A 144179-nucleotide genomic window follows, 5' to 3' on the forward strand; every position below is an offset into this window, starting at 1 on the left:
TTCACTGGAGGTAAAACAAATCAATGGTGGAAACTAACATTTGTTTTTTCAAGTACTGTTCAGGTTCAGCTTTAACCTGTATGACATGTCACAACCTGTATAACAAGTGAATCAAAGTTCACTTTGTTTCACCATCGGCCTCTCTTACACCTGCGGTAGCACAGATCTTTAAGAAAGCAGGCGCTTGGGTCAAAACAGTACCGCTTTTTTCCAAAGGTGGTGCTAGAATCAACACAAATGGAAAGTTCCTCGTAGCTATACTTTAAGCTGCGGTTAGTTAAAAATGTCTAAAAAAAAATTGCATTGCAGACCACCGATGTCCGCCATTGTTTCCATTTATATAATTGTAAAATACTGAGTAGGAATTTGAAAGCAACACTAAAGGATAATTTTGTCTTTCACAAAAAAAAAGAAAAAAAAAGTGATAGCAGCATGATAGCTAGCCTTCTATACCTACTCACCCATCTGGGGGGCTTGTTAGAATACATCATCTCTTATATCAATGCCCTATCATCTCTGCCGTATTAAAATGCTGTGCCTGTTCTCATCATCGTGATTACTCTGCTGTGGATAATATATGTGTCCTTTGCCCTTTTTACTTTAGAGGAAGACCATATCACTCTCGATGCCGTGACTTTATTGGATCATGAATTTCGGGCTCTAATTGTGCGTGCAGTTTTTTTTAATTAGCAAAGTTGTTATAGGAAGTGACATTGCAAATGTTGCACACGGCACTCCTCCTACCACCAGCCACTGAGTAAATGTGTTGAGCGCAGGGGGAATGACACTTCACACCTCCGAGCTAGAATACCAATTGTGGTGGGCACGCGCACACACAGGCACTTTTGGCAGGGCTGCTAATGTCGAGGATGTTAGAGATGGAGCTTTTGTTGAACTGAGAGGGGAGAGACCATTTGGAATTCTGTGGGTCACTAACCTTCTTATTCACGTTAACAAGTTAAAGGGATAAGGCAGTGAACTCTGCTATGATCTCTCCCCAGTAGGCTCTAAGTAACTTTTTTTACTGAAAAATTAAGCAAAGGCTCAGTCTCTTAAACAAAAACATTGATTAAAACCAGCCTGAACTCAGACAGAGCTGGTGTGTGTGTGTGTGTGTTCTTTTTATTAATAATAGCCACTCAATTATCACATTCTTCAGAGTTAGAAATGTCATCATATCACCCTCTCACACATAGATTCACACCATATGTGATGGGCATATGGGAAGACAGTGTTGATTATGTCAGAATTTCATTTTATGCAGACCTATATAGTTCTGATTTTCAATTTAAAAAAGTGTCAGTGTGTATGTCTGATTGTTGATTTATATTTTTTTTATGCGAATATCTGAGATTTTAACGTGGGAAGTCCATCAAAAAGGTTTGAACTAGAAGGCATCATCAAGTAGGCCTCATCTCATCCATCCCCAACAAATAATTATTTTAGTCCTGAACTATGGACCCTGTTTATATCAGCCAGGCGTTACCTTTTCGTTGCCCTTTGAGAACTGTCAAATGTTTCAGCGGGTAGACTGATCCCTCAGATAAATAGATGAATCCTGACATCTCCCGCATGAAAAATGTCTCAGATCTGGGCGGCTCTCGAATAGAGCGTACACGTGAAAAAGGCCTAGTGCTTGTGCTTAATTCCTGTAAGGAAAATCACCAAAGCTAAAGAAAACAGAGCCTATTAATTATTCAGACATTCCTAATTGGTTAATTATGACGGCAAATATCCGTTATCTCCCTAAAACAAAGACCTTTTTGATAATGCGCTCAAGTGTGTTCTAATGAAGGCATTTAGCAAACGGCTAATGGCTCCTTCTTGTAAATCAACATCAACACTTTTGGAAAATATTTCACAATCATCGGAGGGAAAAAAAACGGCAATCAACTTGACTTCCATGGTTTAAGTAGTTTGAATGGAACACCTGTTTCTCCTCCAATTAGCTTCCGTGCTTTCATCTGCCTGCTAGTTCAACATAGGCCCGCAGTCTCAACACTGATCAACAATTATATATTATATACTTCAGCCTTGGCTATTTAACCAGGCCTGCACTCAAAGCAATGAGGAAATGAACACGATTAACATCAGAGCATTTCTCTCATTTAGCCGTACAGTACCACATCCAATGCAGCGTTCCCATTTATTATTGAACTGGTTATGTGCCAGTACCGGGCAATTTTCCCAGCCATTAGTTGACATGATATGCAGCTGTGCAGTCAATATTAATGACAAAAGCCTTGTGCTTGTTAAGATCGTTCAGGCTTCGTTTTCAACTGAGTTATATTTGGTGCTAGGGTTGCAAAATTCCGGGAATTTTCAAAGTTGGAAACTTTCCAAGGGAATTAACGGGAATTAACGGGAATTTTGGGAATTAATGGGAATTAACGGGAATAAACCAAAAATTTAACAAATTTAAGGTTTGACCTTAACAGTGATTTTAAATATAGTCGGGGGAAATGTATATTTAGCATATTCTTGACTAAATAAACCAGCTTTCATGCTTTCACACTTGAGAATATGTGCTTTTCCTCAATCACATGCACACAGCACACTGCTTACTGCAGGGGTATTGAGGCCACGCCCCCTACATGCACTGTGCATTCCTCCATCACATGCACAGATGATTTCTAGAACCCTGGAGCATTGAGGCTACATTAAGCCCAGAGCACAAGACTTTTGAAGACACACATTTGAACATTTGAACTACATTTAAGTTTGAATATGATAGTCCATTAAATTTCCCCCAATTTCAAGTCAATTCCCAAAAATCGAATATTCCCAAAATTCCTGAGCGAAAGTTCCCATGGAAAGTTTCCAGAAAGTTTCCGGTAATTTACCGGAAACTTTCCACCCCTTTGCAACCCTATTTGGTGCACTCAATGTGGTTTTGTGTGAAGGCTGCAATTCACAACCAACGCTGGTCTGCTTATAATCAAACTCTGGCATTGAAGGTATGGTACAATAGTGTGATTTTAATACTCAAACTAATGTTAAGCTCCCTGTGCATTCATACATAGTGTGTTATATCCGTAAACCTTCACTTCAATGGGTAATTCCTCCGTTTCCAGAATGATTTGTGCAAAGTTTGACCCTTTTAAGATCATTTTCAAATTCATCTGCTGGACATTTGTCATTGCTAACCCCGAGTCTGAGCTGACGTGTACATTGAAACAAAAATGTGTCGCATCCTAAATAGTTCTGTCCAATGTGCTACTTACATATTCATGGTTTCTGTATATATATATATTTTTTTGTGTGGAAAAAGCATCTCTGACAATTATTATTGGGAGCAGAATGTATGGGTTCAGAGCAGGCTATTTTTATGGCTGAGAAAATGTCTGGAGGAGCACTTTGAATTTACAGTCGGCTAATCATGCAATCTGTTAAGGAAATACATCTTCTATATAATTCTGCAAAAAAGTTTTGGTAACCATGGTAACATAATATATTTGACCACATGTATTTCTGCTGTGTTGCAGTACAAGATGTCTCTAGTGAGAGTTTGTTATACGAGTTTTATGTCAGCTTTTTATCTAGAACAATATATTATACTATTTATTTTCGTAATATATAACATATCGTCAGCTCCAATAATTGATATTTAGAAAATCAAGTTTTGAACAGGTGCATTGTAATTCACATGTTGACTTTCACCTTTTGGACTTTTTGCTGAATTATCAATAGCCTACAATGTGATGTTATGCATACAGACTACCAATACTGTATGTATGTGGAATACCTCCATGTATCAGACTAAATCATATTGTGACGTCCTTGCCAATACCCAGCACCAACTTTAACCCCCCATATTAGAGGAAGGACAGAGTTCAATTGGCTGCTGATTTTCTGAAATCCAGGGACTTCCAGTTAGCCCTCTGTGCCTCTCGACTCGATCACTGTCACAGCTTCATTACCCAGCAACTACAAAGGATTTCTTTCCTCTGGTGACTCATAGTACGATCAGTACTAGCCCCTGGTTGTCAATGCTTGTTTGTTTGTGTGTGCGTGCGTGTATGTATGTGTGTGTGTGTGTGTGTGTGTGTCATGGCTTTATTGTCCTCATAGCTCATTAAAGCACTCCTCTGAGGGATGGCAAAAGGCAATAAACACAACAGCATCAGCGGTAGCATCAGGCCATAAGTCGCATTCTTTCCCCCCCCTAGCCGACCACCGCTACGTCGGGATCGATTGTGTCGTTGGCCGGGGTGACGACCAAAGGGTCACTCATCACAACAGGCAGCTTGATAGCATTGGAGGATGCAATTGTAGCCCCCCGGATTGGTTTTTAATTCAAGCTTTTTATTGGAAAAGAGCACTGCAACGGAATTGCCCTCCAGAAAAGTATAGCGCTCTCTCTCTCTCTCTCTCTCTCTGCCTGTCTTTTTAGATTGACCTTGGCACACAGGGGTTGCAGCTTTTCTTTTAGTGAAATCTTTTTTTTTTTCATAGTTCCTACGGAGACGCTCAGGATGTTCAGTAATTGTTTGCCTCAGGTGCTATGAGTCACACTCAACGGAATTTGAATTTTTTAAGTTGCCAGATCCGCAGGGGACAGTGTGAGAGTGAGTGAACTCATAAACACATGCACAAAAACAATATTGAAAGCGCTATTCAAAATTATGAGCAAACATAAATAAGAGCACAGGGCTATACTCGATGGCTTTGCACTAATTAACTAGGAATGTCATGGCTTTAGAAGTTGTTTTTGGTCAGGTACTGGGTATATTACTATTTGGTTATGATGACTAGCACAGGATGAGGATTTAAGGGATTACCAAAGATCAAATATGCATGGAAACCACTTAAAACCCTCAATAGCACAAATGTCAACCAATGGAGGCTCAAGAGGAAAAGTCATTCATATTCATTCTCTTGTGACCATTAACATCTGTGCCAAAATGAATGTCAATCCATCCAATAGTTATAGACAACTACAGCTAGAGATATTTTAGTCTGGACCAAAGTGAATGGACTGGCAAACCAACAAGAAAATTCATCAGTGTTTTAAAAAAAAAACATCTTAAGGCAATGATGATCTAGTTCTGAAGGTTTTAATTATTACAGTAAAAGGCTTTCAGGGAAACGGGGCCAAGATCTGTTTTCAATACATTTTTTAACTCAGTAACATGTTGATTCCACCAGTGAGAACAAAATGGAATGGCAAGTTGTAGCAATTACATCATAATGTGAACACGTTGATTATGCATTTTCAAAAACAGCAGACATAAAAAAAAAGGAAAAGGTGTTCAGAATTTGCGACCTGTAATTTTAAAAAAAAGTACTGCAACAAAGCACATTGTCATTATGCGATGTGGTTTGTTTTTATATGCACAATTAAACAGAACCCAGGACACCATAGTACCACTCAAACCTAAAACATTCTTCAGTTACCAGAATTGTTTTAGTTTTTATTGTTGAGATAGGGACGTTTAGGTTCACTGTCACTACTGCCCAAGAGCTGAGGACGTCCTGTGGTTAGCCAGGACATTTTGAACACGAAAGGACATATGTGTTCTTTCACCTGGAAGCTCATTACAAAAGTTATTATGCATAGAAATGGCGTCTAACTAACCGTTGATATAGACAGATATGCATGTTTTTTTTTCTCAAGGCAGACTGGCTCTCAAATGGACTGAACCAGTTACTAATGAATAAGTGGTTCACTTTTTTTCAGCCACCAGCAAGGAAAAGGGTAACAGAAATATAATGAAAGCACTTCTCCAGTATTTAGACTGTTATTCGTAGGAATCTTGCAAGGTGAAATTGCTGTTGACAGTGTGTGATAGTTGTGCACAAGTTAAGATGCATGTGCTCTACATGAGCTGTATTGGAAAACGGAAATTGTTATTATTCAATCAACATAGGCAAAACATGGCTGCAGTAAATAGGGTTAATACTCCGCCCCTGATTTACAGCTCAAACTATTTTTTTCCGAAAACCATTCTTACGTCCCAATTCTCGTACGGTTACCAGTGAAAATGTCTTTCTGTACATTAAAAACCACTGTAGTCTTAATTATCCTAGGTGATTAAGCGCTGTGAAAGGCTTTCCAGACGCACTCATTATGGCACATTCAAATTCAATCAACCAGCAGACGAAAGGCTATTACAGCCAGCATGGATTTTGACGACTGATTATATGCTTTGATGGCTTCCAATCTCTCCGACCTCTCCCCCGTCGCCTTGCACAATACGTCACACAACTGGAAGGAAAGAAGAAAAAAAAATCCACCTTTTTTTCATAGCCACGGATTGATTGACACTGCTCCCATGTTACCTGCCTGCTGTCTGCCTCCAACTGGGTGATAATGAAAATGCACAGGTGAAGTTTTCTTTTTTTTAATTTTCTTCACAGGTTTAAGTCGAAGTTACTTTATCTGTAGGTACATTTGTTTTGCAGTTTTAAAAGTACAGTGCTTCCAATACACAGTTTCAGACACCACATATGCAACACAAATGGGACAATTTAACATAAATACAATTGGTAAAATGCTCCAGTGCTGATCAAGATGCTAAAAATAATGGTAATACATACTTAGACACTTAAATCCGACCAGCATAGATTACATAGACGAGTAAAAACTAAATAAAATGATCTAAAAAAATCAGTAAAAGGTCACATAAATGTAACAGGTTGTGTGAGATGGGCATATGATAGATGCGCATGCCCCTGAATCAAAGTCATACTTTGTGATATCCACACATATCGTGTCCGACGAATCATTCTAATATATCATGATAAAAACCAGGGATTCACACTTCTTTTTTATGGCAGACAAGTCAGGAAGGACCATTGCTATTCACAGATAGATGACTACTGACCTTGTTACTTACGATGTTAATGTGAAACGAACACTGGGCACAGAGAGTCATGGTCAGCCACATTCAGAGCACGCACGGTTCTAATCATAGGATAAGTGGTTGCCATGGTCCAGCTGTGTGAGATTTAGATACAGAAGTAATTTGATCAAAATGCCTCATCTAAGGCAAGGCTTATTTCCGTTGTTAATTTGTGTGTGTGTGTGTGTGTGTGTGTGTGTGTGTGTGTGTGTGTGTGTGTGTGTGTGTGTGTGTGTGTGTGTGTGTGTGTGTGTGTGTGTGTGTGTGTGTGTGTGTGTGTGTGTGTGTGTGTGTGATAAATCCAGCATGAAGCAAATTATCCAAACATTAAAAGAGATCAGACTTTTTTACAATCTGAAACTGTCTCAATTACATTGTGATCTAATCAAGAAAGGCTGCCCAGGATACATTTCATTTGCCTTGATAACCTTCTTGGAAGGATATACTCAAACACACAGAGCCCCTATCAGTCTCATCTGCCGCTGCACGCTTTCTCTCTTTAACTCAAACCCCCCATTCCCCCCCCCCCCCACCCCCCTTTGATGTGCTGCCGCGAAATAGGTTAGCAATAAAGGAATTTCATGCTAATTTAAAATGACTCTTGTCCTTATCTGCAGTATGAAGGTTATTTAGGGCTCAATGTGATATAATAAAAAAAAAGAAAGGACAATGTCAGTGTACCGTGCTTCCTCTGTAGATCTAGGTTAGAGAGCCGCAGCTACGCTATCCAGCTGTGATATAGTGCAAGCCTAAGCATAAAAGTGTCCTCCCATTATTGCCATTCAAATATTTCCTTTTTTGGACACATAGTAGTAGTAGTTGAACACAGTCAAGTGCAGTCACAAATGGCTTGAGCAATTCATCGAAAGCTATAGCGGGGGCGGTAATTATTTGCAAATATGTGTTTCCTAATTTTATGTAATCTACACTGCAGTGCTACTCAGCAGTTCTCTTTGGAGGGGGGCCCACATTAGAATCACATAGAAACAGTAAAGGGAGTCCACTGTGCTAATCCCACATATTGTATTTAAATCCCCACTACTTCAGAATGCTCAGTGCAACCTGGCTGCAAAAACTGCTGGCATACAAACAACAAGTAGTAAGCCGCATACCACTCTGCAACACAGTCTACCCCAAGGGACAGGGGCTTGGCCGAGCAATTGTTCACTCTCCTCACATACATGTCTCATTAGCATATCTGGCTGCTGCCTGCACACGGACATTAATTGCAGGTGAAAGCACAACCAGGGTATTATCACTCGGTTTAGAACACAAAAGGCACAGTGTGTGTGTACATGCCCTTCCACTCTCTCGGTTTCCCCATAGACAGACAACATCACGAAGCATGTCTTGCATCGCACACTTGTTTATTTTTTTTTAAATTGCCATGCTTGGATTCTGACCCACACTCTCTATTCTCAGATGAGTGCAAGCTGTTTTTTTTCCACCCCATGTGTTGTTTTGATCCCGCTCATAACATTGTTTTGCAGAGAACAACAAACACAGATGTTGATATGTCAGAGTGTCATGTGTGTGTCTGTGCTGAGTCATTAGAACTGGATGAGTGAGAAATATTTTCTTTTTCTTTTTTTCTTAATAGTCTTATTTATGCTATGTGATCATTCTGTATACTGTATCTATCTAACAGTCTCTTATGAGCACAAAAACCACCAATAAGGATGAACATTTGCCCATTACTGCATTTGTATCCAAGGAAAATAATTACCCCCCCATCTTTGTGGAAATTCATTTTTAGTTTGTTTCTTTCATAGTAAAAAAATAGCCTTACAAATGTGCAAAACGTTACAAAAATGACTACCTGAAAAGAAGTGGGAACTTACAAAATGTCTTCATTTATATTGACTAAAAAAAAAGGTAAATGGCTAAATTGACGTTGGGAAAATGACCTCCACGCACAACAAAGAGGAACCGGGAAAGGACTGGGGACTGAATAACACATCAAAAAAGTGTGAAGAAAATGATAAGGCGCGTGATATGGTTAACATTTCATATCACACGACAATCCAATTACATTGCCCAAAAAAAAGTCAAAAAGGAATAGCAGCACACAACCTGAGGCAATTATTATTTTTGGACATTTGAGGTGGGGGGTGGGGGGGAGCTCCTTTTCCTCACCAAAGTCTAAAAGCCAAATAAACAAATATACTCCTTCTACCTCCTTTTAAAAACTAACTGACATGGACAATATTAGCAATATGACTTTCTATGACTAGGCTACTTACAATTCACAGCAGTGGCAGTCAAACAAAGACCCACAACAATTGAAGAGCCTGGAACATCCAATTAGCGGTGACACCTCCAAACACGCGGGGCTGTGTGATAGCATGCTGATTAGCGCACCGTCAACATAGACGGCAGTCAGGCTTTATCTCCAGACGCCATGTCGACTCCCTCTGACACACACACACCTGATAGATGTGATCTGTCATTCATTCCAAGATGGAGCCCGCTAACACCTGTAAACACCCAAGCATTGCTGCTCGCTACTTCCTACTGACTTAACAAGGTTTCATTCAAGTTAATCCACCATTTTTTTTTCATTGTACACACACACACACACACACACACACACACACACACACACACACACACACACACACACACACACACACACACACACACACACACACACACACACACACACACACACACACACCTTGAAGTGGGAAGGCTACGGGCTCGTAATAGGATCTGTGAGAGCATCACAATGTGCACTGTGACATTGTGAGCCGTTAACTTGCGTGAAACAGAAGCCATACCTCAGCAAAATCGCCTTAATGGATAATGCCGGCTAAAGAAAGGGATAACATTTTTTCTTGTGACGCATTTACTGGCAGAAGAATTAAATTGGACGAAAGAAATCCCACCCTTGGATTTTCTAGAACAGGTCAACATCCATCTGTGTGGTTACATGAAATCCAGGGTTTACTGTGTTATATGATACGTATTACCTCAACATATGGTAGACATCTTGTTCTCAGGGACTTGTTGTATCTTTGTTCCTGGCGAGATACAAAAAAAATATGATGTGCCACTCTGTTGACATTTTAAACATCTAAGCGGATATTGCATTTCATACAATACTAATAAAGATATGCAAGCAGTGGTTGCATTGCCTTCTATTATTTTAAATGAGAACAACAATACTGACTATAAATTCTGTGCACATATCCAAGTGAGTAATTTGTGTTAAACTAGTCGTTGAATATGCGAAATGTCTTAGTTCCAAAGTCAGTAGAAAGGGGAAATGTACTGAGAATGTTGAGTCCCCAGTCTGCAGAGCTGCTTCTTCTCTTTGCCAGATTAAACTAATAAATACAAGCTGTTGTTCCAGGGAGAGGCATCATACACCTACAGTTTTCACTTTGAATACAAACACATGCAGAGACAGCTGTGTTGCTTTGTCTCTTTAACTGCAATATGTCAAGACCTGCTTGAACTATAGTGATCTCTTATTTTTCGAGAGAGAGAGAGAGAGAGAGAGAGAGAGAGAGAGAGAGAGAGAGAGAGAGAGAGAGAGAGAGAGAGAGAGAGAGAGAGAGAGAGAGAGAGAGAGAGAGAGAGAGAGAGACTTAACCCATCATGTATTTTACATGATGAGACAAAACAAGTCATAATGAGGTCCATAATAACACTGTTGTTTTGTCCAAAATTAATTCCACATTTCAAACCAAGATAACAACATATCTTTTGCCAGCTTTGATATTAGAAGTGCTGGGAAATATATCCACACGCACTAGTATTACCTTGGCATCAGCCTTGCACTCTTGAGCCACACACATGTCTATGCCTTCTCCAAATTTAATTGAAAGACCTCATTGATCACTGGCACCTGTCCTTAAGAAATCCATGCTCACCTAACTTTCAGCACCGCAAACCTATCCATCCAGTCAGCCAGCCGTGTGTGTGTGTGTACATTTTAAAAGTTATGCTAAATTTATCAATTAGGGCCCAGGTAAATGTCTAGACGGGGTCAGTAAGGCGTTCCGACATACTGACATTAACGATGTAATTATACCTCGGATGGATAATGGCTTATTTACAAAACCTAGGGGTCACGTCCATTTTCCGATAAAGCAATTTGCTTTGATAGACCCCTCACAAGCTTTTGCTTGCGCATGCAAATAGCAGCAGTCATTAATACGTGACTGCTCTCTCTCTCTCTCTCTCCCTGTGGCAGAGAAGGGGAGGCTATTACCACCAGCTACCAGAGTATCATTAACAGACAGGAGAAAGTGAGATAGATAGACCCCTTTTTTCTCACACACACACACACACACACACACACACACAGTACCAGTGGTTGATTTTATTAATTTGGGCTCGAGTGGGAGTGGTGTGTCTTTTTTCTAACAACCCTCCTTCCAAGTTTTCGTAATTGGCCAGGACATCCGGCAAAGACAAGTTGTTCCTCTTTTGGCTGTGATGTTTGGACTGCAGCGGCCAGCAGTGTAGATGGGGTAATGCTGAGCCGTGCACACACAGAGTCAGAGTGGTTGACATGAGCTACACACACACACACACACAGACACCCCCCCACCCCCCACCCCGCCAGACTCAATGACTCATTAATCATGGAGTGTGCTGAAAGAGGGATGACAGGCAGCCAAGAGTGTGCGCATGCAGAATCAACAGCATAAGGACGTGTGTTCCACAGGAAAGCCTTGTGTCGCCCCTACAGAATGTGTTCTGGTTGAAAATTGAGCAGTTGAAGTGCAAACAAGCTTGCATTTTCTTCATAACATTTGTGTCAGTCTGGGGTATGACGTCTGTAGGAATAATATACATACAAATATGCAATGCAGCGATATATATTACATTTTAGTGGAGACTTTCCTAAAAAATATTTTTTAGTGATCACAATCAGTTACACAATTGTCTATCTAGTGGCATCAGGACCAAGTAATCAGGAGATATATCATTTAAAAATCAGTGAAATAGTCAAAAGAGTCATTTTTGCTTGTACAAGACATGGTAGCATAAACAGCCGTGTGGCCACTGACAGTACTGCATGTTTCAGGACCTTGGACAGCGCCACATTGTTTGATCCTGAAAGATGAATGCTCTTATAAGGCGAAAATATGTCCTTCTTTTTCGAAAAAAAAAAAAAAAAATTTCCCCTGGGACTGTTTATGTCTCTTCATATTAAATTTGAACGATAGCAAATATGTAGCCCATTAAATAAGTGTCAGAATGTATTCTATTTGTTTCACTACTTAAAGCCATGTTCAGGCTTAAGCACAGTTGAAGTCAACACTGAAATATTCAGATATTGAGTTATTTATGCTTGACCAGGCAGTATATTTAATATTTAACGTAAATCTGTTTTCCTATCAAATACATTCTATTCCATTTTCAAGGTGGATTACTTTGTAAAGAAAAAAACTAATTGTTTTTAATTTTTTTTTGTTGGCCTCAAAGTCAACAAGACAAAAGGTGCATGTCACAACACACCCACGGCTTTGAAAGAACATAATGTTTTATTGGCTTTGACATTGTTTTCATCAACATACCTGCTTATTCTGTTGTTTCAATATTTAATTAACTTATGAATGTTCTTACTAACGTAACTTTTTTTTGCCTTTTTGTATTAGGCTTTTCATCCTTCACTCTAACTACTAATAAATAAAAAAAGATGTTGGCAAACATAGCAGGCAAACAAGATTCACAAATTATTTGTTGTGTGCTGCTCTGAGTCTTTTTAAATTCCGGCAGAGTGGTGTCACAACAAATCAACTTGCAGCCTCTGTAACATTGGCTTAATGTGATGGATTTTTTTTTATTTCTTAGCTCTCTCCATGTTCATACCAGTTAAGAACACATTAATCCTTGGTTGATTTTGTTATGTTGCCTTCCCCTGTCATTAGCAGATGTTCAGTGTTGAACGTTAACATATATATTTTATGCCATACAATCCTTGATAACATTTGGAATAGGACTGGAACTCCTTTGTGTAACTATTGGGTTTTCCCCTCCACCCTCGCTCTATGATAAAATATTTGCAACAATAAATAAATAGTCGAGCGTGAAGACTTTGCTAAAATGTGGGATTAGTTGACTCATCATATGCAACTCAATATTATACCATATAACACCATGTCTGCCCTTCCCCTGCTCTTGTATAACTGCAACTCCACATGCCCCACTCCACAGCTGAATATACTGTAGTGTAAGTCAGCATTCGCCCAGGACTGTGCAGGTGGGGAGCCAGACAACTTTAGCTCCGCAGGCAGGGTGATGGAGGAGATTGAGGAGGTGTGTGTGTGTGTGTGTGTGTGTGTGTGTGTGTGTGTGTGTGTGTGTGTGTGTGTGTGTGTGTGTGTGTGTGTGTGTGTGTGTGTGTGTGTGTGTGTGTGTGTGTGTGTGTGTGTGTGTGTGTGTGTGTGTGTGTGTGTGTGTGTGTGTGTGTGTGTGTGTGTGTGTGTGTGTGTGTGTGTGTGTGTGTGTGTGCGTGCGTGCGCATGTATCTTTGTGAGGACAAATGTATGTTTCTAACGATCAAAGTAAGGACTTTTTTGGGAAGTGAGGACATTTTGGATGGCCTTCACTTCTTCAAAGGGCTGTTTGAAGGTTTGGACTAGGTTTCAAGGTTCAGGTTAGAATTAGGTTTAGGTAAGGGGTCGTGTGAAGGTTGGGGCTAGGCATTTAGTCGTCATCGTTAGGGTTAGGCTAAGGGGCTAAGGAGTCCATTATGTCAAAGATGTCCTCACGAAGATAGAAGTACAAGTGTGTGTGTGTGAGAGGGAGAGAGAGTACTTAAGGGGAGATGCGCTCGCATGGGAGGGGGTAGAAGTTATGGGTACATCCAGACAGCAAGACCAAGAATGGAGTGTGGTAGAAAAACAAATAAATTAGAGGCTGCAACTCCAGAGGGAATAACCCTAAAAGGTGGTCAGGGGGACAGAAATAATGGGGAGAATGTTTCAATGTAATGTAGTGTAATGTAATTTCAAGTGAGGTTGGTATATATATATATAGATCCAGGGGGAAGCAGGTGAAACAGATAATTAAAAAAATATATACCTGTTTTGGGAGAGATCAGAGTGCCAGACCTTGTCACAGGCAGCCAAATGTGCAGATGTTACATTGTACAAAAGGTCCCGGTAAGCCCATGATCTCTAACAGCTTGACTATGGCTGCCGGAGCCTCTCTACGGAGCGGTCAGGTGGGTGAGAGAGTAGATAGATATAATAAGATGGGCTATTGTGTTTGGATGGGGGCGCTGCAGCCAGCCAGGGCACTAGAGGTCTAATGAGGCATCGTGTGTTTTCTACAATCACATAAAATACAATGAAATGTGTGGCCGGCCACCTGATCGCAGCAGTCGCACGTCCCACGCTGGAAATTGAACAAGCCGGTTGGAAAATAATGGAGTGTGAAAACCTCTGCCCCCTCGGATATAAAGAACCGAAGTGTATAAATGATCTCAATATGCCGACAGATGTAAATACTCTGACTTTGTATGTGTGTGTTTTTATACGTGTGCATATGTGTGTTATGAGCAGTAGCAGAATGGATTCACATCAAACAGAATTGTAGTGTTGGCAAACCAAACTGTTAATAGAGAATTAAGGGCATTTTGGATTCATACAACTCAACCTGTCTGTATTGTTCCGTTTCATATGGCATAGTGTGTTGTTGGTTATTGTTTTACAATTACAAAGCTATTGCTCTGTAATAATTCTATAGGGCAACAATTGGATTCTGAATTTGAATACATTTAGTGTTGTCTGTTCCCATATAGCTTTCATTTAGTAGGTCGGTCAATTGTACACTCTGCTCTCTCTCTATTAAGTAATTCTCAGATCAAATGACATGCAGTCATCTACAGTAGGTTACCTTTGTTTCAAAGGCAAAGGTAAAAAAGAAAAATGACAGCTAATAAGAAAAACAATGCCTTTGAAATGGATAAAAATACCCTGTTGGATTTTCACCACTCACATTTTAACCAACAAATGATTGGATGCACGGGTCCATATATATATTTTTTTTCCCTGCTCTGCTAGAACCTTCACGCTTGTATGAACATGCCCAGGTGATGTGATCCTTCCTAACAACTACAATGAGCAGTGATACATATTTGTGACCCGCCCTGAGGTGCTACTGTCATATACTGTAGTTTACACATGTGGTGGTAACATGCCAAGAAATGTAGCAATGAACAAGCAACATTGGGGGTTAAAAAGGAAACTGCTACAAAAATCTAGTTTCAAAATATTCCCACAACAGATTTGCTTTTACCGACCGAGTGTGTAGTATGGGTGCCATTTTTAACTGAACAGTGCAATCTCTAGTTTTTACAGGAAACTCTTTTAACAGCGTACTACACTGTACAGCTCTTGGCTGGTAGGTATTATGTCATAGGATGATGAGTCTGGCAAAAAAAAATGGACCTCAAATGATATATTCTCCACCCATACTGCTCATCGTAACAGCAACCATTACGATGCTACATGTCACAAAGTGTGACCATAGGCCCTTTTCTCCCTGTTTAAGTACCTGGCTGAGAGCAACTGCTGGTATTTTCAATCTTCCTGCAATGAGGGGCCCACGGGTATTTGAACACATTAGTGCTTTAAAGGGGGTGGCTGCAAGCTGTTACCATGCCACTGCGTTTGAACCCCAACAGAACTAAGGCATTTTCTTTCTGCAGTCATTATCGGATCCATTTCCTTTAAAGATACGGTAATATATTTGAAACGCGCCGAGCTATGATGACTTCAAAAGATATACGGTAGAATGTAAGGGTCAGATATAATACACTCCCAGGTAAAGGGGTTGAGGATATAAAGCACTATTATGCATTGATGGTTTTCAAAGTGCCGTATTTAAGTATCGCATGCTCTGTCATTCACACGAATAACCGTTAACGTTAAAGCCATAGATTTCATATCAAGAGTCACTTACATTCAGTGCCTATAGTAAGATTGGTGTGCTTTCCCAAAATGTACTGTAAGCACTGTAGACATTGTATTTGTCATGTGCACCGAAATGTGACTATACTTTGATCGGCTCCAAAAACAGAAGAAAAAAAAACAAGGCTAGACAGACAATACAAGGAATGGACTAGTCGTGAATGAGGCACAGCTGCTTTGTTGGGAGCCCTACATTCTCCTCCAGACTTGAATAACGTCACATGTAAACCAAACATGCTATTCCTGTCTGTTGTACCCTCTTTCCCCTGTGGTGCCACTACACAAGCAATATACTATTGGCAATGGAGGCTGAGGAAAACAAGGCTTCTTTGATAATACAGTATATATTGTTTTGCTGTCTGACCTTCCTATTGAGTTAAACCCTATAGCTTCAATTACATTTTGCAGCTCAAATCTGCTTTTGAGTTCCACCTTCCAGAGCCAATATTTAGAATTGCCACAACGTTTCATCAAACCCGATGTGGTTTCCACGGGTTATTTTCATTTTAATCCAGAGCAATTTACAGTATCCCAATATACTTCAATGAAAAAAAACAAAAAAAAACACCATGCTTTTTGAGCCATTTGTTCGAAATATGAATATGAGAGGATACACTGTGGTATAGCAGCTGGGTGCACTGGTATAAATCCAGCTTTACAGCCGTATATGAGCTCCTCTGGAATGTTTCCACTCTATTGGTGGATGAAATACAGTTTTTTTGTGTGTTTTATTGTTTTGTTTGCTTCATCCGATTGCATTGGCCCAACCATATGTACGATATGGCTGTCACCACTAAACAGCAGCTGTGTGATGTGGATGTTGTTCATACAGACCCAGATGGCGAGGCATACATCACTACAGGTCTGACTAAATGAATGTTGGCAGTAATAAATGAGCCACTTTTTCATAATTTTTTAGCCGAGTGGAAGTCTGTCAATATTCCATAGAAACTGGCTTTGGATGAGATTCAAGATGGGATAAATAGAAATGTTCTTTTATAATAGTGCATCTCAATCATCTCAATACTGTCATATAATGAAAATAAACACAACGTACTTGAGTTGGGAATCATTTCATAGCAAGAAACCACCAGAGGTGGGTCGTAACGCGCTACATTTACTCCGTTACAAATACTTGAGTAACTTTTTGAATAAATTGTAATTTTAGGAGTAGTTTTATTGCAACATACTTTTACTTTTACTTGAGTAAATATTTGAAGAAAGAACGGTACTTTTACGCCGTTCCATTTGGCTACGTGACGGTTGTTACCTTATTTTTTTATATATTTTATTTATTACATGCGAGAGCTATTTCTCTCATGATTTCTCTCCCCGGGACGTCTTCAGCCAACATCTCTATCACGTGACTATTTCAACCAATAAAAACCACATTACAAAAGCTTGCCAATCAAATGCAGCCACTTCAGTCACATGACAAGTGTTGTCATGTTGTCATAGGGCTCAACCATGGGCTCAACAATGTCCGCGGACTTTTTTAAAGGCTGCGGTTCCGCACCGATGTTGTGTCCGTGGCCGTGCCATGTAGGTTAAACGCATATTTTACCGACTATTTGGGTGAGTCGAGAAAATGGAAGAAACCGCTGATTCCGAGGAGCAATAGCCACACCCCTGGCCTCAAATACAAACTCACACACTCGCAAGCTCTCAATCACACTAACTCACAAAATAACAATCACACACTCACAATCACAGTGACGCAGACTCCCACACACTCGCAATTACAGAGAAACTGTTCTTCTTTGACACATGTCCTGTTCTCCCTGTAGCCTACTCACTTCGCATGCCCCAGTCTGGCTGTGTGAGAGTCTGAGAGTGGTCTCTTTTGCCTCGTTTCCACCGAGTAGAGCGGGTCGGATCGGAGCGGCTCAGAGCGGGACAGCTCACTTTTAAGAATCTCGGTGTTGTTTCCACCGCCGACCCTACCCTTACTGGTGGGGCGGGGTTTAGGCTGGACTGCGATAGCCGACGCCAGAATGTGGGTCAAACTATCGGGCTGTGGGAACAACTGTGGTCAAGCCAGCGGTCTCTTGTTTTTGCTTGGTCAAACCAGCCGCTTCTTTATTTATTCCCCCCGTGTTGTTGTGAGCACAGAGACGGCTCGGTGCAACTGATAGAGACAGTGAGCGAACAGCGCTGGCTGCGGCAGCTACGTGACATCGTAGCAGTGGGACACAGTGTAGCCAACTGATTCATTTAATGACGAGGAAAAACACCACACAATAAACAGTGCCGCGCTCACATTTTCGCCAAAACTCTCTTCACTCTAGCCGAGGTGACTACAAACGGCAGAGATGATTCAAACCAGCCGCTTCTTTATGTATTCCCCCCGTGTTGTTGTGAGCGTGTATTGTACTACTATCTACGGCGTAAACACACAGAGACCGCTCGGCGCAACTCATAGAGACAGTGAGCGAACAGTGCTGGCTGCAGCAGCTACGTGACTATGGGACACAGTGTAACCAACTGATTAATTTATTGACGAGGAAAAACACCACACAATAAACAGAGCTGTGCTCACATTTTCGCCAAAACACAAGACTCTCTTCACTCTTGCCGAGATCTACACATGGCGGAAATGATTCTTTCGACCAATCAAATGACGGCAGTGTGTAGCTCCGCCTTCTCATGCATTTTCGGCCCGCTTTCAGGCCGCTAGTACCCCTACGGAGGAGTACTGAGATCGGGAGCGGCTCAGAGCGGTTAGGTGCGCTTAAACCGTACCCTACCCAACTTTTGGCAAATGAAAAGCCAAACTACCCGGACCGAACCGCTCCGACCCGACCCGCTCTACTCGGTGGAAACGAGGCATTTGTTCAGTCACTCTGTAGTTTCATACGTTAAGTGAGTGTGCCAGCAGGTGTTGATGTGTAACGAAGTTTAATTTTGTGTTTTATATTTTTGGGGCTAAACACAACCTAGATAATTTTCTCAGGGCCAGTGACATATTGTAGGAATTTGTTTTAAAATGTGTGTGTGCAAAACAATTGCAACAGTGTTATAAGTGTATTGGTTTTAATTGATATAATTTTGGACAAGCCTAATTTATTATAATTTTATTTGAAGGGTGATGTATTTAATTTGGCAGATAATTAATTTATTATTGTTTGAGTTCAAGGGTTATTCATTTGATTTTTAAATACCTTATGTATTGCTTTATTTAAAATTATTTTATTTAACATATCTTTATTTGAACATTGCTGTTTTATATTATGTTCGTGTCTATTCTGTACCGTTAGTGTTGCTCTGTATATTTCAAAAATAAATCCGGAGTAATTCAGTAGGCCTACTTGTACTCTTGAGTACTTGAGTAGTCTTTTCACTGCATACTTTTTTACTCTTACTCGAGTAATAATTTTTATGAGTACTTTTACTTCTACTTGAGTAATTATAATCTTAAAGTAACTTACTTTTACTTGAGTACATTTTTTGGCTACTCTGCCCACCTCTGGAAACCACTAGTATGGATTCAGTGAACTGTGTGCAATGACAACACTATGGCTTGTTATATTATTTGGTTAGACATATAATGGGTTTTTTATTGACCTTTTGTCAGGTTTGCTGTCAGTGTGGTTACACAGTGTGGTTGTAAAAGCTTAATTACAATTATTTTAATGCATTTTAAGGGGTTTTAAACACCCCAAGGTATTTTACCACCAGTTCATTCCAAACCCATGGGTATTATTAACCTGCTTGCCATAACAGCCTCCATTCTTTTAGGAAGGCTTTCCGCATGATTGGAACCTGACCGCAGGGGGCCTGCTCCCGTTCATCCACAAGGGCATTACTCAAGTCAGGCACTGATATTGGTTGATAAGGCCTGGCACACAGGCTGTTAGCTGATCCCAAAGGTGTTGGATGGGGTTGAGGTAAGGGCTTTTTGCAGGTCAGGCAAGCGCTTCCTGGGTAAGCTTTGTGTACACAAAATGATCTTTGCTATCATAGTTTATGTAGACAGGGTGGCCAAACACTATTGGCCATTCAAAGAGAATGGATGGATGGATAGATAGATAGATAGATTACGTTAGTTAAAAACGTCTCATGCACAAATATTTTAGTTGTTGAAGGTGAAGTAAGCGGTTTATTTATGTTAATATAAGTGTTAAATCGCTCTTTATTCATACAGTGATCGCTTACATAATGTGCGCGTTTCATAAAGCCGATCCCTCAGTCAGCTGCTCTGCATGTTATCGGCAAATAAACTTATTGGAGGAACCCAACATTTTATCCAATCACAAGAGAGAACGCTACAAACAGACACTCGTCTCACTGCCGGTGCACGCCAGGTGAATGTTTATGCGCCTACAATGGCGGAGCAGGTACAAATCCTTCCCAATGTCTGTTTTGATGCTTTTTATCATGTTTTATCACACTTATGGATCTGAGATGATGGTAGATAACTCGCTGCTTGAAGTGCATTAATGTGGTGATGTAGGGACGAGCGAGGGGACTGCTAACTGCAGTAACTGACAGGTTAGCTAAAATAACCATTCTGCTTACAGCACTTTTAACAGCATGTTTTTTTTCATCTTCATGTAGCTCACCTGGGCTATATTCTGTGATGAATACAACAAATTGCTCTTCAACAGATTTATTTCAGCCTTAAAACGTTGATACATTCTTCCACAAACTAGGATTTGGTGGTGCTACAGTATATCCTTTTCTTTCTCCAATGAATGATACTAATGAAAGCTGCCCTAGCCAAAACTGGTACATTCTAAGTGCCACAAAGATGTAGCCTGATCGAAATAAGACTTTGAGCTGGCATTCCAGTTTTTTTGTTAGTATTCAAAACCAATTCAGTTTGCTCTTTCTTTGGTCTGTGAATGGAGCTGAATGCGCTGCCTCTGCTCGTGTTTTTTGATATGGCCCTCGATGAGAGATTAAATTCTCAGACATTGAACTTGTCTGAGAATTTGAGTAGAATTGTGAAGGATTCCGGAGTGGGAGAGCGCCATTCTACAGCAGAGGATATGGCTTAGCTTTCCTAATGAAGTAATCAGATCAGGGGAGATGTTTATCATCGAAAGCAATCGCACAGAAAAAAAATCCTCTGAAAGGCAGCCAGATGTATCACATGAAACAGCCAAAGCACATCAACAGCGTTTGGATTAACCTTCTCTGGCGGCTTTTTCTTTTTATCAGTTCAGGATCTCACAGTGCCTGCCTATTTTCATTTCATAATATGCTAGCTTTAAATGAAAATAAATAAATTATACATTATAATTTATTCTACATATTGATATCAATTCAGTCCTTTAGGGCCAATTTGACGTACTGTTATTTTTCTGTTCATGCTGTGTAATTCACTCCAATGGTTTCATTCGTAAAAATAACACGGCGTGAATGCTAAATAACAATATACTGCTGAAATCTACCAAATCAATAATTATTTTAGTATAGATTAGTATCAAAACATACATGGCACATCCTTTTCCTTTGGATCAAAGTGTTTCCCATCAAATTCTCAACATGTTCATGTGTTTCTCTTCCTGCCACATTCATAAGGAGTGTCTGCACTATTTGTCATGGAACACAATCTTAGCACACAAAGGTCCACCTAAAAGCATTTGTAGTTTTCTACTCCATTCTTTTAGTGAATGAAACTGTCTCTTCCCTTCAATTGGGACTACAGTCATGTATAGTAAGAGGTATAGTCGTAACTGGGGGTAAGACTTTAACCCATGTCTCTGTTTAAAAATGATCTCTTTTTGTATGTGGAAGGCCTCCTTGATCTTCTCCATTACCAGCTAATGTCTTTGAACTCTTCCCAGTCAATGCTGTATCTGGTTTGACTTGAGTACAGGGACGGCTAACGCGTTTTGGTTTCCAAAGTTAATTTAGTCACTGTACATTGGTCCTTGGCATTTCACCAATGTTGTGTTTCCCCACATGCGATTTAAAACACTCCTTTGCTGGGGCTTCTTGTCCTAATGTTGTTAGTGGTGACTTGACGACTCTACTGTAGCTGTAGGTTTTTTTCCCGACAGCCCAGCCACTTAAGGGAGACCCACTGAGATATTCTTAGTGGTTTCCATTCTGTTCTCCTGGGTATACTGTGACTTGCTAGACTTTTTCATCTCTATCCTCAGCCCCTACTCATTGGCTTGGATGCCTTAAGTTGTGGCTAACAGTTAAAATGGCGATATAGAATTGCGTGAGTGTATTCCCTGTACACCCTCGCATGAATGCAGGTCAATGAACAGAATATTGACATTGTTAAAGGTGTCGCTGTTGCCTGAACATGTCATGCACATATTAGTTGGCATGAGATTTTGAAGGGGTTGAAATGGAATTTTGTCGATCACTTAAAGGTGTTCCGAGGAACATTCAGTTTCTGTTCATTCTTGCAACACCTTTGGACAAAAGTGATAGTGTTTTTACTACACCAGCTGTTGTTCCTTGGTGAGCATACCCATGACAAAGGCATTTAGAAAAACTATATAAAATATCCTTCTTTGCTGTTACATGTAATTTCTGATCATCAGAGGACAAATTAGACTGTTTCAGAAATATTTAAAAGTACCTCGTAGCACCTTTAATTGCAAATGTCTCTGTTTATACTGTATGTACCACTGATTAACCCAAAAGACAATGACCTTAAGGTATCTCCTGCATTTGTACCTTATCTTATCTTTTTTTTTATTTCAATATGTTTTAAATACATTTCTATTTATGTAAATAAAGGAAGTAGGGTTGGTGTGGGGGACCTCATATAATCCTGCCCTGGTTACGGCTCAAATTTTAAAGGTCTCCTATTATACACTTTTCTGTCAATATTATATGGTCTTAGACCAGATATGGTCTCGTAAATATACAATCTATAAGCTCCCCCCGCCCCTGTCTGGAAGCGAAGCCATTGGTATCTGCCCATAGGTCCATAGCTTGCCGTGCTGTTACCACGGTTAGGTTTACCCTGCGAAGAACCATGTCTAGTGCTAGTAACGCAGGAGCTCACCCGCACTTTGAACAGTTTGACATGACCGATCCTTGTCTACATGAAAGACTATGTTCATACAGATGCACTGACAGCCACAAGCTAATGGAAACGGCATGTTCACAATAAAAATGCAGCAAAAGATGGAGGCTACTGCGAAGCTATCTCGGAAGCTAACGGCTAAAAATATCACTAAAATCAGTGAAAAAAGTAGCTTCAAAGTTAGACTTCGACTCTATTACCTGCATATGCTTTGTCTTGCTAAAAACGAGGCATTTTCAGACTGCTGTGGGGAATATAAACAGCGTGTTATGAGCAAAAGCTGGTTGCTTGTCCCAAAGCTAATAGCTATACACCAGGCAGGCAAAAATACCAATAAAAACAATTATTTTAGTTTCACCGATTTAAAAAAAAAAAGCACAAGTAGCTTCCTATACGTTGTGTTATTAAAAACGAGGCATTAATAGACTGCTGTGGTTAAGATAAATTAGTGGAGTATGAGCAAAAGCATTCTGTGTTGGTGTATGTAACATTCAGCATGCTTTGCTGTACTACGGGCATCTTGTCGCTTAGCGGGGAAAACAACATGGCTGTCGCTAGGAAAGTTTTCCATCAGATCTCGGGGCCGTGGACCAATAAGAAATGGGGGGGTGGGGTTATCATAGACTACTGCACGGTGGAAGTTTCTGGTTACTAATGTGGGGGGAAAGCATGGACATATAAAGAAAATATGGGGAAGTGGCTGTGACGTTATAGTTGGCGAGAATTCTGACTGGAGTATATTGGAGAGGTTTTCAGAAAGGGGGAGGGTGAGGAAAGGAGATATTTTTTATTTGTTTTTAACTTTGGCAGTCCCTAGGCACACGTGGACCCATAGTTATGTTCCAACACATTTAAAAAGTGTGTTTTGCATAATATGTGACCTTTAAGATAATTGTGTTCTACATATTTTCCCCCCAAAGGTTAGGAATGAAATTTAGGCCCTTATATTTTCATGTTGCTGCCAAGTTAACTGTGTATAATGAAAGTAGATCCAAACATCCAAACTGTCAGCGTTTGCATGAGCACACATTGTCACATCGAAGCAATTCTACTGTTGTGAAATGCGTGTTCGTTTTTGCAGAGAAAGTCAAAAACAATCTGGATTCACTCATCTTCAATTGGCGTCATGTTTTTCTTGCGTCCCTTTTTTATGCCGTTCCTGTTTTGATTGCAAACATTTTCATCACATGGGGAATATGTAGCACAGTGGGAATTAAAGTAAAGTGTAGTGTGTAGCAAGGGTTTCATTTATTTGTTTATTCCTTCACATACATATTAAATAAACTTCCCGTGGAGATTTGCTTTGTCAGTTGGGACATGCTTGCGCTTGGAGGCAGCTTTCGGTGCCGGCTCAACATATTAACTTTTGAGTAACTGGGACAAGACGCAACACGCCTGCCATATGATTTCAATATGTCCTCCGAAAACATGTGGCTTGCAAACAGTGCCCCAGAGTAATTGAAATGGGACTGTGCAAACCAATTGTGTTCCTCTCACACAACACACACACACACATGATGATGAAAATGATCTTGCTCCGTTTCCCACAAGGGAAATTTCCCCATCACGAGAACAGTAGTATTTATTTTGTCCATATGTGGGTGTATTTTTTTCCTTTTTATAGTGAATTTTTCCACACAAAAAAAATAAGAAATGAACATCTGAAGTTGTTGTGAAGAGCGCTGTTGGTTTGATGTTCCCATGACAGATGCCTTAGGCAAAAAGAAAAAAAACCTTTTGGAAAAAAAAATCTAAAATAAATTTGTAAAGAATTTTCTCAAAGCTCCACCACTATCACCATCCCTGCCATTTTGTTTTCCTTACCCGTTTGATGTTCCTTCTTAATCTCTGTTTATTCTAATGCTTTTCATCTTGTGAGGTTCTTGCTCATCCACTTAGCTGTTCAGCTCAAAGACAGTCGATCTGAGTTTTGTCGGTATAGCAACACACACACACACGCCACAGGAAACACAGACATCTACGTCAAAAGCACTTCCCTCGAGGGCCTTTCTTTTTATCTCCAGATCAAGACTAATGCGTGATGCCCCCCCACATGATTATACATAACCATGAGATGGCAAACAGTGATGAACACGGACCCTTTGCATCACCTGTGGCGAGTTGTTGAGTCTCTCACCAGGGTTCACACGTCACTCTGCTACACTTCTCAGCTCAACAAATAACGCAACGTGATGCTAACATTGCTTAAGGGGATCTGTCACCCATAGGAAATCTTCCTTGGTTTTTTTTCATTTTAAAAGCTGCTATCAATGTTGTCCTGCTTTTATTAAATACGGTGTTTTTTTGGCAGCCAGTGTTGTTGCACTGAGGTTCCAACCTAGAAAAAATAAGTCAGCTGTGCTTCCATACTACACATTTGAAGTAGGTAGTATACACATAATCAGTGTAGTTTTATGATTTTGTAATGAGGAAATTACATGATGTGTCCTTATTTAGGAAAATAGCTCATTAAAACAAAATCCTTACTGGGACAATTAAAAAGGAGTGGATCAACTATTTATTTGATCAGTTCTATTGATGAAATAGCAATCAATATAGTCCGTATTGTGCATCAAAATTCGATTTAAATCAAATCCCTCCGTGTGTATTTTCCTTGACTCCTAATTTGAATTTTAATTATCTCATGACTACTCAATATGTATTCATAATATAGAAATCACAAGGAGCAAATCTTGTTTAATCTATGTTCTTTAACTCTTTAATTAAAGCATATTGCTATATTTTTCTAAATTTTTACATTATCTCAATAACCACTTTTCCCACCTCCTATAGCACACATGTCCGTCACTCATTTATTTGTGATGTGATAATCTGGCCTTCTCCTAGACACATATCATAGGAACGCGTGAGCGATTTAGCGCTCCTCAGAGAGAATGGATGAGAGCATGGTGGCGCCAACTAAGCTCAAGGCATTAGCTGCATTTCCAGCCTTAATGACAGCCTGCAGAGCTCAGGGGCCCGCTGGTTTACATTGGATCCATCTCATCAGTGAGTGATTGGCACCATGTAAAGGCAATTAACTGTTAACGGGCTGCAGGACAGAGAGGCAGCACAGAGGAGCACGGCTGAAAACCACTTATCGGGAATGCATGTTTGTCAAGCTTTTTACACCTTCCTGCACAGTCTTGCTGTCAGTAAGCTAATTCTTGTGTTTCATAAAAAAGTCAGCAATATAAGTATACCTATTGCTGAATTTTGGTATAAGGAATTATTGTAATCGAGTGCATTATTTTACCAATCCATACTGTTTTAGCCAATGACACTTAAAGGTGGAGTCGGCGATTCTGGAGAGTGCTTGTTATCAGAACCACTTTGTCAAAATCAGTGATTATGTCCTCATGATCCGCTACCTGTCCTTACTGTGATTTCACCATAACACAATCACAGTATAATACACAGCTTAGTCTCTGTACAAGTGCATGTTGCTAGCTATGGAGGCCCACTTTATTTACCCGTTTACAGAGCCTACGTTGTGACACAAGATTGTTCTCATCTTAAAATGCTGCTCAATATGGTCGGTCACATACATAACAGTTCATGTTATCACTTCACTGTTAGTCTATGTTACAGTACCTGACTTGTTATCACAAGTGAAACACTGCAGTGTTCTTTGTTCTCAAGTGTCAGTTTGAGAAAAAAACTCCCCCGTTTTCTTCTTTGATGACCGCCAATCAAAGTGGTTTACATTCTCCGTCCCTCATTCAGCCGACTGTCAGAAAACACTCAGGCGTGTCTCCCCCTGGACCTCATTATCCTCTTAATTTCCAATTATTTCAAAGACAGATGAGTACACCTGGCACACAAGCAAACCTGTCAATGATGAACACAGGAGACCGTGCCATCCTCACCGGAGATTAATGGGCTGACGATCAAACCCATCTTATTTATTTATATATTTATTTTTCAACATAACTCCAACTGAGATTCAATTCAAGAAATAATTCCCTTTTCATGCCAATTCACAAATAGGACTTCCATGCTATCCACCATGTCCAGCTCATTTGTGGTTGACTTTGAAAGAGGATTCCCCCCCCCCCTCGTTGTTCCCTGACATGACTAAATACGTCCTTGTAGCTCAGCTGTTAGGGGATCTAACACTGTGTTCAGCTTTGACCTGGGACCACATCCACATCCATTGGTCAACACCTTCTAATCATACAGTTAACACTTATCTGGCCATTGATAAGAGGAGAAGCACTTCTTTTGAAAATAAGGCTAGCATATGAACAAAAATAGTGAGAAAAACGTGATTGATTCTGATGTCTGAAGATAATTCCTTTCATACTGCTTTTGTTCTGCATCAAAGAGCATCATTAGTGTCAAATGAGTTAGCAGGTCAACATAACAGTTTAAATATGTTCAGTACATAACAGTTTTACCCAACATTACTATAGAATTGTAAGTATTCTATATTTTATAGAGGAAGCACTAAGCATGATTGTTATTGTGTGATCTGTTGTGGTCAACTCTCAGCAGTGCAAGTCATTTTGAATATTTTCAGATGATCCTAAATGTAAGGCAATACCTTGATTTATATAGTGAAGTAAAATGGATATGTTTAGGATCTAGCAAATATCGTGTTTGTGGGCATTGCTATTGAGGAACACAAGCTCAGATGATTGATGGCACTGGCAAGGGTCCTTCCAGTTCAAACACACAACTTTGAAAAAAACTGCACAGTTTTGTTCTAAAAAGAAATATTGATGTGATTTTGAAGTGTTTTAATTTTTAAATAGTTCCTGGAGAGACTTACCTAAACCCCTTACATCTCATGGCATGTCTTTAGTATCCTTTGCTCCGACGGGACACTATCCATTTTTAATTACGTTTTTTAATGTTACTGCCTGTGGGGCAAAGCAATACGCCTGCCAGGAGCCCACCAGGTAATGAGGGTAAAAAAAGTTTTGATCTTGCCTCTGCACAAATTAGTCATTCATTCCTCCTCAAATTAAGAATCCCTGGCTGAACCACAGGCTTCAAAAACGTCTTTGAGAAAACCTTTGAATTATGTCACAGGTTACCTACCGCTTGAATTAGTTTTTGCATAATTAACTGTGCATTATTATTTATTCAGAATGTCACATTAAAGTTTTACCTGGTGTGACTTTTTAAAGAATTTCAAGAAGAAGACTGTGTGTACCTATGGGTATCAAGTGGTAATCCTACCTTTTTTTTGACTGTTATTTTTGAGGATTTTTATGCTTTATTAGACAGCATTGGAGAGATGGAACGGAGCATAGAGGGGAATGACATGCAGAGAACAACCACAAGCTGGATTCGAAACCTGTGGTCTTCTGCTTCTGAGGACTGAGCCTCAAGGGTAACCACTACAGCACGAGCGCCCATTCACACATGTTTAATTGAGTTAAGTTAAGTTAATGAACATTGATCAAATCTTGCCACAGATTCATACTATGCTGACTGTGCGCCGACTGACTTTAAGCCCCACAAAAGCCCAAATTACCAAGTGAAAAAAAAAACACCTCATTGAAAGTCAGTGTGGCAAAGCCTACCGAGCAACCGGGGGATAATGTTTTCGATCCATCAGAGGTCCCATGTGTGAAGTACATGTGGCTTACTTTCACACCTCAAACTGCTGTGACTTCCAACTGTCAGTACAGTGGGGAGCACCGCAGCGCCGAGATGAATTGTTAATGTCGGTAAATGCATCTGCGCGGTAATCACTTGTTTTGTGCATCACACACACTCGTATAAGTAGTGAAGAGCTGCGAACATTGCTTGCAGCTGCTATCACTCCGTTTACACCAAGATACTTTACTTAAAAAATAAATAAAAAAAAAGATAAACCTGAGCAAATTTTAACGCCAGGTTCCAAGTTTAAAGCAGGTGATTAGATCTTTGAGCAACGTGATGCCCTGTTCATGATTGAAAGCTTCTGGGAAACTTGGTCAAAAATGGTTAAAGGTCACATATTATGCTAAATGCACTTTTTAAATGTGTTCTAACATATCCATGGGTCCACGGTGTGCCTAGAGACTGCCAAAATATTTAAAAAAATAACAATCTCTCCTTTTCTCACTCTCCCCCTTTCTGAAACCCCCACCCCTCCCCTCCCCTCCCCCCCAATATACTCCAGTCAGAATTCTCCTCGTTTCTGACCTCAACAACTGGAAAGCCAGAAGCTTCCACTGTGCAGCCCACACCCCTATTTCTTATTGGTCCACGGCCCTGACAGACAGAGGGCGAGGCGTATCTGGCTTCGCTTCCGGACAGGGGGCGGGGGGAGCTCAAAGATTGTATATTTACGAGGGGAGCTGCAGCTCTTTTTAAAAAATAGGCCATTGTGATATTAGCTGAACATCAGCATAGTACAATAAATTATCTGAAAGTTTTTTTCAGCAAACAATTAAAGAAAAACGTATTAGGGACCACTAAGACCATATAATATGGTGTATAATAGAACCAAAAAGTGTATAATATGGGAGCTTTAAAATCGGTAAATGACATTGAAGTTGGGTGTGTCAGAACTCTGATAGAAAAACAAATGTTGCTAAATATTATAAAACTTAGTTACATGAACATGAGCAGACTTGTACCCACGGTTCCAACTATACTACAATAAAGAAAGTGATAATATCTTGGAGCATCTTGATGCCGAATCCATGACTTAATGGGGAGTAATGTGGTCATTAGTAGATGAAGCCTTTAATACCTCAATATATGGGCTATGAAATTATACTGCCCACGTAATTTGGGAAGACAAACACAGTGGGGACATTGGCAAAGGAGCACATCATACTCTAGGTAGTAAAATTGGCTTTGAGGTTAGTTTGTGTTCAGCCTGAATATACATCACTGTCGTAGTATATTGCTAGCATAACTTGAATGAATCTATTGGTGATTATGGTTTGACATTAGCCAGGCCAAATGCCAGTAAATACAAAATTGGAGAGAAAGGATTTCCATTTTATTTTAATCTATAATGCGTAACTTCTGTCGCCCCCATGAGGAATTCTGAGAGAGTACAACAACACTGTCGGCACGCCCTTTCATGAGGTAAGCCTGGATATGTGGTCATTAGACTTACCCTTAAATACCTCAATATATGCTCTGTAAAATGATACTGCATGTATTTTGGGAATAAACAATGCATTAACGTCATAGTATATTGCTGGCATGATTTATAGGTTATCCTTAAAGACCTACTTCACCTGTGGGAATATGAAGGTGTATTGAACTCTGAGATCCTATGTAGTATAAATGTGCAAACATTTTTGAAATCGGTTCATCCTAGCCTGAGAAAAGGCAGAAAGAGTGTTTTATGGTCTCACTGTCTTACCCTACATTTTACTAGTGTGACATCACACGAGTAAAAATGTAGGGTTAGGATTAACTGGACAGCTGGGCCAAGGGAAGACTGAGGGAAGAAAAACCTAATTCATTATATTATAATTGCAATTATATAATGATAGAACACCGGTTCCGTATGGGTGAAGTATTCCTTTAATGCAACTATTGGTGATTATGGTTGGAAGGCCTAATTCCATTGAATGCAAAAATTGGAGGAGGATAATTTCCATTTATTTCACTTCTAGATTTTTTCTTCTAAAATGAATCAGCGCTCTACAATTCTGGGAGCAAAAGCAATTAGCTAGGTCTTGCTAACACGCTCACTGAATTGCGTGGCGGAGACAGAGGAGTCCATTGCGTGTGCATTAAAGCAGCGAGCGGATCCCTCTCTCGTGCTCATGAAAAAGAGGTTTCAATTTCACCATGTTCCTTTTTATTAGTCACACGCGGGTGAAGACAGTCTGCAGATCTCCCCTTCCTCCTCCTCCCGCTGCAAAAACTTTCCATGGCTATGTAGGTCGGCTGTCTCACTGACGGTGCCGTTTTGAATCATGATTTCCTAAAAATATTCATTGTTTATTCTCTCTTGTCACTGGAAATTATGGATCACCAAAGGAGATGTTATGTCGGGGAGACAACGAATCAACAAACGTACGGCCTCATATCCTCTGTTCTCTGAATAGCACTTAAGGGATGTGAAAGCTCCGGCAATCAGAATGACGGTATATAATTGTACTTTTCAAAATAAGACACATTTTTCAAAGGGGTGAATTTGCAGGCGTATACAGTTTACCCATTGCGGCCTCTCAATAAACATCAGTGGACGTCATTTTGCATCTTTGAGTTGAAATTTCCGACTTTTACAAAGCACTTCTTAACAGCACAAACAAACTTTTAGCCTGCTTGCCAAACTATGGGTGGTAAAACAATTGTAATGATGGCAAAGCATGAATTTTGAAAATATGTGTTTAGGCTGTCTTTGATCTTTTATTTTCAATTCACCTTTTCGCATACTCCAGAGTCATGAACATGTATAATATGCAATGCCCTCCACCACTAAAACATACTCTGTCTACAGTATGTGAAAGTGTTAAACCTTCTTAGAAGCCTCTGACCTCAAGTGCTATGAAATGTAGCCCCGGCTATGATATCAATACATTTATTTGTTTTACCATATTCACCTACAATGTCTAGCCTTAAGGGAAATTATCACCCCCCCCCCCCCCCCCCCCCCCCCCCCCCCCATCTCACACACACACACACACACACACACACACACCTGGCCTCTGATACGTAAACATAAATGCACATCCATCCTTGGCCTGATATGCCAATATATTATACTATATTTCTGATACATTGAAATTAAAGCTGTTTAGGTATGCACACACATGCTCTGTAAACAAAGTCTAGCATGTGATGCATGGCTGCTCTCAAGACATATGAGGGTGTTATATGGGGTGAAGGAGGCTGTAAAATAATCAGGAAAATCATCACCTCTTGCAATGGAAATAGGCATTTTTTTTCTAGCATAATCCATTCTGCTGCTTTTGACAAAAGATAAAAACCTCGGGAGCAATTTCGCCAAAACATATCCTCCTTCGGCTTGTGAGATATGTCCTCCTTGCCTTATCTGGCAAACATATGGGCCCCGCTTTGATAGATTGCAGCTCTATAAGGAAGAAATCTTTATTCAGGGAGTGATGGTTTAATCCATGTAAACCTCGCTCGCTCTCTCTCTCACACACACACTTATCTCACCGTTCATTTTCTTCCTCACAAAAGGCGCAATTTGCCATTCCTCTGGAAAACTTTACACCACTTTTAAATTAATTTACATTCGAGTGCATTTCCCCCAAAAAACGTGTTATGTAAGTGTCATGTACGCTTAATTACCTAACAAGTAACTAATTGCTTGGGAGATTAGTTTTTCCAGTCATGGATGAAAAAAATCCCAACCCTCTTAAAAATTCTCCATTCTCCACAAGATTTATCACCGCACAAATTCCATGCCTGTTGATGTGATAAGGACGCACTGTGTACAATGGAGCGACGCTGAATTAGCTGAGGAAATTACTTTGCATTTCATGTCTTCAGTCTGGCTCTGAGATACAACAGTGTAGTGTTGCAGACTATACGGTGTCCATGAGGGCTCAAATTCAGTGCCTTGAAATCTAATACCGTCCTTAATTAACAAGAGGTACAATGGCTAATCGTGCACCTAAATAATTCAAAAATGTGGCCAAATGATTTCCTTGCTCCGGTACTTCTTTATTTACTTGGACATCATCAACTGTATATAAAGCAGTTTGTGTCTGGGCTTTAATGCTGTTAGCAATGGATACTTGTGAATAGTCCAAATAAACGGTACAAACCTATCCCTCTTTTTAACTATCTCACCCTCAAATTTAAATGGTGTAATTTAAAAAACTAAAAAAAAAAATGTAACACTAGTTTGTCATTGAGAAAATCATATGAATAGCGTACTTCAACCCCCTGAAAGCCTCCCTCAGGCATCATTTGAAAAATCCTTGACAGAGCATCCATTCGGGTATTCGGGATTTGATTGTAGGACTGTATTGTCTACCTTATGGGCAATTTGTCCACTTTGGAGCACTCTCCTGCACCTCCAAGAATAAAAGGCTCCCTCTTTTTCCAAAAAGCTACCTTTGAAACATTCCCCTTTTAACTTGTTTACCACCACAACCCTCCAGACAGGTAAGACTATAGGATATTTGAAGGAAAGACACTTAAGGAGCCTGGAAGTCATCAGTCATTTGCTGCTTTTTTTTAACCACAATCATTTTGACAATAACAATAATTTCATGATGGAAGTGGGAGAAACTGCTTCAGAGAGTTTGACTGACTGGCTGCGGCCATCTATAATCAAACACATTTCATGCATTTGAAAACATTTTTCTCAACTACTGTATAAACAGTCAAATACATACGCACTGAAGGTGGGGTTTTGATGAAACTCTATGATTGCCTTTGGCCATGTTATATGACATTTTGCCATGGGGCCAGACCAGGGGATAGTCAAACATGTTGGGTAAAAAATAAATATACTGTTTAATTCTTGCTGAAAAAAATGAAGAAAAAATTGTGAAAGCAGAGGGAAATAACTGATGAGCAAAACAAAGATGGAGAAATAGACTAGAGTGTTGTTATACGGGGACAGTAAAGCTGTTATGTCAGGAGGTAGGAGTGGTGAATCTAAAATATTCATTATCCTCCCTTTGTCTCTCTTCAGACCGTTGTCAGCGTTTTCTGAAGCAACACTAAACACGCAGCTATAGAGCATGACAGGACACAACAGTCAGTAGGACTAATTTGAACACAAATAAACCGTCATGTACGAGAGAAAACAACAAAGTTAGTGCCAATGTTTGTGCCCCGAAGTACTCTTTGTTTCCTGTCATTACACAAAACTGGAGAGTTGTGTGGCACAAAGCAGACATCCACCATTCAAGGCTGCTTTTGAACATTCCAAACATAACACTGTTTGAAAAAAAAATGCTTGATAGTACTACCGTAGATGGGTGCAAACAGTTACCTTTTTCAAGGTAAGCTGTAGTTGCTTATTTGCCAAAGACACCAAAAGAAACCATTTTTAAGTTGTCATATTACATAATAACTGTTAGGAATGTTTGTTCCCTTGTGTATGTGAGGAGCTTGCTATAATGTCAAACTATCTGTATAGTGCTTTGACTAGGAAATCTCGCACAAGATTTTGTTATATTGAAGGCGAGACGGCAAAATGAAAATGTAACGATTAATGTTCTTTCTCATTTTTCTACTTTGAAAAGGTATGGAGCAATTAAGCCTCTTCTGAAACAGTCCACTCGGCACATTTCAAACGGCTGTGATTTATATATTTTTTTTAAGAATGGCTGACATGCTAACCCGTTTGTGAAACTGGTTTGCCTCTCGTAATGAAATCCCCCAGAACATCTACTGACTCAGCAGTTTCCGCCCTTCAGCATAGTGGTATCATTTAGCAGCTAAAAAGACAGATATTTCCCTTAGGAGTATATAGGTGGAGACTGACCAGAACTAAAAAGGAGTGCGAGTATTGATCTTACACATGCCAAGTGGCCAGATAAACTACCCCACCCTTAATGATAATGTTGCTCTGCATCTACTGGTTGTGTCAACTGTTTGTAATATAACTTCTTTTTTTTAAGTCAGTGTTGTGCAGCCTCTTTCAGCTGGCTCAGAGTGTCCAACAGATAAATGAATGCAGTTTTAAGATCAGTGACAAACACTATTTACCAGGTGTTGACGCAGTTAACTAGGATGGGACTTCTGATTGGGTAATGAGCACACTCCTTTTCCCTTGAGCAGGACCCACATTAACACAATATACTTATCTTGTGAAATATGCATGATATACTATTTTTTAAAGTTCTGTTTTGGCAGTTTCCAGGCAAGTGCATTGAATGTCATTTAAAATCATCAGGTAATTCAAAAAACGAAATTTAGAATCTGTACTGAGTATACTGTCTTGTATGTATACTTGTCACCGCTGCAGTATCCTACTACTAGTAGTACACCTACTATTCAAAGCCTGTTCAAATTGGTATTCAGTTTTAAACTAGGGACACGGCATCAACGTTCTGCTGCACCATCCAAAACCTGCACGAACACGAACAAATCAATGCACCTGTGAAGAGAGATGAGCTGCTAGTAGCTCACAAACACGTTATACAGTTGAAAGTTGACCATGAGCAAGTCCTTAAGAAACTTCAAGATACCAAGTTTGCTTTTTTTTTGGTTCTGTGGCTGAGGTATATGCGTCGCTAAACTATTTTGGCTTTTGTGAGGAATGTGGGGGTTTGGGACGCAGGTGCGGACCTAAGGGTGTCTGAAAGTTATCTGGGGTCTCAGGGCATACAGTATATACACTTCCCACACCTGGGCTCAATCAGCCAATCAGTGCCACACACACACCTGATTGCAGTGAGTGAATCAGTAACCATTTTCACGGAGCCGGAAGATTCCGTGTACTCACAGGGCCCAAAGACTCTGTGTCCTTACAGCAATAGGGAAAAGGCAATCATATTTGTACACTAAGGATGAAAAGAAAATCCATTTGGACTTTGGGAACAACGCTGTGGTATTATGAGAACGTTCCACAGCCTGTCGTGAGCTATTGCTTAAGTATAACAAATATATCTAGTACATATCTAGTTGTGATAGTGTAAACCACTTGAAGTTATATTTTATTGAGGTCATTCTGGGTGACCGTGTCTTTTTCTAAGATGATATCAAAGAAAACATTTACATGTATTCCCATACATGGCTGATTGTATTGTTTCAAAGATTATGGCATTATGGAGCAACATAAACCAAAAATATTGTGAGCTCAGCATCATCCTCTGCGTGGTGAATCACAAACACCTTTGTTGATGCCTCCCACCATGATAATCTTAACTGCATACTGCACCATAGAGCCATCTTTGGAGAAAGAAGACACACATACACTTTTCTCACATATCCACTCATATGGATTTCAGGACTTTATTGAGCAATAAAAAATATACACTGAGGAAAATGCCATTTTCCTTATCCCCATATTGTTGTTCTTTCATCTCAAAATCCGATTCAATACTTCCAGACGAACGACCCATGGTCCGAAGCGACAAAAAACAAAACAATGAAAAAAAAAAAAAAAAAAAGAGCAGTCCTTTTTAGCTCAACAGGAGAAGTCCCCAAAAATACCACCGGAACAATTCAAAATCATCTCTGTTCTGTTTTTATATTGTTCTCATTGAAATTTTTGAAAACACTGTTTTTTTTCCAAACAGATTTGGTTAGAAGTTTGAACAAGGGGGGGTTGGTGGAGGTGGCGGTGTGGCGACAGAAGACTAGGTCGTCACATCTGAGTCCGACTCTGCGAAGTAGAGTCCGGCCAGTTTCTGGAACTCTGGCCCCCAGTCATCCAGGTAGGTGTAATCCTGCTCCGACGATTGCGTGCCCGTGCCCAGGGAGTCCAACGGGCTTACGGTCCCTGTAGGCGAGCCCTGGCCCTCGTAGGCGTAGGTTTGGAGGGAGTCGTAAGGCGGGCCGGTGTTGTCCATATCTGCCTCCACCAGTCTTTGCCTGATGAACTCGTGCACATCCGTCTGGTCTAGTTCCATTTCAGACGGGCTGCGGCTGCGTTGGCGATGGTTGTTAGGCGGCAGGATGCAGTGCTGTTGCCTAGAGTCGGGGCGAACGTCCCGCCTGAACTTGAGCTCCTCGGCGGCGGCCGGGTTTCGCAGCGCGATGATGTCGAAGGCCTCGGTGTCCTCCTCGCCGCCGCCCTCATCGTCATAGGTGACCACGTTCTCCCGGATGTCCTCCTCAGAGATGATCAGAGGCTCCTTCTTGCTCCGCCGCAGTGTGACGAAGACAACCACGATGGCTGCAAGACAGAAAAATACATTATGGATGAATAATTAATAAAAAAATTCAAATTTATTTATATATTTTTTTTTTGGGGGTGATGAATTTTTTTTAGAACACAAACAGACAACTGAAAAAGTGAACAAGTTTATTTCTGGAAAAATACACACCAATTTGATATGTTATAGTCGTACAAAGACAACAGACAAATTGTTTGATTGTAATTTAATTGACAAACTGTTAAGCAGACCAGTGTCACGTTAGCGGAACATCTGCATGTGGTTACGATCCTCAGTCATGTTTTTATGTTAATGCCAATCACTGGGTTGTTTGTGAATTCATAGCTCATGACAGACAAAACATGTTGTGGTTCGTAAACAGCCCAACCAACTGAACACAAGATGATTTTTATATGCACATTTATACAATTTCCCATCAGGACACTGAAACCGGCCAAGCGTTGAAGAGTCGTAAATCAATAACGCAACAATATCAACGTTGTTTGTAACGACACACTGACTGTAAACTGTTGAGATGACAATGTACACATTATTATAATATTTAGTGCCCAACCCTGCATTCAGCCAAAATTCAAAACACAATATGAAAAGAAAGTGAATGTTTCGGTATATGGAGTCTTGTGTGATCATCATATAGCTGTATGTGAGGCCAATGATATAATGAAGAGCCAGTTGCACCACATTGAAGAAAAATATAGCTAAATATCTTTGCAGATAAGTAGCTTTTCCAACCTAATGAAGTCATGAGGCCAAGTGGCATTTGATACCATGCTACGGCTTATACAACTAATGAGAGCTATACTTCATTGGGTTAATGATGACCTGTTATAATATGTTAACACTAACATTTATTTAATAGAATTGCCACAGCGAGGGAAGTACATTTTCAGAGCAGCGATTCAAGAAGTTCATTATGCTACATTAGCGGAGATGAGCGAGCTCCATCAGTGCTACACACAAATTGCAATGACTGTTGGCATGAAGAAAAAAGAGGAAAATTGGCAATCTACACCAAATTGGTATATGCTATATATCTAAACAGCAACACAACATATAAACAGAGAGCTCAACCGAGATACAGCTATATGGGGCCATGGTGGTGGTGGTGGATTAAGAGGAGTTAGTGGGTTCAGCTGTCATAACACTGTGGATGCAATGATGCGTTTCACTAATCTACTTTATTTACACATTTTTATTGTATACTATATACTATAACGCCATTTCAAAGAGAGGACCTAAGCCTCGGAGTAGATTTAAGCTCGAGTCGTTGAGCCATAGCCCCACATTTAGTTCACCGGGGCATCTGAGAATAATCCCATTCAGACTGCCGTAGTGTGGAATTAGTGGAGCAGAGCAGGCTGAGAAATGCCAGACCTCTCCCTGGTTGTGTCACAATGAACAACCTGGACCAACTATTTAACATTGAATACCCCACTTTAATGGGAAATCATGGATTAACTAACTCGTAAGTGATATAGCTTCATTATAAGCAAACATGTTTCACAAATTTTGCGACACATACTACAGCCTCTTAATCGTTGCATTGGTCGTCGGGGAGTGACACTCTTTAAACTAGCCTTACAAAATAATATTTTATTATAGTATAAGTACTATAAGGCACAGACTTTTTTTTATTGTCATGTAATTGAAACATTTTGATCTACAAACAAGGAAAGGCAAGGTCTAATGTAGTTTTGTAATGATATTCTGTAATGCTTGTTATTCCTTATGAATATGTGCATTGATTATGATTTAGTGATTGGAAGCTTATCTGTGCCCCCTCCCCACTACAATTCCAATTAATCAAGTTACCTTGCAGCTTTGTTTGGATAGTACAATGAATCAACATTAAGTCTGAATCCAAACTCCTACTCTTATTTCTTTGTCTCTTTATATTTTAACTGCAGGGCCTGAAAATCAAACTTCTGAGCCTGGCAGGATAATGGACCATAGAGCTCAGTCAAGTGAACTGAACTATTTGTGAGGCATTTTTAACAAGTCGTGATTGAGTTGCAGTTAGGCAATTTAAAACTATATATAGAATATAGGATGCAAACAAGTAAACGTCTCCATTATTGACTATTAACTTGGGACTGTACCCTAAGACGCCCTTTGACTGAATAAATGATGCACAGATTCTAGCTACATATATTTCATTGTTCAGTGCAGATCCATACTTGTGTTTTAATGGAAAGTCTCCCAACCTGCATGTGATTAATCTATGCACAAAAACAAACCCTAAAAACAAATTGACTTTATTCCCATTGGTCCCCAAGTAGGGGTTACAGAGGGTGAAAAAAACAATTTCGGTTGGCTAGTGTTTATCGTTCCAACTTGTTTAAAGCAACCAATTACACAGTATAAGAATTCCAGAGCGGTTGAGGTGAGCTGGGTCAAACCCCCGGTTAGCAGAAGAAGTAAATAAAGAATTTGTTTTGTTTTTCATTTACTTCCCTTATGAATATTTTTTGAGTTTAAACATTGCTGGTTCGCCTCCTGTTTCCCCCGCTATCTGCACTTTAATAACTCTCTGTGGTTGAGAAGTTAACAACCAACAATATAAAACAGAATAAAAGTGTTACACACACATACTGAGTTATTGCACCTTCATGATTTACCCAGCATTCCATCCACCAGACTACACTTCGCAAAAGTTCATGACCTAATTGTGTTTATGGAATATTCCTATCCCATGTACACACCATAATACAATACACTTTCCACATTAACGCCCCCTCAATGGTCCATTCATTTCATTTCATATGCCTAGCCCAGACAAGTTGAGCATCTTACTGTTGCTCAGAGTAACACTCATGGCACCGGAGAGCATTACTTCCAGTCTGCAGATAACTATTTGCTGCAGTAGAAAGCCATTGCAAAAGTCTCATTCACGCTGCATTTACCCTGGTTATGGAAGATTACGTTGAAATACTATAGGGGACTGTATTATATTGAAAAAATAATGTGTTTAATTTAAGTAAGGCACAGGCATCAAATACAGCATAACGTATGCACACAAGCAATACTTTGAGGCAACTTTATTGTATTGTTGTCTCATGTTTTTAAAATATAAGTATAGTGCGGCACTTCTTCAACATGATCAATACTACAATCATAATTTGTAATAATTTACAATCAGTTTTAAGACAGTTTTCTAAAAGCGGTTTTATATTTACATGTAATCTTGACCCAATTGTACTATAAATGACAGTTTGATTGATACTAGTCCTTTCATGTTTTTGCTGTGGCAATGGATAATATCTTCAAATTCACAGAAATGTTGTATTCTATTTTCCTATATATACAATGTAAGCCACTTGGGTTTACTCTACAAACACGTAGGTTAGTTATGGTTGTATTTGTAATCCGATTCCTCTTATTATCCAGATAGCACTGCAATGCCTTAACATTTAATTTGACACTAAATAATTACAATCCAAACAATGTTATACTTATGAATAGTTGATGTTATTTAAGAAATGTGTCAAGGCCTTTATCAACTGAGTCAACTAAGACATACTTTGTTATCTATATTTAGTTTACTGCAGGCTTAGTGAGGAAGGCTTATTAGAGGGCACAGAGATAAAACATGGACGGACGCAACATCATCAAAATAATCAGACACAAACAAATCAGCACCGATGAGCGAGTATTAAAAGTGTTAGCAAAGCCTATGTAAGTAATACAGTAGACAGTGGTACGCTGGCTAAACTTTTGTCTGTGTTTAATGAGTCAAAGTATAGTAGCATTGTAGCAATAGCTAGCAAATATTTTTTTTTCCTCATGGAGGTCACATGTTAATACCAGCTGTAAAGGGGCCACAAACTAATGTGGTTCTATACTAAGCCTAACAGTAGGGAGAGACAAATAGCATAGGGAGAGTCAAATGTGAAACATGCCACACACGTTCCGAGAGGGATTTTTAATAGGGAAATTACAGTTACATAGTATGTGTCGATAGACCACGATTCCACCAGAAAGAGCAAGGTTTTTCTTCAAATCGCACCTGGTATACACCAGAGATGCTCAATTATGGAACATGCTGCAGTGCTGTTAAATGGAGTGTGGAATCTGGTCTATTTTTAATGTGACCAGCTGACAAAATGACAACTCTCTTGGGGGGGGTTGGTGGTGTTACCATACCTATGTCAAGTACCTGAGCTATGTGTGAGACACTTGACTTGTAAATGGAAAGTGTGAACCCAATTGCTACAACGGTCTGAAGAAATAAAAAAATAAACAAAATGTCTGCTTGTTTCTCTCTCTCTCTCTCTCTACTAACAAGTATCTGCCTTGTACTAATGATTAGGCATTCAGCGTGTGTCTCTCACTCATGCGTCTGCCCCGAACAGTGGTGATGGCCTTTTGTTCGCCTCAGCTTGAGGGTTTGGCGTAGAGGAGGGGAAGACAGCCCGTATGAATATGCATAACCTTCACGCACTAATGTCCACAGACAATCACTGAAGAGAGGCAGGGAGTGCAGCAAGGGTGAAGACGTGTTACTAGACAGTTTCGCCTTGTTATGTCCTACTGCAGATTGCAGAGGACAAAAAAGGGTCCGCCATATATCTCGCACACTAAATTTAGCCGACAGGGTTTTTTTTTTTTGGACCTTGGTAAATGTTACCACTTTAACAGCCCAATGGACTGACATTCATTTTACTCCTAACCCGGTATACAACTGTAGTGTTTAAGTGGGTAAATCTGATCGGATATATAAGAGTCTTCCCATTCGATTGATGCAAACCATTTCAAGATATGATCACGACAATCGGCGGCTATTTCTAACCCTAACCCTGACTCTAAGTAAAGTTTACAAGAACAATTTGACTACAATGAGTCCAATTTGATCTGATTTAGGCTTTTTTTGAGTCTTTTTCCAGAGATTACCCGCCTCTAACATTATATTCCCATTGTATCAATACCGACCCGTGAAGCAGATTCAAAGTGACAAGAATCATATTTACCAGTTTATAAAGAATCATTTGCTGTCACTGTAAAATACTGGTTGCTCTAGTTTACACGGCACGCTCACTCACCAACTGAGCGGAATGTATTCTGGATACTGCAATGAGCTGGTAACACTGATGTAGTCCTGTTTATTTTCAGTGTTTTTTTTCTTTCCGGTGGAGTTTTGTATTCATGGCGCAGAAACACATCCGTCACACACACCAAAAACAACAACAGCGGTATCTCCGACGGCTGTCACCACATTTCCTCCGTGCCTGTCCTCCGCTCTCCCAGTCATACCACGCGGCGTCAAACATGTGCCGGGCAGGGAGGCGAGGTGTGGGAGAAGATTCAATTGCATACCAAATCAACGGATCTGAATTGACTTTCAAATTAATCGACAACATGTGATTTTAGGTGGGATCTGATTTTCTGATGCAAGCTGCCTGTGTCTGAACATGAGTCGTCACTGTCCAACAGCCATAGGATTTATTTTAATTTATTTTCTCAGTTGTATACACCTCAGTTGTTTCTCCACGCAAAATGACCATGCATCCTTCATTGGGTTGGGTTCAGGGTCTTCCTTTTTCCTTATTTTCCTAACACTAATATATTAGGAGGGAATATTAGTCTATATTTTAATTATTGGACCTCGATATATATATGTTCTTATTTACCAAAGAGGCACATGCCGTATATGTTTCCAAAGCAGAAATATACACGTACTGTAAGAAGTATTTCTTCTAAAAATCGTTTATTTGAAGGCTTAACTGTTTTGTCCATATAGAAGGTACATTTGAATCGGTAAGCTGTCGTTAAGGATTTTGTAATTGTGACTACGAAAGCCAAAGTTACGAAAAAAGACCCCCCATGTCAAGGGTACTGCCCAAGTGTCAACCCGCTGTACCCCTAGGGTACAATAATGTGCTTACTTTGCTGAGAGTGTACCTCTGCACTCTCTAACTCTTCCTCCCCCTAATTTTAAATTATACCCATGTCCTCACACGTCTATTCATCCTTCTCCCCGCCTCTGCCCTTGTCAAACCCTGTTCCAAAAACCCTTCCACCCTCTCCGTGCTCTCTCCTCTCTGGTTCACTTCCTCCACCATCCCCTGCATGCCCTGAGGATATTTGCCCCCAGGCCGCTACACCCCCTGCTGCCTTTCCCACCAACGCCCCCACCGTCCCAACTCACTCAGCAGGATGACGATGCACAGCAGGATGGCGATGAGAGCCCCCGTGCTGAGGCCGGCTGAGGACAGGAATGCCTCCCCCTGGCACATGCGGATCTTGCCGTGGCGCTGGCAGGGGCACACCCGCAGCGTCAAGGTGCTGGTGCCACTCAGCGAAGGCTCCCCGCCGTCCCACACCACGATGGGCAGCTCGTACAGCTCCTGGGTCAGGTGGTTGAAGCGCCGCCGCCGGGCTATGATGCTGGCCGTGCTGTCTGTAATGAAAGAAAGAAGAAAGAAAAAAAAAAAGGTTGTTAAGGAAAATTAGACCCCAAAGGCTGAAAGGGACTTAATTGACAGTTTCAATGTTTGTCTCAATTGCGTCCCCCTCTTTAAGCCAAGCCTGCAATTACTTAGTTATGATATGAAGACAGCCATTTAGATTAAGGGTAAGAGAATATTTAGCTGAACAGTAAAAAAAAATAAAAATCCAATCCGCAACATTGCACAGCATTGTGAATTGGTATCTCAAACTGCTAAATTTCATACTGTGTCTTACCGTCCCTTTACCCGGTGTGCCAAGTCTAATTAAATTTAAAAGGCGTTTGTTTACTGTTTTAATGTGCTGCAAAAGAGCACTTCAACCTTGGCCTCAGCAGAAACACTTAATGGATTGTGTAACGTGCATAGACAGCAATACAAGGGACTGGATTTGTAGAGAGGAAAAAAAGCAAATAAGAGGGAAGCATTCAGCAAAGGTGATGCAGATACTAAATGTAGATGAAATACATTAAAAGGAGCGTATTGTGTTACTTGTGGCACCAGTACTCTCTCCCAGTTGGACTAGCCTGAATGCATGATGTTAAATATAACCACAACCTTAACATGTCTAGCTAACTTGATCTCATACAGTATATTATATCCAGGGCATCTGTGGACTCTAAATGTATATGCTGAGCTAAAGACGTGCTGATTTTTACAAAATGGTTGCATACCAACCACCGCGGGCATCCTTACTTCAAAGTGTTTCCACAAAAAGAAGAGACGTATACAGTATATCCGGCACAGCAGGCTACTTTCCAATGTCTTCTATACTGCTGTAGCCAAGTCAAGCAGACTTGTTAACTTCAGCCAAGTGTATTTATTGACTTCAGAGGGCTGTGGAACAATAGGGAGATTATGTAAATGTGGAGCTAGGCCTATATATACCATTATATGTAAGTGTGTGTGTGTGTGTGCGTGTGAATCCCTACATTCAAGTGAAGCAACAACGCCAGATGTTAGACAGAAACGGAGATCTTGCAGACAACATCAGGGGAAACATTGTAGCCGTAGCTGCCATTAGCCATCTGGTGGCATTCATGGTCCAGTCCCAATTCCAACCACCACTGAGTCACTAAGCTACATTGACTTTGACCAGAAACTGTTATATTGTACACTTTCAATTCATTCACTTCACTGCATATTGCACACATTGAAAATAGTTTTCGTAATATTGCACTTTTCAATGTATTCACTTGTTTATACCATTTTGGTTTTGCCACTATTGACAATCTATTAATTGTATATATTACTTATCTCATATTCTCTTATTTGATCCTTTCATACTTATTGCACCGTAGGTTGGAGATGAACGTCATTTCAATCACTGTATGTCTGGCACATAATGCAGACATTGACAATGCAGTTGACTGTCTGTACTGCTTAGAGCACAAAATGAATGCCATAAGAGTGCTGGAAACTTTCTTCAAGGATAAACTAACCATTGCCAACAGAAACCGCTGACTACTGATTCAGTGCGTCTGCAACCTTCAACTATATCTATACACAAAGAGCTACATAACATAGTATACAATACATTTGTCAGAGCTTGATACTGAGGCATTTGAAATGAAAAAGGTAAATAATCAACTACATTAAGTAAGTAACCCCTAGACCTTACTGAGTAAAAGCTTTTCTGACTAATTCTTGCCAGGGTAAGACAGCTATTATAAAGTTGCCAAGGCCAACACTTTAACAAGCTTGTTCATACTTTCACCCACACTGTCTGTCTGCACTGGAAATAGCACAGTTCATGCTGTTTCCTTTTGAAACAGTCAAAAAGAAAACGCTGATTTGACACGTGCTGGAGATGGTTGGATAACATTGCCTTTCAACAGTCGTGCCCGCTAAGAAGCTTACAGTCACACATAGGCCATCACACGATCATGCTGGGCTGAAGGATTTTTTACCATCAAACATGCAATGCTTACTGGTACATGCAGGGCCGTGTGACGGGGGTTATCTCAGCAGGAGGTCACCACTTTATCTGTAATATGTAGGGCTTTAAATAGCTATAGGCTTACGGATTGCAAAGAGTACTCACACATCATGGATTAAACATCTGCTAAATCTAAAGCCTTCGAAAATCCATTTAAATAGTTTCATTATTAAGGTAACATATCTCAAATATTGTTTGTTCCTGTTTATGACACACACAGTCCCTGGCACCTACATGTAATGGCCGGTAGTGGCAAAGTGGTTAAGGAGGTCGCCTCTGGAGTGCAGGGTTGGAGGTTCGATCCCCCGCCTACCTGCTACATGTCGAAGTGTCCCTGGGCAAGACATTGAACCCCAAACTGCTCCTGATAGTTAGCTTGCACCCTGCGTGGGAGCTGCTGCTATCGGTGTATCAATATGTGTGTGATTGGGTGAATGTGTGTACGAAGAGTCCATTTACCATGTACTAACCAGTGCCTCACATGAGGGAGATAAACTACAGACTACAGAGAAACTTGCACATTGCCTGCTGATGTGTATATAACCACGAAACTTGACATTCAATTTTGAAAGAAAATGCTGAATCGCGCACAGTGGCAAACAGGCTTTTTTCTTTTTCCGCCCAACAAAATACTAAAACACCTCCGGCTTGCTGTACTAGCGCGCTGCCGCTCTGAGACCTCGCCTCCCACTCCAATCTCCGCTCCATCTATGAATAATTAGAATGATCGACAGTTGGAATGACAACACGTACTTCAAGCTTTATTAAGTCGGACTGGCAGTATCACCGTATCAGCAAGCAGATGGGATGGGGGGGTTTGAGAGAGAGAGAGAGAGAGAGAGAGAGAGAGAGAGAGAGAGAGAGAGAGAGAGAGAGAGAGATGCAAATAATAGGGAGTTGGAAGATGAGAGCGGAATAGGGAAGAGGGGGTTTGTATGTGTGTACTTGTAGATATTTGCAAGGACCGATTTAAGCATTTTAATCATCTGAGTGAGGACATTTTTTGGAAAGTAGGGACCTTTTGCCTGGTGCTATCTTCTTCAAAGGCCTGTTTGAGGGTTAATACTTTGTTTTAAGGTTAACATAAGCTCTACTGTATGTTTGAGTCGGTGTAAGGGTTGGGGTTAGGCATTTAGTTGTGATGGTTAATGTTAGGGTAAGGGGCTAGGGAATACATTATGTCAGTGAGTGTCCTCACAGCGATAGAAGTACAAGGGGGTGTCTGTGTGTGTGTGTGTGTGTTTGTGTTTGTGCCAAAGAGAGAGCAGGGAGGACGAGAAGGCGGATGCTGAGGCAGACCGAGACAAACAACTTGTGTGTACGTGGTGTTCGCCTTCGCAGCCTTAACAATTTGAAGCACGGAAGCGCGGCAGCCCGGGTCCTTGTACAGACCACATGCACATCAATTATGTCATGCTAATTCCACATTAAAGCGCCTCCAGTCGCAGGTGTGTGGAGGAGAGCTGAGCGCTTGTTGATTAATGCCGCAGCGAGATTGGCCATCTGCGCACACACACACACACACAGACACACAGCATCCACATAAGATGAGATGCAGCACAATGGTTAGCTAGCACAGTCACACAGTTTAAACCGTGTTGTGACAGCTCTTTGCTATGTGACGTTACCTGTGGTGGTGCAAGGCGGGTGACCACACAGATAACGAACAGGAATGTGCTTTTCACTGTGTGGATTTCACACTTCACACTCCTTCAAAAAGGAGTCTGGACATTTTGATCTGTGGTATTTTTGAAAGGCGCTAGTAATATTTTTTTAATAATAATCTTTTTCTGGTTTATAGGTTTTCCATTACATCTAAAAATAAATGAACACTGACATTACTATGTATGTGTGTGAGCGTCTTCACAATCCTGTGGGATTCCCCCTTGCACTGGGTTCGTTAAGCAAAGAGAGCGAGCCACTGACTGGCAAATGGTCTCATTTATTTTTTCCCACTTTTCCAAAAGCATTAGCAGATAAGGTGTAGTGTCACTTACTCAACCTTATGGATTCCTGTCTCTACATCTTAAGATATGAAAATATTTCACAGCAACAGATAATAAAAAAGAACACAAAAAAAGGGACTGGAAAAAAGACATTGAAAAAAGTTCATGATTTGAAGTGTACCATTGTATGCACAATGCACTCTAGGAAGTCCATGGATACCATCACATCTGTGCAGTATTAATTGATAAAATAGATGTTCAATCACGCTCCAATGTAAGATATTTATCAAATGGAATTATCTTTGTCATTCTGGCCATCTATAAAACGTATGGCGTGTGATAATAAAAAGAAGCAAACCAAAAATATACTATCACACGTCAAAGCACATCTCCACAGACATCACACTTTTGCCTACAGAGTGCACTTAGCTGGATTCTTTGTGAACTCTAGTGAGTGGGTGTGTAGGTGCCTCTGCTCAGTTCCAGCACCAACCTTCTCTCCAGTTGCCACTTTGAATACAATATACATTGTGGTGGCACTTTGTTTGAGCTGAATATGCATGAGGTCACATTCTAAAGGTTGGTACTTATGGGGATGGCTCAAGTTGCAAATGTCAAGAACGTGTATACATTGTGTATAGGTGCAGAAGATATTTTAGATCCATACCATTGTTCTCATATGCTACAGTTCATTAAGTCATACATTATGATGACTGAATGGGTTGTATCATAAAATCCACCATCATCAGCAATTACATACTGTATGGTCTTAAGATCAGGGTTTATGGAATGCCAACAATGTTTTAAGAATTGTTTTATTAAGGAATGTCAATTATTTCAAACACATACAGTAAGGCTACTCTTGGAATCAAACCTGAATCTTGGCAGTCAAAGAGACAACTTCCTAGCAACTATGTTACTTATGACTGCAATAACGGTTCACTCAATACTTAATCACTTCAGACAACTAGACTGCTTTGGAGAAGGTCATATCAGAGGTCAAGGATATCGGATTTGGTCAGTAAAAAAATAAATAACACAATATCTGCACATGTGATATGGGACTCTGTTCAGCTAGCATTTCAAAAACTTCATCATGTAAACATGAAATAAAAAAAAACATAGTATAGTGATTTTGTTGTACGTGACTTTTGTTTGCTATTTTCAAGGACATACATTCACGTAATCTCGACACACAGTTTCCCTCCAATACAGTCCATTTTAAAAATAACTGGGGGAAACCATAACGCTTCAGATGTCTGGTGACAATGAGATAATTTACAAGCTCCGGCCTATCAATTAATCTTACTGTAATGCTGTTGACGACCAACATACCATTCTGTGTGGACATTACTGTTTTCAAATGACCATATGTTCCACACATGTCACGATGTAAACTGTAATCAGTGTGTATAAGACTAATCAGTGTGATCAATTGTTTAAAAGGGGTTTGCCCAACCAAAACATAGTCACATACCAAAAACCTTCTGTGCCAAATAGAGCAGCGCAAATCCATAAATAACAATACACGTCCAGGTATTATCGCAGGGCAGCTCTGAATATTGATTCATGTCTCAGCGTTGTTCAAACACTAATTTGACTTTTGTGTTGAAAATAATGGGCCATTTATGCACATCAGGAGAATACAATCTCCGTTAAAGGAACCCTCTGCATTCAATAAGGATTAGTCTGACTCACCAAGGCTTAACAACACAGGCCTGCCAGTGACAACAGATTGCAGTCAGTGATCAGGTTGATTGCAACATAACCAATGCACTGGTGCCAGTGCACTGTCACAGCAGTGTTATACAACCGCTCCATAAGGTTGTGTTTTGTATATTAGATTTAATGGTGGTTTGCTACTACAGGTATATTTAAAAGGGGGCTACAGTGTGCTATTACGTTTCTCTGTAACACAGGAAAATTGGTTCAAACCTCATGTTCAGTGGCTGCTAAAGCCTTGAATACAGAAAGGCATATGCATAACAATGTTGGTTTATTTAATTAAAAAGATCCTATATCATGTTCATTTTCAGGTTCAAAATTGTAAATTGGGTTTCTACTTGAAACTGTTTTCAAGTTGTCGTTTCCACACAGCCTTTTATATTTCTCACAGTGCCATTGATGAATCTCCTATTTTCCATCTCCGTCTGAAATGCTGTCTCTTTAAGCCCCGCCTTCCAAAAAGCCCAGTCTGCTCTGATTGGCCCTGCATCTAACTGCCAGTTTGATTTTGCACAATAGGTGATCTTTAAAATAGCAATGCTATTTTTTCTAAAATAATACACATCCAGTTATTAGTGGAATTAGCTTGAACAAGAGACAAGCTAATCATATGCTTCCATTGTAACAATATCCGGATGTTAAGCAACTTTTAGCAAAAAAAAAACAGCACAAGCAAGACTTCTCTGCCCTCTTTGCACGAACCATGCTGTCTCAGCAGATAATGTGTGTTTGGGACCGCAGAAGTACAACGTCCCATTGCAAGCGAAGTGTGAATGACACAAAATCTAATTAAACGTCCCACATATCAATGGCTTGACAAGGCCTCTTTTCAACACAGCTGATTAACTGTAATATAATAAGGTCTGCTGTATGCGCGCTGGAAGAAGATGCCTTCAAAAAAAAATCAATTGATCTATTTGAGTATGTGGGTTATTTAGAGATCACAGCCCCCGGTTAATTGCCTTTTTAGAAGCAAATGTCATCACAATGTGACAGATAAGGAGATCAAAGAGGCATTCAATTTCCAGTCATTGTAAAGTAGGCATAGTCAAGTTGAATGCATTTAAAGGGGGCTTTTAACTGAACAGGTTTATCACGGAGTGCTTTTCCTAGATCAGCTGAGTAGGAGCATCCGCCTTGTTTTTTTCAGCTTTAATGGTGCCACACATGCTGTGAAAGTTTGACCTGCATTTATCACAGCACATCTAGCACTTCAACTACATCCACACATCTGCATGACAACGCTGTGTTCAAGGGGCCATGCATTCATATCCAATGATAAGCAAGCAAATAAAATGAGGCAAATAAGGGAATATAGCAGTAATATTAAGACCATGGAAAGGTGATGAGGTATAGTCCAAAGGCTGTGGTGAATTGATGAGTTTTCAGGGTTGTCTTGAAGATGTTCAGAGAGGCTGCTTTGCAAATGTCGGCAGATCAATAATTCCACGTCAATAAATAAAAAGGCCTTGATCTGTATCTTAAAGTTAATCTGCATTGGTTGGGCGGTATCCAATGTTTGATCCCTTTAAACCTTCCCCCAAACTTTTACCTGGTATACGGTATAACTCTCTGGAAATACCTTTCTACTTCAACTGTAGCCTATCTGTTTTAGTTTCGGGCCTAACACTACTGTACATTTTACAAGAATACCATTAAACTAATCCCAATTACGGTGCCTTCGCCTGATACTTATTTTTTAAATTCACAGTCCTTGAACGCATCACAATGTAACTCAATACAACTAACACTTCAAACAAAAGAAACTGACACAATCCCTGCATTTCATTTACTTATAACTTATTATAAGCCAAAAAAAAATTAAATAAGAAGCCATACACAATAAAGCAGCAGTTTTGGGGGGAGACCAACTTGTTTGCGCTTGCCAACATGCGAACATGAGCACGTCCAAAATAGCATTGTCCCTTTTTTGACAGGTTCTTTACTTGACAAATTAGCCCTACATCATTTACAGGAGTTCTGTCATGACTTTTAATGGCATCTTCAAAACACAGGCATTATACGGGATAGCATATTGCCGCCCAACCCTACTGTGTTTACTTCTCCAGCTAAACATCGACAGTATGCCGGAGCTGTAATAGGTCCCTGTACAAAAAAAGCACCAATTGTAACAAGATTATAGCTTTTAACTAATCCGATAGGGTTGCAAGTTTACTGGAAAAGCCATACTGTGGAGTTAATGGTTTCTTTTGAGAAAGTCCTGATTGTTCAATTACCCTGAAATGAGTGAGAGGCGGGGGGGGAATCAATTGCAGGCAGGTATCATTAGCTGTTTAAATACAGTCAGCGTATCAGAGACAAACTAAATCCTATTTTTTTTGTTGTTGCAAGAACTGTGAACAGAAGCCACAGAAATACAAGTTTGTGTGGATCCATTGTGTGTCAACCGTAACTGAAGAGGAAAAGAGGTCATGGGAGAGTTAGTCCAGAGAGTGACTGGAGAAGGATTTTTCATCAGTTGCTGGAACAACAGAGTGAGGTATTAGGTATTAAGGCCCTGGCACCGGGCGGCTACCGACAGTTGGTACTGCCACCACAGCAATGGGAGAAGTTACTCCGAGTGTGAAGAGCAGAGCCGGCCCAAGCCTTCAGGGGGCCCTAAGCGAAATATGATTAGGGGGCCCCTCTCCAATGTTAGCGCTGCTGAAACTATAGATCTTTGTTAAATATCATTCACACACCCAGTGTTTTCCGCTAGTGCGTCCACTGTGCGGCTGTGTGAAGATATTAGACAGCCGAGATTCAGACCCTACTAGGGGGGTCCGGGGGTATGCCCCCCCGGGAGATTTTTTTAACCTTTTTAAAGTGAAATGCATGAATCTGGTGCACTTTGAGAGGAAAATTAAGAGGCTAAATCTGAGAAATTTTGTGTGGACAAATAATTTGGAGACACTGGGTCAGATGAATTAGAAGCTATTGAAGAAGGACACATGGATTTTCCATAAAAATATTAAAGGGTAACTGCACCCCCTGTTTGAGCTACTGCACAATTTTGAAAAATGCTTTCAGACCATGGATTCTGAATTCCGTTTGAGAACCATTGTTTTTAAACATTCCGACATCAGCCGGCCGACTTTCGGGAGGGAGGGGGGCGCGCGGTGTCAGTGAAGGAGGGGGCTAGCTGCTAGTATCTTCCTGAGCTGTCACTCAGGAAGATCTGAATGACATGACTTCATTGAAATATCGAGTGACACAAAGTCTAACGGCACTATCGCTACACAGTGAGCTCATATGCCACACAGATGGGTCGTCTGAGGTGGAGGACTTGATGACGTACATTAAGTCAACATGTACGTCATTTTTCGAACCCAAAAGAAAAAGTTTTTTTCAAATCTTAGTAAAGTTCTAAAATGATTTACAATACAAAACATTTCTTAAATTGCCGATATTTAACATATTGCAATTTTTTTCAATATCAACACCAGCATATAAGTGTTCCTTAACAACATAGTGATTTAATTCAGCTTCTATCTCAAAAAACAAGTAAAAGGGTGCAGTTACACTTTAATATAAAATAAAATATTATGGGTTGGGCTTGGAGCTCTTTTTCTTTTACGGGACATATTTCTCTGTAATATAGTGAATGCATTTAAATGCAGAGAGGAACGAAGCAGAAGAACTCTGTTGTCCAGCTACTGTATCTTTTTTTCCACAGACAAGGCTGACATAGGCTATAGACTATACACAGTACATGGGCAACTGAGGGCAGCCCCATTTCCAATTGTTTTTAAATAAACTCAATACACACTGTGCATGGATGTGAACGTGACATGATCAGATAATTTTGGATTTCCTCCCAGATGAACTGATTACATTTTTAGGCTATTAATTATCTAGACCAAAACATGTTATTCCTTTTTTTGTATGATAACTCACATTTGCATAGTATTATGTTAATACCAAACACACAAACTAAAAAAAAAAAAATTTTTTTTTTTTTTTTTTTAGGGGGCCCCCCAGGCAGTCGGGGGCCCTAAGCGGCCGCTTAGTTCGCTTATGCCTCGGGCCGGCTCTGGTGAAGAGCTTACTTTAATTATCACACACAGGAGTCAACAGTATGGCCTGGTGCATGGTGCCTCTCTCTCTCTCTCTCTCTCTCTCTCTCTCTCTCTCTCTCTCTCTCTCTCTCTCTCTCTCTCTCTCTCTCTCTCTCTCTCTCTCTCTCTCTCTCTCTCTCTCTCTCTCTCTCTCTCTCTCTCTCTCTCTCGCTGCCTCCCTCTCTCTCTCTCTCGCCCAGATATTGTGAACACAGCAAATAACTTCTAATAACAAAGAGTGGCAGTAAAAAAAAAACGCTATATGACTGTCATGGTATTTTTTGAGTGCAAATGAAAATGCAGGCGGGCTGCGGGTGACTTCAGTGACTGAAGCAGCCCGGGCTTAACGTTAAGAGGGAGTTTTTTGAATTTTGCAAACTGCAGATGAGCTGGGAAGTGTCGAGAGAAAGAAGCAAAAATGACATGAATCATTCTAGGGCGGACAAGGAATTATAATATAAATGAGTAAGCAAGGAAATTGCACAGCGGATAAATATCGGATAGAGGTGTTGAAAAAGAAACGTAACACTCTAAATATGTGAGTAAGCAACACTGTAATATGTTAATGGTTGTCATTTGAGATATTTGGGCATAATGACAGCACTTTGCTTCATTGGCAAGCTGCTATCTCTAAGCATGTGTCTGATGTTGTGCAGCTTTACAAGTAGTTTCCTAAAACTAAAAATCACTTTCCTTGCCAAAAAGTGACCGCAAAGTGTTGGGCTTGATCAAGTAATGTAACTGCTCTGCTGGAGCTACTTTGTGGCCAAACTAACAAGATGAAAGCTTTGCTGGGCGGCTGCCTCCATTTTGCTCTGGTCAACTAACCATTCAGTTTGTTGTTGCCAAAAATCAACACATCTTCATCAGCTTAAAGAAAAGGAAGCAGTGTAGGGAAATACAAGGCTCAACAAACTTCTGCCTTTTTTAAACTGTCTTGCTAACTTTTTTCTCACAGACAAATGATTTAAACATTTAAGATTTGTTTATTTATTTCTGTTGCCATGACTCATAACCTGTCCGTCCCACACGGGATTACATCACAAGATCCTGTGGGATGGTATGCGGCAGGAGCTAACACTAAAATTAAAAGGCAGCATTTTTCAAACGGCATGAACCAGAGAAAGAAATACATGCTATCAAGTCTTTCAAGAAAGAAGAGTTTCCTTTCTGAATGGGTTGGGAATATTTTGCTGGAAAATAGCTCTTTAATAATAATTCTAAAATAACGTTGTGTTTGTCTTGTGTTGCTCCTGTATGTCTAAAGTTAAATTCCTCAAATGTGTATTAAAGAGTACTCAGACTGTACATCCCCAACCCCCCCCCCCCCCCTCCTCCCTTGGATACCCCCCCTGCAACAGTAAACAGTCTGTCACTGAGCCCTCCCCCACCCCCTCCCCCTCACCTGACTGCCAATTGAAACACACAACACTATTGTGGATGCTGATCTGACTTGTATTTAAGATGTGACTTGCCATCTGATCGGGGCCATTCTTCTCAGAAAGTCATCGCGGGGCTTCCTGGGTCGGATGGACCTCCATGTTCTTACTGGATAGAACATGAAGCCTCTGTTGTTTGATTGAATACTCTTTTGCTTGATTATTAAACACTCTCTGCTTGATTATTACAGCCTTATGATCTCACTTTCTCACCACAATCCCATTGCAACAGTGTCAAATGGATTAGAAAGCTAGTCTAGGACAGAGTTTGCACTATGCATTTAGGGCCTGTTGTAGTAAAATATGAAATACACAGTCCTAGAATGGTTTGCGGGTGATACATTAAGAGTCAATGCAAAACATGAAAACCGGTACCAACATGGGGGAGTCAATAGCTCACCCGAAATCTCCAAAATGGCCTTGGTTGACTGGAGATATGTCTGGATTTTTTATTTTGCTTATGTCATTCGAAAGTGTTAAAAGGTATCGGAAATTGGATACTGCCCAACCCTAGTATTCACTTAGACTTGTTGGCCATGTAAATAATATAACATCATTTGCATTTTATTGTACCAACAATATGATTTCCCCGCCATCATTATCTGGCAGACATCATGCTTCACAGAGAGCAAAACAACGAGCAACTGCAGCGAATAATGACTGTATTAGTGTGGCCAGCTTGTCGTCCCTTAACAAGTGATATTTCAGTATTAGCTTTCCTTCAATTCCACACTGCGATTCCCTAACACAGCATATGGCAAATCAGCGAGATATCTTTTTTTTTTTTTTGCAGGGAATAGTCGAAGAACTGTACAGTACTTCCACGCATTATTTAAAAATACCCCAGAGTTACAAAGTGACACCGATAAAATATGCATTTAACCATATTTAACAAGTGTTTTTCGCAACAAATACAACACTGTAGTCACAGGCGTTAAACGACACCCCAAAATAACAGTTCACTTCAATAGCTGCTATAAAAACGGTACCAAGACATTTTGAATGTGGTATCAACACTCTTTTTTAATTTGTCTTACAAAAACGTTTTTGTTTTAAATGTCTGGACCCCGAGGGCAATAATTCCTTCTGCAGTAGACAGTAATACATATATTACAGAATAATAACTAATGATCAAGCATGGCAGCCTGAAGTAAATAGCCAACATATACCAGCACACTTCTATCATAACGTCTCTACCGGTAATACAGGTCAAACTAAAGCCCACTATTGCTGCATAAAACCAGTTATATACCATGTGTGCACTTTCAAGAACAATCCCAATGTATTGTCCTCCAGGGGTTCTGTGTGTTTGCGGTCGATCTTTTGCTTTGTTTGATTAATCTGGCCCTTGAGGAGTGGAGGTGGGCAGGAGGTGAGTCAGGTCTCCATAGAGATGAATGCAGCAAAACTGGCCTCTGCATCTCAATACAGTTTGGTGAAGCAAAAGGGAATGCTTGCAGTTGGACCATGGGCTAAACAGACTTATCTCCCGTTATCTCATCGATTTTATTTTATTTATTTATTTTTCTGTGGCGCTCCCTAACTCAGTTTTTTTTGTGGAGTGCTGTGAACTGTGAGATCTTCTAGCTGAGAGCTTTTGAAAGCCCCATGGTTGCAGCCCAAACAAGGGCTTGAGGAATTCTTCCAATGGTGTAGTGGTATACCTATTCTTTTTTCTTATCAGTGTTACATATATCCACTTTATTACTACCCCCAATGTGTATCATTTAGTGGCCCAGTGTGACGCAATACTTTTTATTTTTTAAAGTAGTGAAGGGATATACTCTGGTATGGATATATAAGTCTATGGGCGTTGCTCTCCCAACTCAACCTCTGATTGGATAGTTCTCATTAAGGGCAGAAGATTGCTGATTGGTTAGTGTCTGGGTAATAATTTCAGGACAAGCTAATTAGAGGCAGAAAAACTGGGTTGGGTAAATGGATTAAGGAAGAGTTCTCTCAAAATGCATAATTATGCATTTGTCTCACTATATGTGTTGATTGCTATACATTGTATGTGTCTTATTATAATTTCATAAGGATAGTTACTCCATGAAGTTAAACAACACAAGTTAAGTGCAAATGTATAGTCTACTAGTGGCCAATTTAATTTGCATGTAGTCCCTGTTTATAGAACAGCATTGTCCTATACTGGGCTATGTACAGCACTTTTAGCAGAGGGCATACATTGAGACTATACCCATTTCCCCATACATCACAACACCAGTGTATTCACCTGAGATTTAGAGTTGCCTGGTAACACCTACAGTTAACCCCTTGCACTGACACAAAGCACACAGTAGGAGGAAAACATAGATTGTTCAAAAGCTGGTAATCCAACTGACAACACAATGCGCAAAAATTACCAAACCACCTATGAGCGATCGTCCACAGTACCCAGTGATGCATCACATATTTCTATCGCACCTCCAAGGTACGAGGGGGTCCAAATCAGTCTGGCTTATTGGTATCGGAGGTTGTGAGCAATGATGCCTCGGAGGCATGAGTGCAAACAAATAAAATAAAAAAATCTCATAAGAAATGCAAACAAACATATCGACCGGCCTCTTAATTACCTTCGTTGTCTTTCAGGGTGAAGTTGGGATTGAGCGGGAGCTGGCTCTGCAAAGCAAAGGAGAAGCGCTGTCCGTTGGCAAAGTCGTCCTTATCCACCGCAGTGACGGTCTGGATCACCTGTTGTAGTTTAAAGAAAATTACATGAGGTAAATCACTCTCCATAGGACCAACATCTGCAATGTGTTTTTTTTCTTCTTTTTTGGCATATTCAAGCTTTATTTGATAGTGCAAAGTTGAAATGGGGAGACAGAGAGAGAGAGAGAGAGGGGGGGGGGGGATGACCTGCAGTAAAGGTCCACGGGTTGGACTTGAACCCGCAACCACTGCAACGAAGGCCGGGGCCAATATGGTACGTGCTCTATCCTCTACACCACATGAGCGCCCCAACATCTGTAATGTTTTAACACTGTTTAACGAGCCGCCGTGCCGTTTAGAATCAATTTCACTCTTTATTGTATGCGGAGGCGAGCAGTTGTTTTTAGTTGCCAGTTTGATGATTGTGTTGTGATCATAATTGGTGGGGCTCAGTTGTCCCCTCTGATCTAACCAGCCAACTGGCCTTGTTACATTTTTAGCCTCTGTGGATGTATGCCGACTGAAAGAGCGTGGCTGTGTGGTTGTTAGGATGTCAAAACATTTAGCGTTTGCCAGGAGGGACTGTTGTCTGACGATGACAGTGTATAGCTCAGAGGGGTAACCTCACTGTGCCACTTTGTCATTGTGTTACACTAAAGGCGAGACACTGTTGTGGCAGGTGTTTTTAATTTAAAAAATCAAAAAAAATACTATATATGTTTTAAAAATTAATACTAGTATGAAAAAAAGACATGTTATGGGAGCAAAACAGACAACAATCTCAAAATTGACCAATGCTTGGAAAAACAACGTTTTGCCTGCAGTGCCTCGCCTTAATACAGTAGATACAAAGACACAGAGGGAATTGGATTTGAGAGGAAAACGACCTGATAGCCCATTGTCCACAAGAACAGTTCTTATCCCCAATACTAGATGAGGGTGTTAATGTGGTCTTGGTGCACTCTCGCCGGCCCCCTGTATTTATCTATGCCATATTCAAATGTACTTTGTGTGTGCTTGTGTGGATGTCATGTTTGGACAGAGAGGAACTGGTGAGAGCTTTTTGGCTGACAGGAGGGTTCTCATTTCTCCTTCTCTTTAATGATTCCAAAGAGAAGTTGTGCAATGTGAAAAAAACCCAGCATAGTGCCACTTTATAACTCTTAAAAATCATAATAATTGGAGGTTTTGAAAGCCCGCATGGAGGACACATCGCCACTTGGTTGCTTTCTGAGTGGGGACAAAATTGTTCTCCTTAATGTCATTTTTGGTTTGAAGCATAATGACGGTCTGACGTGAGGACTTTGCTCTTTTTCAATGTAATTTTTCTGCTTGGATTTCTGCAAATGTCTTTGAGCTATATGGGCTACCAATGGTTTTAAAATACCAGATAGAAATATCTTTCAACACCAAGCCCTCAGAATAATACATGAAGAAAGCAATTGACGGTTTGAAATAAATCAAGCAAGTGTAAGGTTTGCGGTTAGCACATACTCTAGGTGTTTTTTTTGCAATACCAACCTCTTCATTAAAACATCACTTTTCAATTCCAGTTTTTTTACTGGTAGACATATTTCATCACCCACTCCTGAACTTTGATTTCTGGCATTGAGAATGAAGTCAACATGTTTGAACTTTGTGAATCATTTCACATTGCCCTGCTAGAATTACAATTTTGCCAACACTACATATACGCTCTGTATGTGAACACCCCAGGCCAGTCAGCAAAAGAAAAATAAGCTGTGTTACAATTGTCATTCATCTTTTTAATACATTTTTGTGATAATTGTACATATTGGATTGGTCCATTTTACTATTACCATGTTTACCCTTAGTACACCTGGAGCTCTGATTTAGTAAATACATTCAATCTTGATTGGAATTGGAAATTGGACAACTGCCTACCGATCAGAAAAAAAGTTTCCATGCTGGAAAAATTAATATGCCAACAGATTGCGAATCATTAAGGAACCGCTCCAATCTTTCACATGTGTTTTCATTGGAATGGTGCTGTGCAGTTCTTCCAAAACGAATCCCCTGGGCCGAGAACCTCCAGGCTATCAAGCATCCTAATTCAAATGTATTGCAAACTTTAATTCAAACTTTCTTTTCCACTTGATTGAAAAACTAATAAAAAATGTATTTAGTTGTGTGTGTTCCAACTCTCTACCCCAATCATCTTTTGCTGAACCGCCCTTTCAGCCATTTCCATGCGGCTGATTGCTCTGTATCTCCAAAACCTTCTTAATTCAAATGAATCAAAGGCTACTGAGAGTAAATTGGAATGGGCTTCGATTTAGAGCAGTCATGCTTTGCTGCGGAGATATTCATTTGGAATATAAGGATGATTAAGCAGGCCCTCACCGAATGCCTTTAGGGTTTCCTATAGGCTCTCGGTAAGCAACCCAAAAACTGCTGACAAAAAAAAAATGGTTCAGTGCAGAATGTATGGAGTGAGGGAGACGGCCGGGGGTAAATGCACAGCTATCAATTCTTTCTTTCTTTAGCTGTGTCGTTAACAAAAAAGTAGTATATTTTTTTATATGGAATGTAATGTGATAACAATCCGTCATGGCAGTTCAAAAGAAAATAGAAAAATACATGTGAAATGAGGTAGTGAAAGACAAAAACAACACATTATACAGAATAAAACAATAACTAAATAAATATAAGGGTGACAGACTGCTTCCAACCGTGGCAATTGATGACAGCTCTCAAATAAATAATTTTGAATAAATATTAGTTGACAAAATGCTGTTATTATTGTAACACGTTTAAAAGACCCTGAGGCATGTCTGTGGTGAGGAAATATTTGAATGTTTGTGGAGAGAGAGAGAGAGACAGACAGACAGACATACAATCAGAGAGAGAGAGAGAGAGAGAGAGAGAGAGAGAGACAGACAGGGAGACAGGGAAGAGCATATGAAGATACGGGCCTGGATTTTTCTAGGTGAAATGAATGGTAGACGCTCTCACCTGTCCCGGCCTTGAGCTCTCACACACAATGACTTCCTCATCCGTAGCTATTTCTGGAGGATTGTCGTTCACATCCAACACCTGGACGGTAACTGGAACGTGACTCAGAAGGCTGGGGTTGTCTGGGGCAGGGAGAGAGAGATAGAGAGAGGGAGAGAGAGACAGAGAGAGGGAGGGGGGAGAGAGGGAGGGAAATATATAAAGAGAGAGAGGGAGAGGGAGGAGAGGGAGAGGGAGAGAGCGAGAGAGGGAGGGGGGAGAGAGGGAGGGGGAGAGAGAGGGAAATAGAGAGGGAGAGAGAGAGAGAGAGAGAGAGAGAGAGAGAAGGAGAGAGGAAGAGAGAGGGAGGGAGGGAGGGAGAGAGAGAAGATGAAAGTCAAATGTAAGGCTTAACAACAAAGTAGAGTGCCAACACTATAATTATGCCTTCATGCCGGCAAAAGGCCAGAGGCATCATGTTTTCGGGACTGTCCCCGCTAAAAAAACCTTATCTCATGAACGCTTAGAGGGATCTTCTTTAAACTTTGCACAAATGTCAACTCTACATCAGAGCTTGGACGGGTTTGATTTTGGAGGACAGTGGTCAAAGTTTAAGGTCACTGTAACCTAAACACTTTGAGGAATTGTTTTCATCAAAATTGAAACAAAGTCACACTTAGAGGTGAACTGTTACATTTTGGAGTGATTTAAAATCACTGGGGCCTTCACATTTTGTGAGCACCATTTTTTGAGAATGGATTGAGGGATTTTTTTGTCAAATTAAGCCCAACTACAACTTGAGCTGATTAGGAATTTGGAATGTAAAGGTCACTGCAACCTTAGCTAGGGTCACAGTGACCTTGTACTATATTGAAGCTTCATATGATGAGCTTGCCCATCTTTACAGCACTATCCACCACCACTGCACTCTCACCGTTTGACAATTGTATGCCTCACTTGGGCTTATTACAACCAGGCGATGGTTCTAGTTTTGAACTGTAAACACACTGTGCTCCTTAAGTTAGACTGTGTAAGGTGTCAAAGACTGTTCCACTATTAAAGCACGGCTGGACGCAATGTAACACAAGGCAATTTTGCATATATTAAAGCCCATCTGATGATCTTTGAACATACATTTTGTTGTCCCAGTTGGTGTGCTTGGTTATCATGCATTATTTGCCTTTTTTACTGCATTATCAACTCGTGAAGCATGTAAAGCATATGCCCAGGGCTGTACGCTTATGTTTTTAGGTGGTAGCACTGGTGCTAGCAAGCAAAAAAAATCAGTAGCACAAAAATAAATTCAGTAGCACACAAAGTATGATCGAAAACTTGCATAACCTTAACCCATGCATTTCGCTCTAATTACCTTTTAGCCTGTCATATTGGTCTCATTTGAAATTCTCAATTAATATCATATCCTAGTGTGTGCAGTAATAATTGTAGAAAAATGAATAGGGGTGCACTGATTGCAATTTAGACAAAATAATCTAAACTGCCAATTGCAATTTTTTGCTGATTCAGAATTATTTCTCCTCATAAAATGTATATCTATATATTTTTTGTATATACATATAATTATTATATTCATAATAATACATTGTTTTGGTAAATGTCCTTCTATTAATTAAAACCAAACTTTAAAACATATAGCCTATTAAATAAATAAGTATACATATTGGTACAATTTAGGTTGTTGTGAATGTGTTGGGAGGTGTTCTTCAGTGGCTTATCAGTTATTTCAAACTTTGTTTAAATAGACTACTGGTGTTGACTGCTCTCTGCAGCTGAAGCAGTTGATTTCGCTAGCGCACTGCAGGGCTGTGAAGCGCACACTTCCTGTTCTTACAACTTCAAAATAAAAGTCAACTCACGTTTGGCTAGTAACAGGCTTTTAATGTGAAGGCGCACAGGAAATGTTCTGTTTACACACGCGCTAACTTAACTGCGTGCCGTCTCCTTCCGGTTATTACCGTGCGTTGGTGAAGTGTATTAGACGCTAGCACCAGTGCGAGCAGCATTGTATTCATCATCGCACGTGATCAATTTCAGTAGCAAATGCGATCAAAACTGTCGCACTGTACAGCCCTGCATATGCCATATCCGCTCTCATTGTAATATCAAGTAGCAGCCTTGACAAACAGCCACCTATGCCATTGAAATGCAAGAGAACACTGGGTAGCTGCCAGGTGTGTGGGTATATTTCACACTGTGAGTGTGTGTAGCAGGACAGTGCTGAAAAAAATAGCATACAAGCTCAGCAAAAATGGCCTTGTAAAGGAGAAAAGTAATGCAGTTGCGGCATTTATTTTTTTTAATATGTGAAGGTTTTTATTTACTTTATGTTGTGCATACAGCTTTCCATGCGTGGTGTTTTTCAGCAGACGGTCTTACATTGCACCTATACTATATTGCAATGCAGCTGTTGGTGCTTGAAGATGTTTCTATACCAAAGGTGATCTGGAAAATCAATGCTTAAACTAAAGAATACATTACATCTCTTATTCGCTATTCTCTTGTTTTCCTGGTGGCCATTGACGATCTCGTTGAGAGGTTTAAAACGCTTTGTATTTACAACACTGAGTGTCCTTGCTTTGAGTGCTAGGAAATGTATCATTGTGTCTTTTGACAGTGTCTTTGCGTCTCGCCCTAGCCTTGAATACTAAGAGGGAAGAGGCGGAGAGATAAAGAAACATTAGCATGCAGCACCTCCGTCGGTTGGCGAGAGATTTGCCTAATTGTGATTACAAATTACCAAAGTTACCTGATAGCAATTCTCCAAGTTAGCGGGGCCTCGATTGATTAAATTAATTTTCAATGTAGGAAAGGACATTACATCAAATGGGACTAATTTGATTGTGTAGTTAATTAAAAGTAAAAATATACACACGCTAACCTACCTGAATACCTTCTAATCAATATGCAAATGATCTCCCTCGTCCTTGTTTTTTCTACATATTTAAATGGTTGACTTTCACTGTTAACTTACTTTGTATTGGGACATGCACATACAGTTAATGGTTGTGTGTGTATTTACTATCAATACGCGATTAAAACATCTAGACAGCAGGTATAAGAAAGTCAACTGTGCAATGCATACTGCACCAACCTTGTAGCTAACTATTGACCAGGGATGGGAGTCTTAAAGCAATCTTCTTGGATCGACCGTGATTACAAGTAAGAACCAGAGTAGAACAATACAACACAAATAATTTATCCTGTTTAAATATTAAACTGAAAACTCAAAATTGAACAAAACAATGACTTTTTCTAGGCAAGAACATAGGCAGAATATAAGCATGTATGTGCAGTGGGTTCATTGTGACCGCTTACATCACACTTAGCATATATAAAGTAGTGACACTGAACTAGTCGGCTAAACAGATGCAAGCAACATACATGTGTTGCATATTTAAATAACCCATACAACCTTTCTTTTGGTTCATTCTTTTTCAAATATGCAAAATGCAAATAGTTAGGCTTACACTGATGGTTCAGAGCACTGTTGCACTGCATGTGTTCGCATTAAAATGTACAGTACGCTGTTGAAGTGACTTTGATCAATGCGTTTATGTGAATATCTGAATAAAATATACCTACAGTAGTGCCAAGATTTTTTCTGCTGATTTTATTCTGTGGGTAAAGGCAGAGTGTGCAGTTCAGATGCATAAAGTCATTTCTATTTTATGGAATCGTCCCTTTTGTTGTTATTGATATGGATTCCAATTTTACACGCTATGAATTTGAACCCGGAGCGCTCGCTGACTATATGATCCCCTCAGGGTGTCTTGTTATCTCAAAAAAAAACTCTACACTAAACAAAACTATTACACCTTCCTTTGCACTTTCATTTATTTTATTTGTACTCTTTAAATTATGCTGTGGAGGCAAATAACTAACCAATGACTCAAATTCAACCCTGATGACAACATATAATGTCTTCCATTGGCCTATGGGCTCAACTAGATGAGTGTGAAAAGAGAGAGCAATCTCTTTTTAAGTGGCTATATTCGGCAAACTTCACAACACTGTCCTGTGTTTATTACAGTCTTTGAAGGTGTCAGACTTGGGATAAAGATACCAATTTTATTTAAATATGTATAACTCAGAAGTTGAAGATAATGGTATTTAAAGTATGTATGTGTACCCCATAATCTGCACATATATCTACTGTATTAGTGACAATGAGAGAAAACTATGCATATCAAGATAAAACTGATGAAACTCTACAATCGCATTACATTAGCTCATTCATATAGCTTATCAGAAATTCTTCTTGCACAATAAAAGATTAAAATTAAGCATGAATTTGTTTGACTTATGATATCTATTGCAGCATGTCCGTCCTGGGAGAGGGATCCCTTACTCTGTCAACTCTCCCTGAGCGTTCTCAATTTTATTTTTATCCCGATACAGGGTTTTTACTGGGAGTGTTTTCTCAGCCGAGCTAAGGGTCTAAGGGCAGAGAGTGTCATACTGTATGGAACGTGAAGCCCACTGAGGCAAATTTCTAATTGTGATATTGGGCTAAAAAAATTAAAACTGATATGATTTGATTTGTTTCTTCAATAGGAAGTAGGACCCATGTGAATATGGAAAGACATTCGCAACTCAAAGACAAATCTGCACGCTCATGAAGTGCTCACGAGAGACACAAGATAACGCAGCGGGTGCATTGGATTTACTTGCCCACTTGTTAAAAAGAAATCAGGTTATGGAAATGAGGCTGGGTACCTACCAACCTCCGAGGCCATCACAGTGATGTTGTGCCAAGACATGTCCTCCCTGTCCAGATGCTTGGTCGTTCGGATAACTCCGCTGCTCTCGTCGATTCTGAAGTACCTCTCTCCCTCCTCTTTGCTGTCCAAGAAATACCTATTGGGGAAAAAGAAAAATGACCATCTTGTATACCCACTCAAGTTGATGATTATTTTGATGGAAATAATGAAATATGAGGTACAAAACGCCATCACAATGGCAGAGGATAATCAGTAGAACACAGATCAGATTGTGGTGCCCAGTATGCGTGTGTATTTTATTTGATTTACTGGTCAAAAGATGGAATGAATATGGTTTAAAAGTGACACTTAGGTAGTTTATACATTATCAATGTTTGCATTGAATCGATAACATTTTAATGTGGACCTTTTAACTGCTTATTAAGTAACTATATAACTGAATTTAGTCCAGTAACAGACGTAAAAAAATGAAAACTGTTCACATCACATTGGTGTCTCTCTTCTTGGCTATCTCACTAGAGACTTGCGATAACATCTCACTGAAAAATAATGTTATTTTTCTTTATACAGATTAAACGAAAAAATAAACATTCGTATCACCTCCGCTCAAAAGTTCTATTATGATCAACATGGGATATAATAAATCTGCAAAGTCATACATTTGTTTCCCACTATGGCCATTCTACAATGTATTCAGCCCTAAGTCTCTTCAAAGTGCCCTGCGACATCAATAATCTTGACTGTGTGTGGAAAAAACACCTAAAATGTAGAATGCGAAAGGGCGGAAAAACAAGGTATGTGTTGATGTAAGGCCCAACTTCCAGGGGCATTCCAGCAATATACTTTTACACTTTCATAACTCACAGGAGAGATATTAAACAAAACAAAACAACCATGCTCATAAAATACTGGCATCCTGAATTTCACATTATGGAACCAATAGCATTGCTTTGTTTTTACCATCTAGGCTTGGTAAACACCAATGTCTTTTGGGTGTAGTTTGTCGTTTTTAAGCACAGCCCTGGTTAGTTTTAGAGCAACATAATACATAATACAACACACATACTGAGTTATAACTGCGTATTAAAGCCAGATTGAGTGCCCTTTTAATTCAAATAGTGAAATGTCTTTTAACACTGTGTAGGCACTCAATGCCTTTTCAGCCATGGCCTTTTGTTCATCAATTCTATTCAATCTATAAATCAAATTAAATTGATGTATGCAGCACCTTTCAAACAAATCAGTTAGTTCAAAGTGCTTTATATTGATTGACACACAGAAAGGAAGAAAAAAATTGATGTGACGACCAACGTACGCTAAGAAATACAATAAGAAACAGTCAATACAATAACTATAACACTCATGCCAATAATAAAATACTAAAAATACAATTTGATGTGTGAACGCAGCTTTAGACAACACGTGTGTTTACTTTTGTTCATGTCGTATTTGGTAAGCAAATCTATCAAACCAGGAGAAAAAAACGTTCCATAAATGATAAGCGATTTAGTCAAGCAAAACCAAGAATGAAGTGAAAAAGTGACATAGGATGTTCTTATGCTTCTGTGATTTCCATGGTCCGATCCAACTTCTGAAGAACATAATATAGAATAATCCTCACTTGTTTTTTAATGGACTTTCGGACTTAAAAGAATGCTAAAAAAAAAAAAACGTATCTTAACTATTTAATAGTGTCAAAGGCAATGTTCTGCAGGTGGTGTTTACACTGTTGTAAATGGCTTTCGTAGCACGGTTGCTATCAAACTAGAAGCTAATCGGTCTGAGCAATACAAAGCAGAAGACAGCTAAGCCGCTCTTGTATCTAATGTCTCCCTTAATTACCTATTTACGCCTTTAATCCAGAATTCATTATTACGAGTAATATAGCTTGAGTCAATATATTTTCAACTGACATAAGAGATGAAAATAAAAATAAAATAGTAAAGGGATATTAATGTCAGGATTTCATATAGCCTATTTGAAATAATTACTTTTTTTTTGTAAAGCTTGGATTTGTTACAAGGGGTACCAGGCACGCTCATTAGAAACGTTGTCATGATCTATTAAAGGCTCAGGCTCATAGGAGCTTGAACGCCTTTCAGATGTTGAAGTAAAGAGTGGAGGTGCTAAGCATTTGTTTTTTTCTCGTGGAAATGAAATCCAATGAGAAACGCTTCAATAATGTTAATTAATACGACCGCTCGTAAATCTTGTGCATTTTTTTTTCCTGTTTGGCAGTTTATTATGTGTGTGGTGAAGCTCATTATACAACACAAAAACACAACTAGTATAGATGGATAAATAACTGAAAGGCAACTTTGCTTTTCTAAAAAAAACAGCAACATTTAAACGTTGGCTTGAAGGTGGTAACAGTAACATAGCATTTTCAGATTTGGCAGAGCAGTTCTCAAATAGTGGGAAAATAGTTCTGCAAATATACACATGAGTAACTTGCATAGGGTGATCTTAGACTTTTACAAATCTCAAAAACACATCACACAGCCTTGCGCATCAAACAAGCTGATTGGCTAACGTTCTGAATGGAAATATAACAAAAATACATTTCATTTTGTACATTTTGATTTGATTTGAATATTTTGTTATTGTGTCATGCATTAGCATGCCCAGCCCACAAGGGCTTACAAGACACCATTAAAAAACACAGACAGACCAAAAACCAAAAATAAAAAAATCACATACAGGAGCTTGTTTAAGGCTTAATCTGTACTATTTTGTCAGCCTCAGCAATACTTTAACTATAACTTTTTTTTGAGATGATTGCTATTATTTTGCACTATCCTTTGGAGACCATGAATATGTGTCTTTAAAGGTGAAATGCAGCTGTAAATAACCACTTGATGTAATAAGTAGAAACGTCTACAAAATTATTCTAATATGTTGAAACTCTTGCGTATTTCAAAGACTTCACTGGCATGTTAATCCAATTCAAGCTTCTTTAGTTTATTTGAACAAAAAATATATATATATATTACATCATTTACACTTCAGAGAAAAAAAACGATACGTGTTGAGAATGTGGCTTATTTGAATCCACGAGGAGTTCCATAGTAACCAGGTTCAAAAGGTGTATACAACTTTGATTGAGCATTATGACGATTATGGTAATATATAGGAGCAAAGAGAGGCAATGAACCATCAAGACTGTGTTTTTATGTGACCATTGGGGATGTGAATTTCACACCAACGTAAGTCACTTCAATAACATGTTTATTTCATCACACGCATGGGCAGACGTCTCATGATCAAAGCGCGCCCCTACACTGATCCCCGTTGCATTCTGACGCCAACACACACACGGTGATTGACATTATTTATTTATTTATTTATTTGTGTCTGGGTTCAAGTGGATGTCATTGAAAGGCTTCCCACTGCCTTTTCCCTTTATGTGGCAAAGGCTGGGGGCGGGAAACATAAGGGGAGGGAATGAATGGTCTAAGAAAGAGGTATCCCACAAGGACCAGGCTCTTTCATATGTAGATTGCCGCCTTATTTACAACAACTTCTTTCGCAAAGCATTAGGATTTTGACATGAATCACATAATCACTTTTACCCCCTGTGTCTACCTCCTATTTCAAACTGTAGATCATACATCAACAACCGAAACAGAGCTCGCCTTCCAAAAACATGTTATAGAAATAACTTTTAGTCAGAACCAGTGAAAATCTCCTCATGATCCGCTACCTATGTATGTATGTAAAGTTGGTGTTAATACATAACTTAGGCTCTGTAAACCGGTATGTAGACAAAGGGCATGTTAACAGAGGGGGGCCCACCGAAGCTAGCAACATGCCCATTTACAGAGCCAAGGCTGTGTATTAACATCCTCTTTTTTTTAGCGCACACACTGTACGGACAGGTAGCAGATCTTGAGGGTATATTCACTGATTTTGACTAAAAGTTATTTTGACATTAAGCATACTACAGTGTAGAGACATCACCTGGGCTCCGCAGCCTCAACTAAGTTATTGTACAATATAGCAGCAACAGAAGATTGCTTCTTATTGATATACTAGCAATAGTTCCTCTCACCAAGAGTGTCATGTTTCCAGCTACCTCCGTCTTTTACGTGTTGGCTATGAAGGGAATTCAAATGAAAACAAGCAGTGCAGAGTGGCTTGGGTGTAATGTCATGAAACGAGGCACCTGTGTAGAGCCGACACCCAGGATAAGTCTGCAGCCTGAGGGTAAAATCACCCTTTTTTTAACAGTGGACAAGCACCTGTTTTAAAACGCATACAAATGCACTATGTAGTTGTACTGCCTCGGGTTACTTTTAAAAGCTTGCAGAAAAAAAGGCATCTGCGTTATGAAGACAAAATAAGAGAAAGGTTCACTGTGGATATTGCTGACTTTAAAGGTGAAGTCAGCGATTCTGGGGAACGCTTGTTGGCAAAATCAATTGTTGGCTAAATCAGTGGATATCAAGTGTGTGTGCACTGGAAAAGAAAGCTGGTGTTAATACACAGCCTAGCCTATGTAAACAGAGGGGTCCCACCTTAGCTTGCAACATGCCCATTTACAGAGCCTAGGCTGTGTATTAACACCTCGAAGAAATGTGAAACAGCAAAAAGGTAAGTTTAATATCAGCATATTGCTGTACATCTATTTAACAGTATGCCCTCAAGTTCAGACTCAGAGCAACCTGAAAAACTATTGCATATTTAAAAAAAAAATGCTTCCTGCATAATTCATATACGCATGTTATCCGATATGTGTTCAACCAACCGCAGTGTTAAGTCATAGCTTCAAATATAAGAAAGGTACAGCTATATGGGGCAGATAAATAACATGCAAATTGGAGTTTTAGTTAGACAAACATCTCTCGGAGGCAGAAACTAATCATATTAGTTGATTTAAACCTCAATGGGCACAATCCAAAGCACCTCAGAGATATATCTCACTCGTAAAACTGAATGCCAAAAAGGAAGGCACTGATGAAAAGACGAATAAAAAACGTCAGGCAATCCCCGATAAGCTGTGACCTGTTTGGCTTTGCTCATTATCAATGATTCATGCACAGGAAAATAGTATGCTTTACCGGCTATGCTAATCCAACACACATTTTTAGAATTCCATCTGGCAAAAACTGTTATGGTTCTAAAAAAAAATGTAAATGTTTTTTTGGCAACTAATTAGTTGACAAAGCTCCAGACTGACATTGGCACACCTGAAAGAGCGCTGAGCCTCAAAATAACCCTCATATTATTAGCAAACACCTCTCTTAACCTTTGCTTTTGTAGTGGGCGTGTCGGTTCAGTTTAAACCAAGATGCACACATAATATGACAGAGATGCTCTACCACCTAGCATGTGTAATGAATTCTGCAGATTGTATTGTATATGTGAATATCGTCGATGTCTGGCGGAAAACTTGTATCTGTATTGTTTGACATTTTTCTTTCCTTATAACTCAGTGCTATTGGTCACACTTGACATCAGTGGGTGGGCTTTATAAAGTCTTAACCAATGAAAATTATTATATCAAGCTTGTGAATTGGCAACGGTTAAAGTTCATTAATTTTTTTCCTGAAAAATGATCATTTAGGACATGCAAGGTTTCCGCCCAACATAGACTTTTCATCAGTTCCAGCTTCTTACCTCACGGGACTGTTCCGACTGTCGGGATCTCGAGCGGTTACCGTGCCCACCTCGGTGCCTCCCGGTGCGTTCTCATACACGTCCATGATGTAGTGATCTATAGAGAAGACCGGGCCTTCGTCCACGTCCCCCACTGTGATTTTCAAGGTGGCCGTGTCTTTAAAAGAACCCAGGTAGGAGAACCGTGGATCCACGTGTGTGTTCACCCCCTCGATGTGCAGGGTGTAGGTCTTCTTTCTCTCGTAGTTCAGAGGCTGTCGGGGAGAAAGGCAGCACCGGAGGGAGATGTGATTAACACGCTCATAGCACACAGTAATTACACTTGGATGTATCAAGTGACAACGAGCTAAAGCTAACAGCTAAATATAGTGTCTGCTTCAAAGTCTACACCACGGCAAGGCCATTAACCTAATTGTTGTACTTTGCAGTAAGTGGAGTGTCAGTTAGACAAAGAGGAAGAGGCATAATTGTATGTTCATACAAATCAAGTTATGTTTTTTTTTTTGCTATTTTTATTCAGTAGGATGCTGTTGTTACACAAAATAGAAGATAATAACATAATATATCAAAGTGAAAAAGACAGTTCGGTGCAAGTGTGTTGACAAAATACATACATTTTCTGTGCATGATTTATTTAGCTGCGTGAAGACAGAATATTCATTGTAAACAGAATGATTTCATTTTAAATGCCAGACTACTAAAGATGACACTGTTTGATTCTAGACCAACAGTATATCTGCGTGCGTGAATGCATTTCATACCTCATAAACCCTAACAAAGCCTATTTGTTTTGAATTATTTCGAAAATGTGTGTACATCAGCTGGCATTACCCTCCTGTTCCACTTCTTCATTTATTGGAGCGTTGCTTCCCTTTTAAAAAAAGTGCATCACTCCCATTAACTGTTACCAGCCTCCGCAGATGGTAGAACGGTTTATGCATGAGTGCCATATAGTCAACAATGAGTGAACGTGGTTTTAACAGCACCACTTGCGGTCCAAAACCTCTCAAGTCTGTGGTCACTTGCTCATAAATACATTTACGATGAGTCTTTACAGGATCCCATTGCCTGCCCTTGTTAACCGCGAGTTCTTACCTTTTTGAGGCTGAGAATTCCCTCTCTGGTGTCGCGGTCTGTTGCTATGGAGAAGGTGTTGGCCCCCTCCGAGTTAATGATGCTGTACCTGATGTCTGCATTCACACCAAGGTCCTCGTCATTAGCTTTGATCTTCCCGACCGGTTTACCCACTTGAGCCGATTCGGGGACGTACAGCTGGTAATTTTCTGTATAAAAAAAACATTGATTTGGTCCCATTAAAAGGTGGACTATGTAACTTTGGGTTTGTCAGAGAAGTGAACATTTTCTTAGGTATATTCTCACAACTGAATAATCAAACTTTCCTCACAGAAAATTGGATCTCTGGAACACTATTTGAAGTTAGTAAGCTACCAGAAAAGTTACTGTCTCACTGTTGTTTACAGGTTGGTGCCAGGTTTCTCAAAATATATATTTTTTTATTAGATTTTTCAATTTATACTGAGAATTACATGTAGAGTAAAAATGTCTTGTAAACTAACTGCAAGCTGGGCAAATCCCCATCCCCAGAAACTGCACAGTGCACCTTTAGTAGGCGGGCATATTAAACAGAAACTGACCTGCCCTACATCATCGTCTGAATGTTTAAAAAAAAAAAAAAAGAAAAAGGGGCTAAGCTAAGCAATTTGACTCCGTCACCATTTGTTCCTGAGGGGAATGTCATTAAAAATACTCTGCAGTGATTCAGTTGACATTAAGCACTGAACCGTGGTTGATAGCACTGCAATGGAGCAGATCAAATTCCTGAGACAGGAGGATTATTCAGAAACATGTTGATGGCTTTTGAAATAGTTTTTTCTCAGTAGCACGGAATGAAAAACTTGCTGTGAGGGCTTGAGCTTGATGAGGCCCTTTGTCATTACCTAAATCTATCTTTAAAATGGAGAATAATAGGCCTATTCAGACTGCAAACAAAGGGTTATGATCAGTCCTAATTTAGCTTATTTAACCGTTATGTCTGTCACAGAAGAATAGAGTATGATGCATCATAGTGAGGCATGCCGAATAGGTCTGTAAGGGGAAACCTCAATAATTCTGGATTTGCTCTGTCTTTCTGAGAAGGCTAAATGCTTAATCAACACATGCATGAAAAATATCCTAATTAAAATAAGTATGTCTCTGCAAACAAATGATGATGTTACCTCTTTTCATTAGAGCTGCTAAAACGGAATACACCATAAAATATAATCTGTCTATGTTCTACAGGCAAACATATTAGGTTTTCTCTCCACTGTGAATAGTAAAAATTCAACTTCCACAAAGACAAAATACAGTACAGAACTCCTCATACATTTTCTTCCCGCTTTCCAGGTAATGTTAGTGCCCTCAGGCATTTGCAGTGGAGGTCTCCTGCTCAAGGCTGTAACTGCCGAATACATTCCAAGCTACAGTTTAGCCATTCAATGTAATAGAAGCTAATGTTCTCAGGTTGACATTAATAACACATTACCATTACCCTTGGTTATTTGGCTTAATTACCCTCCTGGCTATTTAACTAGTAAAGAAGCCAAAAGGCAATCGTTTTCTCAGGGTGAAGAGTTTTCGTATAACGACTATGTCCAAGGAGACTGTTAGTGTCTTCAAGCTAAATAAATGTAATGGCCTTTTTTCTAACACAAATGGGTGTCGTTATCGTTTATTCTATTTTATTTGTATACAGTTTATATGGCTATATATGCGACTACGAGGAACGTTCAGCTTGTGTTAATTCTAGCGGCCCCTCTGGACAAAAGCAGTAGTGTTTTTATGATGCAAGCTGTTGTTCCTGGGTTCACTAGACAAAGGCTATTTAAAGCTAGTTCTTTTCACTCATTGTCTCATTTGTGTGTTACATTTAATTCATAATCACAGACATTCAAAAGTTCCTCGTAGCTACTTAACCTACATACTGAACCACTGCTTTCTTGGCTACATTGTCATTGTGGGGCTTTGTTGTGAACATACTTTGGGGAAACTTGGGCGGGTTGTCGTTGATGTCTGACAGCGTGATGTTGATGGTGGTGGAGCCAGAGAGGCCTCCCACCTGGCCGGCCATGTCTTTGGCTTGAATCACCACGCTGTAGTGCTCCCTCGCTTCACGGTCCATGTTGGATAAGGCAGTCCGGATGATTCCTGCATGGGTAGAAAGACAAGGAAACGTTTGAGCAACAAAGAAACAAGGTGTCTCATGGCAGCGTATTTGTTTGTGTCTGTAGAACAAAACACTCTTTTCAGTTAACGTGACACACAGCAGGCAAACATTGTTATTTCAAGCACTGGTCAATTTTGAGATTTGGGGCTATTTTGCTTCCATTACATGTCTCCTTACATACTATAGAGTAGTGTCTGTTCCTGTCTGTATATTTTCCCCTACGCAACCGTCTGTAACAGACATCTTAACATTAATATTATTAATACAAAAATCTTCTACTAAAGCACCAACATCAACACAAGTTTCCATAATCATTCTCAAACGTTGCACACTTATATGTTGTAAAAATGAAATACGGATTTTAATTCTGTATCCAACATCTAGATTTTTTGAGATATGCAAATGTACTCATATTTAGTTACATATTGCCAGATTAATATTTATTCCACCATTTCAGATTGAATTGCTTTACCCTATTCATCTGCAGTGTCACGCCTTAACGGCAACTACTAGGGTAAAATACATAGCCCACCATAACACATACTGTCATTGTCCTTAAAATCCCCCCTACACACTTCTTTATGGACTAATCATAAAAGACTTGCACCATACAAACTGTGCTTCTCTCATCTTTGATTCTGCTGCTCCCTCTCTCTTTTCAAGGTTAAGCTTTCCTCCCTTTTTCATTATATTCAAAGTGACTATGCAACCTTGGAACGCAACTTTCTAAGGCGCCCACTCAATCACATTTATTATTGCTACGATAAAACAGCACACACACACAACCAAAGCTTGCTTGGTAATATATGAATGCACCACCGACCACTAAAGATAAAACTATACGCTGGTAAAATGCAACGCGGTAACAAACCAAGCAAAAACACATTAGGTATTATTATTTTTCTCCCTGTGTGCACTATAGTTGGTGATTTACAATGCAATAGCTGGATGTCTTGCACACATATTGCGGCGTGTGAAAAAGTCTTACCGTGTGTGTGTGTGTGTGTGTGTGTGTGTGTTTCCGTATGTGTGTGTGTGTGTGTGTGTGTGTGTCTGTCTGCATGCATGTGTGTGTGGCTGTGAGTGTGTGTCTGTCAAGGGGTTAATTCCCCATCTCAGCTCCTGAAACCAAATCACCACATGGTGCCTGATTTAATATGTTCTACCAGTTGCATCAGTGTTTGTTGTAAATCTTTAGCTTTTCCCCGGAGCCAAGACCCTCTGGCAAAAGCATTGAACTAACGTTCTGGTGAACTTGTGAACCCTCGTTTCTTCAATAATACACAGCGGTTGACCGGGATTGGATAGAGACCATGGGAGAGCTGACCATGGAGTTGAATGAAGGGAACTCCTGTTGTGAGTGAGAATCACAACAGGAGGCAACCTTTTGATACGATGGCTTTAGGGATTGAATCAAGCCGTCGCTGACATCCCACTGAAACCTGGTGAAAATAGCTTATTTCCTGAATGGGTTTTTAGTTGTACCAGTATAAGGTGAACTACTAGAGTTGCACACTACAAGGCAATGATTCAAAATCGCCAGTCTAAACATGAGCAGTTGATGTAGATGCTTCAAGTTGAGCCATTTCTTGATTTTTTTTTTTTTTACAATAGAACTGGATCTTCCTGAGCAAGTGGCAAAACGTAAATAAAAAACAGGAAATGGCAAAAGCAAAAACCAATGCAGATTCATGTACTTGTGTTCAATGTATTGATTGTCGTCAATCTATTGAGTAACTTCTGCAATTCTGTTGTAGTAAAGCAAGGTTGCCTTGGACACAATTAAGCCTAACTCCTTTGCCTTGACCTGACTGTTATCGTCTCAATATTTTGTTTAATTGAGAGTCTGACACAACAATCACCATTTTCAAACTACCTTTAAAAAATAAGTATTCTAGTATGCCACACACCATTATGCTGGGGTTGTCGCTGGTATATATTTCTGTTGTCAGAAGACTCAGAGAGGCAGCTGTTTTCAGCAAAAATAAATAAATATAGCTTTAAAGACTCACTGCACACCACCTGCCCCCTCACCATATGACAGACAGACATATTCTGTGAGTGACTGGTCAACATGGTGGAGCGTTTAGCAGATAAACAGATGGATATCTACTTCAGAAATAGCTTAAGACTAAAATCAGAACTAAACATATTAAGTTACTGTTGGACTTACATTAACCAGGTGGCTAGTAATATGCGTCCAAATGAATGACCATGTTGTGTTAATCTCAACACAACAAATCCATCCATTAGTAGGCAAATGGCTTAAGACATAAGCCGTTCACATTTGGGCACATTTGGTGTTATTGTCCGGATCATTCAAATTCCTTAAGTAGAGGGGAGAGGTTAAGTTGAGGTCATATGTTGCCACTGCATTTAAATCCCCCTTCATTGGTTCATTAGTTTGCTTAAAAACTGTAATGGGCAAAATCATCAAAATTGCATTTAGTATATCTACATTTCTTAAATGTACTTGGAAGTCTATTTTTATACAAAGCAATTATTATGTTAGTACTCAAGTGTAAGATTCAAAACCTTGGCAGCTTGCATATCACAGAAGTATATTTTTTGGAGTGAATTTATTCAGTTTTATGAATTCTGAAATTGTTACAAAAGAGACAGTGAATGGCTGTGTCACACAATAGGTCATATATCATCATACTCTCTTTCTTCCCTTTAACACTCTACAGACGGAAACTAATCCACTGATCCGCGGGCAGAATAATCATTAGAAGTGGGTCAAGGAGCAAGTCAGCCGACAGTATTAACATCCAGGGGATCTTAGGTTACACATCAGCTGTCACTCTCAGTTGGGACTGACATAGTGCCCGTGAACCTGGCTTCATCAGCAACCAATCAACACATCCGCAAGTTCTCTTATAAATAGCATGATAGACCAGGACAAAATGGCAGTATCCAACTATCGAAGGCAATAATAGGAATTTTGTATGAGCATGAGGAGTCAGGGTTATGTCATATGATGTTGGATTCTCTCTATAAACTTAAGGTGATGAAATTTTTATGAAAGGGCTGTGAACAGCGTTTCTGAATGCGAATACAATCTGACCTATTGATTTCACCCATTCATATTTCTCCATTGAGTGACGCTTCTAGTTTTCTAAAGATATTTTTTTTTTAATATATTTAAACAATACTCGAGACTGACCCTTATATAGCCTACATCTATGGATGGCCTGTTTATTTATATAATAGCCTGTTCACAGTTTATGTACTTATTTCCCGCTGTATTTATTGATTTATTCTAATTGAATTCAAAGTTGTTGTCTCTAGCTTGTCTGTTTATTTCAGCTCAGTTCCTGTTTTAGTATGAAAAAAAAGTGTGTGTGTGTGTGTGTGTGTGTGAGCAAGGGGGTGTATTGTATAAAGCACATTTTACTACATGTGCTCTATTGAAGAAAAAAAAAATCAGTTGACTGGTTGAAAACTATTTTTTCAATGCAACATTTCAAAGTACATGTGTGTCCTCCAATTATTTCCACAGGGCTGCACAGAAACCCTTCTCGTTGGATGTTGTGAGATGAAGAGAAACTCGATTTTAACCACTCTTAAAATGTACTGTTGCAGTGGTTAAATCTGTTTTATGTACATACTCTGATAGTGTCTAGCACTCATACGATGTCATGTTGTGCCTATCAGTTCTGCTTGCAAAAGGGACAACCGTTAAGTGGGGCAGCGAGCCAAACACTAATGTGTTACAGGGCTTGATTCCAAAGGGTATCTGAGCAAAATGACTTTAACTTTGACTGCCACGTTGATTCCTCTGTGCCACTCTCTGTAAAAAAAACATCTGCACTTTCATTCTGTTCCCAACACTCTATTAATTTAGTCATTTAATTGTTCAATATTATAATTAGTTCTTGATTCAAAAGTAATAACTAGCGGTTGTAAATTGTAACTTTATTTTCTAGTGGAACGATAAGGTTAATTAAATGGGAGTGAGTTGGGTGAATTATACGTCGGTGCGTTCTGCCTTTTTAAATGCTAAGCAGACAGTGACGGACTGTGTTCTGTGAGGTGACGGTAGAGATTAACATCAGAGCTGGCTGGCTGCCCTCCCATTTGGAAATGCCAAAGCTGCAAGTTAAATGCACATAAATAACACACACAGTGGTGTTTTATATTTAGTTATTACTCTGTGATCTCATAGACTCCCAGATGTCAATATGCAATCCAATGTTTGAATGAATATATGGGTATATCTGTATTCTTGGTGCGGGAAGATTCAACTAATTATTGATGATTGACCAAATACAAGATTGTGAATAGTGCACTTAAATGCAAACACAACTTTGATAAGTTGGCAACTCTTCTCATGCAGCTGACTGCTTTTTTTTTCAAATATATGCAACATTAAAAACAAACTATAACAGACTTATAACAGATAGACCTATAACTTTTTTTTCCACACTTCCCATGCGTTTGAACACATGTATCTGTACAATATGTTCTGCCTCTCAAGTTATGAAATATGTTATAATTAAACTATACATGTAACAAGACCTTTAGCTAAGAATCAGAACAAAAGCACACTTTTCTTTTTAAATGCCACATCTCAGCATGGCTCTGTAGATGTTTCCTATAAATCAAAGTGCTCACAGCCACTTTCCTGTAATGATGCAGCCGGGCTCCGCTAACTATTGTAAGACCTTCTGTCATTAACTGGAGTCTTAGCGTTACTTAACCTGGGGTTCTAAAGACGAACAGAGCTTGGCAAGTGGCCACACTTCCCATTAAAACAACACCAAGACGGACGGTCTGACCTTTCAAGTCTCTTATTACCCCCTTTTGCTCACCAAGGCGCATCGCTCCTGTGCAATATTTCACTGCAGTGGGCTTTAGTTTGAAATGAGAACACACAAAGTACGAGGGTATTGTTTTTTTAGGGCTTTGGGAATTATATGTTGTCCACAGCAACTATAGGGCAATCTGCTGTCAATCATTTTTCATCGAACACGCAGATGAGACGCCCCTAGCCATTCAGACAGGACACAGAATGAATCGAGGAATGTGTGGAAAAATTTTCGAAGATCATGCAATGCACGAAAAAGAGGTATGATCACTGAAGTGGATTCATTCTTAGAGCGAGACACTTCAGGTTAACAGGTTAATGTTTAGTAAAATATATCATCATGAAACTTTGCATGTTTACTTAATCATACGAAATGTATTTTTTTGAATGACATTTGTAGATGTCAGGGCTTTAGAAGTGGTGATTATTGGTTCAGAGTATAGAAAAAAAAACTCACCTTGAGATCAAGGCAGTTAAAGATGGTTATATGGGCTAAATATACAGATGCAGATAAACCAAGTTTTGTCAAATAAACACAAATGTACATGTTGGACTTTTTTTTATTTATACTCGTATCAAAGAATAAATGTTATGGAATCGAAATAAACCAAACATCTCAAAACTAACCAGTGCTTGAAAAAAAAAACAGATGATTTTGCTTTGTCTCGCCTTAAATGAAATTCCTTAACAACACAGAGAAGACCCCGAGGGTATTCTTTGCAAAGTCCAAGTTTACCCGAGTGTCAGCTACCTTGACATGTGGAATCACACCCCCTTGAACTCTCAATCCTGACCAACTCTGAGCCGCAATACCTCGGCTGATGGTCTCAGGCTAAATCTCCGCGGAGCTCGTCAGTTAATTTAGAAAAATAATTGAGAGAGAGCTGACTCCCCTGAACCCAGCACCCATCTGACACAGTGGAGGTGGTTAGCCTTTTCCTCAACCTCCCCAGTCTATTAAGAAGTTGATACCATCGCACTATCCACCTCTTTGTCTGGCTGGAGAACTTCTAAAGGAGGACAATCTCCTGGGTGAACAAAAAGGATTATAGGAGATTACTAAAGCCCTCTTCAATCTACAGCTTCAGGAATCTTGCCTTTTCTTTCTTTTAGGCCCCATCCAATACGATGTTTTCCCCGCGTGTCTGCACTCCTTACAGCATTTTCTGGAGGAAAAAAAAGGTCGATAACAGCCAAGAAAAGCTGCTTTCAAAATCATATAAATCATAAGAGTAGACATCTTCTTCTTGCTTCACTAAGATTAAGTATGTTCATACGTCAGTCAAATCCTAGATCTAATTGAGGATAAGTTATGGGACCGCTCAAGACTATTATTAACTGATTGACAATGTTACAGCTTTTTCCGTTATCTAAGCAGAGGTAAAATACGTAATCCACACAACCGCGAAAAACATCTCAAACTGTGTCAGCTCCTTCAATAAACTCCCAAATCCCAAATCAGCAGAGAAATTAGCCTATTTAGGATGCAAGAGGGACTTAGGGCTTCTGCAGTGTGGTGTGTCTTCGCCTGTGTCTTTGCTTGTGTGTGTGTGTGTGTGTGTGTGTGTGTGTGTGTGTGTGTGTGTGTGTGTGTGTGTGTGTGTGTGTGTGTGTGTGTGAGAGAGAGAGTGAGTACAAATGTGGGGAGGCATTCTACTATAAGTCTCAAGAGGAACAACCTTGATGTCTTTGCGGGTTAAGTGACAGATGCACGGTAGTGATGGCGAAGACAGTTACGACCCGACTATAAAAAGGATAAATGCAGCCACCGTCTAGGATGTACACTTGCCCGACGAAAGATATAGAAGGCTCCTTATTAAAACTGCTGGACTTAGCAGTTTTTTGAGATTTGCAAACCGTGTAATCGGCTGAAGCCCTTTTTGCAGTGGAAATTCTTAACGTGGTTATAGCATGTCACTTAACAAATATAACCTGTATGGTGATGTCGCAAGAAGGGATGTAAATCGCTGGTTTTGGTCACGATACAATATAAGATCGATTCATTGGACAATGATACCATCACAATACAACTTTGATTCAATTCAGGGGCCAATGTGAGTCGATATCATATGGTCATTTAACGTGACCTGTTACATTTATATAAAAAAAACAACTGAACTATGATTCAACCATTTTGTTTCTGAGTTCTTATATTTTAATGAAAAACAATCCATTATTTTAGTGGACATTTAGTGTCACATAAAGACGTAGCGAGAGAATGTTAAAATAAAAGTGTATATTCAAGACAAGATATTGATTGCTGTTTGGGTCTTGCACTGATACGTGTCGATGTTTTCTAAATAAATCGGTATATCGATCTGTCTCGACGTATCCTTACACCCCTAGTCGCAAGCCAATATTGCATGAGACAAAGTGTTGGAGCTTTCTTAGACTAGACCTGTCAACTGTACATCCAGGCACCATTTCTAACTTTTATCCTTCGAGATTTACAGGCATTGATCAGATAGCAGGTTCTAGTTTGTCCGTCTAATACTTGCTGTCCTTGTGTGTCTGCTCTTGTTATTGACCAAATATCCCCCAGACAAGTCACAGCATAAGAAGCAGGCAGGGAGCACTGGGTTTTTTTTCTTCTATAAAGGGACACCTTGGAAGGATCGAAAGCTGCTGTTGGAAAATCTATTTGACTGTGGCACACCTCTGTCACGTGCCGGCTTCATTGTAAAGTGTAACATATGTTTAAAAAAATCGAAAGGATGAATAGATTTGCATTTTGCGAAATACACAAAATACTCCCTTTTGTGCAAAGACAGCAAAGACCGTCGATACACTCTCATATCTAGCAGGGTAGATTTGCTTGGTATTATGGGTAAAAAAAAACGGCTACAGTAGATTTCTGAGGATCCGAGGAACTTAATATGCCTAGCAGCACCTCTGGAGTTTGGTAAAGTGTGTTAATTAACACATTTGATCTTGTTTGTTTAATAATTGCAAAAAATCGACTCCAGGAATTCCCCCGGCCACAAGATTCCAGCACATAATCCCCAACCACAAACTGTTGTCTTCACACTTTGGATGGATTAAGCAAACAAGATACAACGTGTTAGATAGTGAGCTTGTATAAGGGCTGATAGGAGATATTTTTGTCCTATGGATATAAGTCAAGTAAGCATTTTCCTGTCTTTATGGTAGCCTGAGCTTCACATGCAACCAAAAACAAGCATGTTCAAATTATTCTTAAAAGGTGCAGTGTTTAATATTTCAATATTATTAAGTGGCATCTAGTTGTGAGATTCCAGATTACACCCTTACTTGCTAACCCCTTCCGTTCAAATAATGACAGAAGCTACGGTGGCCTTCAAGGACAAGAAGCTAGTTACTGAAGATGGCAGCATCTACCACTGCCTCAAGTCTATCCACAATATAAAGTGATGAGGTGAAGATGTACCGAGGTATGTTTTTCTATGGTACTCATTATTCGTCTGCTGCAATAAAATTTGAAATTATTTTTATCGGTGATGAATATGAATGAATATGACTAGCTTTCTAAACTGCTGCCTACACATGCAGTAGCCCCCTGTTGCAAGATAAGTAACGATAAGATAGCGTTTATTAAACACCATTGGGAGTGCCAACTGAAGGTGCATTAGACATAAAAAACGAGCACAGCCACACCGCACCGAGTGATTTCCACTGATTAGTGCCTTCCACTCTTTTTGATTGTGTGATAATCATTGGCATTAGTAGCCGTGGTGTGCAATTGGTTGGCAATTCCTGCAGAGTCTCCGTGCTTTACCTAAACACACAATTGTTAATCTAGACTAGAAATACCTCTCAATTGCCTTTTCACTATGATTTAAATAATGCTGGGGCACCACATCATTTTGAATTTGCACAAATGCGCACACGATTCAAGATGCTTGAACAAAGAAAGCCAGAAATACCGTGTGACATTTGACTTATGTACGTACGTCTTTATTAAGTGGCACAATCAATTGTGACATTTCTAAGAAATTGACATTAACGATTCAAACAGTTTAACAATTACCTTGACATTTCTATTCCTAACATCGGTGAAAGCAGGCTGCTGTAAGGTTGGTCTTAAAGTAATGGCATAGCATTCTTATTATATTTAGATGTGGCCATTTTTTTACATAGCCATTTCCTTTACGTGGCCATTGTTTAATTGACTGACTTTTCTCCCAATGAATTACTTTTTTCATTTGATAAATCTACTTGATCAGCCAGGCTCCCCATTGGTGAACTGGAATGGTTTTGAATGAAATGTAATGCATAATCTCTACTGACAGAACGGGTTCATTACACCTCATATCGCTAGGATGAGCAACCATCGTATTAGCCAAATCAAATGTCAATCACACATGATGTGTACAGACAACTCACTCAGCGATTTCATGTACAACATTGGAGGCATCATTCATGGAGAAAAACAATTTAAGAACATACTAAATATATCTGTATGTCAAATATTTTAATGCGGTGTAAGGCTGGCACTTTTTTTAAGCTTCTTTCCACATTTCTTCCCCTCAGGCATTCCATCATTATCACTTGTATCAGTTATATTTTAGTCTTTACTTTAAGTCTGTGTCATGCTCATTTATTTCTCCAGCGAAGTAAATCTAATCCTGAATTCCAATCTTTCCCTGTTTTGGCCTATATGCTATATGACACCATCTCGTAGATGCATCAATTACAATGTAACATCCACGGTTGAATTTAGTTTCCAGTTGAGACTAGAAGCTTCCAAAAATGCTGCTCTCAGACTGAATTAAGAAGTGAGAACTCAATGTGGTATTGAGCTTGTTACATGTCTGTACTGGTTGATTTTTACATCCAAGAATACTCAAAAAATATATTGGTGGTTCAGTGTCTGGTGTAAAGCAACTTGTACTCTATATCTATATAGAGTTTTAATTCAGTCCCAACCTGAAAGGCATGTGCTTGTGTGTGTGTATCTTTAAGTTTAGGCATGGTAGACAGTCAATGTAAGTCGACTGGAAATAATATATAGTGATTATGTTTGAAGACAATGTACTTTGTCTGACAGGTGATAATGGCACAGGGTATTTCTATATATTGATTTGTCCTATACTTTAAAAAACTAGATAGAATCAGGTTAATTAAAAGATACCACAGAATAAAACCTAGCACCATCACATTTAGAAAAAAGTGTTCAATAGAAAAAAATGTCAGAGAGATGACCGATCTTGGAGAAGCTTGTTAAAAAAAATAATGGCTTCATTAAAGTAGTACCGCTAAGCTTATTCTCTACTGTATTTCATCCATATTCCTCCTAGAGGGTGGTCAGTGCAGAATAGTGGAAGTCAAAGGGAACTTTAGGGTTTTTAAGATAGTCAGATAGTGTCGAGAGGTAGAAAGAATAAATTCTCATTCCAAATTCAAAAGTGAGATTGTGTATAGAGGGAAATCACTTTTTTAAGAGTCACTTAACCTATTTTGCTGATAAATGTCAGTTCACTCGTCAAGATGAGCACCACTCAACCTGCGAGAATGGTTAAATAAGGATTTCTATGGCTCTGAATAAAGCTTTACAAAGCCTGACATCTCATTGGGGTTATTTTGGATCTCATATGTATTCAAAACTAAGCCTTCAATATTTATTTATTGTTTTATTTAACCTTTATTTGTCCTCGAGAGACCAATCGAGAGGGGACCCTCATTTGCAATGATGTCGAGTCAAACAAATGCAAAGCAAAAACAACAATACATACACAATATACAATCCAAATACATCAAATACATAATAATAATAATAATAATGGATTGGATTTATATAGCGCTTTATTTCTATGTGACTCAAAGCGCTTACAGGGTTCCAGGTTCCATTCATTCACACACAGTCATACCGGTAAATACACAACAACTGATGAAGAGAAAATAATCTATACATATGATATTACTTGTGGACTATGTACGCATATAGACACACTGGAGAGTTGGGAAACATAGGATCCACAGTTTTTGTAGCTCAATTATTTCTAGCCACTACAAGTACCACTTAAATTTTGCCTTTTAAGAGTAACTGCATTTTGGAAAATGATGTGACCAGTGAGGAACATTGTGATAATTACAACTTACAAAAAGCAACCCAGCCAAGGAAATGTTCAGACCAAAAATTCATTAAATGTCTTAACGACACACAACAGTGCTTTTTAAGTTACATAAGGGACATTGATGTAGACTGTTTTTTAACAGCTGCGAGGTATCAGACATACTTAGAGGGATTCTATTTGGGTGGAAAGCCTTCAGGAGAATGTCACACAAGTTTTATGTTTGCTTTACCAAGGCAGCCTGTTACATAAGCCCCTTTGTCCCATTGCTAAGCTTAAAAAGTGTTATATGCCGTGGTCGGAAAAAAAACAAAACACCTTACACAATCTCCAAACACTGTCGGACAGGCCTGTCATTTTGGGCGATGGGTGGGTTTTTTGAGATGTTTAAGCCACTGAACCATACGGGAGCACAAACACAGGTGGAACTGTTCCCTTTTGCTGCTGGCTGAGGATTTGGGTCAAGTCTGAGTCTCCTTTGGCACCATATGTGCAGACCAAATACGGTCATTACCCTCTGTCCGCAAATGGCCTTAACGTGTGCCTCCTGGGCCTTGCAAGAATATGCCACTGCTGTATCGGGCTGCCAGACCAAGGTCAAATGGGGAAAGGTGAATTTGTCCATATGTGTGTGTTCTCTTAAAGCTATAGTGCGTAACTTCTGCGAAATGTCGGAGTAATTACGACAACACTGTCGGAGCATCTACATGCGGTAAGCCTTCAGTGATCGCACATGGATTGCACACCTTCTGCTCCATGTCCACGTTTTTTACTTTGCAGTAGAATCAACAACTGAAACATTTTCTTGGGATTTTGCTGAGCTCCTAAGTGGGTGTCGGGGGGGCGGCACAATGCTGCAGCGCTGAGAAATACAGAGAGAGTTGTGTGGAGCTGATAGGCTTAATCAACTTTGTGTCAACTAGTTTGGTGAATGTAACCAACATTCATTTACATGAAAAAAAGATATGCACTGTAGCTTTAATCCTAGTGACACTATAATCATTTTGCATACTGGGACCCAGGTGCATGTAAGGAGGTGTAAGCAAGCTAATTCACTGTGAGACATATGCACTAGCGGCTTCAGCTCCCCAGTGTGTGGCTCGGATGGCAGCATGCCAACACAACTGCTTTAAAACCTGGGCACTGCATATTAAAGATCACATGCAAAGTACAACTCCCTCCATATGTGCATATTTTTCCACTGACCGCTGGAGTTCCTTGTGCTAATTTGAGGTAGGAGTGTATTTTGCCTGTGGCGAAAACAACACAGCAGACGTGAATAAATGTATATGTGTGGGTGGAATAGCGCTGTGCAGAGAGAGGGTGCAGCAGCTGGCTATAAGCCTTCGATCACGTCCCATAACTCCCTTGCACGCCCCACACTGAATTACAATGCAGACAACATGCCGAGTCAGCTCATGCAAAACAAGCCATGTGGATGTGTCCAGAAGCACACCCAGCATATGGGAAAAAGGAAAGATAATCCCCTACAGAATAATCATCTTTAAAGTCAAAATATGATCTGAAACACGGCTAGATTTCAACCACAATAATATATATATTTGAGATCAAAGTGTATGGGGTTCTATACCAGTTGTCGTTCAAATATTGGCATTGCATTCCGCCATCGGCACGTCGCTGTGAAATTGCTCCATCAACCCCAGCTGTCTTCTCCCCTTGAGGTATACAGTCAAAATATTCAGCAATGCTTTTGTGTTGCTCATTCGGCGAATAAAGCCGTGTTTTACATTGGCGATATAAGTCTCAAAGGGGGGGGGCTCTCTACGGTTGTTCCAGACGGCAATGAATCAATTCAAAACAAGTGGATTGCCGTTTCGTGTTAAACCGACAGTAGCGGAGGCAAGGAGGCTAAAAACGTCCGACACACACTTGCACGCACATGCTCTTTTTGTTAGACAAAAGCGAGAGGCAAAACACAGCAACAGCAACGGCATATTAAAGTTACATATCTTGCACTTTACAAGCTGTATTAACATTTAATAGATTTCTGCAGGACAGCCTCTCAGACAAAAGCACTGTCTGCTGAGGCTTTTTACCTTATGTTCCAAAGGTAGACAACAATGGCTCTCTAACGGGGCAAATGTCTCCTTTGACCCCTTGAGGAGTTAGTTATGGCCCACAAAGATTGGGTTGCGTGCTAGACAATATAGCAGTGGTATGAATAGTCCATAACTCTATGGCTCTGTGGCCCTTTTTTAAGCATTTTACGATGTTGGGACGAGCAACAATAACAGAACAGGATGTTCACTACTAGAACCATACGGTGCACAGATTTCACAGCCTGATACTCACTTTAGGAGATCAACAAAAGAGATTATAACAAAAATGATGACTCCCGTTTAATGTTATGGTCGCCATGCTCGAAAGAGCTTGGGCGCTTGTTTCAGTTTTTTTTTTAAGCATGCAGTCATACCGCACCTGTTTTGGGGTCGACGGAGAAATATGGCTGTCCTTGTAGAATACTGTAGACTATTCTGGCACTGTTTCCGTAGGTGGGGTCGTCAGCGTCACTCGCCGTGACTTGCAGCACAGACGTACCTAGAAATGAACACAGAAAAACAAAATGACTTCCCTATTATTATTGTCTCTTTAAATGGTTTCAAATTTAAATGCCAGTATGCAGCCTAGATGTGATTTAATAATATGTTGGCCATAAATCTCGCAGCAAGTTACCGGTGCCCTTCGATCCAAGGAGCATTACTGTGCACAAACATTTAACGACAGTTTATGATGGCAAGGTTAGCAGCGGGGACATAGCCTACTTAAGAGTCTGGACAAATCTTCCATAAGAAACGGAAATGTTGTAACTTTAAGCACAAATAAGAGGTAAGCTTACTCACACATGAACATGTTGATAAAGAGTCTTATAGCAAATGCAATGTTTCATAAGCCAAATGCAACCTAACACTTATTTTAGGAATAATGTAAAAATACATTGTATATGGGCAGTCCTATGGCTACCTTCCGTATAGCTAACAGGTTTATACGTACACAAAACAAGTCAGGAAAAATGATCGCCTACATGAATTAGCTGTCTCTATGATGTAATACAGGTTAAACATAGCAATACATTCACTTTTTCAAAGCCACTGTACAAAAGCTGACCTCCATGTGTGTGAGTCATACCACATGGAAGTTGCTTTCCCAGACATCTTTCAGCTGTAAACCTAATAGCCTATGTTACATATGAGTACAAGCACTGGTCCATAGTTTTCAAGCATTTTGAAATTGCATTCAATGCAAAAACATGACAAAAGCGAAGACAAATTATTTGAAAACAAGAGGGATGGCTCACAATTGACTATGTTATTTAAAAGTCCTGTGTAAAAGCCTTTGTGGTTTAATTTAACACTTGAAGAGTTGCTCACACAGCATTACAGGCTCCATTAACCCATTCTAATTGCACGATGAGTGCATGGTAATTGCATTACAGGCTTATAGAATGCGGTAGTTTGTGCGAATCATCAGTACGATTGTGTTAGGTGACATATGAGCTATATGTTACATCCCAGGGTCTGTACATCTTACAGACACTTGAGATGTATTCCTCCGGGAGGTTAACTAAATGAAACTAAGTGAGACTCACTCCTCTGTGTCACACCAGATATGACTTATTTATTTATATTTCCTTGGAAAGCAGAAGGATCATAGTAAAATGCCACCCCTGATAAACCATGTGCTCCACAGTATACGCGTATTTGGCCACTCTAAATCTAAGCCTATACCTTTGCAGATACAATTGCACAGGGAATTATTTGGATTTAATCAATTCTGGGATTGCTTTGGAAACCAAGCCAGCTCCAAATCATCTGTCTAGGAAAAAGTGATTAGTGAGCTCATAATCTCATTAATAAACCTTGGATTGTTCTATGTCAATGGCTGAAGTAAAGACAATTATCATTGGTGACCTTGGTGTGACGAATAGCTCAGTAAAGTGTGTCAATTAACTTGACAACACAATGCTATTTATTTCAAACTGTGGAACAAGATTCATAATATCACATATTATGGCTTACCATGCAGTCATTATGCTCTCCTAAACGACTGTACAACTCGCCCGCAATAGCTCACAATGCACTTCAACTCGAGGGTTTGAGTACTATACATTTGAAACCATTAGGCTGATGAGTGCATTAAAAGGTCTGATTCTACTCAATAGCAAGCGGAAACTCAAGAGTCAGTATGCACAGGTGTTAAGGCAGGTGGTACCCTTATAATGAAACACAATTACTATTTGTAACGGTTAAACCCCTTGAAATGAATTGAAAATCAAGTCATTAAGGCTATATTATACTGATTTGAAGGGAAGGAAGCACCCTATATAAGGAGTAAGGATAGTTGGATAAATAGTATATATACCACCTTGCATTTTGCCTGGTTATTTCAATGAGAGTATGTTCTTTGATAACCACTATCACAGAGCAGACATGAATATAATGATCGCATACATACATCCAGTGGCCCCTTCATCACAGCAGGTACATGCCTTTGTCAGGAAAAGTATAATTCAACAATACGTTTTTCACTGAGGTTTAGTTAAAAGTGGCGTTCTACTGGACTACATTATATTGAGAGGAGGTAATTGTCAGTCCTCGCCATTTACATATATACAACGTGGGGGTAGAGCCACTTTTCAAGAAATTGCAGACCAAAGTAACACCCCCTCCACTAACTACGCCTTCAACCTAACAAATGCAATTATAGGTTGCATACAAGTAATGCAGTCTAATGGAATTCCATACAACTGTTCTTCCATTAAATGGCTACTATGTTTGGGAAACTTTCTAGAGTACAGGCAGTCCATGAAAGCTCTTAATAATGCTATAACTCTGCAGCAGGAACAGCATGTAACCAAGTTAGAAAATGTCTATTGAATTATGTTGCAGAATAAACATTATGAAATCTGTACTTGGGTTCAACATGTACAGACCATCCTTTTTCATTATGACCTCAGTTATACAGCGCTGCATTTTTACGTTCCATTCCATCACAGCCTTTAGGTTTCTATTCATCTCTCTCCCTCTGCTGACCTCAATACTCCCACCACAAGACACGTTCCACTTGTTAAAGATCAAGAATGCACTCTGATACCGAAATTACAACCCCCATCAAAACGACCCATCATCAGTGTTCTGTATCGAAACAGCAATTATTTAGCAAGAAGTTGCTTGATACTTAATGGGGTTGAAATAAGATGTCATCTTAATGGGATACAAGTTGTCAAAACAGCGTCAAGTGTGGGGGTTTTCTTTCAGAGAGGTAATGCCATCAAATATAAAAAGTGATTAGAAGTTTGAAAGCAAAACAAAATGTGCAAGTTCCATTCGAAAAAACAAACAAACATGGGGTTGTATGGGAGAGTAACACCAAATTGATCTGTGCTCCGGTGATGGATAGCAGCATTCACTGGAAACATGGCAAAAAGCCATGGTGAAAATACATCAAAAGTATTGTGTTCAATTCTCTGTGTACAACTACCACATCTCTATTTCATTTTCTGTTTGTTTATAAAGGGTCGGACACTTACCCCTGTGTGCAATAATGCTCAATTTCCCGTCCATTTGGTCCAATAAAACCCATTTAATTATAACTATACATATAAACAAGCCACAACGCCTGCCTCTAGGTCCTGAAACGACTATCAAACAATGATTTTCCCAGAACTGCAAAGGTTTTGACAGGAAAAGCAGAGCTACTAAAACATCCAGAATGTCCATTTAGAGACATCTCAACTGGGACTTATACAATAATAGGAAATTGATACTCTCTTTCATTTAGCACTCTAAAAAAAAATACCATTGTGCCAATCGAATTGGGGAGGTATGAAAGGGTAGTGTTGGACTATACCTGGCACATGCCCAGCTACTCAATTTAGCCGGCGGTAAAAAAAAAAAGAAAGAAGCAACATCACAACCAATTAGCTGCCTCATTTTCCTGCACTTTGGGAGCGCCAGTATTGACGAATGCTGTGGGGATTAGTGATGTGAAGTGGGAGGACAGTTGATTGTTGCAGCCGATTTGACGCCCAAGCCAGAATGAGTGGAATTACTTGTAATGGACATCAGCAAAAGAATGGTGGGTGGGGGAAAAAAGGCTAATTATTTTCCCCTTCACGGTCCTTGATTTTCTCCCTCGGGTCTTCAATGGCAATTGATTATTTTTTTGTGCGAAGACGATGAAGCTTGCAGTGAACATTGACACTTTAAAGGAGGAGTCAGTGATTCTGGAGAATGGCTGTTGTCAAAATCACTTTTTCACCAAATCAGTGAATATCTCGTCACGAACCACTAAACATAATCTGGTTATACTGTTAGAAACAGCAGCCTCTGTGTATACAATTGCCATAGGCTGTGCATATTGTCTTTTACGGAACAGTTTGCTGATCATGAGGAGATATTCACTGATTTTTGACAAAAAAAGGAATCTTGACAACATGCATTCTCCAGAATCACTGACTCTACCTTCCAAGATGAGTAATCATAGTTACAACTTCAACAAAGGATGCCAATACACTAATTAATACGGAAAGAGTATTTTACCATATTATACAAATATTATGGGTCCATAGGATTTAATACGCCCATCTTTGTCAGCCAGTAGACACAGCAACTTTTACGTTTTCTAATTAAATTAAATTAAAAAATTACATATCCAGTACCTGCCAATGCATATGATTCCATAAAAAAGGCAGGGCAGCATGTTTAGAAGAGATTAAGACACACATACTTGACATCCAACTCAGAAACACATATACCAACTGGCAAAGTTGTTTGCATGTCACGCATGTCTGCTCATAAATATTCATGAATACATTCAGGGTAATATTGACTGTTTATCAAGAGGGTGCCTTCAGGTCTATTGGGGTTTGCATATTTAATTCGTTTTGCAAAATCTCCATCCATTTGCAGCAAAAAAAACTAATGAAGCTGTACTTTTTCCTATTCGGTAAATGTTCTAATATGTACTTCTACTTTTCCCCAGCAACCAAGAAGATTATTTTAGACAACCAGGGACAGACATACAGTAAATGTTACATTTTCGATAAACTGTCAGCTAACCCCGATTCACTGTCTTACAGAATATGTGAGGCAAAGTTGCTCTGACAGCAGCTTGGCCACCATTTAAACAACCTACATATGTTTTGAAGGAGCGCGTGTGAAGTATTGTGAGCAGCACCAACGCTCTTGAGCTATTGTTGTGCTATGAGGCAGAATCCGCCGGACTGAGAGAAAAGAAGTGAGGCTTTTGTTCAACCCGAGCTAAAAACAGAACGGTACAATAAAGAAATAAAAAATAGATGTTAGCACACGGAGAAGTAGCTGTCTCAGAGGAGGTGCATAGAGGCTTTTCTCTGCCTCTGTGATGTGGAGGACTGTGCAGTCTGGATGGCGGGCACTGCTGCTGCTGCCGAGGCATTATTGAGTGCTTTATAAAAACCTTCCCACCCGGGAAACCATCACAGCAAACAGAAGAAAAAAAAAACAAAGATGAAAAAGAAAAGGACTCGGCTGGCTTAGCGATGATCAAACATTGTAGAGCACATTATCCGCAAGAGGACAACCCAGAACGCTGCACTGGGTAATGACACGTTTGATCGCGGATCTTCATACTAATACCTACTTCTTCTTTTTTTAAAGCACTTCGGAGCAGTACTTGCTTGGTCATGAGCCTATTTGAAACATACAAAATATATGTAAAGTCAAGGGGTTTTAGCATAATACATTTGTTTCTGTTTACCATGGGGATAACAGGGATACAGATAAAGGTGGAGTCAGCAATTCTGGAAAGCGCCTATTGTCACAATCACTTTTTTCTTATATCAGTGAATACAGTATCTCCTCACAATGGGCGACATTGTGTGTGCTTAAAAAAAGAATCATACACGGCCTAGGCTTTGTAATCTGGTTTGTAAACGAAGAGAGCCCACCGTAGATAGCAACATGCCAGTTTACATATCATAGGCTGTGTATTAACAGCTTTTTTTTAGCACATGGACAGGTAGCGAAATGGGAGGATCACATATTTTGACAACATGCAATGTCGAGAAAGGCTGACTCCATCTCTAAAAAATTGCATGCAGAATATCAAAAAAAAAGTCAGAAAGAAAACCCTCACATTTAGATGTTCAGAACCAGGTTTGCTGCTTCTGACAGTAGAAAGGCGATCATTTGAAGGCCCATGTTGTTTTTTTTAGGCACAACTCAACTCACCCAGTTCAGACATCTCAGGCACCGTAGCTACAAAGGGCCCATCTGGGAATTTGGGCGCGTTGTCATTGATGTCCTGCACTTTGATGATGAATTCCGACTTTGGTTCCAGGGCGTCCTCGGAGTGGCGGTCCAAGGCTTGCGCGTGCAGCACATAATGCCCTTTCCTCTCCCGGTCCAGGCTTTTGGTGGCATGAATATCTCCCGTCACTTCGTCGATGATAAATATCGTCCCGGCTCCTTCCCCGCTCAGAATGTACCTGACGTTTCCATCACCTTTATCTGAGTTTGAGTGAAGCTGCAAAGGGGAAAAAAGCAGACAGATGGTGTGTCAATACAGAGGATACAATGGGGCCCAAAAAAACACTTCTCGGGATTGTTTTTTCATTCACCATTTCAATGATTCAGGGGGTGTCAAATGTGCTACGGTTTATCATTTTACATTGAATATCTTCTGGACTGACAAAAACATCAAGTTTGGGGATGTCAGCTTGCTATCTCGGAAATTGTGTTTCATTATTAATTCATATTTTGAAAACTGAGGATTACCAAGTGAGAAAATATACGATGGATTATTCAATTGTAATATTGATGAAAAGTCATAAATAATTGCAGCCCTAGTCCACTTGAAGGATTGGAACTGGCTTTAAAACAAATATAAATTCAGTCCTACACTGCATATTTCTACCAAGAACATTGCAAAAAAAAAACTAAACGCTTTACATAGCATATGTTGCATTACATTACTGCACGGCGGTACTCAGGCCATAATTGAGCGTCGGAAAAAAAAATCCCCAACATCTGACTCACAGAAGAACTCATTGCATTATTCAATATTTCTCTCTCGGGGTCGACTGTACACGTGCATCGCTGAGCTGGAATGCATCTTTAGAGATTAAAGTTTTGAGGGGGAAATCCTTACAAGACTTTTGAAGATGGAGAGACCGGGAGAGAGAGAGAGGAAGAAGAGAATAACGAGCCACTTGTTCAGTCATAATTGACACCGAGAGGATTAAGACTTTCATTTCAGTCGGGGTTGCAGTTCTGTACTTTATAAATACACTTTGCAATACCACGGAATTTTCCAAACCAGCGAGCCCACTGTAACATCATCATTTAAACACTTTCATTTTCATACATGAATAAAACATGTTAAGAAACATGGGTTTTTTTTTGTGTGCCTTTTTATCCCTTAGGGAAATGTCACAGCTCAACATAACAGAACAATCCATTTTCATTGTGCATCGACAACGCTTTACATACTGGAAAGTGCTGGTGGTGTTTTATGTATTGTAGATTCACATCAGTGAGCTGTGAACGCAACCCTTTGAATTCCAAAGCGAGACTCGGTTTCGTCTCAAACGAAAAATAAATGTATGCAAGTCTTAGGAGAACATAAGATTCACATACTTGTGCTAATACATAATTCATGCTGTGTTTCTTAGGAGATAATGTGTTACTCCTCCACACATTATAATATATACATAGTCTAGATAAGCATTGATATTATAGAAAACTGTGGGAAAAGGGTGATAAAACAATGTCAAAATGGCTTAAAAAGGGACTTCAATGTTGAGGTGATGCATCTCAATTACAACCATTGCAACAAGAAAGGGTCGTTTTTTTTCTCCTGTCGAATGCTAATTTGCAGTAGCCTGGTCTTACCAGACCATCGCACCTCATTTCATTTGTACAGAAGGTCTGGAATCGCTCAAACGACAAACTCACTTGAAGGCGGGTGTCTGTTGAAGTTTAAAACTATTGGATCTGCCCAGTGCCACTCTGAATCTGCCAACCAATCGCATAACGTTTGGTCTTGACGTATGTCATGCGCCGGCTTCTGACTACAAATGAAAACTGGTGCACGTCATTGTTTTTAGCCACTCCCTCTGTTCGTTGATTGGACAGGTAAAAATCTGCCGGAGAAAACCCGTGAATATACCCATACTGACTACTGAAGGGAAATGAAAATTGAGCGGAAGCAGGTAGGCGGGTTGGTGCCAGGCTAAATTAGCAGCATATATATCACCTAAATAAGAGGTCTGTCACTCAACATGCAGCTCTACAGAAGCCAAAATCATACATGCCTAAACCACACAAAATAATTATAGAATACAAATAATAGAATATTTGATATGATTGGATAAATCAATACCAACAGACTTTTGGCATTATCTTTGTTTGAGCATAACAATTGATTGGGATATCCTCAATAGGAAAACTAGATACTTTAATACATCATTGTATTGCTTGATGATCACATCATAATAACAATGTCATGTATGTAAAATCATACGACTTTTCAAAAAAGGCCCATCGTGGTTGGTTTAACTAACTAAATATCGTTTTGTAGCAAAAGTTTGAAAGTTATAGATGAGAGATGAACGTCCCCTTTGATGGTACTTTTTTCGTGTTGGCCCAGAAAACGACAGACACAACCCTAAAAGTGAGGAGCAGTATTAATAAAGAAGCAACAGCACACTCATGGTTGTTTGATTATACTTTGGCCAACTGGCAACTACTTTGGTATTTAAGTGGATGAAACACTCCCAAAGAGCCAAGGCTACTTAAAAGCAGACATGATGAAACAGATGAAAGGTATGTATGTACACTAATAAGTCCAAAGTGTGTGCCAACAAATAAGAGAAATACACCTTAAAAGTAAGTTAATCACCTGGAGCATCATCATCCAATAAAGGACATAACAGAGTGCAAGCACATACTTTCAAACACCGGCAATTAGACCAAGCCCCTGGAACGCTACATAACATGTGTATGTGGTTCACATGATGTTGCTTTTGAAATATTTGAAAAATTAAGAATTTAAACTCACAAACCTAACTGACCAATCAACGGCTGTGTGTTCATTTTGAACGCATTTGACTGGTGCAGTTCCTGAATTGGGACATATAGCAACAGTGTTGTGGATCACAGAATACAGCTGTAAAATAAGTTGGTCTACTCTCACAGTAACCCACATTTAGAAATGTAGAATACTGTATTGTACTGAGAGCATCAAACACTGCACCCATTATTGACCACACCACATGACACTCCTTTGCTTTTATGTCTTCTGATCCTCCACTAGACCTCTAGACAACTCAGCTGGGAGATAAGACATGTGTGGACAGCATGTATACTTGTAGAGTGCATCAGGATACATGTGCGGTGGGAAAAGGAGGGTACCTTACGGACCCTGAAGGACAGCTATAGCCTAACCAACCACTATTCCAATTTATATTAAAAAGCAAGATACTTTTTTTTGCTAATAAAAATGCACAACCACTCATAGAGCCAAGTAATTTAAAAACTCAAATGCTGGAGGTTTTTCGGGACACTTCTAATCAAAACTTGGGCTAGCAAACACATTTGCTAATTAAAAAGGCTGTTGCTGATTGCAGGCCAGCCTCTTAATGAGAGTGGACTGTTCCTTTCTGTAGCAACTACCCAGTCTGTAATTAGATGACGAGTCAGAGATCTTGTTGAATCAGTAGTTAATCAATTGCTAGATTGTTCTAAAATGAAACACAACCTTCAGAGCAACAATTCAGAGCATGCACATTACTGGCAGTGTGGATGGGACCGATCACTCTGCTATAACATGGTTGAGCCCATTTCTGGACACTTTAACATAGTGGAAGACCTTTAGAAATAGATGATAACCAATTCTTACACAATGCATTTTATCATAATAATACAGAGAAGTAGAGTTATCGCTTAAGGACAGACCACTTCCATTACTACTAAAGGATATATCCCCATTCGGTCCAGCAGCACTCTATATATCTAGCTCCTAAATGAAATTACGCCTCCAGTCAGTGTGTTAATTTGGCCATTGACTTCCTTTGCAGGGGCCAATAAATCATGCTCAGCAAACTGCAGACCAATGATGCATATGGCCACTACTGCCTTTCCCAAAATCTATGCGGTGATAAAAGTGTCAACAGGTTGTGGACCATTTAACAAATATCACTGGTTGAAAGTACGGCAGTCTCAGGCTAGAAGGAGGATACTCAACATTGAAATCACAAAAGAGTTTTTAAGTGTGGATCTATTTACGGAAATGAGGACTTTCTGGCATGTTAGGTGTGTCCTGATTGGTGTTTGAAATCTCCATAATCTTTCATAATAACACATCATCTTTCACTGTGTGTAAATGTTTTCCAAATACTATATGAAATAAACTTATTCTGACCCTTTTTATTAATCGGTTTCTTAATGTTCTCGAATCGAGAGAGATCGACGGCATTCTACTAAAAAAGCCATGATAAGCAAACACAATGTGTATATCTGAAAATCAAATTGGCAGAACATTTTAACTGAAGAGTTCAAAGTTAATCTCAGTACCCAATTTGTATGTTATATAATGCAAGTTACCTGGAACTTATCTCCAACTTCAGCTGAGCAACATTCTTGAAAATACAAGATCCTTTCCACAGAGGACTGGGGACGAATCAACCCACACACATTTACAGTTTAATTTTGATTTAATCACTAAATACTCTCAAAGGCGTCCTCTAACTGTCACAATTTCGGTGCATCAAGCTCGAGGTTCATAACAAAATTTGATATGCTCCTTTAGGTCTCCTTTGATTATTTCCATAGACTCACACAGTTTGTGAGCAGTGTCAGGTGGAATTTGCAGAATTTGTCTGACATACAGCCAGGCTTAACCATCTGAATGGTGGTGAGCTTGAGGAAAAGATCTGCAAACCAATGTGATATTCCTCGCATGTTTTTCTATCAAAGAAAAGAAGAAAAATCATATAATCCTTTCTTTTGATGTACATCTAAGTGCAGCAATTTGCATTTTGTTTCTCCATTTTTTTTTCAATGGCTTTGAATTGCCCATTGTTACAGAAAACATGAAGACCAATTGGAACTCTCTAGATTGAAGCTGAGATTGAGAACCTGACTGTATTATTACACTCTCCCTGCTGAAACAAAAAACACACAACCGTGTAAACGTTAAATGTATATTTTGGTTATTTTGGGTGGCTTTCAGACAAGAAGTGATCAGCATTGTGTCGAACAAAGGACAACCAATGACTTCAAAAAGCCTGCACTGTTTGTTTCAAATATCTATTAAAACCCTCAAGTAAATTCAAACCCTTCCAGATAAAAGTGTAAAGCCTTAGCCAGGAAAAAAAAGACAACAACAAATATTGATAGATCTTATACTGATATACCTCCTGGCTCATTGCAAACAGCCAACACAACTCTCTCATGTTTGCAAAACCATCTGTGACTGCTTAGATGATAACAAAGAGAGGAAAATAGGCCAAAAAACACACGCTGGAGTGGACAGAAATCTCCCTCCATGCTGTTTAGGGGACAGTTATTATTTAACATATTCCATTATTGGTCCAAGCTGATACTAAAATACTGGGGGCCTTGGGCAAATTTATGTCACACAAACTCAAATACGGGGGCTTCATCATTACTCTGCAGAAGGCTGCTGCTGCTTCAGGGTTGGGATATTTTATTTATACTCCATTCCTTTTGATCACACGGAAAATTTCATGACTGCTTCCCGTTAACGTAATTAGTGTCAATTTTGTTAAACCGCCGAGCAGGGCCTGATATGAGCTTATGGCATTACTCAGCACTGCATGTGGCAAGCTGTTAGGAACGAAACCAGCGCAAAAAAAATTGCAGAATATGTCTAGGTCTGGCAATAAATAACAAATGGAAATATTATGGAAATCACCCCTACACACAGCGATGCGGGGTGAAAATCCAGGAACACAGCAACATGAGAAAAGGTGAAATTATGACCTTGTTGTTTTGTCATCCTACGAGAATCCCTTTCACCCCCCCTATTGGGACTTCAAAACAAGGGATTGTGTTCTTCTGTCTGTCTCCACGGACGGCTTTATGAAATACTAGTGGAACAGTAGACTGGCATCTGGCTTAGTTGCTTCACGCTGGCAATGAATTTCTGAGGAGTTAAGAGGGATCACAGTTTGCTAGGGGTCTCTAAAAGCCAGGTGAAACAATCCAAGCTCAAGGAGAATCTCGCTTATGATTTCATCTGGTATACCCAGAGGAACAACCGGTGAGAGAGTGTATTTTCCCCACTTCCTATCGTCACCAAGAGACATTTCTACTGTTTGGGTGCTCAGTGTACTTGTGTATTGTCAGGAACAGTGTTTGTGTTCACAAGCTAATTGGTGCTCACAGCCTACCTTTGGCACCGTCGCACAACTCGTTCGGCTGTCTGAGGCAATTACGTGGAGAGGGTGGGGGGTGGGGTTTGAGGGAAGAAAGCTAAGTCCTCGTAACCTGACAGATAACTGCCGGTACACAATGATTTGTAACACATCAAATACTGTCTGCTTTCTACTCGTGTTGTCATGCTGGATAATGGAATGGAAGTCATTGGGTCACAAATGTAATCAAACCCCAGAGCTGTAATATATACGATTATTATAGTTATTGAATCACTAAGTCTGTTGTTGGAGTTGATGACAAATGAACAATTGTATAAGGATGAGTTAGTAGAAGCACAGACTGGAATATTTCGATGAAAATTACAAAGAGATTCAGAAACGAGACAATCAAAGGATTAACATTGGTCGCTGAAAGTTTGATAATCAAATAATCTGTTCTACCACATGAAAGATCAGATAAACTTAAAAGCTGCCTAGAAAGTGGGCATTATTATATGAACCAGCCATTTTCAAATCACTATATTACTCTTTCAGCTGATTTATAGTGGACACAAAGACTAGCACTGGATATAACTAAATGTAAATATATAACTGGAATTAATGAAACACATTTAAGTATGGCCTTTACATCTAATACTGAAATTACATAGAATTTTTTTTTTTTTAATGAAATATAGTAAGTTTTAATAGATCAATACATGACAGATGCATATAAATATTTAGATTAATTACAATATGACCAGTTAAAGATTCTGGACTTCTGTCTGACAAAATCATACCAAGATCTGATCAGATGACACTGGTTGTTAAAACGACTCCCAGTTTAATAATGCAGAACCAAGACGATTTATTCAATGAAGTGCAATTGGAATAAATGTTGTTTGTCATGAATGTTATAAACTGGTTTATTTTCTCAGTCTATTAGACACATTTTCACTCATATCTTTTTATTTTATGTGTAACAATTTTTCATCAAATTGTTTCATGATTATGATTTGGGCTACAACTACTGATTCGTTATAGATTCATCAGGTGATTATTTTCTTGATTTATTGTTAATTTTTTTGGCTGTACAATAATAATAAAAAAAAAAAAAAAACATTAGTTACCCAGAACCGAAGGTAGAGCCATCATGTATCTTGTTTTATCCAACAAACAGTCCAATAGGCAAATGTATTCAGTTCATTATGTATGGCAATGAAACGCCTCAAAACTTCCCATTTCAGAAGTTGGAACAAACATTAAATTCTGTTCCAGTTGAATAATCTGTTAATCATCTAATTGTTTTGGTTCAAACATTGACAATTCATTACATTTTCTAGCCAGCTTTCTACTCCACCAAAACAGATTATACTCGCACACCAACTACACACAACAACAAGTTCAAACGAATATCTAACCTCATTTATAGAAATGGTTTCGCACAAAACCTGCAGCTGCCAATGGAAGCTGCCAATGGAAAGGCAAAAAAATTCTGAAATTACACATAACCACCAATTAACCTGTTCACCCACGGCGGATGACGCATTTCAGCTCTATATTTATTGACTAATATAACAACATGGCCTACAGCATTCAGTCTGAGATTAGACACAGCCCAACATGCCAATTAATCTATTCATTCCAATGTATCTGCAGCACAAATATAGCTGACTGGGCCACACGGCTGCAATTCTAACAACAAATAACTCATATCCTGGTTCAGGTATACAGTCGAGAGAATGACTTAATCTCCCCGCGCTCGAAAACTCTAATATAACGTGGAAAAATATCTACTTTCTCAAAAAAGTACATGACAAGGAACACAATTATCACAATTTCATCACACTGGCAGGAGGCGGATACACACATCGAGTGCCATCCTGGTACATTATTAGCGGCTTGACCTTCATCTAGTATGTGGCCCCCTCTCTTTCTCATCTGCGCACGCTTTGCCCTTTTCATTGTACAGATCCTGATAATGTATGTGCCCGGTTGGATTGCATTATTGGCGAACGCCACTTACATGAAATAGCTCGGCCATATTAAATTTTTACAAATCCACGTAATGTATGTGCCTGGCTTGCCTGGTTTGCACAGGGCTCGTGTTGAAGGATTTCGCTTGTAATGCTGCTATGTTCACACATTATAAACAGAAAACAAAAAATGTGAACAAGTACGACATTAAAGTTAGCATTTGACAATTACACAATACCCAAAATCTTATTTTATGCAAGGCACAAATCATAACATAACTACAGTGGTTATGGTTAAGCAAACTGGGCCAATGCCAACAGCTCAACAGGCTACATTAGGGTTAACCATGTTTTCCATAGATGCACCAAGGCTACACATAGCTGTACATGTTTTATCACTAGCTCAAGCATTTTAGTTTATCTTTGTTTTGTTTGTTGGTATTTCACAACTCTCGTTATCAGCCCGGCGTTTGGACAAACAGCTGTGGCATTTACTTCACACTAGTAAGGGAAGATTCATTAAAATTGCTTTGACGCTTTGATGTTCAAAGCAAGGCCTAAGCTGATGTAGAAATTAAAGTTGAAGGTTGTTGAGTCAGTAGGTGTGTGTGTGTGTGTGTGTGCGTGTGTGTGTGTGTGTGTGTTTGCGTGTGTGTGGAGCCCTTATTCCATCAGCAATGTGCACGGTGGTGATGGGAGCAGAAATGAGCCATCTACGTGCCCTAGCTGATGATCAGTGCCGCGGCTTCATATTTGCAATTAGTGAAAGGGGGGGGGGGGGGGGGGGGGGGTGGGCCGGTGGGTGGGTGAGTTGGTTTTTGATTAAATCTCTGCGCTTTTTTACTTCACTCGAGAGGACTTAATCACTTTTTATGTGGGCGTGCTTGATTGTCTGATTATCACCACCATTTTGGCCACGCTCCCTCCCAATCAACTGCTCCTGAGCATCCCCCCCACACCACCTCCCCCCCCCTCTATTCTGTACTGGGATTGATTTGTAACAGTCACACAGGACAACGCTGATGATGGAGCGTCCCCCCTCCCCCCTCCCCCCCCCCACTAATGACCATCAATCAACAGACAGTGATGAGGGGCGGGCTGAAGACATCGCCGGTTGAGGCACATCACCAAGGAGAGTCCGCCCTAATAGCTGTCCTCTAATTTTGACATCTTGCAGGGGAGAATACAGAACACAGAATGAATCGTTGAATGGTTGACTTCTTGATGTACAGTAATGAGCTTATGAGAAGTCTTCGGAAGCAACTCGTTTTGACACTCATTTTTAATGGCCTTCCCTCTTTAACGGCCTGCTCTAAAAATGTGATGTTTGGAACGGGACTTGAAAATGAAAACCGTCAGCAGATAAGCTTTAGAAAACATGTTTGCTGCCTCTTGCTCTTGGCAGCGAGCGGAAAAGGGAAATGTTTTTTTTTAGTCTTGAGTGTCTAAATGGCGCTAATATGTTTGAACGTCAGAGGACAGGGGAATGCACTTTGGGCCATCATGCATGCCTTCACACACACACACACACACACACACACACACACACACACACACACACACACACACACACACACACATACACGGCAGACATACACTTCTTAAGTGTTATTTTCAGCAGTGGGTGAATCAATGGAGATTCAACTGTTCATTCATATGGCTACTAATACTATCCTTCTTTGTATTCAAGCATCTATTGTTTTGGTGAAGGTGAGACTTTTTGAAGGACACAGCACTGTAGATACATACAGTACATGTATATCCCTGACTAGATGAAGATGTGCCTCACTACCTTGACAAGAAAAAAACTGTTGATCCAAATTGCCTCAAACACAGGTGAGAAAAATTAATGTATATCTCTTTGTGCACACACATCACTGACCCTTATGTGCATGTCGGGGGTTAATATTGATTGCTCATTTCATTGATTTTTTAATGGATTGTTTTAAAAGTAGCACACCAACCAATCTGTTTGTTTTAACGATATGGACATTGTCACAAAAAAAGAAAATTATCAACCAACTCTGCGGTCCCATTTTCTACACTGTTTTCTTTCTAGTATGTCTGCTAGTATGTTCTGCTTCAATGTCTGTTTCAGTTTGGGTGCATCTTTCTTAAATCCAGATGCAGTGGGCAGCTGTTAGCAGCAACAACAACACAACTATCTCATGAAAACCCATTGCATGCTCCCTGTCCAGCACCAAACAGCAGACAGACAGTTCGTGGCAGGCTGGTGAACAGAGTTACATTGTACAGCTGAAGAGCCAGATGTCGCCCTCAGGAGTTGGTGTTGTAATGTGTAGGCTAAAGCAAATGTGGACTGGGTGTGTGTGTGTGTGTAATCTCCTCTGCAAGAGTTGAGAGAAAAAAATCGGCACACAGGTCTTTCTATACTGCGTGGCATTCATCCTCTCTATTGAATTCATTGGCGGGCCATTGCTACCAAAGCCAGTGCAATAGACTGTTTATAAGGGCTACCGTTGACTGGCATATACCCCACCTACAGTCAAGGCACTGTCGGCAGTGGAAGGGTTACTATTCTCTACCAAACCAAACCAAACCGTACCAAACCAGAACAGTACTGCACAGTGGAAACGAGGCATTAGACTTAATATTGGACCATTGCTCTACCGATACACTCCAAATAAATGCCAGCATTGTGTAAATAGCCAACGATTACAAGGAGCCAATACATTATCCATATCAACTTCACACAGTGAAAAATGTCCGTTTTATGTTTATTACTTGTTCAGGTTTCCCCAATTTGGCCGAAAGACATCAACGCATGCTGTCACCAACCTGACTTTAAATATGCTGTTTGACGCTTCTTAAAAGAGATAACTCACAGTTGTTCTCTCACAATACATTATGAATTGAAAATCCTTGGTTTAACAAATGATAGTCAGACACAAAAAAAAAGCAATCTGAAGAACACATTTTGAGTATACTGCATTACGAAAACAAATCACTAACTGTAGCCATACTACACATACAAACACAGGCACCCTTTTGCTCAATATGCATGCCTCAGTATCCGCATTTCCCAACATTTGTAAGTGGTTGCTAAGTGTTATTTTTGCCGTTTCTTTGCCAGGATGCAGTCATAAAGTGACAATGGCTGTTGGAACATTTCCTTGTTAATTCCTTTACACTCCACTGGTTTGACAGTAAAACACATCCCCCTTCTCCACGCACGTGTCTCCTCCATTGCATTGCAAGTGTTGGTGAAAAGCAATTTTATGTAGAAAAAAAAAACTTGTTTCACGTTTTTCTCTCTCTCTCTCTCTCTCTCTCTCTCTCTCTCTCTCTCTCTCTCTCTCTCTCTCTCTCTCTCTCTCTCTCTCTCTCTCTCTCTCTCTCTCTCTCTCTCTCTCTCTCTCTCTCTCTCTCCACTGGCAAGCCAATAGAGAACATAAGATAGGACAGCTGCCTTATTCTGTCACAGCACAATCCATTTTTAGATGTATGAATAAAACATCTAGACACCTATCTCAGAGGTTGCTACTTTGCTCTCCAAATGAACGTGGGATAAAACAAAGGGTGGGTAGCCCTCCTTGTCTGGGGGTTGATGCACCCATTCTGTCAAAATCTCAATTATTTACTGTATATATTTTAGCAGCGGCTAGACACCCAATAGTTATTCGATTCAAGGTTTTTCTGACCAAGGATATGTTTTCTTTTCATCCAACATGCAGCTGCAGCCACGTCTGCCCACTCACTATCAGTTACAGCAGACAGTTTTTCTTCGGTTCATACTTATTCGGGAGTTATGGGGGATTTGAATCGTGTTCTCAAAATTACCATCCAGTCTGCAACCTGTCTTGACTACATACTGCACTTCAAAGCACTCTGCCGGGGCCTGATTGACATGAAGACATTCACACCACCTCCCATTGGGAGAGTGAGTGGGGTTCGTCTACCGTCATAGTATCTGTACAGGCTCTGTACCCTAACCCAAGCATGTGTGTCTCACTCATGCACAAAGCTGTCATTTTTCCCCAAATGTACCACCAGCCGGTCCCCCACCCTCCTGTTAAGGTGTCACTAGCGGATTATTGGCATACCTCAGGGGGATTAAACATGTTCTTGTCAGGCTGGCCGTTTCACTACTTATTCCCAGAAGTCACCACTGTGCTGTTCTTTTTTGTGAGAGAGTATTGGTAAAACATGTCATAAAAATGTCCAACTGCCCAAGGCCAGGTCTTCTGTTGTGCTTTGCTTTAAAAAAAAATGTTTGACATTGGAGATATCTTAGCACACTTTTTTTTCTTTTCTGTGTTGATACTTTGGAATTTCCATTTGCTTTTGAACTCTTCGACCCATCTTATTTTTTTATTAAACACTGTCCTGTTTGAAAACTTGTCATACCTTGATGATTGCAATCATCGACAGAGAGAGAGTGTTGGCAATTCCCCCGTAGTGGAACTGCTCATTTGCTAAGCGCTAATGTCCAAAGTTTTTAATCAAGCGAAGGTTGGATGAAGAAAAAAAGGAAAGAAAAAGAAGGCAGTGCAGTATGTACCGAGTGCATTAATCCTCCTCCTCCTCTGCTGTCTTTGTCTAATTAAGGGTCATTCTGTCTCTTGGCCACATTAGGACACACTGCACGCGCACACACACACACACACACACACACACACACACACACCAGTCCCATCCCACATAATTAAATGCTTATTTTATGCTAACCATCTGGAGACCTCATCTCTTTAAACATGCATGTCAAATTGATTCCTTAATAATGTTTATGTTTCTTCTCAGCGCTTTATTATCATCCAGGATTAGCTGTTTGTGTTTGTTCTGCTTTCATCAGCGGCGGCCGCCACACACACACACACACACACACACACACACACACACACACACACACACACACACGCATGCATCAGACACACACACACACACACATACACACACACACACACACACACACACACAGACACAGATCAACAAGCAAAACCCTTGAGGTAGGACTATAACTCATCAGCCAGCAAACCAGACAATCCTGAACTTGAAAGCAGTGGACAAATTTAATGTTAAAGCTATTTTGTGCCTCGGCCAATCTGACACTTTGAGTATGCTTCAAAACATCAGTGGCATTGTCTCGGGACAACATGCCTCATGAAACGCTAAGGGATTATTTTTGTTTGGGCACTGTGGGATTTTATGGTTCATTCATGCATCAAATAATATTAGCAAGAACATGTTTCGCCAATAAATAACCTTTAATTTCCTGCTCTGTCAGCTTTAGCATTTGCGATTAAAAAAAACCCTTGGGATTATTCAATAAGGAAACATTTGAGCTGGAAAGTGATATGTTGTTTTTGTTGTCTCTCTCTCTCTCTCTCTCTCTCTCTCTCTCTCTCTCTCTCTCTCTCTCTCTCTCTCTCTCTCTCTCTCGCCATATTTTTTCCCAAGCATGTCATCCTGCTTTTCTTTCTGCCCTCCCCCTTTCAAATTGGGTCCGTAGTTGAAATATACTGACATATGTGCAGTCAGACGAGCTTTGTGCCTTTTTCTCATTTCTGGTTCTGTGGGAGTGCGGTTGAGGGGATTAGCCTGTGCCTGAGTGCCTAGAATAATGATCACTGCAGCGGAGGAAACACATTTCAAGAGATAAGGGGCCAGGCAATCTGCGAGCAAAAAGGACTTAACCAGCTCCCCATGGCTTATTGTGCAGCTAACGGAGAAGTCACCACCCAACCAACAAACCTGGCTATACACTGTACCCAATGCACAAGCAGGGAAAACATACACCATTGCAAGTCAGTCCATCAATCACTTTGAAATGACAATATAATGATGTGCTATTTTTTGAAACTCGCAGGCTCCTGGCTTACTGTGTCCCAATTGCACTACTCTTCAATTTGTGGTTCATTCCCCCCACCAAGAGATCAAATCTTGGTTAATTTCCCCACGCGGAGAGACCAAATCTAATATTCCAGCTTCAAAGATAACTTGATGGTAGGTGGGCTACTCTATTCCGACTCTCAAACCGAGTCCACTCCTAGCACAGCCGGCTTCCAAGAGTTGGCAGACTGTGCTGTGCTGTGAGGTGCTATTTAATTACAGGGAATAAAACATTCTTTGGACATTATCACAAGACTAATTCAGTCAGATATCGTAATGACGGCAAAAAGAAACACACACACACACACACACACACACACACACACACACACACACACACACACACACACACACACACACATGCAGCTTCACAAATGAGACCTGAATTTCCACATCAGAAGAAGAAAGTGTGCTAATAGTGCCGACGTGGCATTCTACTGTATACCTCAATAAGAACAGCTTGCTCCTGCTGCAACCCATTTCTCAATAAACAAGAGGAGGGAGAGGGAAATGCCAAGTAAGCTCTTCAAAGGCAAGTTCCCTGGGATCAAAAGATTTCTTTCTTTTTCTTTCACAGTTGCAGTTAGTTCAATAAGAAAAACCAAATCCCTTACCTTTCCCACATACTGTGCATCCGGTCCCATGTGCTCTTCTAAAACAAAGAACTGGTTCCAGATCCAACCACGCTTGGGCCTGTGGTGCACCTCCGTCTCCCCGTTGGCCAGCTTGGTTGAATTCCTGGAGGGCAACCTGGAGGGGACATGGTGGCCCGCCCCATAGCTCCTCTGTATGAAGCAGAGGCACACCAGAAAGGGACACAGACAGGAGCTGGCGGATATCCTCATGGTGCCACGCTTTTTTGTAAAGTTATCCCCAAGTTCCAAGGTGGCGAGGTCCGCCCTCCACCTCCGCAAACACACCCACTAGCCACCGCTGCAGGCCCCCGTGCAGTAGTCCCAGCAAAAATCACAGAAAAAAAACCTAAATCCGAATTAAGTCAATAGTAGTCCAAGTAGATCCTCTAAGGGTCATGGCCCAAAGCTGGAGGTTTGCCCCCTCCACCCCCCCAAAAAAAAAGAGAAAAAAAAGTGATATTCATTTACATATTGGAATATCCAAGCCTGGGAGATACCGTGCACAAATAGACTTGGATTTCTGGGTAGTTTCACCAAGGGCAGAGGTTAATCCCAAAAGCCATTCTGATGGATTTCCTGTGAGAGAGAAAGGTAGGGGGAAAGAGAAAGACAGAGAGTTAGAGATTAATTTGAAGGATTTTAGAAGCTAAATGTCCACTAATTCCCTCCAATTAAATTGCAACACGGACAATCCTCACAGATGAGGACACGCACTCCAAACTGGATGACTTTGATAGAGTGCACAGAGGCAACAAGAAAGTCTTGTTTTCAGCCCTCCAACCATTTTTGCCGTTTTTTTTTCACACTAAACTGTGTATTAGCACTGGACTTTGTTAGTCAATGCTCAGTTCAGAAAGGCAGCAAAAGCGATTTTGACAACAAGAAGTCCCAGGATCACTGACTACACCTTTAAATTGCAACTAACACCTCCTACTAGATGAGGACATGCACTTCAAACTTAGCCTGGTGCTACCAGACCATCATACTTCATTTCATTTGTACAGAAGGTCTGGAACTGCTCTATTTGGCAAACGTTCACTCACTTGAAGGCGGGTGTCTGTTGAAGTTTAAAACTATTGGATCTGCCCAGTGCCACTCTGGATCAGCCAATCAATCGCATAACGTTTGGTCGCAGCATTCAACTGAAACTGGAAAGCGACTTCGACGTCATCGTTCTCAGCCACTTGCTCTGTTCGCTGATTGGACGGCCGAAAATTTTCCTGAGCTCAAACACGTGAATTCACCGCAGCCCCAGACTGACTACTGAAGGGAAAATGAAATTTGGGCGGAAGTATGTAGGCGGGCGGAGCCAGGCTACTTCAAACTGGATGACTGTGATAAAGTGGACACAGAGGCTCCGACCATTTTTTTTTTGTTGCCATTTTTTGCACACGATACAAATACGTTTGGACTGGAGGAACTAAAGTGCTTTCGAAAGGTCGTCCATATCTGTAAGGTCAGAGCGCTGTGCTGTGACTGATACTGCCCCGCGAGGTCACACTCATGTATCAGAGCGGAGCAGCCGCGACCCTGTGACACAAAAGGGGACTCGGCTTTTATTGTCAAAAAAAAAAAAGACTGGAAAAATGGTTTGAATCGGATGTTGTGTCTAACACGGCTGGGGCATACTGCAGGGGCTTAGTGTGTGACTCATGCAGTGCACTGAATAAGTAGTGTTGAAAAAATATTTAAAAAAAGACATTTTACCAGGATAAGGACAGACATCAAGCCACTCTTACGACTTACGTAAGGCTGAGGGTGGATTATTAGAAGGCTGCAGTGGAATGTGAAAGACAGAAACAAACTGGTTTTCTCAATCAAAATTATTTGTTGAAGATGACATTGAAGTAGTGAATAATAACAGCAAGCGTTGGTAAATTCCTGTGTTATTAAGCGTTCAAAGTGATGTTCTGTTGAGAATGTGCATTCCAGTTGTATGTGCAACCTTGTGGGCTTTGAAGAAGAGGTATAGTGGATAATTGTGTAGTCATTGGGTGAATTGTACGGTTGTATATGTTATTTAAGAGATACAAAAGCATGGAAAATGTTGTCAGTGCTCACTATTTTCTTTATTTAATGAGACGACATATCATCAATTGACCTCGATGCCCCTCGGTGTGACGTCAAATCATTTCTGAAACTTGTTTAGGTTGCAATGCAGTGAGATGTGACGCCTTTTCTTTTAACAGACTCAGCTCTGAACAACTTGCAAAAACGGGACAAAGTAGTTTTTCGCTGACATTACCAGCCCTGCCATGCTCTGCTGATTACACTTAAAAACCACTGTACACCTGCTGTGTGACAACATAGGCTATAACTATTCTCAGCACTAAGGTTCGCTTAACTAGCTTTTCTTTTTAGTTTGAGCTTTCAAATGTGACTACGGTGTGGCCAATAGATGTATTATTATCCATATCAAATTAAACTAGAAGCTACGACAGGCAAAACCATCGAACATACAGAAAACCCGGTCAGTACTCAGGAAAGCCAATACAATCACACAGGACCCCACCCTCCCACTCCACCAATCCTTTGAGTCACTGCCATCAGGTCGACGCTACAGGGTCCCGTTGGCACAAAATAACATCTACAAAAAATATTTTATCCCCACTGTCACAAATAGGCAACATATCTCACTCCACTCAAGTCTTCCCTTTGCACTTCTTGCATTTTTTGGCATTCATTTGTTGTCATTGTTTGGGCTGTCTCTGTCTTGTTTGTATTTATTATATGTAAATTGAACCTGCCATGTCAAAGATACATTTCTGTCTTTGTGACAGACAATAACGTTTTTTTTTTTCTTATCTTAAAACACGAGACAGTCCTGGTTGTTTCCATTTTAGTTTGGTGGGTTATGTATGATGTTAGCTTATAACATGCTGTTACAGTAAAGGCTGATACGCAACTCTTTGACAATTGGACTGTTAAAACAACGTCACCAGTGTGATGCTTAGCCGTGCAGCAGTCACACATGTTGTCATAAACTTTTCCATTATCAATAGTGCTGTGTGTTCCACCATCTCGAAAAGCTGACTTAAAGCAGGAGAGTTGGTCCAACATCCAAAGTGATCCAGAGTAGAATAGCAGCTTTGTGGGGATTATGGCAAGGGACAAACACATGTATTTGATATTTAATAGGATCTAGGAGCTGACAGACTTCAAAGGGCTGCTTCCCTCTATCTCTCTCAACCCATGCAACAACACTAGAGAGAAACTCTGAAAAAGAGTCATTAATGCATCTTACCACTGTCACATACTTTGAAGGATAATCACAGAATTATTTTATTTTTTTCTTACAAATATAAATATTTTTCCACATACTGTATATATATATATATGGATTAAGATGTGCTTAGAAACGGCTGACTGATCCCCCATGTTTCAAGTATCTTTACATGGAAATTAGGCAGCTCAGCTATAGTAGCTGGTGATCTGAGCTGGTTGACTGAGTGTTGTACAGGGTAATACCGTACCTACTGCCATCCTAGGCAGTGAAAAGGGGAAGGTGGAGTCTGTTCCGCATCAATTTGGATTCAAGCAGAAACAGGGATAAATACTGAGAAACATAGCGAACATGTGTAATCTAATTATGATCTCATCTGCATAGAGTTAAAAGACATCTAAACACAACTTCAACTTCCTGCTCTCTTGAAAATGAGATCAAGCCCTTAGAAGAAACACAAATAGAGTTGTACTTTTGAAAAGCTATTACAGAGATTGTTTTTTCTTTTCTTTTTTTTCTTCTCGGTTCAGAATTACTTTTTCTAATTGATTCATATGATTCAACCACACTAAGCAAAATGTCTCTCTCCGACACACAGTCAAAACACCGTGGGCGATTGTGGGTACCTGAGTGAGTCAGACGGCTGTGTGTCAGAATGCGAATGTATTTTCCGGTAGGTTTCACTTTAACCTCCCAGGGCTCACTTCAATCAGTCTGTTAATTGTCTTATTATCATACTGATTCCAAGCAAAATACATCTCAGGGAGCCCAGGAAATCAAAAGCAGCTGGCAAATGGAAAATCATTTTCGCCCTTTTTCTATAATGATGATGATGATGATGTTGTTTTGAGCAGACCACTGCCCCACGGCATGGTTTGTATATATGTGCAGCGTTTAACAAGATGGCTTATGCAGAGTGGCAGCGACAACGTTTCTGCTTCAATAGTAGTGGCTGTGTTAACACGCATAATGCAACTATATATTTGGTTCTGTTGATGCTGTACCTTGATTTCAATATCCTCTGCTGCAAAAAAGTCCCCAGCAAAAGGCATTGTTTGCTGCCGTTTGAACTACATTTGCTAAAGGAAACATAACGTGCGAATGTTCAGGTTCAAAAGTTTGTTTTCTACTACAAATCAAATCAAATCAGTTGTATTTGTATAGCCCAAAATCACAAATACATGTGTCTCAGTGGGCTTTACATTTCATACAATATGATATATGATACAATATGACACCCTGCCCTTACACCCTTAGCTCGGCTGAGAAAAAACTCCCAGTAAAAACCCTTTACAAAATGTTTCCGTGGTGTAGTGTCCAATATACCTATTACATTTCTCACAGTGCCATTGCTGAATCAGCTATTCTCAGCCTCTGTCTGAAACGCTAATTTTCTCTTTTAGCCTCGCCTTCCAAAACCCCATCTCCTCTGATTGGCCGTGAATCTAACTGCTGGTTTGGATCTAACTGCCAGTTAGTAGTGGTATATGTGGGGTGTGGCTTATCACAGGTGGAAGTAGTGCTAAGTTAGGTTGGTAGTAGGAGTGCACGGCTTCACCCTTTATGACATCATAAGGCTTGGGACTTCAGCATTTTCTGCATTGCATATTACATGTAGGTTAATGCATGGTGTCATCATCACACATGTCCACACACATATGCATACATTTCCCTATAACCAGCCTTTGTGATTTTTCCCAGAGAATCCGTCCATCACATTCCATTACAATTCATTTTGCTGACGCTTTTATCCAAAGTGACTTCCAATTAGTGCATTCAGCCATGGAGGTGCAAATTCAGAACAGCAAGAATCATGATGGAACATTGGCTTCAAATAAACCAAACTACAAAGTGCCACATGTAAGTGCTATAGGTGAAACATGTCATTCTGTTTTCCAAGCATTCAATCATCAAACCCTTTCTTTCCTCTTTAAGTAATTGTCCTGTCACCCCCGGTAGTACATTGAACCTTTCCATACTTTATTTTTTATTGTATTTTTTTTTTCAGTGGCCCACTGTTGTGGCTATGACACCAACGGCAGACAGACATACTCTGCCTCCTGTTTTATTCATGGGAAAACAGGAATCAACAGGTCATGTAAACAAGTTCAATTGAATGAGGCCCCTTAGTGGGAGTGTGGGCCACCATGTGTTGCATGTAACCACAGCCGCTGATGACACTGCTGGAGGTGTAACACTAGATCAAATGCAGAAAAGATGAGAGTAAAATGAGAGACAGCGAGAGAGTGAGAGATGTGGAGAGAGCTACCAAGATGCTACCTGCATAGGCTTCCTGCTGCTAATAGATAATGTGTTGAGGCTCATGTTGAGCGCCTAGTCACTTCATTTTGATTTCTCAGCATCAGCTTTCTGCCTGTGTCTAGCAATCAGACAGCAGAAGACTGGGGCGGATCGAAACACACACACACACACACACACACACACACACACACATGCACTGATCTCATCTATCCTGAGAAAAAAAAAAAAAAAAGCCCTTTCGTCTGAGAGAGTCAACCACAACCAAACGATAACTCTTGATTTTCCACCTCACCCGAAAAGAACAAATACAAACATTCCCCGCTTGTGTTTGTTTGTATGTAGGGCATATTTGTTGCCTGTATAGTCCCGGGCGTTGTTTCGCTGAGCTGACTTCAATAAAGACGAGGGTTAAATTAGGTACAGTACAGAAATACACAAACAAACAGCGGAGGTTGTTTATGTGAAATCAGCCTGTAACACAGCTGTGCAGTGTTCCTTAAGGCCCGAGTTTATTTATTTCTCTGTTGTTTTTTTTTGCTGAATCAGAAGGAGTTATCTGGCAACATGATGTAGTGGATGGTTATATGGAAGGCAATCAAGAAAAAGGCAGCAGCATTCCTATAGTTTGCAACCGCGCTATTAAGAAAGGGGGTGGTAGTGCATTTGTCCACCATCAGAGTGTTGGCTGTTATTTCCATATATGTGGGTGTATTTTGTCATTGCGGGCAACGTTGCAAATCAATTACCAGGCTCGCTTTATGGAATAAATACATTTTAATATGATGTATGCGTCAGTGTGAAGTACCTTCAATTTTCTGAATCACATGAGAACCGCCATTGTTTTATGGTTATTTTCCTAAAAGCACATTCTAAATTGATTGTCAGTAAATATTAAAAAGGTATCACTATATTATATCGTATCCAAATTTTAAATTTGACATACAGTACCTAAAGAAGAGGATTTCATGCATATAATCCACTCCTACAAGGCATTACTTAAAGAGCTAAGCAGGATTTTCTCTGCTGTGTGTTTGTTCACTCGGAAACCTGAACATCTGTTAGAGCTGTGTTAGAGTCCCACGAGTTACATTATTAGTCCTAAAGGAGACACAGAGGCATCATAAGCACCACTTTGTGAAGGCATTGCAGCATTTTTTGCATTGAGCTAAACACTGACTTTGGGTTTTTGTTTTGATAGATTAACTTTTGGTCCCTCGCCAGTTCCTTTGTTCCTAAGCGACGTCCTATCCTCCAGAATCTATAGTGAGTGGGTTGATTCTTAAGTACCGTCAATCTCTACCAAAATGTTTTTCAGTACTTTTAACAAATCTATAATAACACTGCATTGCTACACAAATTTATATTATATGCAGTTTTTGAAAACTCTTCTTTTCTTTTCTATTCTTTGATTTTTAATTTCCTAAATTAACAACACAATGCCATGTTGCACCACCAGCATGTTTCTACAGTAGCCCAGCACGGACAAACTTAACAGCCTTATGGCGCTTTTCCACCGCAAATGTAGCTCGACTCGACTCAACTCGACTCGACTTAACTTGGTTTGGTAGCAGCACGGGTCGTTTTCCACCGCAAATAGTACCTGCTGAACGTGGGCGGGGTCGTCGTAAGGGGCTGAAAGCCTACTCCGGAGCAAAGTAGCAGAGCAGAAATTGCGAGCAGTTGTTGCACTATTAACTGAACCAACCACCAAAAACACGGATGAAAAATGTTTAAGAAATACCCCCCTTGTATCTGTTTGCTAAAAGAAGTAGAAGAATATTGCTACGGGCCATTAAAAGGGATGGTTGTTGTCCCGATGTGTGACTCTGCCACACAGTCAGCTGTAGGGATGCGTCACATACATCCCTATGCACGTAAACACGGGCATGATAAAGTTGACTGTTTAGTGCTTGTTTCAGGATACGTGTTTTCAAATGCAAGCCGTGTCTCAGCCATATTTTATTGAGGTAATCAGTTCAGTCCGAGGCTTGTAATGTAATCGCTCGCTATCATGTCTGTCCCAGCTGGCTACTATTAGCCTAGCTGCTAGCTGCCCTATGTCTCCTCTCGTATGATAAGTAACTTCCCCAACAACCAACACTGGGTGAGCTTAGCGAATATATGGAAAATAAATTCAGATCTGTGATGCAAATCAAATGAAAGAGAGCCAGAGAAGGCTGCACGCGGCGTAAATACACTCAAAAGTCCCGGAGAGTTGGGGAGAATAAACAACAGAATGAAGCCGGTAGTCTCTGGCCACTGATTGGCCAGACAATAGTCTCTGGCCAATCAGTGGCCGGCCGTCTGCCGACGTCACCTTTTAGCATCGGTTCAGCTCGCTTGGAACCTAGAGCGAGGCGATACCAAAAAAGCAGCCGCTACGTGGTACCAGGTACCATGAAATTGCGGTGGAAAAGCCAAAAATGCGAGTTGAGTCGAGTCGAGTCGAGCTGATACCATGCGGTGGAAAAGCGCCATTACACATGTTTATATATAGTGGGGTAACCGCTGGAAATGCACCTGATGGAAGACGAAGAATAAGTTATATTATGATAAATAACTAAATAAATGTTCACCTATAACTTGATATGGTGAAAAGACTTGAGGCAGTGATGGATGCTGCAATCTTAAATCACTAGCTTCTTGTCCTTGAAGGCCACCATTGCTTCTGTAAATTCTACTAACAGCTGCTAAATAGTCCTATTTCACACATGCACCACATTCAAACATTCCTTTCAAACACCTCAAGGGTTGGACTGTGAATAGAAACACTCAGATTGTATCTTACCCAGTCACAATAATGTACTTTTGAACTTAATGCTTCCTTAATACAATTATGCTCTGAGGGCGCGGATAAGTGATACTGTAGCATGGCACTTTTATCAACACTGCAGAAATGCATTTGATTGACCTGTATATCCGCTCTAAAAATACGCGTCTTTTGCCAGGAGTCTGGCGGGGTGATTTGACCCACAGCTCATTGTATGTGAAAGGAAGCAGATTAGTCTGATCAGCTTCCCGAGCTGGGGCAATCCTCTGACTGTTTCGGCACCACCCCTGGAGGCTTCCGCGAAATTGGAGGAGATAAATAGGTTGAAGAGAGGCGCCAGCCATTCAGGGGTTTAACCAAGCAGCGCAGTAGTATTTTCTACAATGCCATCTTATACTGGAAACTGCACAGGGAATCACGGATGAGCGAGTTGTTTTAGTGGGTTAGTTTCTCCACAAAATCGCCCTGAGCCTGTGAGCCCTGTTCCTACTCCGGTCGAACTTTGGGTATTTTGGGGTGGTAAAATAAAAAGTTTTCTATGTTTAATGAGCTGGGACAATGTACACTAGTACAATATTTAATAAAGATTTAAAGAAAATATGCCAGAATTAGCCAGCAGGTAATATGCTTAACCTAGACTGTTAGCAAGCGGTCACCCTTAAAAAACATAAAACGATTGAGCTATGTATAAAGCATACAGATTTGTCTCAATACAAGTACATTATACTAATGCCGATACACATGAAAAACAATAACAGTTTGTCAAGATCAACATAACCACACACACACACACACACACACACACACACAACACACACAACACACACACAACACACACACACACACACACACACACACACACACACACACACACACACACACACACACACACACACACACACACACACACACACACACACACACACACACACACACACACACACACACACACACACAGGTGCCGAACTGTCAGACCATATAACAAACAAATTTGGCATGATTTTCCATCACCCGCTCCTCCGATGTGACGAAGGTTCTGTCCGCGCAGTCACATAAACATGGTTCTAACTGATGCGAGCTGTCGTGGATAGTCACGGTTAGCCTGAGTGGAGCAGGTGTTAAATGCCTGGCTCACCTTGAGAGCAGGTGATGAGCCGGAAACATATCCTGTGATTCACATCAGCATTCCCACACCACGGCCACACGCTCGCCTCCCTAACCTTCAGGTTTCACAGGGCTCAAAAAATGACTCACACGCATCTTCATGAATCTTGCTTCCTACTTACAAATTCCCCTACACTTGCTTTTATCACATTCAAGATGCACAAACGTTTTACATCAATTTAAAAGGTGGAGTCTGTGATTCTGGAGAATGCTTGTTGTCAAAATCAGTGAGTATCTCATCGCGTTCTGGTGGCTGTGTGCGTTGAAAAAAATAATCCAGTGTTAATACACAGCCTAGGCTCTGTAAACGGACATTTTGCTAGCTATGGAGTGCCCACTTTGTTTACATACCAGTTTACAGTGCCTAGGATGTGTATTAACACCAGAGTTTGTTTAGTGCACACACACACAGTACATACAGGTAGTGAATCGTGAGGACATATTCAGATGTTGACAACAAGCGTTCTCAAGAACAACAACAAAGGCTATTCTCTTATTATGTAAATTACTTTGTGCTACCTTTCATTGTGTATGAAAAGTGCTATATAAATACATATTTGATTTTGATAGAGTGTTGAGATGTGAGGGTAATTAAGTTTTCAGTCTAGAGAGAGTATACAACTGTCGGAGTCACATCTGAAATGAAGGTGTAAGCTGTGAAAAACACAAAAGAAAACACTTGGCTTGTCAAACACTCTTGTGCTGCGGCGTACAATGACAGTTAAAGCCCTTTACATAAACAGTCCACGAAAAAGCAGCGCTACACTACAGCTAACAATTAGGCATCTGAAATTTGACATATTGTAATTTCATCTCTCCCGTTCACACAGACACACACACACACACACACACACACAAACACACACACACACCAAACAAATGCTCCAACCTTTCATTTTTTTTGTTTTTATCCCCCGACACTTGTGGGTAATTAAAAGCAGTGAGCAGCAGGTTTTTAAACACAGATTAGGCCTGAAGGTAATTAGCTATAGGCCCATTGCAGTAATGACTCCCCCACTGAGTCATGTGGGCAGGATTGTGTGTCAGTCACAACCTCCCACCTTGTCTAGCAAAGTCAACAGCAACTTGTCCCTTCTTCCAGTATACACTTCCCTTTTTTCCGAAACGCCATCTGTCCAAACTCTCAACTCTGATTACCCAGAAAACCCTGAATGCACTGCGGCCAAAAGGTTGGCTGGATTGAGATTGAGAACCTCTCACCATTTCAAAACAACCTCAATTATATCAGTGAAGTAGCCCGTCCTCCACGTCTTTTTTTTTTTTTTTTTCGTTTGGAAATCAGTCAAATGAGAAGAAGAAAAAAAAAAACATGGCCGCACTCCTCAGCCTCCACTACTGTATGTTGTTGTGGCTGTTTTTCGTGAGAGGCTGGGCTGGGTGTTAAGATGGAAAATATGGAAAATGTCCCATCTGTCGCGTGTTTAATGGCTGGATTCTTGAGCTCTAATCGTACAGAGGGAGGGAAGGAGTGCCAGTATGGAGCAGACAGCACCCATCTGCTGGCCACTGCAGAGCGGAGGGGAAGAAAAAAAAATAAAACACACATTTTTTTTCAACTTGCATCATCATCACCATCTCACTCCACCCTCTCTCTCTCTTTCTGCAGCCGCTCCCTCACACAACATCCAGACAATCAGCACTTTGCACAAAGGAGTCTGGCTAACACCTGGCTGTGGGGCTCCAACGCATGATTATCGATCGTTTGGATATGATTGATGAGGATTCATCTCTGTACATTCCACATTCATTAATCACAAGGCCAAAATATGTGTAACTAACAATGAGAACAATGTTGAACTAGTTTAAGACATAAGATTATCATCATATTATTAAGCTGCATTCCTTTTACCAGTAATTGAAACAAGAAAAGCTGATTATGGAAGCTTGAAAACATGTTCAAGCAAGTCATTTGCATATTGGCTTGATAACAAATGACCTTAATAGTGACTACAAGGAACTGTCAGTGTTTGTTGATCTAGTGCCTCCATTGGACGCAATTGGTAGTGTTCTTACAAAACAAGCACCTGTTTTACTAAAGATCTTTGCTAGCACGTGTGCGGGTGGCACATGCATTTGTTTAGGATGCGAGTGAAAGAGAGACAGCAGGATGCATGGCAATGAGGTTAATGCATGTATGTATATGTCAGAGTTATAATGATAATATATGGATGGTGAAGCAAAGTTTGATTGAGTACTGTTCGGGAAACAACATAAAGCAATTCATCTAAGTTTGTGGGGATTTGAGCAAAATACATTCATAATATTAGAATATCGGTATATTTTCATAACATCGCTGATGTCTTGTTTGCTGTTACTTGTCATCTATGATCATCAGAGTGAAAATTAGACTGTTTCATAAATGTTTAAAAGTTCCTCGTAGTCACTTTAATCAACTATAAAAACACTAGTTACACAGTCAGTCGACTTCTCCATCAATTGATTAATTATATCAGTCAGCACTGTCATTGAATGAGCTTGTAAAGGCTTCGGGGATTTCACTCAACCTGTGCCAAGTACAACAAGAGCTAAAAAAAAAAAGATAAACGATTCCGCATGGAGATATATTCATATCACCTGCAGCACTTGGTTGTCTTGATGTCTGAAAAAGTCTAAAATACTCAGGTTGAGGCTAACCGTAGTCTGGCAGGCTTTCGACGTTTTCACACACACACACTAAAACACACACACAGAGGCAGGTGGTTGTTTTTTTTTACAACCAGGCTCTGCTACCCACGGAGCGAGGGCTCGGGCTATTCACATTAGCATTTCATACACAGATAAGCTTTGCCTTTTCTTGCTGCCAGGTAGATTCCCTCATGAGCGGATGAAGTGCAAGAGATTTGGGTATTTTGAATTTTTTTTTCCCACCCGCAGATGCTTGCCACATTGCTTTTCAAGTGCCCACTGTAACTCCTGTGAGGGGGACAAGGGGGGGTGTTGGGAGCACCGGCAGACATATACACCAGCGTATCGTCCTCATAAAGAATAAAGCTGGCGATAGTAGACATTAGAGACAGAGGTTTTAGGGAGGAGCAGATGTATGGGGAGTGTGTGTGTGTGTTCTGTCGTGTGTGTGGGCTTCTGGGACAAGATTGTTTTCACGCTGTCATTTTATTTCTGTTTTCTTTCCCCCATCGAAGCAAATGCTGCTAAAAGCTAAAACTGCTGCAGAACCCATAGGGAACACACACACACAGAGCGATGAATAAATTAAAACGAGCACAATGTGAATCACACATTTCTCACTTGAATTAGAAGATTCTCTCACAGTTTATTTCTACTCTCTCTTAATCCCCGGCAGGGTTTTCGATAAAAAAAAAAGTTTTATTCTTGTTCAGTGTGTGAAAGCATGTCTTTTGTAAATCCATTGCAAGGCCTGCAAATATCAGCCTGGGTGATCTATACATTATTTTCTCGATGATTTGGATTCAGTGTTTCTAATCACCATTTTAAAAAATGCCCATAAAAATGTTGTAGGGCCCATAATCATGTCAAGAAATGAATTGACATTTGAGAAGCTGGAAACTATAGATACTTAGAATGATTGACTCCAGCAATGAATCATTTTTCTGTTCATCCAACAATCAAGGCTACGCTCCTAAACAACAAAAAAAAACTGAGGCATATGTGTTGTTGCATAGCAATCCAGACTCAACGGTCTAACTCAACAACATGTTTACTCCAATTTTGGCAGAGCATCTTTCAATGCATGCTGTGTATAAATAGAAATCTGCTTAGTTATGTGCAGATTGAGTGAGTTTGAGTCCTAATTGGAGAAGAGATCTTGACATGCATTTGTTTTTAATATATGTGAAGGAGCCGTCAGTGTTCAAGACACATCGGGGTCTGAGGTGGCTTTTTCATCACTTGAGTTTGATGCTAAATACATCTCTGCTGGTGCACCCACTTCAATATATCTGCCCTGCGAGAGTGAGATTGTGTAGACATATGAACGTTTTATGTTTTACAGTGATTGATTATGAAGCCATACTAGGACTAATATGAACTCAAATGAATATATAAGTTCTGGTATTAGCTGCATGTCAGGCTTGAAATGAGGCTCCTGGCACAGAGTGGTTGACTTGTATAGGCGCACTGAGATCCATTTCAATACATGGAGAGCTGTGTGACGTTTTGGCACACGCTGAGACAGTTTGGCAAACAGTGCGCTCGCTCACAAACACAAGCCTTCGGGCGAGGAAGCGGGGCGGGCAGACATTGGTACAAAGTGAATTGGTTCCGTCACAGTTCTGGAGTCAGTTTTGCTTGAACGCTATTCCAACGGAGCTGGAACATTAACAGCAAGTAGAGCCAGTGTTGACTGACAGTATGCATTGAGAGATATTTGATTATTTCAGAAAATACAGTGTAAGTGCAAGGAAACAGAAGTCAATAACTACAGCAAAGACAGACGTTCTGTTCTTAAAGCTGTAGTGCATAACTTTCATATACGTATCTATACTGTATATAAAACAAGTTACGCACTATAGATTTAAAGTAGAACACGGGGGAAAAGGCTAAGATAGGTGTAACGTCATTCCTTTCGTGTGCCTACTCTGACACACACACACACCATCCACATGCACTGTAAATACCCCATGTGGTGTTTTTTTATAATATAATGTAAACTTCAACAATATATATATATATATATATATATATATTTGCTTTCCTATTTTTGGAGGGGTTATTCAAGCGGCATTACAATTCCAGATGTCTTCTTAACACTAGTGGACAGCCCCCCCCCGCCCCCCCGGCTCGCCACTCATCCACTTCAGATCTGTGAATCAGTAGGGACACCCTGTCTGTCTCCCTCACTCTCTCCTTCTCACCTTCAACCTCCACCTCATGAGAGGGTTGTCTCTCTGCACGCTCCAATTAACATCTCCCTCACATTTTCCCGGGCTCTGCGGTGGCACGCGAGGGGTGGCCAGGGGTCTCACAAGGTGCACAGAACACTAATGTTTTATTGGCACCACACACCCGGCGCCAGGGGGGTTCCTCTTTGCACTTTGACTTCAACAACTTAAGTGACGTGACTCTGTTGGCAAACTGTAAGACTTTTGAGTTGAGACTGAGTTTGTATTGCACTGAACATACATTGGCAGGTAGTATATTTAATAATCTACATATACTGAATTTAATTGTTTAAGAAACCCATTCAATTGCCCATGCATTGTTAGATGACTTTTTCGTACAAATGGAAACATGGGTATCTCATGGAAATATCGTTTAAGACGACTGGTCTGTTCTTATACTCTACAGTTAAACATGTACCACACAGTAGGTCACGTTTAAAGCTGTTGTGTGTAAGTTGTGTTGCCTCCATGAGGAATGCTGAGTAACTACAACAACACACAGATTTGTGTGTAGCTGATTTGGCAATTTCTTGAAGGTCACCTACATTCATTTATATGACAACGTTACACACTATAGCTTTACATTTTTTGGGATTTATTTCTATATTTAGGAGTAACTGACATAAAGCCGCCTCATAAGCAGAGGTTTTCTATTAACATGAGTATATCCTTCTGAACTCTTGTTGCCAAATGTCTAATAGTTTATTTTGCATACATTGTTGAGTATAAACGTGTTCCTGAAAAATGCCTAGAGCTTGTAATTTGAATCTAGAGTGGGGATGAGTGTGATAAAAGATGTTCCAAGGTGAATAAAACACAGGCCTTCCCTTGAAGAATATCTTAAACCTCCCGTTGTGTGAACTAAAGGCAAAACTGAAGCTTTTTGAGCAAATAAACACAATCAAATACTGGGAGGCAGCCCCTCAGGATCCCAGACTAAAACGCGATGTGATTACATAACCACGGTTCATCCTTTAGAGCTAATATAAAAAGGGAAAAGTCTCTGAGCAAACACTCGCAAATGTGAGATGGAAAGCCAAACCCCCCCTCCCAATAGAACATTAACTATTCATGCAGCGTATTGGCAATCAAATGACTTCCGTTTCCGTGCTTTGCAAAGACATTCTTCCCTTGAAACGTTGAGCAAATATGCAGACAGAGAATATTTTCATCTACATCCCACCTTAGCTGTATTTTTTTGCCACAGCTACTTTATCCTGTGAAGCCTCTGCATTGAATTATTGTCTAAAAGTCAACTATGCACGATTGTAGTTGTTAATTTTGTTTTATGTTATTTGTATTTATAATTTTTTCACATATTCCACACTAGGCTAAATCTGTCTCAACTCTGAGTGTTCTCTACAATGTAGGGCAGAGCAGTGTTTATATAAAATCCCATTATAGCAACAATGTGTTGCAGACTTTGCCGAGGTGTTAAACATTGTGATGCTACAAGCTGTTATGTAATGGCTGTAAAGTTCTGACTGCACTCAACATTGGAGGAAGAAATTGTGTTTTTCAACATCTACTTAGCAGGGATGACATATTTTTGGGAAAAAGAAAAAAAAAATGACGGGCGCTCCGGTGGCCTAGTGGATAGACCGCGTACTATATCGGCTCCGGCCTTCGTTGCAGTGGTCACGGGTTCAAATCCGACCCGTGGACCTTTACTGCAGGTCATCCCCCCTCTTTCTCTGTCTCCCCATGTCAACTATGTACTATCTAATAAAGCTTGAAAATGCCCCAAAAAAATCTTGAAAAGAAAAAAAAAAGAAAAATCAACACATTTAACATTACACCATGAACCCCTTCAAACAATAGTGAGCTTGTGATCCAATGCAAATGGACAAACCCTCAAAACTTAGGGGTTTTAAAGAGACAGGACAATGTATTTATTCATTTATTCAACTCAACAGAGACACTTTTATCTTTATTGTTTTCCCTTCAGGTCAGAATCACAGTCCTCTAAATGCAAAGGCCTCATACAAATGCTCAGTCACGATCAAACTTAAAGTCGCTCTCATGGTAGTGCTGAGTGTTCTTTAAAGAAAAGCTTTGCCGTCCATCTGTCACTGACAGTGGGAGCGGGAGATCAATCATTCCACTGCTGCTGCTGCTTTCGCCCATACTGAAGAAATTCAGTAGTGCAATAACGCCAGCGGGATGCAGAGAGCTCTATAAGAAATGAAAGAGTAACTTAAAAAAAAAAAGGAAATTGCAATGGACGACAAAGGCCAGAAATGCTGAGTAACGGCGAGACACTGCAGGCAAACACGTAATGTGTCTTATTTCATACTAGTATGAGTAAAAGGTCCTAAATGTACATGTAGGTGTGTATTTTACTGAACCATGTCTGTTTGTGTCTATATATATTTTTTTTTTGTATAGCCATCTTTAACGACCATTGTCTCCACATTTTTCTTCCAACACTCTGAACCAAAAAATCTCAACTTTGAAAGCACTATTCTGAAGGTCATTACTGAAGGATTTGTCCATGTGTTGTGAATGGCCTTTTATGATACATTTTTTATGTCTGGAACTACTATATTTTGATGAGGGTCGTACAGTTGACCAAAGCATTCACTTTTAGTTGTCATCTTTTGACCTTAACTTTTGAAAGTAGACACGGATTCCCTTTTTGCATTCGATACGCCGTTTATATTCCTACTATCTTTTGCCAGAATGTGGGATTTTATTCCCTAAAATGGGACCGAAAGGCAACGATGCAAATTCCCAGCAGGAAACTACAACAGAGAAAAACAAAGGAAAAAATGCTGTGTATTAAATCATTCAATATTGTGATGGAATTTGACCCCTGAAATAAAATGTCGCCTTTGAAAGACGACACTGTTAGCAGTGTTTGACAACCAGAATATATGTCGATAACTAGATATGATGGCGACAAGTGCACTTTATTGATATTTAGATAGCAGACAGACAATAGCAATCGCATGACTATCCTCCACAGCTTGATCAATGCTAGGTACTTCACTGCTGAAAACAACTGTAACCGAAAATCTTTACTGGGATCTGTTTAAACTTGACACCGGGTCATGTGGACCATATAAAAGTTGCAGACAGGAGTGTATCATAAATGAAGCCATGGACTTAAATGCCAATACAATTGATTCTGTTGAGTCTTAAATGGCAAAGGCACATTAGTCCTTATCCGTTTATACCATTCCCTAAGAGATGCTGTAGGAGAAATAATGCTTTTAGTTTTTCAGGATGCACTTGGCGAATAATTGAATTTAGTGTATCCCATTGTCTGCCACATTATGGTCTGTGAAGCTGTTACAATGCAGTTTGAAACAGACATGCAGGCAGACGAAAGAGGCAATCTGTGAGATTCGTATGTGATATAATTAGATTTGTGTTGCAAAGGTGGTGCCAAGCAGTCACTTTTATACAAACAATTGTGTCAATAAAGACGCAAGACTTTCCTTAATCAGCCCTGCTCATGGTAGCCATGGTTCCTACATCCAATGTATTCCGAATGAAAAGCTAATGCTGCCGGAATTTTTTAAATTGAATATATCCTGTATGTTCAATGCTCAGTCTGAGATCTAATGTGTGTGTGTGTGTGTGTGTGTGTGTGTGTGTGTGTGTGTGTGTGTGTGTGTGTGTGTGTGTGTGTGTGTGTGTGTGTGTGTGTGTGTGTGTGTGTGTGTGTGTGTGTGTGTGTGTGTGTGTGTGTGTGTGTGTGCGGGATGAAAAAAAATCATACATTTATCCATAATCCATAATATAACATCTCAGTGCAGCATTAGAAGTAGGGGATTGTTTTACCTCAAGGATTTAAAAGAAAGATGGCTTCAATGACAGCACCTATCAAAACCTTCCCCTTTTTCTCTGAGCCATATTTCTTATTTGCTGAACACCTCTCCATTGTCATTGTCTGTCTGAGTTGGTAGACAGACAGAGACAGCGAATGGCCACTTTTCAGTTTTTCTATCTGTGAAGAGACTGTTAATGTTGGTAGGAAAACATGATTCATCTTTTTGGAGTGGCACACTTTTGCCATTGTGCTTTTTAGGGAACAACAATCCACTGCTCTCTACTTCCTGTCTACTCTGGTGCTATAGTGATATGATTGAAAACACAATGGTGGCCATCATCACACTTGTAGCCACCTGAGGTGAACCATTTCTGCATGCCCCATTACTTCTTGATGCACCTCGCTGGCGCCTGAGATTGATTTGGCATGATCCAATGAAAAAGCGTTACACCGTAGGCTCTTAACGAGGACTGCTCAGGCGATATTTATTTTTAGTTGTTTCCACTTCCATGAAGTTTGGGGGGAACTTGTGAAAGAAATCTCAAGCATCAGACGCTGAGATGGCCAGACATTTAATCCATAGAGAAGGTCAATCTTTAACAAATACTGGGTTCAACTAGCCTGGTGCTACCAGACCATCGTACTCCATTTCATTTGTACAGAAGGTCTGGAACTGCTCTATTTGGTGAACGTTCACTCACTTGGAGGCGGGTGTCTGTTGAAGTTTAAAACTATTGGATCTGCCCAGTGCCACTCTGGATCAGCCAACCAATCGCATAACGTTTGGTCGCAGCATTCAACTGAAACTGGAGCGCAACTTCGACGTCATCGTTCTCAGCCACACGTTCTGTTCGCTGATTGGACGACGGGAAATTTTCCTGAGCTCAAACACGTGAATTCACCGCAGCCCCAGACTGACTACTGAAGGGAAAATGAAATTTGGGCGGAAGTAGGTAGGTGGGCGGAGCCAGGCTATAGGGTTCAACACTTCTGATAAAGACATTTGAGAGAATGTTTTCTTTAGAGTCATCCCTGACCGCTACATACTGTATCTATGTCAGTCCAACTTTAGAAAAGTCCAGTCACAGAATACTTAATACAACAGCTTGATAGGCTACGTGAGTAGTATTCCTTTGTGATGAGTAAGGAGCTCTTTGCAATTCTGATTAATATGAACATTTTTGACCATGTTATGCCTTGATGGGGGAGTCAGAAAAAAATATCTGATCAAAAACAGTGCAATGTTGTCCTTTTTTTGTCAGAAGCGGACTGTAGCTAACTTACATACTTATTGTTAATGTGTGATCTAAAACTGAGCATGGAATGACAATTATTCAATGGCGCCGCCGCCACCACCACCGACTCGACACCACGCTGAGCAATGCAAAACGATTAAGTTGTCTGCTCCGCTGAGAGCTGTATAATGTGTGACTGATAATTACACAATAGTTCACAGTTGAGTTGACACAACACTTGAGGGGAAAGGTTCTGTGTGGCATGGTGTCAAATCAAAGATCCCAGTGATTTGACATAAATGGGTATTGTGACAATCTCCAAGGCCCATAACTTTCTGAGGTTCCGCTTACTAATTCTCAAATTGACATCGGGAGAGTATAACCAATAGGAGAAGTTTGGAGACATTCTTACTTTTTTTTTAATTCGATTTTGATTATTATCAATTATTGTGTTAATAACTTAATTTCATTGTATTTCTATTATTTGCTTATTTCATCAAGTATGTTTTATTTGTTCTCTTATTTTTCTTTTTATGGTACCATGCCTGTTTTTTTATGTTAATTCCATTTCTATTCCAATCTAAATCTTGTGATGCATACGTTTAATTTCTATATTGTTAAGTACTTGTAGCATTTTCCTTGCATAAAAGGCGCTATACAAAATAAAGTGTATTCTAATATAATCATTATTAATACATCTTGGTGTTTAAACAGTGGGGTCTGTTTGTAGGGGAAAAAATAGACTTGTCTCATGAGTCACGGTCTTGCGTGAGATTAACAATGTTGTAATTAGCTTAGTGCCCTTTCAAACAAGGAAACGAGCACAGGCCGGACAGAAAGGCGTAGCACTATATCAACAAAGGGAGGCGTAACCACGGTGTAGTGAGGACACCTTTGTCCTCTGAGAACATGTTGTTTGAGGTAGATAGCTTCCAGGCAGGGTGCAATGAGACACTACAAGTCAGTTATGCAAGAGATAACTGGAAATCAAAATGACCAGAATCATCAATTGATCTGGAGACGACCATTACATGAATGCAGAAAATCAATCAATGACAATTTCCACAATTTAACATTGAAGCCGTCCATCAAGGGCACGTTCACAGCAAGCTTTCTCTCTTTGATCATCTTTATCATTGTAGATGTTATGTAGCACCTGGCTTTGGCTTAATACTAAGCTATCCTTCAAGGCTCCACTCTTCTTATTGGCTTTTGTCATAATTATCAAAGTCTGATGCATTAGTTATGAAAAGAGTAATTTCTTCTAGCCCTAGACTGTGTGTGTTCATCTATTCCTAAGCCCCTAAGCCTATTTATTATTCTACCAAATACAGCTGGTGGTCTATTACTTTAAATGCTGTCCTGAAGGTCTAGGCTGAACCCACTTGCTAGATTGAATTGAGAAATTGCAGAACCAGAACATCTCAAGTTCAAACACAAATTATTAGGCATTTTTTTGGAACTCAATGGCATATGTTTGTTGTTGGCTTGAACAGCATCCAGGGAGTCAGTGCTATAGACAGAACACTTGTAAAGATACATTGCTTATGTTTACTGAGGTAGTATAGTTGTGATGGTTAATTCATTCATTTAAATCAGTTATAATGTAGTGCTGTTCCCAACCAAGTGCAGTTCTAATGTGGTAAAAGTGAGTGATAGTGGAAAAAAAATACTATGCAAAGACAAGATTGACATGATCATTGATGGATTATATTTGCAGTGCATACCACACATTGTATGTCCATGTTAGCAAAATCATCAGATTGCTTCTGTTTAGCCCATTACTGAAACAAATCCACAATGTCGATGACTGATTAACCATTCAAGACAATTATCAAACAACAATGCTGAAGATTTTTGAATAATGCTTCCTCAAATGCAAGGATTTAACGAGGGAAACCATTTGAATGTCTCCCCCTGCACAGTTTTCATTTGATCATATGTAAATAGCATTTGCATGTTGTCTGCATTGATGTCAGAGCCCAAAGCAGCCAAATGCTTCGCACAGGGGAGCCATTCTGTGAACTATACAGCTGTGTGGGGCAAACACACACACACACACACTCACACTCAAACATTCAACTGACAGCATGCTACTGAATCACATGACACTTGCCATTTTGTTCTCCCTCAACATTTTGCAAACACATCAGTGAGGAGGTGATAACCTTGTTAAAAAAAAGAAAAAAAAGCGCAACACACTGACTGGAGATTGGCAGCCATACAATTCTTCCCTCACACCAGACGCCAATCAATGCAACATTAACAGGCAAGGATAGAGCAAAGCATCTGGCACTACTTGGCTCACGCGTCGTCCTACACACACACACACACACACACACACTGAGACACACTGCCCTACACACACACATACGACTGTCAAAGCATTTTCAGACGCATTCAAATGACTCAAAGAGCGTCTTTCTTCTCATTCTCGCCATAGAGAGAAACAGGGATCTGCAAGAGAAGAGAAGAGCAAGCCCGATTCTTTACATAGCTGCTGCGGTCAATGAAGTGGAGTCCTGTTTCCTGCAGTGCGCGTAAATTTCGGTCTGGCTACACTGATGCTTGGCGCGTATCAGGGGGGATCGGATAGCCTCCAACTCCCACTCCAGCAACCCTGTCCATCATTCATTACAACTCCGATGTGTGTGTGTGTGTGTGTGTGTGTGTGTGTGTGTGTGTGTGTGTGTGTGTGTGTGTGTGTGTGTGTGTGTGTGTGTGTGTGTGTGTGTGTGTGTGTGTGTGCAAAAAAAAACACCCCAGGCTTTTCCACCCTGGCGCATGCGAGCCAAGTCGCTACAGCCATACAGAGCGAGTGCGCACTTCTCATCTACTTCTGTCCATCTCATTCGTTTCTTTTCATCCGTTTCTTTTCTGTTTGGTGCCCAAAAAATTCCACTGGGGCGCAATTGCAAATGCTCCTCCAGTCAAACTCACCGCTTACGAGCACGCGCGCACGCACACTTTATATCCTGTGCACGAGACTCATAGGCTATTTATTAACGAGCTCTTTCACGCACGGCACAAACAACTACAGTCAATCTATAGGAGATGGCACAGACAGTCACGCGCACATGGTGCAAATGAAGACAACAAAAAAAACTTAGAACTGTCATTCCGATCAGCCTTTAACAGCACCGAGACGGACTAACTTGTTTATCTCGCTTACCTGTCCGCGTGCACTCTCCTTAACACTCATGTCCGGAACAGCTGATTAACGGCGAAAAAGACGCACGAGTATGAGTTTGAGTTTGTCCCTCATTTTGTCTCTTTCCCTCGTTCTCCTTTATTCAGTTTCCACCCTGTGCCGCTGCCATCCTCTCCAGGGCAGAGCTTGACTGCACGACTTACGGGAGAGCCGATACTCTCTCTCTCTCTCCCCCTCTCTCCCCTTGTGTGTGTGTGCGTGTAGCCTACGTGTGTGTTTGTATGAGCGTGTGTGTGGGGATGGGACTAGTGAGCCGAGCCGGTGCTAGTGTGTGCGTGTGCGTGTGCGTGTGTGTGTGTGTGTGCGTGCGTGTGTGTGTGTGTGTGTGTGTGTGTGTGTGTTTGTGTGTGTGTGTTTGTGTGCGCGCATCTCTCCTCCGAAGCATCCTCCAATCCTGCCAGGCTACTGCGGCGGCTCAAACCCAGGAGAGAGCAGCGATTGGTCGGTTTTCAGATCAATCTACGGCTCTCAGACTCGGACCGTCCCTCATTTCTCCCTTCGCTTAGCTCTTCACTGCTCTCTCTCTGTCTTTTTTTCCCTCTCCCTCTGTCTCTCTATCTCTCTCTCCATTATCTCCCTCTCTCTCGCTCTCTCTCTCTCTCTCTCTCTCTCTCTCTCTCTCTCTCTCTCTCTCTCTCTCTCTCTCTCTCTCTCTCTCTCTCTCTCTCTCTCTCTCTCTCTCTCTCTCTCTCTCTCTCTCTCTCTCTCTCTCTCTCTCTCTCTCTCTCTCTCTCTCTCTCTCTCTCTCTCTCTCTCTCTCTCTCTCTCTCTCTCTCTCTCTCCCCATTATCTCTGTTAACATGTGACTACATAAGATAGTGATCAGGAAGCGATACCTTAGCCTTATCCCTAACTCGTTTTCACGGTGCCAGACCTTCCCTGGCTGTCCTATTAGGTCATTCAACATTGAAGAAAACTCTGCAATATCGGCATGTTTTTCCCTCAGTTTCTTTGAAACAATAATTGAGTTGGATTTACCATTAAATAACTATATAAAGTTACCAAGACGATCATTTATCTAAATACCATTCTTTATGAAATACACATTATCCCGCTCTGACATAATGGTATCAGCGCCAGAAGCGAGGAAGTGATTTTGTTTCAAATCAATCAAATCAGTTTTATTTGTAGGCCTATAGCAGCAGCCCAATATCACAAATAGATATTTGCCTCAGTGCGCTTTACATTGCATACAGTATGACAGCCTCTGCCCTTACACCCTTAGCTCGGCTGAGAAAAAACTCCCATGTAGTGTTTCTCATTAGAAAACTGCAGTTTCATATCACACTGACGCTCAGAATTATTTAATATAGCAGCATAAACCAGGACTGTTTTTTTCAAATGAGGAATCGTTCATGTGAATCACTGCATTCTAGATTAATGGTGTCATCTAATTAAGAGTCAACCTCTCGGATATATGTATAAATACATATAGTTGACAAATACATTAAAAATAATAAACAACACAGTTCCTAATTAATTAACACTTTACAGCATGTTGCACACGGACGTATAACCAAGTGTGATAGCTAATTTCGCTCATAGGAATATTTATACATGGCATATGGTGAGTGACTGAGAGACACACCGATGGGTCCATACGGAATCATCAAATATGTAGGGTAGCAATGTACAGTATGAAACTCTCCTAAACTTTCTCTGTTGCCTATAACATGTAGCACACTTAAACTAACATACTAACTAAAAGTTGAAAGAAAATGTATACCTCATTTATCATCATCACCGTTTATATTAAGTTTGAGAACCGTATAGTTGTTCAGAATAGCTATAAGACTGAGGTGACAATTTAAGCAGTGTAATTCAGGAAAACTATTTCGTAAAATCATTCAGTTTAATTTGCCCGTCTGGCCTTGCTCAGAAAGCCAAAAGAATGAAAAAGAAAAGTGAAGCCTTCGATAGTTTAGAAAAGGAGAGTCTCCGAGAACAAGTAATGAGCGTGTCCATGTTCTCGCATCTCACACATCTTTGTAAGATAATTATTTTGACAAGCTCTCCATCAGGTTAAACATGAACTTTTCAAGCCTTTTATGAAAAAAAAAAAAGTATGAAGAATTTACTAAAAATTATACAAGTAACCACATTTGACATAGTATGAGTTGGACCATTTTGTGACCTCCATATTGGCCTTGCTACCATCTCATTCTCACCACACATGTCCACCTCTCCCTACATCACACTAGCTTGGTCCTACCAGACCATCTTCATACTTCATTTTATTTTTTATAGACGCTCTGGACTCGCTCAAACGACAACGTAAACTCACTTGAAGGCGGGTGTCAGTTGAAGTTTAAAACTATTGGATCTGCCCCATTGCCACTCTTGATCTGCCAACCAATCGCATAACGTTTGAACGTGACATACTGTATGTCATGCAACTGAAACTCATTCTTCTCAGCCACTCCCTCTGTTTGCTGATTGGACCGCCAAAAATCTGGCTGAGAAAAACCCACTAATATACACAGACCCAGACTGACTACTGAAGGGAAATTAAAATTGAGCGGAAGTAGGTAGGCGGGCGGGTGCCAAGCTCACAGCACACATCCCCTGTTGACAGAAGCCATGGGTTGATCAGTAGTCAGCCGTCGCTCTGAGGTGAACAGGTGATGCACTGAGGCGTTCAATAAGGCATGACGCTTTGTTTTCAACTGTGTTTTTCGAGATGCTTGGCAATGCTCTCTGAAATTCAAACCTGTATTTGCAACCGTACAAACACACACATCCCATCTCAAGTGTCAACATATACTGTGTGGTGTCACTGACAGTCTGTCTGTCATAAGCTCTGCTCCCCCTCAGGGCATTTCAATGATGTTTGCTGTTTCGCCTATAATCTGACCGGGGTATTGAATGCACAGAATCATAGATGTAGCATGGACAAGCAATGCAGAGGCTATCCAAAACCTTGTTTATAACAGGTAGCAGATGTTCTTTTTCTGCAAGCCGAAATATAAAAATGTGATTCACAATATTATGTTTCATCAAGTTTAAACCTCCCCCGGGGTCAAATTAAGTAGCAGAGGCAATACATACAGTCGCTCCCTATGTCAGGCATAAAGCGTCTTATCATTACACTAGCTCTTTGTTTAAAGTTGATTTTATTTCTTTAACCAACATATAACAAGCTTACTCTCGTATTTCTCAGATTAAAAAAAAATAGTTTAAACTACTGTATATTATCATAATTTTATGTTTCGCTTTTACAGGTATCTAGGGTTTCTTGTGTTGAATTTCATTTCAACCCCTTGCTTTTGCAGTATGGAAATTTCAAATACATTTTTGTTTGACTGTGGTGTGATGGTAAATGCCATTGAATGTGATACATGTGTGTAGCTGCTCTCATATTGCTGCCGCCTTATCCAACATTGTGAGCAGAATTCTTCCCCTTGTGCAGAATAATACGCAACACTTCTTTGAAAGTGTTTTTTTAGGACACAACTTGTATTCTCTTTTCACTTGTGTTACATGCCTACATGTTGAGGTACAATCAATTCTCAGCTCATCTACAGGGCAAATCCTGGTTTCAAATCCCAATGTTACTATCTTGAACCCCTTGTTTTTTGTAGTAGGGCTGCTCTGATTCCTTGACATTGACTCTTCCTCCTTTTTTTTTCTTGTCAATCAATTAGTCAGTCTGTCAGTCAGTATCTCTCTCTCCTCTCTCTCTCTCTCTTTCTACTCATGTCCTCCTCCCTCTCTCCCACACCCACATTCACACTGTTGCACATAGCTGCAGGTACCCTTGGGCCAGCTGTTGAGTCTGCCTATGAATTCAGCCGTGCTCTCGCTCTCTCTCTCTCTCTGTCTCCCCCCTCTCTTCCTACCTCTCTCTCTCTTGGATCCAAAGGGAAATGTAATGAATAATGAACAAAGCATTGAAAGGAGTGAGTAGCGGTGGTGGTGGTGGTGTGTTGGGGTAGAAGTGGAGATGGGCAGCACAGCACACAGAAGCCCTTCAGGACCGTATGCAGGACTGGATGGAGAGACTGAACGGAGGGAGGGAGGGAGGGGAGGGGAGGGAGGGTAAACTTGTTAGTGTTCGCCCATCAATTAGGGCCCGGCTGAAGGTCTATAAAGTAGAGAGTGTGTTGCAGAGGAGACAGATTAGGCATCCGAGGTGGACGTGTAGAGAGGTAAGGGGTCCCTCGAAAAGTCTCCCTTCAACAAGCTGCCTCGAGCTCCATCTATCATCCAGGCCTAGTTCTTATTCCCTGCCAACACACCTCTCTCTCTCTCTCTCTCTCTCTCTCTCTCATCCTCTCTCTCTCTCTCTCTCTCTCTCTCTCTCTCTCTCTCTCTCTCTCTCTCTCTCTCTCTCTCTCTCTCTCTCTCTCTCTCTCTCTCTCTCTCTCTCTCTCTCTCTCTCTCGTCCACGTCCCAACATTGGCACGGCACACGGCTTCAAACACATGCTCTGAAGTGGATGTGCCCGGTATATTGAAAGACGAAAAAAAGTAATGTAATGACTCTCCTTGAAACTACAGACATTTATTTTTTATTCGTTTTATTCTCAGCGTCTTAAAGAAAAACATGATCTTACTTCATGATAGTGAGATGTTGCATCACTGTCAAGTGGTAAGGCTGGGTTTTGTCTACTTTCTAAGAAATGAGTGTGGCCCAATTACCCATTTTTAGGTTGAATTCATGACGAGCTCTGTTTAGTGCGGTTGAATTGAACCCTGGAGCTTGTAAGTCGTTGGTGTGGGGTGTTGTTTGAAAGCAGCCTGATTATTGGGTTGTTCTCGGGAAGCTTGCAATTGAATTCTAGAGCAGTATCTTACTGGTGTGAACCCCATCCGCACCATTCACAAGAAGCGTGTCATTTCTCCATCTTCTGTTAAACATTCTCCTACTGTTGTTCATGAAACACACTTGTTATTAACTTATTTAGCTGTCTTTAGTCTGCTGATATTGTAACATGTGGAGGAAAGTAGCTGGGAACGTAGTTTGTGGATTGATTTGTGCTGCCGGTAAGTCTACTCTCTGCAAATTTGATTGCATGGACACTGAACATTAAAGATAGATATTAATTACTATCATTCAACCATAAATCCAAGAAACTGTCCATATAAACGTGATCGGAAAAAAAGCAAGTCTGTTTTGAAGACAGTCCAGGCATGGCACCCATAGTTTGGGATAGGGAATGCCAAATGCATTCAGGGTATCAATGGTAATGTGCATGTGTGGTAGCCTGGCTCCGCTCACCTACATACTTCAGCTCAATTTTCATTTCACTTCAGTAGTCAGTCTGGGGCTGAAGTGTATTCATGGGTATGGACGCCTACAACCTTTCTCATCCAAATAACTAAACGTTAGGCTCTAGCAAGTTACCGTTGCCAGGTACCGGTAGATCCATAGACTACAATATGTAGTGAAGTCGGAAATTTCCGAGTTCCCAGTACAAATGGAACGCACCGTCAGAAGCCGGCTCATGACATACGTCACGACCAAACGTTATGCGATTGGTTGGCTGATCCAGAGTGGCACTGGGCAGATCCAATAGTTTTAAACTTCAACAGACACCCGCCTCCAAGGGAGTGCACGTTTGCCAATTACAGCAGTTCCAGACCTTCTGTACAAATGAAATGAAGTACGATGGTCTGGTATCACCAGGTGGCCTGCTCAAGATAAATGCATGACAGTTCAGCAATAGTTGTTCAGTCTCAAACCATAAGTTAATCATGGCTTTTTTTAATGATGGCATAACTTTTTCTTAAACTTCAACTGAGTAGTTGTGTTGCCTTATCTCAACCCTACCACAGACAAACTGCAGATGTCATGTGACAATATTGGAAGATTAGAAAAATAATAATAATTGCAAAAAATGGTTATATAATGTCATAAAGGGCTGCAGAACCATCAATTCTCAATGTTGTGCCTGGCAAATGTGTTGAGGGCTAGCTTTACATCGCATGAGATGGATCATCTTTCAATTTAGTTTTCACGTGTTAGTTCTTACTGTCTAAGATGAAACTTTCATACAAGTGCACACTTTCAGATAAATCTCATTGACTCTGAAACAACAGTTAAATATTTGGTTGGAAGTCTGACTGATGAAACAAGCTGTATCATCTTGGAAGACCCAGAGTTTTGATTGGTTCTCATATTTGGACATTTCTTGCCTGCGGTTATGAGCACAGAAGTGACACATGTATTTAGATTTTAAAATAGAGACATCCGATTTGCCTAGAGAACATCACATTAAAGTATGGGGCAGCAGCTTCTTCTTTATTCCTTTGAACACTGCATGTCAAAGGCAAAGACTCATCACTCCAGAAACACTGTAACTCATACTATGACAAAGTATGTGCCACAGTAGAACTATCCAATAGCCTATAACCAGGAGACACAACCTTGCACTAGACACAGATATCCATTATGATTACATCACACTTCACTGTCATTGACCTGACACTATCACTTTACATAGATCCACATTCACATCGGTATCTGCCAAAACAGTTTATAATTTCAATCCTCAAAACAAACTGTATGAATTTCCAAATTTTTGTTTTGTTTTAGGATCCCCATAAGTTATTACCATAGTAACAGCTATACATCATGGGGTCCACACAAAAGGTAAACAAAAAACAAGACATTCAACATTACATAAATACTTAAGCATTGCCCTATACATAACATGTGTCTTCATGGCATTGGTTTTAGGTAAAGGCAGTGTGAAGCCACCCATAAAGGCACGTCTAGTGTTGTACTAATGCCTGTCGTGTGTGTGTGTGTCTGTGTGTCTGTGTTTGTGTGTGTGTGTGTGTGTGTGTGTGTGTGTGTGTGTGTGTGTGTGTATATATGTGTATGTGTGTGTATATATGTATGTGTGTGTGTATGTGTGTATATATGCGTAGGTTTTTTGGAGACTCAGATGTTCCTTGTATACTACACCAGGTTATGCAAGTCTTTCATCTGTACCTTCATCCACAACAACCTGGTGTGCAACCCTTCAACACTGCTCCTCATTAACCTTCCTCCTGTGTTAACTTTCTGCTACCATCCATGGTGTTAGCGGGTCGGTTTCGACCCGTGTCTGAAATCAGCTGTAAGAAACACTAAAAACAATTATCTATCATCCAATTTGTTTCTCATCTCTTGGTTACCTTGTTAGGCTTCCTTATCCATGAAAATATTGTTTTTAATATTTTTGGTGTAGGCGGCTGGGCCTTTTTTTTGTCAGTATGCGCCTCAATTTCAATAAAAAAAATTGTAAAATTAACCTTAAGAGAATCATATAAATAAATATTTGGTTGTTGTGTTACCTGATTATTACTGAGAGGTATGAGAACACATTTCTTAACTAAATTTGTTTTATTTATTTTTTCATATTAATATTATTGGCTTTTTTAACATCTGGCCAATTACGACCCATGAATATTTATTTCAGAAAAGAGCAAAAAAACTTTTATTTCAGCATTATACAAACACACAATGAAAACCAGAACAAGTCACAACACAACATATATATTTGTAAGGTCAAATAAACAACAACCAATCAACAAATCAAACCAATCGAAATCAATTACTAGTTCCAAAACTAGTAAAAGTCTCTGTGTACATGTGTATGTGTGTGTGTACAGATGTGTGACAAAAAGCAACACTTTTAGTGTTCTTTTCAGAGATATTTCTTGTAGATAAAGCACAATACGTTTATCTTTCTGTCCTTAGTGCTTTGGCAGACCTGACACCTCTTATTTTTAAAATCAGGTGGCCATTTTCACCAAAAACATGATCCATAACTTGGCTAACTGCATATCTCCTCATTTGTGAATGCTGCAAATAGGAAATGTGCACTCTGCAAGTCACCAACTCTATACTGAATTGACCTCACATTTCTGGATATGCCCGTCTGTTTGTTTCGCTTTTATGCAGGTATAAGGGCAAAAAAAGTCAAAATGAGAACCCCCCCAGAGCTCACATGATTGGGAGAGGAGCTGACTGGCATTGTGTTGGCTGACAGTGCACTTATGATTTCAGTTTTGGCTCTAGTTATTGTTTTTTACACCTTATTCTATAACCGGGTCGAAAACGACCCTAACACCACCAGTGTTATAATTTCCACCAGAGCATTTTATAATTAAGTGAAACATTTTTAATTTTTTTAATTTTGTTGAAATAGAGGTTCCTGACAAAGTCAAGAAATCTTGATGCAATAAACAAAATATAAGTGGTTCTTTTATGCATTTGAAAACCTAAACGGGTCGGTGGCGACCCTAACACGAGAGGAAGGTTAAGCAGTGCAGAGCAAGCATTAGGGCAAACATAGTTGTAAAACAGTAGTGAACAGGCTATAAACATGTATGACACTGGTACAAAGTGCACCGATTCAACTGATGGTTTATTAACGAGGGCCAGGAGAACTGCCTTGGATGTACAGTATGCGGTGTGCGAGTCTCTGTAAACACAAATGCATTTCGTTAACGACACGCTATAGTGCTTTAGGGGTTTAGGTATTGATCAGAGGGGACCATTCCTCTGCATGTTGTGTTTTTTTTCTTCACTGACGGGATTATAATGGCAGGTCAGTAAATCATTTTGCCAGATGGGTGGGGTGGGTGGGGGGGGGACTAATTGCTGAAGAGCTTTTTAACGACACACCGAGATTACGATGTGGGACAAGTTTGCAAGTGATTAACATGGCAATTTTTTGAGGTGTACCCCGGAAAAAAAAGCAAGCGTGTATTTTTTTATTTTTGCGGTGCAAGCTGGATCTGTGGACCCTCCATATATAAGAGGCATTTTGGGTCAATTAATCACAGCTAAGCAGAACTCGGGGATTATGCACTTGAGCGAATCTCATTTCAAGCTGCTGGTTTTGGGGTGGGTGTGTGCGCGGGAGTGCTATATGGACACAGACAAATGTCGGGAGGCAGCAAGGCTTTTTTTTCGCTGGTGTCTGGGAGAAACGCCAATCTGTGCCGAGAATTGGATCAGGGATTTTTGTTTGTCATCACCCACCGTTGAATCTAATTTATACGTGTTTGACGAGAATCAAGGTTACTACATGGTCCCCCCATTAAAAATCCATATACTACTCTTCCCTTTGAGTACCTGTTGTACTGCATTTTCAAGCTTTATTAGATAGTATAGAGTTGAATTGTGGAGACAGAGAGAGAGAGGGGGGATGACCTGCAGTAAAGGTCCACGGGTCAGATTTGAACCTGCGACCACTGCAACAAAGGCCGTGGCCAATATTGTAAGCGCTCTATCCACTATACGCCACCGGAGCGCCACCCCTCCCCCCTTTGAGTACTGTTACCCCCCCTGAGCGCTTTACTCAGCCAAAACAAATCGCTGCTCTCCAAATCAGACAAATAGTTGTTTTTCGCTGCTGCTGCTGACTACAAAAATGTATTGTTTCATCTTTGAGATGCATCAAATGTCTTGATGATGAATATGTAGCCTCTCAAAGGCTGCAAGTCTGTCTCATCTACAATGTATTATAATGTAGTTTCAGTTAGATATGAACAATGGACGTTTTTTGGGAGGTAGGATGATATATATATATTCAATATTTGATTCAATATTGGTTTGGGATATATTGCAAACTTAATTTTTTTTTAAAGATATTTTGGGCATTTTTATGCTTTATTGATAGTGTAGAGACAGAGTTGAAATGGGGCAGAGAGGGGAGTGACATGCAGGGAACGACCGCAGGCTGGAATCGAACCCGGGTCCACTGCTGGCCGAGGCCCATGGGGGGGACGCCCTGCCAACTGAGGTAAGGGCGCCCCCGCAAACTTCATTATTTCTGTTGTCCTGACCTCACAGATGAACGAAAACAGCAGAAATAAATATGTTTTCATCTTAGGCTTTCCATATTCCCAACTCGCACATTATACTCTCATTAATTATGAATTCACAATACAAACACAGTCACTGCTGGGTGAGGATTGAGGGGAAAATGTCAAGAGTCAATCTGTTTTACACACAGCGGGGAATGTTTGTGTGTAAGAAAAGTGAAAGTGTTAATATGAGAACCCCTAAAGCAACTGCAAATCAAATCCGACATGTAGCATTAGCCGTGTAATTGGAAACATAACAAAAAAAACTATGAACAAAATAGTTTTTTTCCTATGACAGAATGGAGTAATTGACTTTCAAATCCACATATATTTGCTCTCATGTATATCTATAGAGTGGCCAACAAACTGGGGCTGCTCTGAGTGATGTCTAAACACAGGTTAGTGTGAGTTAGTGGAGAGAGAGACACTGTGGAGAGTTCCAACTCCTAATGGGCCGGATGCACTCTGACTGAACAATGGAGCGGCTGCTAATGAAAACAAGAGGTACAATTATAGAAGTTGGCCAAGACATTTAAGTCCCTGACAAAGTACTGAACAACTCCTCCAAATACACTGCTGGCTAAAGGGATGAAACTATCAATTTGGTTAATAATACAATTTGAACGAAATTGTGGAAAAATTAACACAAATGTGAAATGAGACCTTACGTCCACAGTTAGTGTCTTGCAAAGTGTATGAGTCATTCACTGTGAAAGAAAAATGACATTTAAACACTGGATGTTCCACAAAATGTTTCTTTTTTAGAAAAGCGGTGGCATGTGAATTCATACTTTTGGAAATATTAATATTGAGGCGTAATGTCCAGGTGTCATCACTTTGCTCTTGGTGTTTTATACATTAACAATAGGGACGATGAATGGTTATTTTGTAGTCAACTCATCAGGATGGCGATATTGGTGGAATTCTGAAAATATCAATGATGACAAATGACAGGTTAACTTATGGCTAAAACCATGATTTGTCCTTATTCTTTACCAGTCTTACTTCAGCTATATCAAATCTAGTGGGTTTTATGACTATATTCCCCAAACATTCATTCACTAATTCCTTCTAAAAATCCATATGGTACTTGAATATTACGCGTTTGTGACCTATACAACACCTTTGGGAGTGAACATAATACATTATGCAGTAATTATATTCCTGTCAAAACGGTACAGTCAACACCGTTAAGTATAGCACAGACACCTTATTAATATGACACAAGGTCCGCATTCAAAACGCTTTACAATGATATAAAACGGTCCTATTGAGAAACGACTTCACAGAATGTGAGACATGCACAATGCACATAGGAGAAGCAGACTATAGATGGCTCCCAATAACCTTGAAAAAAAACCTCTTTAATGTATAATAATAAGTCAGGCTCCAACGCACGCATTCCCATCCCACCTGAAGGCTTAACCCAGGGGCCATAGGTCTCTCTGTGGAAAGCTTATTCTACTACAACAACCTTGATGACGCTGTCTTTGAGCTGTGAAAGCAAAGGCAGATATTCTTGAAGTGCTGTCCGCCTTTTCTCTGCCCGCCTCCTCCATCTTGTTGAGCTCCAAGCTGTGGAGACTTTGTAATAATACCACTGACCTAAAAGGACATAATATCCATCTACAATTAGGGGCTATTTCTCCTATCTGCCCGCTGAGTAAGGTGGAACTCAGTTTCCAAATTGGAGGAACACAAATGGGAAACGAGACTTCATGTCCACAGTTAGTGTCTTGCAAAGTGTTTGAGTCATTCACTGTGACAGAGAGGGAACAACAATTACATTTAAACACTGGATGTTACACAACATGTTTCTTTTTAGAAAAGCGGTGGCATGTGAATTCATACTTTTGGAAATATTGAGGCGTACTGTTCAGGTGTCATCACTTTTCTCTTGGTGTTTTATTAACAATATCCACCTCAATCATACAATAATTTTCACTAATGTAACATTCAACTTAAAATACACTAAAATACACTCTGAAATGTGCCAATTTGCGCAGTTTTAACTTTTAAATCAATCATGAAGTAAATTCTTCTGACATAAGCTTTGTACTGTGAGGCAAGGATGGGCCCCCTTTGTTTAAATACCCTTTGTTTCCATACCAGTTTACAGAGCCTAGGCTGTGAGTTTTGCCAACACGTATTCTCCAGAATAGCTGACTCCACCTTCAACTTACTATTTCTTCCAACTGTAATAAAAACATATCATTCTAAAAACATGCACAGTAAATGCAACTGTGTAGCTGTATTTCTTCTGGTTCTTACTCAAACTGAAAGGTCACATTGTTGGTTCTTCTGTAACATGGTATCCCAAACCCCTTCCCCATTGATTTGTTGGCTTTAGTTTCTATCTGACAAGACTGAAATGTAGCCGTGGATGAATTATTTAACATTTCACATGGCGAGGTATACACCATTCGACATGCACTGTTGTGTGAAGCCTGTTTGTGGGACTCGGCAGGATGGCTATACTCGCCCTTCTTACAGCAATGCCCACAAGAGAGTATAATGGAACATTTGCAGCATGATGATAAAACTATAAGAGTCTGTCAAAGAGTATACATGCTTTGCAGGTTAATGTTGGAAACTGTCTGGCTCCTGCCTCCAGCATCGCCCCAAGGATACCTGTCCTGCCATGCATACAGCGCTAGTTTGTTGAGCTACTGCAACCAATCAGGGCCGACTTTAAGAGTTATGCTTCACACTGAGACACTCAGCATGTGGAGCAGTGATAACTACATACCTCACGCAATTTATAAAAATAGCCTAGTTTTCCAATTATATGCATTTCGTACTTTATGTCAAAATTAGAGTCAAAGGGTGTTTGCATAAGTGTGATGCTGTCATTGTCAATTCAATGTCTGAGCCAACAGGAGACTGTGTCTGTTGTTATAATGTAGATGTAAATGGTTTTCAATTGAGCATCCAGAAAATGTACAGTTTACCAGATATGAAACACGCTAATACCTCTATGTGTGTCTCAACATTCCAATAACAATGGATTCACTAAGCTTGCATAGTGTTAATTATCAGTTTATGTTTAATTACTGATCATAATACTAAACTAAACTGTTACAAGGATATGTGCCCATTATTCATAATTCATGAATAACATTATAACATCATAATAACATTATTCCAATGTTATCATAGCATTGCAGTTGTACAATTAACAATGCAATTAAGAGATGTTTGACGTGCAAATCTTAAGTTTGTCTATGTTTTTCTCTTTGCAAATTCACGTCAACATTTCTTTATATTTTTCTGTTTGCAAATATTGTCAAAAGTGTCTCAACTACATCATGTGAACTGCAATGAAGTGGTGTTAAAGGTAGGACTGCCTCCTACAAACTCTGTCATCGGGACTAATGTGCAATCAATAGGGAAATCCTATTGTTATGGATGAAAAACAAGACAACAAAAATTTGTGATCGGTCTTTTTTTTTTTATATATAATATATAAGTGAAAACCTAGGCATTAAATCAACCCACTCTCTGTTCTTAACATAGTGACAGGCAGAGCTGAAGTGTACTGCCAAGGTTCCTATTCTTATGGGACTCATCCGAAGTAAATGGGCCTGTGCGGTCATGTAAGGTGTCTAACCACACAGTATTAGACTGTGACAGCCACAGAATATGAGACCATTCTACACAACATAAGCACCCCATTGTGCAAACAGAGCTGCCTCACGATGCTCCCGTATGGTAGACATGTGTCAGCTTACTTACGCTAAATACCTGAATGTCTGTAAGTGTTTAAGTTAACATTTAAACAAAAAAATCCCAGTGGGAAGATTAAAATATGCTTAAAAAACTGCAATTTATAGAACACATTGTGAAATGTATAGGCCATTTGTATAGAATGGAACAATGCATTATATATTATGATTTTTTTTCAAGTTGTATATTGATTTTTGTGTCAATACAACTCAGGTATCGTACCATTGCCTTGATATGAAACCCATCTAGCAGGATACAGGGGCTTACACTTCCATCATCGCAAAATAATGTGGGTAGAATCTTGTTTTGTTACAGGTCAGTTGCCTTCCAAACTTACACAAATCAAACACAAAATGTACTCGAGCTACTGGGGGACTGTTGGCACTGTATTTCTTTTGTCATTTGAGAAAATGATGGAATAGTACAAACATGCCTCAACCCGCCTCTTTTCCTGAAAAGTCCCCGCCCCCTGCCAACAGCACACAACCCCCCATTTAGCCTTTCAAATGATCCACTTCACTCCACTTAATTAATCCGTTTAACACAAGCGAGCCACATCATGTATAGGTATTATGTCATTACTACTGACAGCTCCAAATTACATTATAACACCGTCCCCCTCAAATTTAAACAGCATTAATAATAGCACGTTTGTTTATTATTGTCATTTTTTTTTCCATGGCTGCCTGTGACTCTCTCCTTTTGCCCTTTGCATCATTTATGTGATCAATACTTGGTGAAATCCAAGTCGGGACTTTAATATCAGGGGCAGGCGCGGTGACCACAGGGCATTGAATCACCCATAATAATAGCTAGGATGAGAGACTGCATGGCGGATGACGGTGAACATCTGATGCATTGAGAAGGATGCCCAAAGAAGTTAGGTCATCTCTTTGGATCAACAACCTTGTGGGACAGCCAATAATAGGATAATATAAGACGGATCGACTCAGCCGGAGCGCACATGCATGCAGAAGGTGACTCCACACATGCGTCACTGCAAAGTGCGTAGACAAAAGGCTTGGTTATAGGATTTCTGGTAGGATTGTATCGGGAAATATATGGGGTATGGCTTGCAACTGATGTTTTCGTTTGATAACGTACTGCTTTTTTTTAATGTGAGGACAGTCAAGACAACCCCTAGTCTTCACCGTTTATTGCA

At 40.2% G+C, this 144179-nt stretch overlaps 1 protein-coding gene across 1 annotated transcript; it reads right to left on the bottom strand.

Annotated features, from left to right (window-relative positions):
* Window positions 1-35845: 35845 nt before the first annotated feature.
* Window positions 35846-107293, bottom strand: LOC307268116 (cadherin-18). The gene is made up of 11 exons (XM_080050639.1): window positions 106942-107293; window positions 92353-92647; window positions 86561-86680; window positions 73075-73242; window positions 71131-71318; window positions 70036-70289; window positions 64416-64552; window positions 59699-59820; window positions 56647-56764; window positions 42666-42917; window positions 35846-36519 (listed from the first exon to the last, which is right to left on the bottom strand). Exons 1-11 carry the CDS (start codon window positions 107170-107172, stop codon window positions 35981-35983), a joined length of 2424 nt encoding a protein of 807 aa, XP_079906765.1. The 5' UTR covers window positions 107173-107293; the 3' UTR covers window positions 35846-35980.
* Between the last annotated feature and the right edge of the window lie 36886 nt (window positions 107294-144179).

This window comes from Ammodytes marinus (assembly GCF_949987685.1).
Source record: "Ammodytes marinus genome assembly, chromosome: 21".
NCBI classification, from domain to species: Eukaryota; Metazoa; Chordata; class Actinopteri; order Uranoscopiformes; family Ammodytidae; genus Ammodytes; species Ammodytes marinus.

Coding starts and splice junctions, on each gene's coding strand:
- LOC307268116 (XM_080050639.1), bottom strand. CDS start 107,172: ATGAGGATATCCGCCAGCTCCTGTCTGTGTCCCTTTCTGGTGTGCCTC. Junction 92,648..106,941: donor ATGCACAGTATGTGGGAAAG/GTAAGGGATTTG, acceptor TCCCCTTTGCAG/CTTCACTCAAACTCAGATAA. Junction 56,765..59,698: donor AGAGCTCAAGGCCGGGACAG/GTGAGAGCGTCT, acceptor AAACTACAACAG/GTGATCCAGACCGTCACTGC.